Below are 144,179 nucleotides of genomic sequence, written 5' to 3'. Positions count from 1 at the left end.
TTTATGTCTGGAAACCATGTGGCCTACATACAGCACCTGCAGAGGGTTGAATATGTAGCATATGTTCTCTGCAGCTTGACTGGCTTTCACTTCCTATGCTGGGAACAAATGTCACTTGACAAAATGTCACAAAATGCAGTTATGTCCACTCTTTGTAAGTCTAGCAGAAGACAAAGTTAGCTTTGGGATTGCAGTTGAAATCTACTTGAAGGATAATTCCACGTCTAATGACAGCAGAGGATAACTGAAACCAAGGATATTCTAAGGACCAAATGGTATCCTGAGGATATATGTGAATGTCCCCAGGGAAATCAACATAAAGGATATACAAGTAAAATTTTATTCTCATTGGAAAATAAGGAACTGTTACGGTATTTGGTTTCTGTATGTTTTGGAGTTTGGGGTATTTTTTTGGGCTACAGAGGAACTAAGTAGAGAATGGGAAAGTTACTTTAACATTGACCCGTCGTTCTCAATTCTTATATGTTGGATCACATGATATAGCCCAAGTCCTAAAAAAATGAAAGATAAACATTTTCAAAAGCTTCTTATTTACATGTTTTTAAGTATTTAAAGTTCTATTTCCATGAAAACCATGTGTCAGTTATCAATAAGGAACAGTTTAAAACAGTCTGTTTTCGTAATGAACAGATCTTTGGAGATACATGATTTTGCAGGTGAAGATTGCTGCATCACAATACTGATGTAAGTGCTATTGCGTGAATAAGGTATTATGTGAATTACTATTACTACATCTGCTTGTTACTTATACCTTAATTATCTCAAACAGCTACAATTTTTGTTCATTTAGGCCTAGTTTCTGTTGGCTTATTCTGGCTAGAAATCTGACAGTCTTTGCTCTGCAGCTCATTAGAAATGCTCATATGCCTAATTCATGCAGCTCAGTATTTGTGGCAGTGACATCTAGCTGGGAAGAGTCACAGAGAAGGTGGTAACATCTTAAAGCATTCTTTCTAAATCTGTAAGAGTTCATCTGTCAACACTTCAGCTGAACACAGAAATTAGCTATGTCACAGTCCAGGTTCAACCTTTGTGCAACCACAGTTCATGACTTCACTAGAATTACTGCAGGGTTAACTTGGCCCAGTTTCTCTTTGTTAACACTGGAGTGACCACGGAAAGGTTCTGTCATATTCTGTATTATTTGCATAGTAAATTGTTCAGGTATTTTTTCTTAGGAGTAGACATTTTGGCTATCTGTTTTCTTCTCACACATGAGAGATTTGCTTCTCAATAATATGAATAAGGCATCCCCTCATTTTGGTTTCAGTAGCAAAAGCAAACCCATTCCCTGGGTTCTTGCTGGTAGTTGGATGGCCACAAGCTGAAGTTAAGGGAACCCTTTCCCTTCTCTCCACGAGAGAGCAGCACGCCCAGAGACCGCACTGGGCCTGCACTCCAGTCCTTTTTCAGCTGTCACTCAGTAACCGTTTGTTCTGCAACTTTGGTGTGTATGATAGAGAAACGTATTTAAAATAAAATACAGAGGAAAATATTTTCTCCTTATAGGTATTTTACAAGCTATCATGTCCTCTCCATCCCTCAAATCTGGAAAAACATATTTGATAGCATACTAATTAAGCCCTGATATACAAAGAAAGTGACCTTGCTAAGCTTGCTAATATGTGCAGGAATTGAAGAATATCCATGTGAAGATCATAAGCAATTTTCTCCCAAGCTTCTTACCATTTTTCTCATTTCCCCAGCAAGTAAACCCCTATCCTTGCTGGTAGTTCCATGGGACACTCAAATCTTTTATTGTCGATGTCATCAAAGGAAACTGCCGTAGAAAAGAAGGTTCCCAGGTCAAATATCAGTCAAATTCTAAGTTCTGCACTTCTCCCTATGCTAGGAGTTGGAGGGAGTCTCATAGAAACCCACGGTCTTCCTAAAATTTCACCAGCTCTGCCGGGGCTCAATTTATAGATTTTTTTTTTTAATTTAAACTTGCATGGTTTTGATTAAAACATAAGTCAACTGATGACATCAATAAGCTGACATCACATATCAGAATTTAATACAAAATTGACTTCACTAGGCTAGGCTTTCCGCTGTGCATCCCTACGTTTACAAAGGTGAAAGAACTGTCTTTGCTAATGAATGTCTGGTTGCCTCCCGGAACGGAAAGCTGGGAGCTAGGGAATTTGATCTGTGGGCCAAATTCTCCTTTCAGGATCACTGGCAGAAGTGAAGGGAGTTCCCCAGCAAGAACGTTAGGCTTGTAAGAGCAGCGCTCTCTGAGGAAACTCACATGAGGTTCTGTGCTTGTGAAATAGTTCCAATAAAAAAAAAAGAAACATCCTGGCAGTCTGGATTGAAGGGCCACTTAAGAAAATTTGGTCCATCTAATTTACAATGAAGAAGGCCACTGCCACTGAACTCTTGAAAGTGTTGATAGAGCTTGTTTGGGTCAGAAAACAAAAATATCAAATATATTATATTTTATATGTATACACTGAGTGAACAGAAAAGCATTATAAAGTGCTGCTTCTTCTTGTTGCATGTGTGATTTAGACAATATGATAAGTTCAAATGACACCTCCTCCCGCATAATATTTTGTACCTTTGATTTGTTTTTCCGGTTCTAAGAAAGATATCTGAAGACATCAATTAGCTGTACAGATGTAATGATAACAGGAGCCAAGGAAAATGCATGCTAGGCAAAGAATAATCTTTGTGATACATCCATCTCAGCAGATGTGCCCTTGATTACAAATATTCATGACTAATGGTATAGTTTTAATTATAATGGAACACTTATTGCTGAGATGCTGCAAATGCATCAGATTTTCAAAAGCTTTTGTATTTGAATGTCTTGTCAGTGCTTGCTGAAACTCCTTGAGAGGCAATAATTTTCTATTAAACTTGCCAAAGCCAACTTGTAGCCAAGATATTGCATGATAAAAATTCAAAATGAGGTAAAACACATTGATTAAAAAAAAATTAAAATGCACAAGTATTCTTTCCTTTCACATACTTTTCCAGTGTCCAGATTCTTTTTCTGATGAAAACAGAAGTGAGGGGACAAAATCCTTGTGGGAAACTTATGCTCCAGTGGATGATATCCCTTGACATGTGATATTCTTAGGAATAATACAGAAATTACTAAATCAGGTCATAGTCAAAGTCGATTTTGTCTTCTTTATCTACTACTTTATTAGCATATTGAAATAATTCTGAGAGATCAGTGAGGCAGGATCTTCTTTGTTTATTTTGGTAAATCTTGCAATTTTTTTTTGTTATTCCATTTTAATTATTAAGGCAACCAATTTACCTAAATAAAGCTTACTATTGTATAATACCCCAGATCACCCCAAGAGCTCTTTCCTAAGACTGATGCAACTGGTTCACTGTCTTCGGAACAGAGGCTATTTCTAGTGAATGTTTTGCTTAGTGTAGACAAAACTAAATACTGAAGATCCTTTAACTACCTTACATAAATTGGTTCTTTCTCTAGTGTATCATGTTCCTTGTAAATTAATGACATTTGAAGTGCCTAGTTCAGCTTCCTTTGTGCAGGTAAAATGTCAATATTTTCAATCAACCTCTATTTATATATCTTTAAATATGATATATTGTCTTTTTTTTCCCCTTGGTTTTGTTTTGCATGTGAAACTGCTATATAATTATCACAGCCTAGAATTCCTTTTTAAAAAAAAAAAAATAATTGCTGCAGAGACATGATGGAAACCATGATCTAAATAGTCTACATGTCTTTCATATTTTTTCCTTTGCTTCAAAAAGGGTGATCCTGGGAATGACGGGTCAATCAGCCTCACTTGTTCCTGTACAATCGTAGCATGAGTCTTGGAAGCCATTTCTGGACACATAAGGAGAAAAGTGACAGGGAATACCCACAATGGCATTGAACAGCCTGATTGCCTTCTATAATTAAATGACTGTGGGATGAGGAGAGAACAGTGGACATTGTCTACTTTGACTTTAGCAAAGCTTTTGACATAATCTTCCACAGTATTCTTGTACCAAGATGGGACTCAGTCTGGACAGACGGACTACTAGATGGATGAAAAACTGCCTGGATCATCAAGCTCAAACAACAACGGTTAATGGTTTGTACTTCACCTGGGGGCCAATTACAAGTGGAGTTCCTCAGGGATATACTCTTGGACCTACTTTTTCATAACTTTATCAATGACCCAGAGGATTAGACGGAATGTGTCTTCTGCAAACCTGTCAGTGACACCAACCTGGGGGATGCAGTTGATAGCTCAAAGGCAAGCTTTCCATTCAGAAGGACCTAGCATTAGGTCAGAGTAATGGGCTTACCGAAATCTCACAAAAGTCAGCAAGGACAAATGCCAAGTCCTGCACCTGGGATGGACTAACCCTTTGCAAACATAAAGGCTGGGGACTGACTGGCTGGAGAGAACGCTGCTGAAAAGGACCTCAGGGTCCTGGTGGACAGTGAACTAAACATGATTCAGCAGTATGGCCTGGCAGCAATGAAGGCTAACAGAATACTGGGCTCTATCAACAGCAGCACAGCCAGCAGACTGAGAGAAGTTATTATCCTCTGTTACTCAGCGCACACTAGACTGTACCTGGAATACTGTGTCCAGTTTTGGGGCCCCCAGTACAGAAAAGATTATCAAGTTGAGCAAATCCAGCAGAGGACCACCACCATGGTCAGGGGCTTGAAGCAGTTGCCCTGTGAAGAGAAGCTGAGAAAATCGTATGCAGCCTGGAAAAGGCTTAGGAGGGTCTAATAAAAGCCTTTCTGTACCTAAGAGGAGGTTACCAAGAAGACAGAGCCAGGCTTTTTACTAGGGTGCATTGTGAGAGAATGAGAGACAATGGCCACAAATTGAAATATGTGAGATTCTGACTAAGGAAAAAAGGTTTCCCCTTAAAGGTAATTAAACACTGAAACAGGTTGCCCAGAGAGCTTTGTCTTTCCAGATTTTCAAGACCCAACTGGATAAAGCCCTGAGCAATCTGGTCTGAATTCATTGTTGACCCTGCTTTGAGCAGGCAGTTGGACTATAAGACCTCTGAGAAACCTAAATGATTTTGTGAAACAGGAAATAATTGAAAGCTTCTTCTTTTAAAAATGTTACATAGACAGTAGTCTCGTCTGAACATAGAGAAATTTGAAAAGTCTGTACTCAAAAAATAAAAATGCAAGGTATTTCTTTGGAAGTGCAAAATATTGATTTGATATCATCACCTGGTTAGCCTAATGCTATTTACAATGCAGCCACAGAATCTGCGACTTGCTAACACCTGTGTTTCACCATCACAGAAGGACTAGGATGTAAGTAAATGCCTGTAACAAAGTATTTATCATACTTGTGCAGTGAGATAATACAGAGAAGTGTTTTATTACATGGAGGTGGGATTGGCACAAGCAATAACAGCTGTCGGTGTGAGGCTCCCCAGAAATCCAAAAAATTACAATCATTCCATTCAGTGTTCAAATTTTTGCAAAGAGCTTTTACTTCATGCTTCAAAAGAACAGAGCTATAAATTAAGCAGAACAATATGTATTCATATTTCTTCAGAAATATGGTAGGTAGCATGCCATATGACTGATTACAAATTAGGAATAAAAACCCAGGAGAGAGCCACAACAGAGATGGATAAAATAGTGAAGGCAGATGGAAATAAAGTAAGTATGCCTGGAGAGCACAAAACACAAGACACACATAGAGTGAAAATCTAGTAACTTCTAAGAAACTTAAAAAAAAACAGTCTGCAGATTTTGTTTAATTCCTCTGTGAAGATCAATACAGGGAAGAAAAGATGAGATTGCAACCCCAGTAGAGTGGGAAATATGTGCCTCTCGCAGGTGTTAAATCACTTGTGGCTTGTCAACATTACATAATAGAGCAGTAATGGACTCGCAGCCCTGTGGTCTGCACTGCTGCCTGGAATGCAGGACTCCACATACCAAACAAGTTCAGCTTTTGGTCTTTGCAACCATAACATTACACAGTGTGGACCACTTCTATGGGAAAGCATCTCCTCTTATATGCAGTGATGCAGGGGAGTTTTGTGGATATTTCCTATCATTCTAGGTCGATTTCAGCTCTGAGATTTGTTGACATAGTTTTTCCCATGTTTGTCTGTACAACGGGTGAAGTAACTCTTCCCTCAAAGATGCTATGAGAACGACCACGAGCATTACCTGTTCAGGCATTAGTGATAATACAGGTGTAGAGCACTCTTTCCTGGAAGGATACCATTCCAGTGAGCATATCCTTAATGTGATGAGCTCGTATTTGAGCATGTGTGTCTTCATATCTGCCCATTCCAATGCAGTGTCCTCTCTTTACATTATTAGGCTGCTAGGCCACTCTAGCAGGGATGTATGTGATTGCTCAGCTTGAGAAGGCAGTAACTGGACATAAAATTGCATGCATTAAGGACTCCTGTGGTATTCTGTTTGCAAATACTTCCAATACACAACTTTGTTGTAAAAGGCCCTTAGAGTTTTGAAGAGTTAGCATTTGATTCAAGAATGGTATTTCCACTTATAATACACTGGGTCCAGATTTGTGTACAGTTGCTCCTTTAAGGACAGATTTTAGGACTCTAGAATAAGATCCCTCCTGTAGTATAAGGTGCTTCTTAAATGCTACTGTTTTCCGGAGGAAATATTCAGTTTGAATATTTGCTCCCCCTCATATAACTCAGCCATGTGCATCTAGCCTGGGGCATCAAAAATAGGCCTTTTTGACTCTATCAAATTTAACATTAGAATCAGTGTTATAGTCTGATATTTCAGATCTGCTCTTCTTTTTAAATGCACTTTAACAAACATCTGCAGCTGAAGTCCAGATCCTTAGATGCTGAAAACTGGCATGGCTCCTTTGATTTAGTACAACTATGTAAACTGAACAACTGCTCCAGTGAGTATTGAATGTAAGCTAGATGGATACACTAATTTTACAGTGGTGTGCAAAGAACTCAGTTTGCAAAGTGAACGGGTACGTGTAGAGAACAGTTATGTAATTAATCTATTTTTGGAGATTAGCCATCCCTGAAGTTCTGAAAAAGGTAACTGAGTTGGTCTATTAATAGAGTCCGTTCCTATAGCTACAGCACAGATGCTAACATGGAACAAAAACAGTTAGCTCAAGCCAATCTCCTCTGTGCACCTTGGTAAATTTATACTCTCACAAACAATTTTATAGATCTCTCAGATACAAAGAGATTTGGGGTTCTAGGATGCTACTATTTTCTCAGCATCTGCTTGCACATTAGTATGTCCTATTTCCCGTTAGCTTCTGGCCATGCCTTTGTTTTCCAGGTCATTTGTATTACACAGATATGCAGAGACTCCTTTTAAAGAAGTTTCCCAGTATATGAGAGAGGAGAAGGGACACTAATCTTGGGAAAACTAATGTAATATTTGCCTAAATTATTCTATCTTTAATTTTACAAGGCTGCTAGGGATGATAGCTCAGAATCCTTCCTTTACATGATTCTCTGTTTTCTAACATTCATTTGTAGGATCATTGTAAAACCGCTACAGGATAATAACTCTGCATAAGAATTAATCAAAAAATACAACCCATACTCAAAGAGTTCACAATCTTGAGGTCAAGCAGAATTGTACAACTTACAGAAAGGGAAGGAACAGTTTGTAGTAGGATAGTGCCGGCTTGGGCTGCTTCAGATAGATTCTGCTTTTTTAATATATATACTTGTCTCTATATAGTCATTGTTATATCCCCTTAAATATTGAAAAATAGCCAGTTGTTTGATAGTGGGCAACAAAAAGGGCAAAGGACACAAGAGGAGGAAATTTATCTGGCTAATGGAGGAAAGCCTGTTCCTAACATAGGGGTTACCATAGAAAAAATCAAGCTAGGGACAGGATTCTATAGGGATCACCATGTTAATACGAACTATGAAGCATGGAAAATGAAGTGACTTGCTTAGACAGAATTGGTTAATTCTTACCTTCACTAGTCTATCCTATGAGATAGGGAGATCACAATGTAAAACAAAGGGTATCAGAAAATGAGGGCAGAAATACAGGGTTGGGTCCTTCACTACTCAGCATTCTATATTGTCATTTACGTACAGTGCAAACTAAGCACATTTTTATTGTTTGTAACCTAGCCCAAAGTGCATAGATTAAAATGACAATGTGCACTGCACGAAAGTGGGGATCTAGGCCTTTTACAAAATGCCCAGCAAATTAAGATGAAGAGTCTAAATTTCATATGGAAGAAGAGACATAGCCTAGGAATACATTTCAGCGGAGGGGTCCTGATTTTGGCTGGGATAGAGCTAATTTTCTTCCTCATAGCTGGTATAGTGCTGTGTTTTGGAATTTAGGATGAGAATAATGTTGATAATACACTGATGTTTTAGTTGTTGCTGAGCAGTGCTTGCACTAACTCAAGGACTTGTCAGCTTCTCCTACTGCCTTGCACAAAAAGCTGGGAGGTGACACGGCCAGGACAGCTGACCCAAACCGGCCAAAGGGATATTCCATACAATATGACGTCATGCTGAACAATAAAACCAGAGGGAGTTGTTTGGGGGACAGTGGCCACTGCTCGGGGACTGGCCAGGGAACGGTCAGAGAGTGGTGAGCAATTGCATTGTTCATCACTTGTTTTGTGTATTCTTGTATCATTATTATTATTTTCCCTTCCTCCTCTGACCTATTAAACTGTCTTTATCCAACTCACAAGTTTTACCTTTTTTTCTGATTCTCTCCCCCTTCCCACTGCAGGGGAGGAGTGACTGAACAGCTGCGTAGTGTTTAGCTGCCTGCAGAGTTAAACCACAACAAGAGGCTAAGCAGAGAACTGAACAGTTTAACAAGAAAAATTTAAATTGAGATAGTCTGTATAGCTTTGTGAAGGAAGAGAAATATGCGTGTCAACAAGGAAATTCTAGGAGAGACATACTGACTGGTATAATCTATCTAATTCACTGAAACTACTACTGCAATTAATAATAATGCTCTCCTCTATTGAAGATCGTAGTAGAAAAGGCCAGGGTGATGATCTGTAGAGCCAAACTCCAATTTGTTCTTCTTTGTAATTTCACTGGCTCAACATAGATACTGAAACACAGAGAAACAAAGAAACAAAGGCAAATAACTGTTAAGCACTGAGACCCATAAATCTTACCATAAAGTGCATTTTCTCGTAGACTACATTGTCAAATCCAACCAGGGAAAAGAATGAAGTAAAAAGCAGAACAGAATGTGACTGATGCTCAAAATGCATATAAGGTGTTAGACTCCTAGATGAACTAGATTATGAGAATTACTATAAAAATTTCATGTTAGTGATGATATTTCAGGAATGTCTAAGAAGAAAAAATGAGTTTTGAGAAGATTACTGGCCAACATAGAGTGATTTAAAATATACATATAATGCAAATAAAATGCATGTATTTCTAAAGTCTTTTGAGTCCTGCAAAATAAAATTTTAAATTCCATACTTTGATTTAGACAACTATTAATAATCTGGTTAATAATTTAGTGAAAAGGGTAGATTAAATAAAGCAGGGAAAATACATAAAAAGTATTATCCCTTTAGAAAACAGTATAAATATACAAAGAAAATTATGAAGAGTGTATGTTGAAGAAACTTCAAGTCAAAATAATTAACTACTGAGTTAATCTTCAGTAAGTCTTGTACCTAGAAGTTTTCATTTAAAGGATTTTATTTCTGGGACAAGGTCTTTAATATATAACATAAAACATTTTATTTGCTGTGATTAATATAGCAAATATCTAGAATATTTAGAATACAACATATTTTTTGTCCTTAGTAACATCATTATTAGAAGGTCCACATCTTCTTGTATGTTTGCATAGCACCTAGCAAAATATTTTCTTTCAAAACCCAAACAAAACAGTGATTTTTGCCAGTTCTCTTTGTTTTCAAGGTTTTCAGCTGACTACAGACTAAGATTTTTTCAGGACATTCACTGGATTGAAGCAAAGGTCTGAAATGTCATCATTCATTTGTAAATTGTACTCATCATTCCCATGAGATTTAATCAAGCTCCAGATTGCTTACTTGGATGCTATCTGCTCATCTGCAGTGACTGCAAAAAATATGGGAATATGAACTTGAAATGTCTTTTCAGTAGAACGGATAGAGAAATATGTGGCTACCTGCATAAAACATGCAGACCTTCATTGTTCCATCCTGTATCATCCTGAGTCTTCATGGTTATTTTATGCAGAGCTAGCACATTCATTCTTACAATGGTTTTGTTAGGTCAAACCTGATACTTGTAGGTATCTGCTGCTCACTACCTCCCACTTTTAGAATCAAGTGGATACTAATATTCAATTACTCAGACCTTTTTTAGTAGAAGTCTTAATTGCTTTTACAATGATGATTTTATAGAATGTGCATGTATGTGTCTGTGTGTGCACATGTATGCTGAAGAGAGGGTTCCTGAATCTTGAAGTCTTAAGTGAGGTGCTTCAGATTGGAAAAGAACGGGGGGTGGATTTTAGACTCACTGCTGTTTCAATGTTAGACGCATTACCCCTTGGGATTACTTGTGTTCTCAAAACTGGTCTCCTGGTGTGGCTTTTCAGGGATGCCATGTCAGTTTCAAGGATGACAAAAGAAAACACGAGCACTCATTAGCGCTCCAGCTACACTGCATGTCATTAAAAGGGAACTCAAGCCTGCACAAAGTATTTAGAGCCAGTAATAGGACAATAAACACCCTGGCCTGTACATGACTATATATGTGTATGCACATGCATAATTCAATTTGGTATTGATCCCAAAATGCAATGATCCAACAGCAGTTTTGAGTACAGTACCACTTCCTATCTACTGAAAAAGGTCATAAAGTACCGTACTGCTCATTATAGCAATGAATTCAGCAAAGCATATTGTGTCATGAGGGCTAATATTCCACTGAGTAATTATTGACTGTAAAATAATCTACCAGAACTTTTAAATCCAAAGTAACATCTGTACTTTCAAACAAAATTCCAAAAATATTTATATATTTAGTTTACAAGTCACTAACAGTACTTTTAAAATGTGTCAATACATATATGTTGAAAGTAACTATGGCTTTTCTTCTTGTTCATGATGCACAACAGCATGGCTGTTACTGACCACTGAAATATGTCTCTGTAGAGACTAAGATGTACCTCATCTTCGTGACTTTCCTTAAAAGTCATTTTAGCATTCCTCCAGGCTGTTCTGGGCTGTTTCATCAAGCTTCAGATTCTTCTCATGAGAGAGAGATGAGGTAAGCAGGGCTCTCCATTTAAGCTTCAAACTAGCCATGTAATGCTATGTGAAATTCTATGCAGCCAATGTATAGGGCAGCATGCAGAGAGCAGACACTCATACATTCATGATCATATCATCACAGCCTGGCATGTCCATGATAGGTCAACAGAGAAATTCCACTATAAACTGGATAGCTCTGTTATATAACATTGCTAAGTTTCATTGAGAGCAAAAAGGGTTGTCCATTCAGACATTGTATATATTTCACTTGAATGGTGAAAACTCTGGAAATAATCTGGATCACAATTGTAATTATAGTGCCCAGTTCATCTCTCTAGGTAAGCAAGTGTACTTAAAGTCAGGTGACTCTAACAGCTTCTGTTTTCTCTCTGATCTTTTTCTCAGTGATATTTGCATTTAATCTGTCCCTGCCTAAATGTCCATAACCTAGAAACAAATGTCATCAGTATTTATTTCCCTCAGAAAGAAATCAGGTAGATTCAGGAATGTTGTGATTCTCAGATGAAAGATTTTACGTAACTGGAGAAAGATACACTGGCAAGCAATTGTTTCCTAAATTCACATTTTCCAGTACCTGCTGAAAACACATTGTACAAAGCAGATTGGACACAAACTAAAACTGTAACAGGCCATCTTTTGATTTTCACGTAAGTCTCTGTGCTGTTCTTTATCTAGTCAGAAAATGACGTGCTGTCAAAGCTTTATCTAGCTGCAAGAACCCCAAAACCACCTGAAGATACCCAACATTGCTTACATAAATTACCAAACACGCTGCTGTGGTATTTGAAAAGCCACAAAACTTGTCAATCAAAAGACCTTCTAAAGAGTTTACTGTCACTATGGCTTTTCATTGTGTCAAGGCAGAAACATTCCTTGGACACATTTAGAAAGGTTGCATCACCAACCATCCAGTGTGTCACCAATTACTTTGTTCCCTTGCTCAAGGATCTACTAATACTCTCTTAGCCATAGTTGCAGTTAGAAAGCATTTTATCTGGAACTCTGCACTAGAACAAGCAAAGTGGAAAAAGCCTGCTTTTATAAATAGCACAGAAATAATCTGACTGCAGTATTTAAGCCTTAAATCTACAGGATGAGGAATTCTGTAGGAATATTAATAGATTAGATAATTGATTTGTGAAAATATGCTTTAGCCACTTAAGAGTAAAGTTCTAGAAAGCTTTGTGTCCTCTAACCATATTCCAGTAATGTACCTCAGGATGTGTTTAATTTCAAGATGCACTATTTTTCCCTGACAAAATGAACAGAATATATGAAGTAGATTATAAATAATTCAGAATTTTTAGAATATGGCCATTGTTCACATACCTGGCTGTAAAATCTGTCTAATTGCTTTCTGCTTATTTTCAGCCCTGGAGTCTGATAACATTCAATGGCACAAATTCAACGTAAGTGGCACGCCACCTGCAAACAAAGCAACACAGAGATTTTTTTCATGCACAGTTGATTCAAGTAACTGTACAATCTATAAGGGAAGGTCAGGGAAGGGTAGTTCTCTGAGTGATCAAGAAAAAGTCTTGTCAGAGGAAAAGGCTGTGGTCAGCTCTTCCCTCCCAGACTGTGATTCCAGCATCTTCAGTTCTTCGGCCCTTTCCCTCATTTTTACTTTTTATTTGATGTCTATAATGCCTTATGGCATAGAGAAGACATTACTGTAATAAACTCTGGACATATGAGAGACATATAGACATTGCTATATTGTCTCATTTCCAGCATAACATTTTATGGGTTTAGATAATGAACACTCAGTTCAAGTGTAGATATAGCCTGAGACAGTTTGCTGGGATACATGAAGAAATAATCACAAATTTGAATTAAAATCTTCTAAACATTATTGTATTTCAGCCTGTCTCATAACAAGTTACTTGCTCTAACTTCTTCCTCTTCCAAAGAAAAAAAATTCCAGTATTAATAATGTAATATACACACCAATAGTTTGCAATCAATTTCTGAATCGGTTGCCTTTGGCTGGTAGATACCTGGAACATTTAATGGTTTATAGTTTCTTGACTGCTGTGCTCAGTTGTACCCACTGTTTGATGCATTGACTCATTCATTCCCTGCTGTTTTCAGAATATGGAAACTCAGAAACCATTCTGTTTTCCCTCCTCTTATTCCAAGAGAAGCAAAAACTGTCTCCTGTAGGTTAGTCCTGATTTGTAGGCACTAGAAATGTACCCTCACTAGTAGAAGATCATTTCCTAAGAAACTTGGGGTTTTTTTAACCCATATTTTGCCATTCTGTTTATATACAAAGTCTTATACCTACAAAGGATCATGAAGTGCCTTTCCATTAAGGAGGCAGTATTTTATATTTTCTTTCCGTCATACGAGTTTATATTTCTCTTTTTCACTGTAGTGTCTATAATTTCGTGTAGTCTTTAAGCCTCCTATGGAACAGCATTTCAGCAGGTGTTTGCCTTGGTTTCCTGGGTTCAGCTCTTCCATTAAGTAGTGCCCAAAAGAGATCTGAATTTTTAAAGGGATGCTTAAGAAAGAGAAAAATATGAATCTGAACATGAATTTTCATCTTTCTGAGATATTAAAAGAGCTCAATACCATTTTCAGCTCATCATTACGCAGTGGATACACTGTGTCCAAACAAAAATGTACACAGTTACAGTATTTTGTAAAAGAACTACATTCATTTAGTCCATTATCTGTCATTCCCACATGATATGCCTAGTTTAGCAAATATAGATGACATGGGATAAGTTATTAGCAGCTATATTTTCAAATAACTTCTGGATATCAGGGATAATAATTCAAATAAAATATGTTATTTTTTCTGCATATACAGATAAAGCTATGCCAATGTTGAGCTGTAATTTAAAGATTCTTTAATTACCATCACAAGCTCTATTTGCTTACAAATAGTGGTGTACATATTTAATATTTTTACTATTTTTATTATTTTTGTATCTTCACTCATCTGAGGCAAACAGCGCAATTGTAATTTGTCTTGTGCATTTTTTCACAGGTGAATATTTTTAAAGTATCAATTTTAGTCATCTTTGTTTGAGCTTTTAGGTACAACCTCTTCAGTGCCTTTGAACAAAAATAACAGTGAATAAGAAATCCTATTTCAGAGTTGTTTCAAAGACTAGGTATTCAGCAAATAAGCCAGATAAAATTACATCTTGTTTAAAGGCATCTGCACTAACATACTATGAGTCGTCTGAATGTATTAAGTATTTTCAATTACAACATCATACTCTGGTGTTGGTCTCGGTTTTATCCAAAGCTCCAGCCTGGAGTCTCTTCCAGATTTACATGTTTGTTGTAAGGGATGCAACTGCAACTAAAAGAATGTCAGCAACTCAAGTCTGCTAACGCTTATTTTGCAATTGTTACTAATTTTTTCCTACCAGTTGCTGCCAGTTTATATGAAAGCATGGGTTTTTTATATACAGACACTAGATTTTCCAATGCTTATCCTTTAGTTAAGGCTTTGCTGTCATACACAAGAGGTTCCATGTAAATGCCAGGCCTCTGTAAAAATAATGCCTTGAGGCTTTGTATTAAAGGTTTTGCATATGTTTGTCATGATACAATCTAAAAAATGGAGCCTTTCCTTATCAACTGTGTAGAGATTTTTCAAATCCTTTCCTGGCATGCCATGCCCATTGTACATTTTTAGCCAGGTTAGTATCCCTCGTGTCCACTCCAGATACAAATCTCCTAACGGAACATATCATCCCCATAAGCCTCTGCATGCTTTCTTTTTGTGTAGGTGGAAGGATATTGACAACTGACAGTATAATATTGGAAGTCATCTCTACCTTGTTTTCTTGAAGTTGTTTAAGTGGATTATTTTTTATTTCTCAGTTTACTATTTACTGAAGGAACCATAAGATCTCTTTAGAGCTTTCTGGATTTTCTAGTTTTTTCCTTCCCTTCCCCATGAGAATACCATCTATATGTAAATCAATATTATAAAATATCTCTTACAGCTTTTTGTGAAATACAACAATTATATAGCATAACCAAAAAGGTGTTCATGGTAAAAGCAATAATAGCTTCCAAATAGTGTGTTAAAATGTGCAAATGTAGACCTTTTTTTTTTCCCCTGGAGAAATACGCTGGAATTCAGAAGAAGCACCTAATGTTGGGAAAATATCTTGCAGCCAAAAATAATCTTTCCCCATATACATGGGAAAGTATTGCTGATTTACATACTTCACTTCTTAGAATGTAGGCAAAAGAGTTCTAGATTTCTTTTCCAAACTTTATAAAGTACTAATTTATATTGCAGCCTCTTCAAATCCTTCCATTTTATCTAGTGCATTTGAGAGATTCAAGAATATTCACAGGTATAGGTATAACAGAATAGTGAGGGTCTAACACTTTATTTTCACAACTTTTCAGTACCGTGAGCTTCTCTTTAAAAACAGGACCCTCTACTACCTTGGGGCTTCTGCTCCTCTCCCGTATATTCTTTCACAAAGAGACCTAGGATCTGACCTGAACCGACTATTCTTATTGCCCACAAGTATCGCAGATGTTAGCTTTTCAATAGTTTGTTTTAATCTTGCATTTGTAGATCACTAACTTCACTGCCTAATTTAAGTTTTAGCTGCCTGCATTTAAGAACTCAAAGTTTTCTTTGCAAATCCTTCCAACATCATGTTATCTTGGGCACAAATCTATGAGTAACAGGGAATCTGAATTTAAAAGTCAAACTTCTTCACAGCTACCCAGAATACTTTCTTTTTGCTGAGACCTTTCTTTTCCCTGTAAATGCCAAATTAACAAAAGCATCCGAGGGTGGGTACATGAGGGTCAGGAGGGTGTGTGTTGAGAGTGACATCAACTGACACAATAAAAGGGCTTCTAAGTCACTTACAAGCTCTATTTTAAAGTTACATTTAAGGGGTCCACTAAACCAATTCAGTAGTCTTTAAATATACTTGACATCAAGAGACAGTCATCTGCCGACATACCCAAACCAGAAATCTCTTTAAGATACTATCTGGTAAGTATACTCTATTTTATTTCCAAGTTCTCTAGAAGAATTATTTAGAAAATTTTATCATTGATTCTTTATTATTTTTACATTAGCTTCTTTTCAGACTATCTTAAAGTGAATATTAGTAAGATCAAATTGCTTTATTATTTGAACCAAATTTGTGAAATGAAAAAAATCTGAGACAGTGAGTTACAAATATCTTGAAGTGAATTCAACTCCTGAATTATAATATTGGTTTAGATGGACTGCTAGGACCACATTCATACTATCGTGAAAGATAACATGTAATAAATGCTTTTCTGACCTAGAGTAAAGCTGCAGAAAATATTGCAAAAATGGCATTGTGGTGTTTTAGATTTCTTAAGTTTCAGTTACTCCGTATCAAATTTATTAAGCTATAACAAAAATATGCCTTTTCTGGCCGCCAATCCTGAAAATCCAAACTGGAAGCGATATTTGGACTGTGTCATTTCTGCCTGTTGTAGCATCATCAGTAATAAATATTTTTCAAATATATTCCAAGTGGCAGTTTTGGTGATGATGTACAAAGCAGAGTGGAATTCATATTGGCAATGCAGGATTATCACCGAAAAAAATGAGAGGCTCAATTCTGATTTCTGTTATGTAATTAAATGGGGAATGACATAACTCAGGAGAGTTATGCCTCTACGTAAAATTTACAAGAAAAGCGTCAGCCTCTTCATTTTAAAGACCATGCAAAAGAAATATATAAAAGAACAAAACTGTTCACTTGCATAGCAATATACAAGTATTTCAACATATTTGGAGTTTATAAAATATAAATTATTTTTAAATAATAATAATAATAATAGTAGTATTGTTGGAAGAACACGGTGCTTTTCAACCAATTATCCAAGATATGGGTACCAATATGATGATGATGATGATGCAGGGCAACTAAGACTGACCAAAGTTCTTAGACTTGCCTATGAAGTAACAGTAAGTTGTTAGCAAAATTAGTATTAGAACTGAATTCTTCATTTGCATCCCTTGCTCTAACTCATTTCACAAAAAAAAAGTATTTCTCAGAATCACTTCTCTGATGTCTTTCTTCAAGTTTTTTTTTCTAAACTTCACTTCTTTGGAATTAACAGAAATTACTTTAAATACAGATTTATAAATGTATTCATTTACATCTTTGCAGACAAAATGACTTCTATAAAAAATCTGACCAGGACTGCAATCATTTTATACGTCATATGCTTTTTTACAAACTCTGATGGAAGACCAATGATGTAAGTACATTATTATACACTTCCAAAGTTTGGAGGATGTCTTTATCTGCTGTTGAGAACACGGTCAGCTTGTCCGTGTATAAGTTTATGTGCATGTGAGCTTTTTTGTCCCTGCTTTTGAACTTTTCGGACAAGTTGACCAAATTCTGTCCTCTCAATACAGCTGTAGAGATCTCAGATTCTCTGAGTCCTTACACATTTTTTGAAAATAGGCAGCTGAGTAGAGGAAGAAAAACCATGTAAGTGTTTTCTTAGGAATATTGTTGGGTAAGCTGCCTCTCTTATTAGAAGCTTGGCGGGGCATGTACAGAGGACAGCATCTTTTTCACTGTGCAAGAGTCTAGCTGGAACTCGCACTTAGACACTAACATCAATCAGCATTGAGACACAAATCCACAGGAAATCACGCTTCCTTAGCTCTAGTGTTCACAGAAAACTACCACTAAATAATGCCATAGTTTTATTAATGTTACCTATTGTCATATAAGCTCCAAGCTCATCTACAACAGCTAAAATAAATTACAAATATATAGTCAAACAATATTGTCACGGAACTGGACTACTTCCCATTTTTTATGCTTTCTCACTAATATATCCATTATCAATAACAAATCACCATCCACCCGCCTTCTCTTCTGCAGATGTCATTCTATCCCTTACAAATTAGAAAGGTAGGTTCTGCGGTTCTGTATTGTGATACCTCACAAAAGTTCCCAAACCTGAGTTTTTGAGTGAAGATCTAGAATTCAAAAAGGGCCACTATGAGTCTCTTTCTTTGCTTTTCTTTCATGCAGGAAAAGATCAGTGAGTGAGATGCAATTAATGCATAATCTTGGAGAGCATCGACACACGGTGGAGAGACAGGACTGGCTTCAGATGAAACTGCAGGATGTGCACAGTGCCCTTGAGGATGCTAGGGCCCAGAGGCCTCGAAACAAGGATGATATTGTCCTGGGTGAGATAAGAAGTCGGAGGCTGCTCCCTGAGCATTTGCGGGCAGCAATGCAGAAGAAATCCATCGATCTAGACAAAGCTTACATGGATGTACTCTTTAAAACAAAGCAATCATGAAAAAAGCCAGAGCATTAAGTCTGTCCAAGTAAGCACGTGTCTGTAGATCATTGATCAAGTAGGTAATTTTATTATTATTGATTCAAACTGCAACAAGGATTAAAGGCTCCATTCAAGATTGTAGCTCCACAGAGTTAGTCATTTCATAACCAAGTAATAAAATATATTTACAGTCCACCTATAACCATTGCTGCTAATTTCTGGGTATCTTTTAAATGGCTAATGTATCTCATCAACTTCCAGCATAAAAAGAAAAAAAAAACCAAACAGATATAAAGTTGAAAAATCACTGGTTAAGACCAGTTCTACTACTCTAACATGGACAACATTTGTATGTAATCACTAGGCCTACTTGCACTGTTAACCAACAATGAGTAAATGCAGTAGAACCTGTCTCCAGAACAGGGCACCATTTCACCTTGCGTTAAGTCTTGATTAACTTTATAATAATGAAAATACGTAAGCTTAAATCCACGTTGATTTTCAGAAGAAGGCCTAAAATCAGAACATTAATTACATAGCAAAAGCTGCGTGATAACAATGTAAGATTAAAGAGTGGAAACATAAAAAATTAAAGTAGGAAGGCAAAGCTTAAGATTAAAGTACAGTGGGATAAAATTAAAACAAATTGTGCAAGAAATAGAAGAATGAAATTTTCCAGAATACTGAAATGAAGGGAAGGTTTTATTACCTTCCCCTCCTCCAAAGATGACAACCTATAATTAATTGCAGAAACAGTGGGAGCAGAGATGGTAGCACATATGTAAGCATGGCTCTAACTATAGAACTGGGAAATTATTCTATACCAGACAATTACAACTGAAACAAAAATCTTGCAATATATATATATTTTTTCCCTCATTTTCTCTGTAAACTATCTCTGAATTTCTGTATGTTCTGTTAGGCCTCAAGTGTAAGTATTTTTTGTTTGTGAGACGAGTGACTCTTATAAATAAAATTACTCATTTTCATATGCAATTTTTTTTTTTTGTAGAATTGGGATCTCAGCTTGCCAAATCCCCAAAATGAGAACCATTAAGATGCAGAAATCAACACCTGGGGGAGAAACCATTAGCTGTAATGCATTCAGATTCTAAGTAGGATTCAAAAAGAATCAGATATAAATACAGCTGGGAAAAAAAAAATTATTATAAGAATTAAAAGCAGCAAATAAAAAATTATTTTGCATGCTGTCTGCAGATATATCCTTAGGACTGTCGATCATTTCTGACAAATAAGAAAGTTTTCTTGATAGGAGTAATGGTGGTTTTCTCCAAATTTGCCATTGCCAGAGTTCAAACCTAGATGAATTGCTGTTCTAAGCCAAACTGTCTGTATGTATGCTCCCATATCGCTTCTTATTTGTTTTATGTCTAGCATGCCTTGGGGAACCTAGTAAAAAAACCTCATGAATCATTACAAATATAAATGCAGATGCTGGAGGCTAGAAAGGTACTTGTAACTAGTGAACTGTAGTTCATAATCTTGGCTATACTGTTACTGATGTAAAGGCCCTGATACTGCAAGCAGAAGGTAAGGCCCGTGCACATCGGTGCGCCCCACACACAGCAAAGATTCCATGCTACTCATCTGTTTGCAGAATCGAGGCCTTAAAGTGCACTTTCTATTTATTCTTTTATCAGACGTCTGTGCTAACTTAAAGAAAGAAAATTGCATTTTTGTATCTATGTCTCACTTATGTATTACCAAATAAAGTGGACCAAACGCTCTTGGACATTATTTTAAAGCATAATAACTGACTGACTTGTCACTGTTCTGATATAATCTAGCATTTGGGGCAATATTATTAAGCTAATTTTTATTTTTCCTTTTGACTTTCCTGCACACAAAATCATATTGATGGTTAAACAAAAGGTGTTTACTTAGCACAAACCTATCTATGTTCCCTTACAATAATGACACATGTGCAGAAAAATATAATCTTCAAGTACCAAATTCATATACTGTTTCCTTTTGATTGAAACAAAGAATTCTATTATCTAAACAACTTGTTCTTCCTAATCTTCAGCTATCTAGTAGATGAAAGATGCTTACATAACTATTTAAACTTTCTGTACACTTCAAAAAATACTTGTTGCTTATAAAGGGCTTCAGGGTCAGAGACAGACGATGCACCAGTGAACACTGTTTAGCTAGAAATACATCCACAGAGAAACTATGCTCAGCACTGTTTCATTTATGGTTAAAATCATGTTTGCTTTGCCCAGCTACAGTATGACTCCTCAGAAGGAACTAAAGACAGCACAGTGGCAGATGAATTAGTGCTAGGTAATGCCCATGAGAAAAAAAAAAAAAAAAAGATACAATTTGAATGAAATTACTAATGGTAATTATCTAGAAAACGGATTTGTTATGGATTTTCAGCTTAAACTTCTGATCACTGTAGCAGCAGTCAAAACAGAAAAATGTTGAGTGGGGCAGAGGATGTTATAAAAAAATATTTTAATACCATGATATATTGCAAAGATTCATCTTCATCTGGAATAACATATGCAGTCTTGGTCATGTCTCTTCCACAGATTAAGGGACTGGAAAGAGAATGGTAAGAAATAATAGGACCACTGAAACACTTACAAATGATAATAATTGGTAACAATAGCAGTCAGAAAAGACATAAATAAAAAGAGGTATGATAAAGATATGACAAATGAACAGTATGGAGAGATAAATGGTATTGCCTACTTATCTTTCTAACTAAACAAGGAAACAGAGGCAAAGAATTGAGCTTGCACATGGCTGAATATGGAGCTTTTAGCTAGTATGAGCCAAAATCTCATCTCCAGGCAATGTCACTTGAGGAGATGGTGGCATGACTCTTGGGTACACTTGAGTTCTTTTCCCACGCATGCACTGCAATGTGTCTTGAGTCTACGCCAGGTTGTATACTTGCATGTAAACAACATAAATACTAAGTGAACCTGCACTTCATGACAGACTCCAACATGCATGTGGCTGCCAGAGGAGACTTCTTATGTTCCCTGTTATCGTAAGATACGCTTAGAAAAGTTTTAGGTCTGCATCCCTTCACATCCACGGGATCAGTCTTCCAAAGATTAAGTGTTTTAAGAAGGCCTCTTCTTTCCTCCATGAAGAACGCGGTTTTTATGCACATACTTCCTTTCAAGGCAGAAAACCTTCCTTTCTGGTCTGACGAGGGCTTTTTGCTAAGACTTATGTCCTCAAAGACCTATCCTGTGCAGATGGACATCTATTATACACATGTGTCTTTTATAAAATTCTTAGTGAAAAGAAATGCAATCGTGTTTCTCACTCATGACTCATAATTGAAACAACAAGCACAAATACGAATATTCATCCTTAGTGGAAGTAAAACAGTAGCATGTGAAAAAAAACCAAACCCATGAAAAAGTAACAAAGCCAAAATGACAAGAACTGTAACAAAAACTAGACAAATTGTAAAATCTGTAGGTAAAACCTACTGCTGGTGATTTAATGGCTAGTGACTTGGGTTTCTTAGCTGCTTCTGACTTTGGCTGTGGTAAATACTACTGTTTAATATTGCTCAGCTCACTGTTGAATAGGATGTAACATCTGACTCCTCGCCTAGTTAGCGCATTCTGGCAGCTTTTGTACGGGCTGCTTGGCTGTCATTGTTCTCCTGGTGGATTTCTAGAACTGTGTGGTTTATCTCTGTGCTTATTGTTAAAGGATGGAAAACAGAATTCATTTGGCAGATTCATGTTTTGCTGTATATTGTAGCAAATCTTGTGTCTTTTATGGGGCATTTCAATACAGCAAAGACACAAAGGGTTTTTTTCCCTCCTCTCCCCAGTGAGCATAAGGTCTACAACTGGTCTGTCTAATATTCCTGGCCTGAAGTAGTTAGTATCAGGCAAGTCCAGAGGTGTACACTCACTGAATCTTTAGATTAATACTTAGGTCTTCCTGAAAGTGGAGGATGCTCTGTCAGATATATAAGCAGCACACAAGAGGCATTGGCTGTAGAGTTCCAGCCTCTGGAATCTGATAACAAATTTGTCAACTTCCTCCACCAGAGGTTAAATCAGAACCACTGCTCAAGGTGAATACACCCATCAGTAGGATACAGATTCGTGTTCCCTCTTACCTGCATTTTTTCCCTGGGAGATCTGGTCCAACAGTGGCTTAGAACAGCATTTTATGAGATTCTGAGACGACTTCATACATGGTGGTTGATCTTCACAGTGGGGCTGCCCCAAAATATCCACTGTGCAACCAAACTGGCTTCCCACAGTGCACAAAGGATAACAGATAAACATTCAAAAGTTTGGGCAGAGATTTGCTCCTTCTCTTCCTCCTCCCGAACTCTGCACTAGTTCCCATCTGCTTCAATATACTTATTGTCTAGAGTTCTGCAGTCCTTTCACCTGACATGGCAGTCAAGCTCTGCCTGTATTTAATAATGGTGCTGTAGGAAATACCTTGGAAAAGGGACAAATGTTGTCTTTAGATCTGAATACAGTTGGGGCCCAGTTTTGGTTTATTTTCCGCCATGAGGCGAGACCAGAGGCCCGGGTGCTGGGTACGTGCTGCTGCCATGTAAACCCGGTAACGGTCGTTCCTCAGTGCAGCGCTGCAGGGGAACGTTCGGCTCAGCCGCCTCCCCTCTTCCCGTTACCTTCCCGCGGCGGCAACCGAGGAGCAGCTTTTCCCGCCGGCGGGCGGCGCTCGCTCTCCAGCCCCGCCGCTCAGGGCCTCCGCCCGGCAGCCTCCACCCTCGCGGCACGCTCCGCCTGTTTTGGCGGCGCGGCCCCGCGGAGCGGCCCCGGGCTCGGCCCGCCGCCGCCGCCCCGCCACGCCGTAGCAACCGCCACCTCACCGCGCCGGCCCGCCCCTGGCAACGGCGTCGCCTCGCGCCCCGCCCCCTGCCCCGCCAGTCTCGTGAGATCTCGGCGCCGCCGCCTCCTCCTCCTCTGCGCGCTGGGAGGATCTCGCGAGATCTGGCGGCGGCGGTTGCCGGGCCTGGGTGCAGCGGCCGGTGGCGGCGGCGAGAGGTGGTGACGCGGCGGCGGCGGCGGCGGCGGCGGCGCCGCGCGGGTGAGTGGCGGGCGGAGGCGGCGCAGCTGAGGGCCCGGGCCGGTCGGCTGCGTGGAGGCTGTCTGCCAGCTCTGGCGGGCCGCTCCCCCGCGACCAGGGCCGTTGCCGCTGCGGCCGAGCCGGCGAAGGGTGCGAGCGGCGGCGTGCCCCTCCGGCCCGACTCTCGGCCGCGGCTCCTGGGTTGTTCCCCCGCAGGATTTGCGGGAGGCCGGCCCGTCCGTGGCTCTGCCGTGGTGCTGGCACGAGCGAGCAGTGGCCCTGGCCCCTGTGAGGGAGCGGGGCGGTGGTACCTGGCGTTGCCGGGTACCTCAGCCGAGGCGAGGCACCTGTCCGCGGGCCGTGGTTCGGGCTGCCCTGCCGCCTGCGACAGGTCGTGTGCTGAAGCTTTTACACGGTAAAAGCGTCGTGGAAGGAGTACCTTCGTCAGGCCGCTGTGCCTTGGTGGCTCTGTTACGTGTGGTGCCGTGAGTAGGCTGAACACCACTTAAATTACTGGTTTTAATCGTGTAAGGTTTATTGGTAAAACGTGCGCTTGCTGTGAGGGCTGAACAGAGACAGTATTGTTGTTTAGGTCTGCCTGACAGCTATCGTGTAATTCCTGAGAACAGTTAATTTTGCATAATCCCTAAGCATGGATTTTCCTACTCAAATTATTTCATAATGAGTTCAATATCTTTATAAAACTTTTTGTCACATAACCATATTTTATTTGCAGAAAATATAAATTCCTTGTATGAGAAATCTGCCGTATTACAATTATGTGTTGCAGTTGCCTATAACTGCTTTTTTTTCCCTTTAAATTTACTTTAGTTTCTAGCTATTGCTTCTGCATCTTTTTCCTTTTTATCTCTGATCCCATCAAACATGTCACTCTAGAACTCTTTTCTTTCAGAATTTGGTTCCAGCTCCATCACAGACCTTTTCCAGGTTTGTTTCTATCACTTGTCTGGCTTCTTCGTCCAAAGTAGTGGTTGAGCGTTGTATCTTTTTGTTCTTTACTGTTGGCTGCTTCTTACAAATTCGAGTACATGGTTAAAACCTGAATTCTGGGTAGCCTTTTGAGTGTCTTATTTGTGTTTGCCTTTTTTCTTCATGAGTCATCTTCAGTGATTCATTTAGAGTACTTATCTCTGTTGTTACTTCAGCTTTGGTGATCCTTTCCCTGGAAGACCCTCTCTTTCTTTCTTGAATTTGCTATTGAATTAGATGATCCAGAAATATAATTGAAACTCTCAGCCTCACAGTATTCACAGTTTGTAACCTAATAGTTGACAATTGTTTTCTTTTACCTGAACTAAAAACCTGTAAATTGTCTCTGCATCATCTTGTGTAGGTTACCTTGAATTCATGTAGTTTGAACACAAGTATAGTCAAAAGGAACTACCTGATTTTCTTTTTTTTAAGCTATTTCTCTGTAGTTAAGGAAAACTGCCCCACTGGTTTTGCTTTGCAGGTCTGTCAGCATGGATTTGTCTTTGACTTTGTCTCTTGTCTTTGTCTCTTTCTTGCAAAACATCGCAGATTTTTTTTTATTTCTTTTAAGACACACAAATCTTCTGCCAAAAGGCTTTGCGTATTACCTCTCAATTTGTCCCATTTCTGTATCAAAAACTCAGCATAGTCTGTTACATCCTGCCCGTGGTCGTCATTGCAGTCTACTGATGATGCTGTTTGACACTGTTCTTACGAGCTTTTTCAGCTTTGTGCTTTTGCCCAGCGTGTTAATGACGAGGAAACTGAGGGTTAAGAAAGACAAGAAGTTAAAGCAGCTCTCATTGACATTAAATTTCTTCTTGAAGCCCGATTTTCCTTTTAGGCACCATTGCATTTGAAAATGGTAAACGGCTGATATGTGGATGACACCACTTATTAAATTAGGCACAAATGTAATCGCCAATCAACTGTTATAAACTGTATGCTTTTGTAGAGCGTATACTTGAGGCTGGGGCTGTTTTGTCCTGTATGCATACACAAAAACCAAAATTTCACCATGTGCTAATTTCTTTCAGCACAGCTTTCATTTAGCACTGTTGCATAAATCTTGGCCCTGTGCTGTTGCTTATCAGTAAAAGTGTGTATCTCTATGTATAAAATCAAAAGCTAATCTAGAATTCATTTAAAATGTGAAAAATTATTAGGGATTTTCTTGCTTACTGCTTGGGTACAACCATGAGTATAGGCCTTGCTTGTTTCTTCAGGAGATCCACATGATACTCTTTCATGCTGTTCATCTTGTTACCGATGCAGAGTTTTATAAAGCTCTGTGTCTGTCTGCTTTCTGTCTTGTATTGGTGGGCCACAGAGGATGGGGCTGGTAGCAGCAAGAAGTAAGGTTCTGCTCCGTTTTCCTGCATTGGTAACCGTAATTCTACTTTTGTGTGGGAGAAGTTGCTCAATCCGCTGAGCTTTTTACACAATGAATCCTAATACAGAGGGGGAGTTGGGAATCATCTGCCTTTTACTTTTTAAGCTTCTGATATCAGATGTTTTATTGTCATGTTCCTTTTAGGAATTATAAAGTTAAAGCCTGCAGGATAGTTACTAGATCTCTGTTGCTCATAGTGTTATAGAAAAAGGAATTTCATCAGCTTCATGTGATGTGACTGCTCTTTTTTTTTTTTTTTCCACTTCTTATTCATTAAGAGAAGCTTCAATCTTGACCTGCTATGTTAATATTGAGACTGTATTGCAAAGGGTGTTTCTTAGCTATGCTTTAATCGGCATCAGTTTGATAACATTTCAATGATGATAATTTATAAAGCCACTTTATTTGATTGAATTGTGGCTGATGTCTGCACTAGTTTGCAAGAAACTCACTTGGCATGTATGGATTTCCATGATATATGGTGCTTGCATTATGAGCATGTGTATGTTGAACTGCATTTCTTAATTAGGATGTAATGTCACTGTGCTCACATTCCCAGTAAATCTTACTTACAAGTTTTTGTTGTTGCTGCTTTTGTGCTTTGGTGACTATAGGCGGCGAACAGCAGACTGTCACCCCTTACAGAAAGCCTAAATCTGAATCATGGAGTTTCTCTGTCACAGCTAATGCTAGGTTTTATCCTAGCTGGTTACTTGTCTATTGGATCTTTCCGATTATCCTGGTTCACCTTTACAGTGTATTTCACTAATGGAGCAGGTTAGAGCAGATGAGCTTCTGAAACCTGTCCTACTTTAGGAAATGCTTCTGACTAAGGCTTAAAGCTGAGTAGCTGCCTGAAGTGTTATGTGTTAGTTATTTGCATGTTGTCTTCTATACTGACAGCTGGAGCAATCGGTTCTTTGTTCCACCTCATGAGCTAGTGTCCAGAAGATGACATTTTAGGCATCTGCCTCAAAAATTCAGGCTATTTTAATAGTCTTTTTTAGTAAGATGCTAGAGCTTTGCAGCCTATAGAAGTATTCTTAATAAATATAGTGTGGCTGACTGGCTTGAAACAGTGATATTGTAAGCCTTTCCTGAAAGATTTCCAGAGACCTTTTTTCTTTTTTCTTCTTTTTTTTTTTTCCCTCCCCTCACCTGCAGTACCTTGAAGAGTGCAAGTCCCGTCTCTCACAAAAGTATATATCCACTTCTGTCCGCCATCTGATGTTGTCTAAATCTTGCTTAATCTGCTGTGCATATTATGTGCGTTGTATTTTGTCATGGCACAGAGCTGAATATGCTTTAACTATTATTTAACATAATCTGTTCTACAGCTATCACAAGTTAGTGTATGATACATCCTTTCATGAGCTTTTCAAGTAGTGGTGTAAACACATTAATTATTGTATTTTGCAACGCCTAGGGTGGCTCTACCACATTGACTGTTAGCTTCCCAAACCCTCTGGGTGTCTGCCTTTACAATTCCTTTGTATTACAGTAGCTTACAACTTTCATAAATTAGTGATGATCCTGGCTTCAAGTAGATGTTAGCAAATCTCAAGTATTCTAGCTGTCTGTGTTGAAAGCTTTGAAAATTGAAGTCTTACTTCGTGATTTCCTATTTTACACTATTACTCCCAGTGCTAATTCTCTGGAGCATTAGCTTTCTGCAGAGAGGTAAGAAATCATTCTGTAGACCTGGAGAATTGCTTATTAGCTAATTAGAATGGCAATCAGTTTGGCCAGTATGACAGTGTTTTGTGATCTACAAATGATATTTGGATTTTATTTTTTTCCTTATTTCCTGTACTTCCAGTACCTTTTGGCCTTTATCAACGTTTCAGAGGCAGTTTCTTGATTTCATGGGAGGCAATGAATAGTATCTGGGGCCATCTCTCTTGCACGTTTTTTGTTTTACGCATAAGGCCAGAATATTCTGCAAAAAATGCTTTCTTTGTTGCTCACAGTGTTAATCCATGCAAAAAAAAAAAATAGCTTCAACCACAATTATTTTCTATTGCAGAAAAAAAATGGATTTGCAGAAGTATTTAAAAATTAACTGGGCGGACTAGTTACTTTACAGCATTTGCTAATGGAAAACGTCTATTTTCCATAGAGGAATGTCCTTATTTATGGTCTTACAAGTTTGTTAAAACCTAAAATAAAATTGGTAAATATATTTGTTTGTCATCAGCACAAAAGCATTAGTAACAATGGTCAAGAAGGAAAAAAAACCCCAATATTGGCTGTGTTACAGCAAATTGTTTCTTAGGGAAGTGTTACTGGTTAATATCCTGCTGAGTGGAGGATGGAGGGAAGACTGTTTCTTGTTCACAAGTTCATAGTGTGACATGCTTTGAACTGTATTAGGAGTTTCACAAGATGCGGCCTTGGACACTTCCAGATCGTTATCTTCTTTTCCTAACTGTGATCTAGTTCTGAGTTGTGTGCTCATCTGGTATTTCATCAGTAATACTGCTGGGGTTCCTCATATGCTTTAAGCTGGGAAAAGGGAAAACTGTTGTGCATGAGGAGCAGTCCCACTTGTTTGTTTCTGTCCTTCTGTGTCATCTATTGTTCATAATGGCTTAAGCATGTAGCTGCATAGCAAAGGAGATTGAGGAACTGACCTAGCAGATAGAGGAACTGATCCTACTTAAAACGTTCTTTTTCTTTTAAGTGTATATGAACCTGTACCCTCCTGTGGAATCTGGTACTTTAATTCAGTGAAAGATGGGGAGAAGGCAGAGAGTGTGAGACAATTTAAGAAAGTGATTTTAAATTGTCCTTTCACCTGTAGTTCTCATAAAACCAGCTTATTTTACATGTCTTTCCAGTGTGAAAGCTAAACTCAAATACTCATGTCTTCAGTGAAACAAATAAGAACTAGCTGCTGGATGACAACCTGTTTCTCATAAGGCACCTGCTTTGGTCCACTTTGAGAGGGTGAGGTGTTTTTAAGTCTTTTAGATGGTTTTAAAGGGAAGAGAGAATTTGTGGAAACAAACAAAAGCTTGAAAAGAAACGTGGTGCTAAGTGAGCCTGTCACTGTGGTGCTTCAACAAATAGGGGAGTCAAAGCAGGACCTTGCAGTAGTCAGTAGCTGGGAGTGATTGCAGAATGAGAGCTATGGTGTTGTGCTAGGAGACTACCCATCTTCATTTTTTATTCTAAACCCTGTTGTTGGCACGAGTAGCAAGTCTTGCTGTGTATCTTGTGTGACTCAATCTAATGAACACAATTTGTTTCAATTCAGGATAAAAGGGGTCTTTATTTTTGTGTTGCTCATGTATGAAAATGGTATGTCATATTGCACCTAAGTTCTGAATGACTGCTGCTGAAGTAACTCTCATCTGGATTTATAAACCAGCCTTCCTTCCCGTTGTCTCCTTAATAATACTTGTTCTGTTCTGAAATAGGCTGTAGGTTTTTCCTTGTTAAGCATCTAAATACACCTGAGAAATGTGTAAATCTTGTAACTGTCTATGTTTGTGTAGTATCATCACACAATGACCATGTTTTGATAATCAGAATTTCCAGGTAATACACAATGAAATACTTACCAGAGCCGCTTTTTTTTTTTTTTTTTTCTTGTGAGAAAGTTGAGTATTTCCTGTGATTTTAGATAAAATGTTTTTTTCTTTCCTGACTCTATATGGACACCTGACCATACGAGTCTTCCAATCAAAATGTGTTTAATTATGGAAAACATAACAGGAAAAAACCCCAACCCTGTGGTGGAGATTGTATACTTGGTAGAAAATCTGTGTTCTTTGTTAGAACTGAACATGGAGGAAAAACTCATATGGAACTAACATTTTTAAGAAGCTTGTTCTCTACCATTTCCCTGTAATAAAAAAAATTGGGTCTAAATTTAGCTAAGAGAACCTAAATTTATCAGAAGAGCTTTTCTATTTTCCATTGCTAGAGGGACTTTTTATTTGAGAAGCTACTTTGTTTTAAAGAAGTCTCAGTTCCTTTGGGACTCAGTTGCAAAGAGGATAAGTTTCATTGAATGTAACAGAAGTATAATAAAGGGGGGAAGAGGTGATGTTTCTTAAATACTTAGCTTAAAATTTTAGAGAAACATAGTAGGCTTATATTTCCATTACTTGGCAGGCTTATCTATCTGTAATTCGATTTTTTTTTTTCCAGATGCTGTACTATCATCAACTGTTCACTGGCTACTTTTTCATTTTTGTAACCAGGTCATTCTGAACTCTACAACTCTCTTGCTACACGTGTCACTTATAGGTATGACTTGAACAGTAGTCATTTAAGATTGGCTATCTTCATTGACAGTCACAAGGTTGTTTAATCTATGAGTGAATTTTAGTGGGACTTGAACGTAATATTGGATCCTAGTCAAGGAAGGGTGGGCTTGTAATGTCTAATTTTCTATTCAATTTTTGTCTTTTCTGCAAAAGTCAGTGAAACTTTACTACATTGAATGTTTCTATGGATTGCTGTTGATTCCATTCTGGAGTAAGGACTCAGACATAACTGTTTATTAACCTTAATCCTCTTTTCCTCTTGGTCAGCCATTCAAATTGTAAAACTGTTGATTTCTCTTCTACAGTTGGGATCTTTCTTTGAATTAACTTTGTACAGTTGAAAGAAAATTATTATGTGTTTGCCTTGTGTTTTATAACCAGTGACTTTTCTGTGTGGACATACTGAAGTTAATTGTGCCAAAACTGAAATTGTCTGCCAACATTTATAGAATTGTATTTCTTGTAACAAAATAATCTTTTAGTGCAGGTATCAGCAAAATATATAGAATATTATTGTGATGCAATTTAGAAGTTGTGCTTCAGTATATCCTATTTTCTGTAATTTTTATTTACAAACCCAAAACCTAACAACACTAAATACTGCATGTCTTTTTTTTTTTTTTTTTTTTTTCTGTGTGGCATTATTTAAAGGTAAACACTGCTTTCTTAATGTAGGTTGTGAGTGCTGCATGTGTGCTTTTCAGAGCAGTAGTGTGAGGAAGCTGGCAGTGGAATGGCAGGACGGCCTCATCCTTATGACAGTAACTCCAGTGATCCAGAGAATTGGGATCGGAAATTGCATAATAGACCTCGTAAACTTTGTAAACATTCAAGGTAGGTGCTGTGTACCATCTATTGCATCTAAAAAAACTACAATAAAAGTCCGTTCTAAATGCTACTGTATTTGGTTGTGGCAAGTCCTGTCATAAATTTTGTAGTTCTTCTTAAAAGGAACGCTTCTTCATTCTTTTAAAATATATTTTCTAACCTAACTGATTTGTCAGCTTCCCTAATCTGTGCTTAGATTTGTTTTGCTGTGGGTGGGATTTTAGCCGCCTTTAAAAAACTAAATGCCTTGTGTGCATATCGAGACACCAGTTGAGTGGTTATATATATTAATTTTTGGGGGGTGCTTACTAGGAGTTATTTCCTGTTCATCACTTTTTAGTTGTTGGTACTCTGTTAAGTAGCATACTTAAAATTCGTGCAGCTTGTTCACAGTGATGTCTAATAGTTGCTTGCATGCAAGCATCATGCTCTGTAGCACTTTCTTTGTAAAGCTGTGTGTCAGATCGTGCTTTCACCTGTATCCCTCACTGTGAGAATGTTTTTGAATGCTTCCTGATTTGAAGACATTGTGAAGTTAATTAGTGTTTTTCCAGCAGATAGTGTTCAAAAATGAACTGAGCGAAGCAGTTAGTCACCTAGCAAATGTATGTGACAAAGCACGTTGCTGGAAACATATATAAGCATCCAAAGAAGCATGTGTCTTCCAAGTACTTTGCCCTTTTAGGAGTGCTACATATAACTAAAACATCTCTGTTAGCTAGCTAAAATTGTTAGTGATTTAAGCTTTCCCACTTGCAAGATGGTAGGAAAAGAGCTAAGGAGCTGTCGTAGTTCAGCCCCAACGGGGACCAGACTGCGCAGTCTCTCTCTCACTCCCCCCACTCTCCGAGAGAATAGGAGGAGATTTGACAAAAAAAAGAAAACCAGGAAAAAAAAAACCAAACACGCGGGTTGAGATTGAACAAAAAGTAAATTTAACAGTAATGACAGAAGAAAACAAGACAGTGATGGAACACAAATACAGTAAAATAGCTCACAACAGATCTCCACATCCAGTCTCTTCCAACTAGGAGGGCCTCCCTTCAGCACCCTCCTCGCTTATATACTGAGCATGATGTCAGCTGTTAGCTAATTAGTTAACTATCCCAGCCATAGGGGGATTCAGTTCTCCACCCAGCTCAGGTAAATATTAACTCTATCCTGGCCAGAACCAGGACAGGAGCACATTCAATCTCAGCAGTTTAATTCACATTTTTATTGCATAGATTTAGATAAACTGGATTCAAGTGTTGCCCAAAGTATTCTATGGACAATTAATGTTGTGGGTTATTGGCTTGTCATTAAATCTTGTATAATTGTGAGACATCCAAGAGGGCAGGAAAAAGAATGCCCCAATAATTAAAGGGCTCACAGGGAGACCCACGTAATTATAGGCCTGTCTGTGATGTGAATAATGGGATGGTTAACACATAATTGAAGAGGGTGGCTGGTGCTACTGGTCAGTATAGACTTAGGGAATATAGCTTTGTACAGCTGATAGTTTTTGTTAAGATGATGGTATCTGGTAAGTGGTTGATCTGTGCTTCTTATTTAGGATCAGAATGTTGTGCAGTATCAGCACATGAACAATATAACGCATTGTATGCGAGTTGAGGGCTGTTCACTGTCACGTCTTGGAGTGTAATTGTAAATGGGTGATTCATTGCTGAGTCCAGTAGTTCTCTGATCCCGTGCTACCTCCCATGACTGGTGATCTGGAATGAAACATAAAACTGATACTGATGCAGATGACCCACGATGGGGAGTGTTAAATAATTAAAAGGATTCATTAATAGCATATGGTCTGAGTGGTTTGGTAAACTGGGTGCAAATAACCATGCATTCTTCGTATGACTAAATACACATTTAGGAACAAAGAATGTAGGCCATTTTTGTAGACTACATCATTGAGTTGAACACTCTCTCAATGGGTAGTCGATTGAACATAAGTCTCCAGTAACATCCTGTGGTCAAAAGGGCTAATACAGCTGTTGGATGTATAGTGGAGTTACTGGAAGTCTGGTATCAGCAGTTCAGGGAAGATTTTGATTAGAGGTGATTCTGAAGACGTAGAAGTTACTAAATACCTGTTGAGACAGGGAAAAGTCTAAGGTTAGATAATGATGTATTATTGATCGGTCTTTAAAGATCCTTGCAGAAATAGTATTATGATAATGAGCTTTAGTCAGTAGGCAAATTTGTAATAAAGTGTAGTGGCTGGAAGCTGACACTAAGTAAATCCAGTCCAGAGAAACAGTGCATGTGTCTTACCATGTGTATTCTGTTGTGGATTTTCTATTTTGGGGAAATGTTTAAATAAAAAGCTGTGCAGCTTTCTGAAAAGATTATTTGATGCAGATAGGAGTTAGCTGAAGGAAGTCTATGGCCTATGCCTTTCAGAAAGGCTACTGTTGATCACTTTGTACGATCTGAATTCAAGGTTCGCACATCAGAAGATATGAAATCTGTGCCTCTAAAATAATTGCAGCTAGGTTGGACATATTTCTGGCGAAACACAATTTGTTTCCAATATAATGCTGAACCGCCAGTGTTCTGTGGAAGCTTTTAATGTGTGTGGTAGGGATATAGTATTCAAGCTAACATCTGTGTTTGTTTGTTTTTCTGATTTGGTCTGTGCCCCCCCCCCAATAATGTAGACCCGTTTTGGAAAGCTTTGAGAATGAGAATCCACCTAACAGTTTGAGGTCTTAATAGAATAAGGGATAAATACAGGAGAAATATTTTGTTACTTTGTTCCTTGGAAATAGTTGATTACTTCACAGAATCCAATTATTGGAAAATAGTGTACTTCATTCAAAAGCCTAAACAAAATAATTGGATTTTGGGTGGCTGAATACAGACATATTACTATAATTTCTGTCTTAATTGACACTTTTTCTCCCAGCAAGTGAAAGTCTGTGTGAAAAATGCAGTGTGAGGAGAAAAATGCTTTTGGAGACATAAGTTTTAATGGTATAACTTGAACAGAACTGCTTTGTTAAAAGGTTTGAGTACTGCAGTCTTATTTGTCTTGCACTTTCCAAATATGCCTTGTTATCATAAGGAAAACAAGTACTTCAAGTTTGAAAAGTGTAATGGTGAAATAAGAACTTTACAGTAAATCTCAACAAGGGAGTTATATTTAAGATAGAGGCTCAGCTTGTCTCTTCTTGATGCTTTGGAGTGTTTAATCCTCCAGCCTTAACATTCTTAAAATAGCTTGGATAGTTTTCTAGACTTACAGAAAGACAGCTCACAGTCCTAGATTATGTTTTCTATATGTAAGGCTTATGTGGCAGCAAGGATAACCACGGGACTCTGCTCCCTTCACTGTGCTGAGGCAAAGGATATGTAGCAAAACTGTCTAAGGGGTGTATGTATTAACTACACTGATATCATGTATAATGTATATCATTACACTGATCAGCGTTATATCTTTTTCTTTCTAGTTTGGTGAGTGTCCAATTTTTGAAACCTCTGGCAGGTTATACCATTGTTTTCTCTCCTTTTTCTTTCTTGTTCTGAAATGGGCAATGTAACAGAAAACTCGGAAGGGAGAGATTGAGAAAATAAAGAATGAAAATATAATGCAGATGATCCTGGGTATTAATCTAAGGAGACTGACAGGATGAAATCATATGGTATTAAAGCTGACTGTAACTAATGATACAAACAGTATTGTTTGTCCAAGCTATTACAAGAATCCTTGAGGTGCTTTTTATTTAAGTACCCGAATAAGATGGAAGAAAACTTTCAGGAACCATATGTTGACTAAACACTGGCTAAGTAAGGTTCAAGCAAATGGTCTCTGAATTCATATTTTCATTATTAGGTATTGCTGTTCTGTATTTTCTATTTAATTTTTCATTTGTTATTAGTTTTCCACATGTAATTTCTCTATAGTGCTGTAGGTTTTGTTGTTGTTGGAAGACTTTAATCCTCATTCTGTTGTACTAAGTGCTTTCTCTGGAGTTGTGGTAAAAAATCTGTGGCTTAAATTTGCCTTCCATAAGATTTGTCCTGGATTTAATTTCCTAAATCTGCTTATGTTTTAGTCCCATTTAATAGTTCCTTGTTTGTTCATTCTATATAGATAGTATTAGATTCTAAGTTCTGCCTGCTCTGCTGCGTTGATGAACAGAATGTGACTGTGCTGTGTTTCTGTTGTCACGACTATTGAATCTCTTGAATCTTTGAAAATCTTCAGCTTCTTTGAAAAATTTTCCATAGATGACAAGTTAATGTGCAGATGCTGAATGCTGAGAATCTTTTTCCCTAATATTATTTTTGCGTGCTGGGAAGATGCATTCATGGGTTGTGAATGGAAGTGCCACTTGCCTCAACGTTTTGTAAGTACAGGAAGCATCCCCAAAAGGGATTCTCATTTCTGGAATGATATCAGAATGTATAATCTGTTTTCCACTACAGGACAGGTTTTATTTCTCTTCTTGTAAATTGAGTTTCTGCAGTTGAACATTTTATAGCGTGGGGCAGGCCTACACAATGTATGACATGAAAATAATTAGACTTGATTTTGCCATGAGTTCAGGTCATAGTCTATGAATTACTGTGCGTCATCTCCTTTAAGTTAACTGCAAACATGCCTGCTTTTAATTGCGACATGGTATTGACAGATCAAGATATCTTCATCTAGATTTTGTTGGCACCAGGATGTAAAGCCCTCAGATGAAATTGAGGTGGGCTGGTAAGAGATGTTCTTGGAATCTAAAAACATGGACTGCACTCGGTGATTGCTTTCAAAATCATCAGTCTACCAGCCTTTTGTAAGGTATCTAAGGTATAATGAGTGGTCTTAAACAGTTTTGGTTGTGGTGGCGTTTTTGTGGGTGTTGGGGGGGGGGGGGGCAGTGTTTTGTTGTTTGTTTGTTTGTTTTTTCCTTCCTTTTTGACATCATTTCTGAAACAGCAGGTTGTGAACACTGCTGAGAAGGAAAACTTAGTGACTTTATGTGCGAAAACACACTAAATCCTCTTGAACTTCTCCAGCACACAAATGGCCTTTGCCAAATATCAAGAGACATTATTTGTGGTGGACTTTGGCATCATGCAAAACTTGATCAGACCCTGACTTTTATTTAAGCTGCAAAGCACTGTAGAGATGAAGCTATGATGCTCAGAACTATTATGTGCTAGAACTTTTTTATGGACAACTTTTTTCTACATTGCTATCTGCTCCTTTCTACTCTGAAAGTAGAAACTATAATGGCTACATAAAGGTTCAGTAAGTGTTTGGACCCAGTTCTTTTGAATTTGAACTTCTGAAGCTGTTTTTTAATAGATGGAAGTACTTTCCAGTTCCAAGAAGGAGAATATGCTTCTGAGTTTCTTAAACTTTGATTTTTACCTAACATCCCATTTTGGAAATGGAGTAGGAATTGGTATATAAATAAAGACAAGTATTCTTTTGTGGAGGTCAAATGTTTGGGTAGCTTGACCAAAGTCCTAAGGTGTGAATGTATACCTGCATAAAGGCTAATTCCTTGCTGCTTGAAAAATCCCTTTGGCAACTGAACACTCATGGAATTTTTTTGTTGTTTCCTTCCTGAAATGGAACTGAATTACTAAGAAATACATTACTCATGGTTGACAGAGCCTACTGAAGACCAAAATTATGTGAATATTTAAGGATTTTGGAGTGGGAAAGTGTTCATAAAATAGCTATGTTGAGCTGAGGAAAAATTCTGTAGCACTTCCCAAATTAAGCTGAGAGGGCTTTGAGGGCTTCCTTACTGGAGGTTGAGCCCCAACCATGCTTCTACAGAATTTTGATGGATGCATATCCTGACCTGAGGGATAGTTTTGTGGGAGCTAGAAGCTAATCAATCCCTCCATAGCATGTTCTTTCTACCTGAAATAGGAGTAAAGGGGAATAAAACTTGCTAATTTTGCTATGGAGAAAAGAGGGAACCAGTGCTGAAAGAACTTGGGGGTGCACTTGCACTTTTTCTTGCTGCTGGGGACTGTTCTATTGGAGGCAAAAACATGCTGGAAAAACCTTCTCTCAAGCATGCTTTCTATACATCTTATTACAACCATGTCTTCCATGTCTTCCATGGCTTACTTTGAAGGGAAGAAAAGGCTTACAAGACTGTGATGGTTATTCTGTCTCTGTGGTAAGGGGAGGGTGGTTGTGTGAACCCTCACAAGACCCTAAAAACAGAAGATTCACTAGTTCAGGTAGTTGAAATTTTGTGAGCAGAAATTTTCCTTCCACGGCTAAAGAGGGCACTCTTCAGTCTGGAGTGCCAATGCTCTCCTGCCTTTCTAATCACAAGTCTTTTGTCTTACTGACTTCCTCTTTATAACAGCAATCTTGCACTGAACAGTCCCCCTTATTCCTTCAGTTTTCATCATATTTCCATTTCCACTACCACTTATGACATCTTGACTTTTATTTATTGTAAGATTTGCTTTTAAACTATTCTTCCAGTGTATTGTGTCTCCTTAAAACAGCCTACAGACATTCTAAAAAGTCATTTTAAAAAAAACTGTAGCATAATGCTTACTTATCCTTCTCCAGAGAAAAAAAAACTTTCAGAAAATTTTATCCTGACACATGTATTAATTTGCTTTGTTGCATTTTGTGCGCAGTGGACTTGACTTGTCAAGCATTTGATGACCTATTGATATGAAGATGCACTGCATCAGGACTTCACGAACTGATTTCTGCTCAGTAAACATACTGATTAGTGGAATTATATGCTAATATTTAGGTTGTCACAAAGCATAGTATATTTTTCCTGGCTTAGATTTGCTGGAAAAGGGATGTTTGTAGTTAAAAAATAGAGGCTGTGCTACCTTGTTCTCAAAAGGCTATTGCTAGACCTGCTCATGAACTCAGTGAAAGGTGAATTCATTTTACATATTAATCCAGGCAGACTTTACAGGAACAAATTAATCGTCCCTTGAAATTTGCATGGATTCATCTATCTTGAATGATCATGATCACAAATGAGAGATGTGACAAGAGAAAGTTAGCAATAACCTTTTCAGATGTGATGTTTGTGTGCTGAAACCCGACAAGCTGGCAGGACTAGAAATAGCTTCGCAGATGGTACTTGGCACAGTACCGAGCTGCTCTCCTCTCGCACGCTCCCCACCCTGCCTGTCAGTCGCGGTACCCAATGGCTGCTTAGAGATGGGGAAACAGCAAGTATGAATTCAGCTCACAGGAGGCTGTGAGGTCAGACGTCAGTATTGCACTACGCATGGCTGAGTCAGTGACTGTGAGAAATTGAATTGAATTAGTATCTAGAGGGGTTTGCGTCTTTGAGCACTTAATGGACTGTATAGCTACAATCTCTTATCCTTGAGAGGAAGATGATGGAGGAAAAAGTGAGGCTTGCTGATGGTGCAGTGAACTACTGAAGAAATGATGGAAATATCAAATATGCTGAACTTAACAAGTAATGCCAAAGGATGCTGATCTGGCTTTCAAAGCTGCCTTCTTGGAAGGAACAGAATTCCTTTGTGCTCTGATTTCAAAATTATTTCCATGCTTTTGTGTTTCCTCCCTGATAGATACAAGAGGAAGGTGCGTATTCATTAACAGGAATAATCTGTGGGCATTATTCAAGAGAAGAATGAGGAAAAGTACTGTCCTTTGTGTGCACTGGTCAATTGAAATGTCTGCTGACAAAGAACAGACTTCGGGGGAGGGGGAGGGAAGAGGGAAGAGGGGCATAAGCATTGTCATTGTGTAAGTCCTAGCAATATGAGCAGAGCAGATTTATTTTCTTCTAAAGCCTTATAGCATTATATCTGTAACTTAGTGTATAAGTAAAGCTCTATAGCCTTAGTCTACAAGTGTTGATTATGTGAAATACCCTAGGAAGGGATTGGATCTAAGTTTCTATTTTTAAGAAGAGTTGGTTAATATAAGTTTTACAAGATAAAGGGAGAATAAAAGGGTGAAAGTCTCGGTTAAGATTCCACTGCTGCATCCTTTTCATTTAGATAAGGTTTTAAGGTGGTTTTGGGGGTAATAAGTGTATTGATTTAGCACTATAATTCTGTGTAGACAAGAGCCTGTTTTATAAAACAAGTGTGTTTATTGGCAGTATTCAGTAGGATGCACATGAAGCTTTGTATTGGAATACATGCTAATTGTTTTGGCAGTAGAATTAATTCAGTTTAATGACTTCTTTTAATCATTAGTAATAAGTTCAGACCAATATGTTGTTATGTATAAAGACAAACTGAAGCTCTTCTTCCACAGATGACTCCAAAGCATCATTAAATTGAAGAGCATTTACATTTTTTAAAAACAACTCTTCACTTACTGCAAAAATAGGAAGCATACCAGTATGACAAGTGTGCCATTTTGATGGTACCCTTTTTCTTCCTTTACATCATATTAAATAAGTTTGCTTAAATAAAGCCTTAAGCTTGCTTTTCTTTGTGAGGCAGCTGCTTTTAAAGAAAATGCCTCTTACCTTTACAAATGCAGAGCTTCCTTGATCCTTGACTGAGAGAGGAAATAAATTCTATCACTTACCTAAAGTTCATGAATGGGTCCAGTGCTAGTGTCCCAGTGTTCCTTTGTAGCCAGAAAAAAACTCTATTGAATTTCAGAAGATTGTCTAAATATACCAATATTCATAGGGTTGGATGTTTGTTTGTTGAGTCTTTTCCTGCTGTATGAAAGTAGTTGATAAAGCAAGACTCTCTTACCTTTCCTTTATGAACTTTTGGATACTAGATGGTCTAAATATATGGAGTTTTTTTCCAGTTTTAGTGAATGAGGAAATGAAGCTGTGGGTTTAAAATGCTGGAGTTTTTTTCTCTCTTACTGTTTTAAATTAAATGCAATATGTTATTAAGGACACAAGAGAAAATTTTGTTTATGGGCTGGTGTTGTGCCTCAGTCATTGCCTGTGGTTTCCACAGCACAGCGTGCAGCTGGTGGTCGTTGGCTGGGAAATTAATTGAAAGCTGACTTTGCAAATACTTCTTTACAGAGCAAAATAGACATCTGAAACAATAATTACTTTCTTGGAGGCTTGAAATAATGCATTGTGCAGAGCTGCATTGACTGTTGTAGGCTGATATTACAGATTAATATAGTATGGCAGCCAGGTGCCGCATAACACCAACAGCTTCCTGGCACTTTTAATTATCAGTGATTCACTGCTGTTTGAGAAGTACTGGTGTTTTATCTAGCCTGCATAATGCTTCTGTGAACCGCAGTACTTCCTAACAGTTTGCCTGTTCTTGCAAATAGGGCAGCTCTGCTTTTGTCAGTCCCTTTTCCATCTGTGTAAGTAGGTAGCTGGGTTGACACTGCTGTGGAACTCCCTAGTGAAAACCAGTTTGGCTTGCCTGTGTCACTGGAGACAGGTTTGTAGTTAACGTTCCATTTTCTACAAACATTAGGACTTCTCGAACAAAATGCACTGCCAAGTCTTAGTTATCAGCTTAAGAAATCAGTATTTTAAAACTATGAGGAGAGAGAGTGAATGTTTTGGTCTTAATAATGTGTGAAGTAGTAACTCCGAACAAGTTTTGAATTGCTAGTATGGAGCAAAGGGTTTTTGCATTCCATTGCAGAAACAGCCTCCTGTCCCCAGTGGCTTTATTGGGAGTGGGTGGGAGAATGATATTATTAACAAGCCCTTCTATAAATAAATAAATAAATAAAATTGATAGTTCTGATGTCTTTACCTCTTTGAACACATGCAACTTTTTCTAAGCCTCTTTACAGGAAAATATAAGCCACAGGTCATCTTTCATATGTAGTGGCCACAGATGTAACTCCTTTTTCAGACTAACTGGTAGAATATCACAGTGACAGTTTTCCCAGTGAAATATTGCAGGGTAAAGCCAGTGACTGTCTCTTCCAACTTGCTAAATTCCACCTCTTTATTTTCTTTTTTTTTTTTTTTTCAGATTTAAACTCATTTTCATTGTCTTTTTTTATTGTAGAGCAAAGTTGTGTTTCAGTGGTAGTATTTATCTTGAGTACACATGCTGTTGAACAAATGGAACTTCAGATTTTGTAGAGTATGTATCCAACAGACCAAAGAAATTCATTTGTTTTTTTTCGTGTAGTGTGACTCAACACCTATGAGATTTAAGATTGACATTTTAGATGGCTGTTATTGAGTGAAAATTCGTGATTCAGGTGGTACTGTCTCAAGCCAAACTGCTTGAATTCTCTGAAGTCTTGCAATTATGGCTTACATCTTGCGTCTTCTGACTAACAGATGAAGTGCCAGTCTCACAGCATCAATCTGTACACTAAAGGGAGGAAGGTACAATACAGAAGCAGAGCAACTGAATGGTGTGACCAGCTGCAATTTGAACAGCTTTTAGAAATTATTTACTAATCTATCCGTTTCAGAAGGAATTGATTTAATATTTAACGGTCCTGTCCTCCTCCAGCTGGCAACCTCTGCCTCTTTTGTAGTGTAGTGCAGTGTGCTGAATTGATGGTTCGTGTGTCCGTGCTCAGAAGGGATGGATGTGTCTGGCAGCAGGAGGTGTGTTACTCTGCGTGCGCTGCCCCTTTCCTCACAGGCTTGGTGGCTGTATGTTCCAAGGCAGAAGTAGCCCCAGTTCCGATACTGGGAAAGCTCAGCTGAAACAGTCATGCCCAGCGTGTTTAGTCCTTTATTCAGACGTGACTAAGGAGGAAGTATGATGCTAGCTGAGTCAGTGTTACTTCCTGTAGCACCTGTTTTTCTCACCCTGGTAAAGAGATTATTAACCAGAGTTTGCCCTACTTCAGTGTGAACTCTGAATCACTGCTTAGAGGGTAATGTGGCTTTAGATGGTTTTCTGGATTAAGAATCGTATTTTAATTGCCTTCCCTGTTAAAGGGTAATTCATGTCTGCTCTGCCCAAATGCGTGATAAGCCTGCATTATCCTTCCAGTGGTTCGGTTTCATTTTCTTTTGTGTTTCCCTTATTCAAAGCAACTAGAGTACTTTAGCTACTGAGAAATAGTGAGTCATACCTTTTGATACTATAAATGTGGCACCTGCAAAATTCTGGTTTCTCACAGCATGATTAGAAGTATTATCAGGGCTAGGATCAAAGCGCTGCTTTAACAAAGGCCTAATCACATGGGGCTTTATTAGGATTTACTGAGATATTTTGTCACAGGGCTGTTATGTATGTGATGTGTTTTGGTACTCCACACACACACCCCCTCCACCCACACCCTTTTGTGGGATAGTTGGTTATACCATGATGAGCAAATACAAAGGCGCAGATGAGATACCGAGGTAATTGGTTGGTGTGTTTTGTTTTGTTTTTTAGTTTGACTATTTCTTGGGAAGTTTAGCTGTAGTAGTAATGAATATCATATATAAACAGGGGTCAGACTTTGGTGTCAAGTTAGATTTTAATCATAGGCTGTAATACACATTTTTCATAATTTGTGGATATATTTTGTACCTATTAAAATGGTTATGTTTTGTATGCGTATCTATGTGGAAGAAAAGGTGCAAAGATTTTTCCTAAATTGTTGGTGTTCTTGAAAGGGAGGTTTGCAGATCTCACTCTTGCAAACTTTTGCACATTTTACTTTCGTAATACAGAATTTACCTTTCCCTAATAGAAAGGTAAAGCAAGTAAGGAGACACGTTAGCTATGCTGAAATGCTACGTATCTTAATATGTTCAGAATTGCATTGGAAGTCTTGAGGAAAATTGTATTTCCTTTTGTTGAAAGTGGTTGGATCATCTTTATTCTTGAACTGTAAATCTGAGCGCTTCCAGCCATAAGCAAGGCTTGCAGTTCTTTTACTTTATTCAATAGACCTTTGGCTGACTTCATATCCTAAAGATGCATGTCTTATTGCAGGATATTTTAAGCTTGGCAGGAAACAGTATTGCAGCAGATTCTCTCTGCACCAAACTTCTCCTTTAACAGATACAAGATCCTTCCCTTATTCAAATAGGGTAGCTTCCCTCATTCAAATAGGCTTCTGTTCCTTAGCTGAGAGGTATATTTCTTATTCTTTGCATTGTGCTAATACTAATTTTGTGCCAATGCAAACTGTGTGAGATCTATCATAACCTTTTTGTTCTGATCGGTTACTGAAACCTGAAGCTGAAGGTTGTTATGGTAGATACTCACTTTTTAAAATAGTCTTGATCTTTTTTTTTTTTTGTCATTACTTCTAAGCAACTTGAAAAGAGAACATTCTGCTCAACTTGCTTGTACAGTTTGTGCTTTTAAAATCTGCGGTGTTTTTCTCAGCTAGGTCATTATTCTTATCTCTTTGCGTTCTTGAATCCTACAGCATTCCTAGTAGTTGTATTTAAGGTCTCTTGGTAAAAGCTGAAGAATTTGCAGGTTGCGAGCAAGTGGGGCATTGATGCTCCTGTGGCAAAATGTTACCCTTCTTTGTCAGACCTGGTAGCTGTGCAGACATCTGTCTTGGTTATCCAGTACCTGAGGCTTTTGAAAAGTTCTTCAGTTAAACCCGCAAATAAGGAGTGTTGTCACACCCACACTTGAAAAGCAAATAGGAAGGGTACTGAGTTAGGAGTTCCAGTGGGGTGCAAGGACACAGATATGTCTCTGCTGTCCTAATATAAACATTTCTATTTTAAAGAGTTCAAATTAAGTATTTTTTTTTTTTGTAAAATTCAACAATAACTGTTGTAAGTTGATATTGAATTTTTAGATGGTTTCTGAGAGTACTGATCTTGAAACTGACTGGGTTTCTTGGTAGGTTTAATAATTAATTGCAAAAGGTAGTCAATATCTTAGTTTAAGGAGTTCAAGGCTTCATCAGTCTAAAAAAGATCTTGCACTGTTACATTAAAACTTGCTAGTTTAGAACAAATGTCCTACTTGTTACTGACAGTGCTGTAAGTCTTAGCTTTAATAATATAGTTCATATGTTTGCTGTCTGGGTTTTAGTGGCTTACTATTGTTCCTTCTAAGAGTAACTGAAAATTTTAAAAAGAATGCACAGAAGAAATAAACCCTTGACTGCTATGTCTTGATGGATCAAGTAGTTTACAGCTGTCTATCTTTGTAAAGGGCAAGTTGCAAAAAAAGCAAAGACAATACTGAAAGCTTGTGCTCTGCAAAGGGTTTTCCAAAATAGATTTAACTGGAAAAAAACGACCCCTAACTTTTAATTTCATGACTTGATTAGAACATGTAATTTAACAGTAAGAATCAAAACAAAATGCTCAGTTGTATTTGACTTACCTGTTCTGGAAGGGATTTCTGTGAATACAAGTGCACAGGCAGGCTCAACTGATCAGACAGTGTCTCTAGATCACACAGCAATAAACGGGTAATTCTTGCTGTCTACTTAATGATCCAAATAATTGTTCATATAAACATGAGTACAGCAAAGAAAATGGAAGTGGATAATAGTAATCTTCAAAACATATACATGGCATGTGAATACCTTTAAAATGTAAATGTGCAATGTTTCTGATATTCCAAAATGCTGAACGTTTCTCATTTCTTTTTTCAGTACCTCATCTCGTATTGCTAAAGGAATAGACTACACAAAAATGAGCCTCCATGGTGCAAGTGGTGGACATGAGAGATCCAGGGACAGACGCAGATCAAGTGACAGATCTCGTGACTCATCCCACGAAAGGACAGAATCTCAGCTCACTCCATGCATCAGGAATGTTACTTCACCAACAAGACAGTATCATTCTGGTGTGTTCAGATCATAGCATTTCAGGATTAAAATTCTTAAACTTAATGATTATTTTGTTAAAATAATACAATAAAAAGCATTATTTGTGGATGCCACAACGTACAGATTTCTTACATGTGCCCTGGGCTGAGAGTACCCTTTTTTGATAGGTTATAACTTTTTCTTCAGTCTGCAGCGTATATTCCTACATGATCCTCTTATTTAATTCAAATCACAAGAACAGTCTAGTTTTTCTAAGATGATGATGACTAAACACTTTCCCTTTACTTGGTAGAGTGTAAGTATTTAGAAATATAGGAAATACTTTTTTGAGTGACAAGACTTGATTTGTTTGTTTGAACTGCAGCACTAAACGCCAACTGTGATGCATAGCTTCTATATTATGCTGAGTTGCTTTTTCAGTACTAGAATGCTATATTTTTCTTGTAAAGGCTTTGGGGAGGTGAGATAGCTTTGATGTCTAAGTGGCAGAAGCTTCAGGATCTCATATAAAGACAGTTATTTTGAAGGTTTCTTTAACTAGGATAGAGTTAATTGAAAGGATTTCTGCTTAACTTGTCAAGTTGCCATGTTTTGTGCTTGGAAAGACATGAACTGCATAGAGCTCCTGTAAATCTATAATTTCATTTTCTGGTTTTTTTTTTTTCTCCTTCCACCTTGTCCCCACTTAAGATCGAGAAAAGGATCACAGTTCATCTCGACCAAGTAGCCCTCGTCCTCAGAAGACTTCCCCTAATGGTTCCATTGTTAGTATGGGGAACAGCAGCAGAAACAGTAGCCAGTCAAGTTCAGATGGGAGCTGCAAGGCTGGTGGGGAAATGGTATTTGTATATGAAAATGGCAAAGAGGGAGCTCGGAATGTAAGAACTTCTGAACGAGTAACACTCATCGTGGATAATACCAGATTTGTAGTAGATCCTTCTATCTTTACTGCACAGCCTAATACGATGTTGGGCAGGTTTGTATCTTTTTGTTTTCCTTAATCTCTAACTGTAGAAGAGAGCCATAAATGCTTTGTAGATGCTAAAACTGTTTAAATAGCTGTTAAACTCATATTGCTACAGCTGATCTGCTAACATTTAATATTATCAGTTTGCAAAGGTCTTTAAGTAAAAAGCAGATGTAAGTTCTCCTTTGTATTTGGCAGAGATGCCAATAGATGTCTATTACCTAGAGACAAAAGAGTTTGTAAATAAATTAATATTTCACTGTTTCCTTCTGTCTTGCTGGGCATTGCTTCTGTATTCAGTCTGCCTCATTCCATCTCTTGTTTTTAAAGCTAGTTGCTTCATAAAACAAAGTAGTCAGTATAGGTAGTCTCTTTCAAAATAGCAAGGAGGAAAACCTTGAAGGAATTTATTTTGCTTAATGAGCCTACCCTGACAGACTACCCTACTCAGACTCAGCACATTTATCTTCTGAAATCCTTTTTGGACAGGGCAGTGTCAAGTAGATACTCAGTATAACAGATCAGAGCCTCTCAGCAAAGAGACCTAACACTCAAAATGGTTCGTAGTTGAATGAAAGTGCGCAATATGTGTGTAATATTTTCTGTAGAAACTGTAATGAACAACATACGTGTTTACTTGGTAGGAAAAGATTCTATATTTTACTTGCTCAGATACAGTCTTTCTGTTATCTAAATGTAGACAGCACCACTTGCAAACTTGTGGCAAGAAAGAAATGAAGGTTTATGTCTGTGTCACTTTGGATTTGGCTTTTTCATTAAAATGTGTCTGTTTCTCAGCCCTTAAGAATATAATCATATTTAAAATAGATATAGCTATATAAAGCTATTTGTCAAGGCACAGGTAATAAATATACTTAAACAATTTCTTATTTGTTTAAATCACCACTATGTGGGATAAATAGTACCTTGGTTCCCTATTTTGTGAAAAGTGAGGGAAGAGTTACAGAGAAAGCAAAAAATGCTTCTCTGTGAACTGTAAAGGGAAATAAGTAGAAGTAATAATTAATAGAATTAAATCCTTGATGTAAGGCATTTGTATAATACATGTATACATGTAAATATCCAGACTAACAAACTGGGACTGTATCAGTGTGAAGTTACATGGTGAAATAATTTCCTTTTCCATGCCTAGCCTCAGAGTAAGTGGTGCTGGCTAATATACTAAATTTTTTTTGTGTTGCTAAGTTACTCTCCCTTTGAGATTGGTTCAAGGAACAAGCTTATTTTATCTTCTGCTAATTCAAAACTAGGTTAATAAAGATATGGAAATACTGCTCTAAAATGCAAGTTATTTATAAACCCACTGTCTCCCAATGTCAGTTCACAGGACACTAAACAGGAACAGCTCAGCTAGTGTGTTAAGTTATTTGTTCTCCATTATAACTGCACACAGTACACCAACTCTGTTTCTTTGGCTTGTGTGTATGAAAGCAAAGGTTTGCCATCAGATTATATTTGTAAATAAAACAAAGAGTAAATGGCAATACTTTTTGTTAGCATAGAATGTAATTCAGTATCAGAGGTGTGTTTTAGAAAGTCAGATACTGTTTGGGACTTGTCATTTTCTCCTTACTCTAACTTTCCTTGTATCCTAGTGAGGAGAAATATGCTGTACATGCTACACTTAAGTACAGATATCTTCTACCAGAATGTTATTTTAAATTTTGAATTAACTAAATATTTTAAATGAAATTGAATTGAAATTTAAATCGAGGTGAGTTGCATGTACTTGAACACTAAGTTCTCTTTCTTAAAGCTACCTCAAATGTCTTTTAAATGATGAGAATTCCACAACAAAACCTCTTGTTTGGCTACATTACCCCACACGTGCCAAAGGCTACTTGTTCCGGGTTCCTCTCACATTTGGCACAGTCAGGAAATGGTCTGGTCTAACTTTTGTTTTGATCAAAGTATACTGGCAAGTTAAGATTGAAGGATAAAACTAGAGTTTCCTGAATTACACTATCGTGCTTTCTATTTTCTAGGAGTCTTGCTAAACATAAACCAAACTGAATAGTGTACATACATACAAGATACAATAGATTGTTTTTTCCCCTGCCGTTTCGGTACAATTTTTGACACTTCAGATTTACAAAAAAAAAATCATAGTAAGGAATTCTAACCGAATTACTTCTGTTCTTGAGCAGGATGTTTGGATCAGGCAGAGAACATAACTTTACACGTCCTAATGAAAAAGGAGAGTATGAAGTTGCTGAAGGAATTGGTTCCACTGTGTTTCGTGCTATTCTGGTGAGTTTTCAGGGGCAAGTACTATGAGTATTAAGAGCCATAACTTCTTTATTTAGCCTTACTTGCATATCTGGATTTGTGGAGGGTATAAATACTATTCCTCCTTCTCCAGAAGGGAAAATGTGCTTGATATGAAAAGACTCCTAGGTTTTCTAGACATATGCATGTGACAGACAGGGAGAGAGAAAGCATGCGTGAAATGAACCAAAAAAACCGACTGCCTGCGAGAAGTTTGTTCATCTTCTCCTATGTATCTAGTTCCCCTAGTTCAAATATATTCAGCCCTTCTTGTGCTGACATTAGATGAAATAGAATACTGTAAGTTAACTTACTGCAGGTAGCAGGAGAAAAGCAAGCTTCAGTCTGAGAAGAAAATGTTCCCTTATGTATTTCATATCTACACAAAGAAGTAGAGCTGCCATACTGCTTTGTGAGCAGAATTGGAATAGCAAAAGCTGGGCAAAGAATAGAGTAAAAGACAGTATACATGCACCAAAATGATCAGTATTAATACTTGTCACTTAAATAACAGTTTTAACCAGAGCTTACTGCTCTGAAAGCAGCTCAGAAAATTGACGAATTTGAGGATAATAACATTCATAAAGTTTAACATATGTTCATCTTTTACATTTTAGGGGGCTTGCTTGTGGAGAAAGCATCATAAATAAAATAAAATGTTTCTGTGAGTGAATGTTGAAGTGTATTGTGGTTTTTTTTTTTGTTTGCTTCATTACTGTAGGATTACTACAAGACTGGAGTGATACGCTGTCCTGATGGGATATCTATTCCTGAATTGAGAGAAGCGTGTGACTATCTCTGTATCTCTTTTGAGTATAGTACAATTAAATGCAGAGATCTTAGTAAGTACAGAATTTATTAAAATTATTTGAATTATACAGACTAACTTAAGCAAGTTGGGTTTAATTCCAAGTTGTATCCTTTTATTGAAGTAAGGAACATGGCTGACACTACATGAGCAAAATCTGTCCTTTTTTTTTTTTTCTTGTATAATAAAGCCCTAAAGACAATGGAAGTACACTTTTTGAAAAATAATGTTTCTGATATTTCAGTATCTAATATTTAGATATTTTTCTGCTGTGGTCAGCTCTGTGGAATACTTAAACAATGGGAGTTGGACTAGATGACCTTTAAAGGTCCCTTCCAAACCAGTCTGTGATTCTACTGATGCATTTGCAGTACAGATCCAGTAACATGAAATTGTATCTTTTTTGCAGAGGAGAGGGAGAATAGTTCATTCAACTCCTTGCTTAAGAGAATTAAGCTGTGTTGCTAGCAAAAGTAGCACAGCTTTGCTCATGGTCTAAGGTGCATCATGTGTGTAGTGTCTCTTCAGCTTGTTCCTTCCCTGAGCACAGCCAGAGTTTCGGCCAATGTTTAAATGATCTGGCCTGTGTCTTTGGTTCCTATGATCTCATGGTGTTTGTGCAGGGCCAAGCTGTGGCATTCCTGCTGTGAGATCTGCGTGGGGCAACTGTGCCTTCACTGGCAGTGCGTGACCTCACGGCGTGTCACCTGCTGAGTCACACTCTCGGTGCACTTTGTCCTTAGCAGCAGCTCATGCTGTGAAGGTTTTGAGAGGCTTTGTTTTTAAGCTACTGCTTATGAAAAGTGGGTTGTGTGCTCTACTCTTTCAGCAACTGGCTTAAATAATGTTTTTTCTAGGAAGCCTGAGAGGAGTCTTACATACAATTACCAAATGTTTAGCAGTAGTAAAACATGAAGGACGTCTCCTCAAAGTCACTCCTCTGCCTGCCCAACACTATGTTAATATTTGCAGGACAGTCCTATTAGTTTGAACTTCTAGCGTGGCTTCTGGTAAACATTTGAAAAAGTTCTAATCTTATACAAACTACTAGACTAAGTGTCTTTACAGCTGTCTGCAGTAAATACTACAGAATAAACAGAACTGCTGTGTTTCTTATTCCTACCTTCATGTTTTTTACCAAGCTTTCAAAAGTGCCTATGCTTAAAATTTTGTTCTAGGTGCTCTCATGCATGAATTGTCAAATGATGGTGCTCGCAAACAATTTGAGTTCTATCTAGAAGAAATGATTCTCCCATTAATGGTAGCCAGTGCCCAGAGCGGTGAGAGGGAGTGCCATATTGTTGTGCTGACAGATGATGATGTTGTTGACTGGGATGAAGAGTATCCTCCACAAATGGGAGAGGAGTATTCACAAAGTAAGTTTATTTTCATTGTTTCCACCAAGCCACGCGATGGTAGAGGTAGTAGTAAATGTGCTGATTTAACTTTTATGTACATAAGCACTGTTACAAAGTCTTTACAACATCCCTAATGCCTCACCAAAAAAAACCCCTTAGTTTTGGTAGTTATGCTTAATATTTTGTTCCACAGAAGCATGTTACATTCAAATCTAATTAAAAAGAGAAGCTAATTTTTATTATTAAGGTATTGTTGGTCAATGAAGGTGAAGGAAATACTTTTTCAGAAAGAGCTTGTTGAGAAAAATGGATGAGTCATGTTTACTGTGGTAGAACAACTAGAGGCGTTTTTTGAGGTGGGGAAGGGGGGAAGTGCCTGTTAGTATTTTGGAAGTGTAACAGTTTGGTGTACAGATGAGTTAGAGCACCTGTGAACAGAGTACCCTTCCCTGCATCAGCTGAAAATGTTCCTTCAGTGTGAAAACTTGAAATTCGGGGTTTTGTGGGGGCATGTAGGAGCTTGAGGTACTCTTTGTACTCCAGAAGTATAAAATCATCTTAGAGGTTTCTTCAAAGTATTGTAGTTTTGGGTTTTATTTTTTGTGTGTGTGGTTTTTGTTTTTTTAAATAAAAACCCAAAACACCACAAGAACCCCTTACACTTCTGGAGGATGCAAAGCTGCAGCTGTTCCTAAAGAAGGGAGGTTTGCTGTGAATATAGATCAAATGGAGCTGTTCTAATGTGGTAACACAATTGGCTCAGGTTTCTAGGACCTTTATGTCTCAAAGATGTCAATTAAAAATACCCCTTACCCTAAGTAATTAGTTAGGCACCCACTTGCCTTTTACATTTATACTTTTTGTGAACAGATTTGCATCTCTGCAGCTGTACAGGATTGATTGCCCCAGTCCCTCCTTTTAAGAATGGAAAGTTGTTGGGGTTTTTTTTTGTTTTTTTTTTGTTTTTTTTTTAATGTCTGCAAGAATTCCATCAAAAAGGGAAAAAATGGAGATGTCTTTTGTGGAGGTGTGGTTGGGAGTATGTAATGTGGTTTGCTTTGTGAATTGTCCTGTTGCATTCCTAAGTTCAACAAAAAAAAACCCCTAAGTGTATAAACCAGACTAAATTGATAGGGAGAAAAGGCACATGTGAGCAACCCATTTCACAGTGCCTTCAGCCACTTTTCTCGAGAGTTCTTGAGTCTGTCTCCCTGTTCTGAAACAGAAACACTAGAGTAAAGTGAAACAGTGAAAAAGATAAATCTTTGTGTTTTAAGACTAGAAGTTCAATCTTTTAATACAGTTTTTACTGATTAAAATGTATTTTTAGTTATTTACAGCACAAAGCTCTATAGATTCTTCAAATATATTGAAAATCGAGATGTGGCCAAATCAGTTCTGAAGGAAAGGGGGCTCAAGAAGATCCGACTGGGCATTGAAGGTAAGAGAAGCATTGCTTGCATGCTGACTCTTTTGGGAATGTCTGCTGCACTTTTCTGCTTTATGATCATCTCTGCAGTTACAAAATAAGGGTTGGTATTGTCTTTCATATTGAGGTTAGTTGATAAAATGGCCAGAGGGGGAGTAGTACCCCATAAACAACTGGTCCAGCTAGAAAACCTGATCACAGGCTCGTGACTGGTCTACAAGATGTATCTATCTGCTAGACAGTTTGCAGAGCAACTGAAGTGGTTTCTACTGATTTATGGTTTGTATCTCATGCCATTTGCCCTTTAGTTTTCATGCAAAATCTTTTCTGTACTTTATTTGAGATAATGATGCATTTTTACAGCTTTGTATTCTGTTCTTGGTCTGGTGTCCCTTTCAGGGCTTGAAAGGAAAAGTTTTGTGTTAAGTAGCAGGTAAATATTTTCTTTCAGGAAATAGGAAACTATCAAATGGATCATTGAAGTGCAAAGAAATATTAATCTGAAATTAACATCTTGTAAGTTAGGAGGCTGATCTGTAAAATCTCAGTTCTGGCTTTGCAAAAGACAACTACATGAAGTAGCCTTAGATTTTTATTGTGAATCTAACAACTGGGTTTTCTTGCATTTCATTTTCCTTCTGATTGTTGACCCAAATATTTAAAGATCTAGCCTTTATAATTTGCAGGATTTCACTCCCCAGATTGTCATAGTTACGTTTGTAATTTGCCAACCAGAAGCAAATGCTTTTAACTGCTTGCGATCTCTAAAATAAGCAAGTATGTTCAACTAAACAAGGTCTGAGCCTGTAGGCTGAAATGCCATTCAACTAAACGAGAACTGGTTTTGTGTGCAATACTGGACAATACTAGATTCTTTCTGCTGGCATTTTTTGTTTTAGACAAAAAGAAAAACTCCTTGACTAAACTGTAATACTAGTGACCCATAGTAATATGTCGCTTTCTAGTAATGAAAATTATTGTGTAGGCAGAGGGGAGAAATTACTCAAACACAGCACAACCAGAATTGATAATTGATCTAAACCAATGTATTTTTGTCATTTTGGGGAACTGGGAGGAATGTGCTAGGATTCCACTTAATCCTTAACTTAAGCCATAGATCAGAGCAACGCTGTTCTCTGCTTTTGAGATCCCGTTTCCTGCTTTCCAGTTCATAGTGGTTTAGAAAAAGCCGGCTGCTTTTGGCTTGAGGAAGGAGCAATAGGTTTGCCTATGAAGACTGGAACAGTTGTCTGGTGGCAATGTATTAATTATCTCCACAGCACTGCAGCCTCTTTCCTTACAATGTGGTTGGTAGTTAAACTGCTGACTGTGTGTTCTCCTTGCATAGATAATGTAAGAACAACATGATGGTGTCTCTTTCCATTCAGGATGTTGACGGTGACAACTGCTAATCTTCACTATGCTTCCACACGCTGTCTTATAAAAGAAAACTCTGAACCAAACAGTACAGGAAATGCTAACTTCTGCTGTACTCTGATTCTTAGGGTACCCTACGTACAAAGAGAAAGTGAAAAAGCGACCGGGCGGAAGGCCGGAGGTGATTTACAACTATGTCCAAAGACCATTTATTCGGATGTCATGGGAGAAGGAGGAAGGAAAGAGTCGGCATGTTGACTTTCAGTGTGTGAAAAGCAAATCTATTACAAATTTAGCGGCAGCGGCAGCAGATATACCCCAGGACCAGCTTGTGGTAATGCATCCCACCCCCCAAGTAGATGAGCTGGATATTCTGCCTATTCATCCGCCACCTAATAACAGTGAGATGGATACTGAGGGACAAAACCCATCGCTCTGATCTAGACTCTTACTAAAACAAAACAAAAGCATGCTACTTTAAAGTGACTCTGTACTCCACTCATACTACACTGCAATTCCAATTTTTTCCATTGTGCAACAGTGTTTAGGATATTGCAGTACGGACCTCTGGAAAGACCACAGGGAGTACCTGATTGTTTTTGAAAAGAGTACAGATCAAACGTCCTGCGGTTACAGTTACATACATGTATGTGTTTACCAGTAGGTTTGTGACATTGGTGATTTGTATGCTGGACTGTCCTCACTCTTAAGCCCATCAAAACCAATGGGATGCTGGTGGCTAGTGTGCATCGTATTGTTACACAGGGGTTAGAATGCAGAATTGGAATTGATAGTAGCACTTTATAAATGGTTGATAAATGGAATTTGAAGCCATTTTTTATAAATGTATTGCACAATACTAACAAAGTGCTTCTATCAAAAGTATTAACTGTAAATAGTTTTGCTCTGAATAGATTGACCCTTTTGAAGTTACTGTATGTGGCTGAGCACAAAACTACTTATTGGGTTTTTGGATTGAGGACATGATTCAATTACCCATGTAACATCTTGTTAAACTGAAAGTTCTTTAGTGAATTTTTTCACTTATTTGCAGCGTGAGCCATGTTTGAAAAGTGTGAACAATGGATAGGGGCTTTATCTTAAATTCTGCCTTACCTTAATCTGTTCACAAATATTTATTTAATACATTTTTCATAAGTGTCATGAAATAGGAAAATGCAAATGGTTCATTCTTCATTTATTAATGATTGTAAACAAGTTTTTCACGCAAATAAAGTTTCCATTATTTTAATGGGTTTGAATTATCTGTGAATGAGTCTAACTATGTGGATGCTTTTCCTTCCTCAGGCAAGGATGGTTAATATTATGTTAAGTGGAAAATATTTCTTAAAGAGAAATCTTATGTCAGACCACTTACTGTTGTTTTTCTTCTTAGTATAAACTTTAATCTAAAAGTAAGTAATAATAGCTTCTCTAGAAATGCAGTGTAGTGACAAAAATCTTCTAAATGTAGGTGAGGCATTGTTTTTCCTCCCTTCTCCCCCAAGGCTAAAGAAATGATAATTAGGCAACTGCTTCTAGCATGCACCTTCATCAGGGTTTTATCAAATTTATTTATCAAAGTAAATGCTCCATCTTAGAACAAGGGAAACATTTATTTTAAAAATATTTAACTGTCTAATACATTACACTTTAACAATATGTATAGTAAAGGATTCTTACAAGAAAGAATAAACAGCTTTATGGTACAATTAGTATAAGAAATATCCACATGGGGACTGTTTTGCAGTGTAAAAACACACCATACATCTGAAATGGTCATTTGCATATAAAAGCTACCACTGATGCCAGTGAGTTGCACAGTGATTTAAAAAAAAAAATTCAAACAACAGAATCCAAAATATACAAGTATTGCAAGCTATACACAGCTAACCAAATCAACACAGAACACTGTAGCAGGTTATTCCACTTTGTCTGAAGTTACACATGGTAGGATGAGTTGCATTCTGATTGATACAGCTTTTATGAAACTCATACATAAAAGCTTCTCAGTCCAACAAGTTTCACAGACTGGAGAACTCCACCAATAAATGCACTTCAATATTTGCATGTTGAAGCCAGGTGCGTCATTTACAAGGGCCATGGCAAATCACTGAAGTCTACAGGGCCACCAAGACCTGCATCTGCTTCAAGAAGGCTCATTATCACTGCCATTGCTGCTTCATCGTTGCTAGGGCTGCTTGATCCTTGATCGTTGTCAATCATATCAATACCTATATGAGAGTTCTCCCCTAAAAGCGTAAATGCAGTCAGTTGTCAGAAGTTCACTTTTACTATGTTGACTTTACTTGCTCTGGGCACTTGCCATGTGACTTGACGTAAAATATCTGAACAGGCTGAGCTATGTTGGACTACTAATCTGTTTGCTATCAAGGGTGCAACAGTTTCAGGGATACAACTGATACCTGGGTGTCACAGTACAAAGGTTAGGTCACTTCTCTCAACAATGACCAGCATGCCTAATAAGGACAACCTTATGTGCTGTACTTCAAAAATAAGTCTGGATCAACATCTAGGAGTCAGCCTAGCCTTCGTTTTTGTCTTCAGCTGTTTAAAAGCATTCACAAAAATCAGGTGAGGAGTTCAGCTAATTCACACTGATCAACAAAAGAAGAGAGGCTTCCAAGTACTATCTAAAAAAAAATAATCATCACAATAAAAGTAAGCTAGCAAAACAGACTGCCAGGCTATATTGTAGCCACACTTTTAGGCAAAGCGAGTGGTAGGTTATGGGCTTTATGTCTCAGCTCTAGTCTGCAGGTGGTGAAAGCAAGTTATTGCTAAAAACCAGTTATGTTGTTGCAGTTATCTATATGTGCTTAGTTGGTGTGGAGGCATGTTAGTGTGTGACTTCACTTACCAAGAATAGAGGAGTTGTCAGAATAGGGGTAGCCAGAGTTATCTTGGATTTGCCCAGATAGTAACCCAGCTGAAGAAATGTCTGGAGTGCCACCATTCAAGATCTTGAAAGAAAAAACAGAAGCCAGGAAACAGCATTAAATGTTGTATGAAGTCTTAAATTGTCCTATATGGGGATTTTTAATCCAGGGAAGGTAGTCTTTCTTTCTGAAAAAAACCCACCCCCTGAAGGCTAGCTCATCAGACTGGTTATAAACTAGGAGCTACTTTCTCCATCTTATGCCCATCAAGGGGATGTCAGACTACTAGAAAATGTCCTCAGGGCATTTCTGTGGATCATCTGTGTAAGTATTCCATCTGGAAGCTATAGTAATAACAGCTAACTACAGAAGGCTTTTGAATTTACAAGTGCAGCGTATGTAAAGTATTGTCAAATAAGATCCTTAATTTTAGGAGTATAATCCTCCCAGGTAGAGACAGACTGCATGAGCTGAGCATTGCTCCTGGATCGCAAGCCTAACCGTTTGTTGGGTCAGAGCAGCACAGTGGTACTGTGTACACCAGAGCTCACCAGAAATGGAAGGACCTTCTCAGGAATTCTTAAGTCACAAGAGAATAGCTGAACTTGAACCATAGTTTTGGGCTGCTCAGATGTGCGTACGCTGGAAGGTAAGAACTTGTGAGCTTCCTTCTGAAGGCAGCATCAGCTGGAAGTTGTGTTGTTTCTAGCAACCATAGCCTTCTAAGTTGGGAGAAATACTGAGGGGGTACCCTAGTAGAAATACCCAAATCTCCATGTGCATTTTCCTTTTTTTCTGTTACAGTAGCCCCTACTGTATGTAGGTGCTGAAATATTGGTAGGGCAGAAGGAACAAGAATAACTATTCTCAGAATTACAACTCAGTTTGCTCCAACTTCAAGCTTTATTTCAAAAACAAAGCAATCCAGTAACAGACAGAAATATTTCTGTCAGCTATATGCTCCAGTACAAGCAATTCTTATGTATAATCATCATAATTTCTGGGGAAAAAAAGATAAGTAATTCTGAGGCAGCGTTCAAATGTAAGTGCTCTTCTTGCCCTGAATACAACTACTGCAAGCAGCAATTTTCTAGATGACTTAAATGCAGCTAGTGGAAGTGTTCAGGTGGTTAAGTGTTGGTAATGGTATGTGAGTGCTACTCAGGCAATCTTAGAACAAGGCATGGTACAGGGTATTGATTTAAAAATAAACTGTCAGTGCACAGTAAAGCATCTAATTGACATATTTTGTGCTACAGCAGTACAGTAAAACTGTTGTGATTCATTTGAGCAGTCAGTGCCCAAACGATAGCAATTCCAGTGTTCACCAGTATGTGGTGTCAAAGAGTTTTTGGAGGACTAGAGATACCATGAGAGCTGTTGCTTGCAGCTCTGTTAAAAAAAAAAAAAAAACAAACAAACCAAAAACCACAAACCCAAACCAGCCACCAAAACACGTGAAAATTTAAAGAGCAAGTGGATTTCAAAAGCTGCCAGTGTTTCAGAACTACTGGTCTCTGCACTTTAGAATCATAGAATGGTTAGGGTTGGAAGGGACCTGTAAAGGTATTTCTGCCACCAGAACACTCTGACTTGCTGTCAGACCTTTTCAGCCAAGCAGCCAGGAGGTGTTCAACACCACGTGTAATTTTAGAAGCATGATGTCATGTTGCTTGCCACTACTGCTACAAGACTGTTTGTAAAGCTTGTTCGTACCTTCTTGCCTCCTGGAGAGGATGTGTCGGGTGGTGGTGTGCTGGTAATGTTCAGGGGACTTGAACCGCAGCTAGAAGGTGATGATCCTCTTATCCTAAAATATGGATAAAATAGCGAATGAATTTACCAGCAACTCGGGTGCCAGAGACTTGGAGATTCAAACGCTGACTTTAGTATAAGGCAGCATAAGGTGTTAAAAGCTCGAACTTCATTCTTGTAGCCTACTTGCTTTTTCAGTGTTACTCAGATCAGCAGTAGCAACGTTTTTATTTGCAGCTAGATAAACAGTTGCATGTAAATTGTCCAGCTTGCTCAGTCAGCAAGCTTTACCTGTTCCTGCCTTTATTTGCTCCTGTACAGGCTTCACAGAGAGTCAGAAGGAAAAAGTCCTGAAGGGTACAGAGGGAAAGCCTCATTTTCTGTATTTTACTGCAATTTAGACCAGCTAAAAATTTGAGCTGCCTCAGTCACAGTAACCTAGACTCCTTAAGTGAGCTACTGCTGCAGAAGTACACTGGACATTTGATATAGTTAATATTATTTTTTAACTGTCAGAAGCAGCATTTTTTCCATAGCTTGATCAAATATATTTTTTTATTAATGAATAATGTATTACCTGTAGAACTAACAAATCTCTAGACCAAAGGGAGGAGGGGTAGTTACATAGAAAAGCAATGGAAATGGGCATCTTATCCTTGGCAGAGTTCCCCTGGGAAAGCTGAACAGAAGGCAGCTTTGGAAAATAGTAACAGCTGCTGAAAAAGGACTGGAACTAGCCCAGGGTCTTGAAATGAAAACATGGGTGGTAAGCTATACTACTACACACTGAGGCTAATTAAGTGTTTTATAGCTGCTAAAAGGATGGTTAAGTTTCAAAGTATTGGTTCAGCCTTGGTGTGGCATGTTTTGTTGGGGTTTTTTTGTTGGGTTTTTTTTTTTTTTCTTCCCCTTCTTCCCTCTCATTCTTCCTATTCTTAATAGACAGGAAAGAAGCCTTATGTGATAGGTTTGCTGTTACCTTAAACAGTGATGCAAGTAGTCTCTGGCCTGCAGCAGAAACAAAACTACGGGAAATAAACTGAAATTACTGCCACTAAACATCTGCTGGATGAGACCACTTTTATGGAAAGGGGAACAATTCCCAGGAGGAAATTCAATAAGAATGTGGATTCTTCGCAAGCATAAATTAAGCAATCACCACTGAAAGCAGCTGCTCACACAGGTGAGAGAGAGGAGATGGCTGTTGTGAGAAACAGCTATGTATTACTACAGTCCCTTACTGAAGGGTGGTACAAGACTTCTTGTTTAAACCAGAGACCTTGACTTTTAGACAGACTGTCCCTGTGAAGGTAGAGCTAGCTTAATCATTGTGTCCTTGCTCAAAAAGCTGTGGGAGAACTTCACAAGCTGAATGTACGTATCTAACAACTCTAAAAGCATCTGAGCAAAGTGGATCACACGAAAACAAACATTGCTTTTTTGGCACGTAGTCAATGGCTTTGGCATTTGGAGGTTGCACTACTTACACACTTAAGTCACTGGAAAAATAATAGTCTGGAAAGGAATTTGTTTCTAGTTAGCTGTACCAGAAAAGGTAGTTAAAAAGAAAACAGATAATTATCACCATTACGTAAAATGTTCCAATATTAGCCTTTTACAATAGAAAGCTAGAACATTGTAACCTTTTCATTCTTTCACTATGGGCTTTGACTCCCTCAGGTATTCTGAACAGGTAGCTGTAGCTGTCTACCTATAAAATACAATTGTATCATTCCTATTCAGCTTAAAGAAAGACTTCCTTAATTTCCTCTTAAAAAACAATAGTGATTTTCCATACCATTTTCTCTCACCTGTGAATCTCCATGATTTCTTCAGCAATCATCCTCCCTATTTTACCTGCCCCAGCTCTTGTTCCACCTGGAATTCCAGGCACAGTAGGATGGGTCCTTTTTGGGCCACCTGAAATGAGTAGATATCTTAAGGTCAGATAAAAGCTTACAAACCTTTTCCAAAAAGGACTTGTATTTAGGAATGTTTTGACAAGCTGCAGGACCTTCTCAATGGTATTTATTTACAATTCCACCAACTAGTAAACACCTTCAAATGTATGAAAAGCTCTGACTTGCACTGAGCTATGCTATGTCCCTTAGACATCCCTCTGTGCCAGCAGGTACACAACATATCCTGACTCTTACCAGAACCTGGCTGTTTCAAGCATCTGGTACTACCTCTCGTCCAGATTTGGTAAAGAAAGCCTTGTCAGACCTGCTTTATTCTGTGCCTGAATAGGCTCATCTCCAAACGTGTTTGTTCTTTGCTCTGCGTGAAGAACTTGCCAGCACATATTCCATTCAGTACGGGATAAGCCCAAGCTACCTGATGAACATAAATAAACCCCCTGTAGGTAACAGCAAGTATCTAAAAGTGGAGGGAAAAGTGAGGTCTAACAGTTAGAAGCTCACTGTTACTTTAATGTGATTTGACACTTGCACAACACTGGAGAGGTAGTCAGGAAGGAGCTTGATATACTCCAAGGCATTGTGAAGAAAATACCGTGTACTGAAAGGGCAAGAAAGCCCTTAGCACTGCTTATGCATAATGGATAATTGCCTTCTTTTAGAAATTCTTATTTAACAACAGCAACCCTCAGTATCCATGGCTCAGACCCATCGGGGTGAGAAGGTTCACCTAAAAGGTCACCAAATCCTTAGCAGAGCCAGAACCACTCCTAACCATTCTATGATTCTATGATAAATTAAACTTCACTCGATTAACGTTCTTTTCTGGGGACACGAACTGTCAGTACGACAATATTATACATTGGTTTCTTTTCAAAGGCTGTGTTGTGGCAAGAACAAGCTTATCCTATTATAGAACAGTTTGTTCTATATTCCCCCCCCCATTCTCAGAAGGCCCAGACATGATGTTACCACCATTACTCCACTTTCAATCACTAACCATCATGTCTACATGGCAGCTTCTCTTCCTACCACTGCCCACTGTCCCATGCTTTGCCACCCTTCCTCCTCCATAGTTTCACTTACTGAACCTAATTTTTCAGAACAGAAATAACTGAGAAGTCCAGCTTTGCTGAAGTCTTGCACTGTACTGCCAAGTGTATTGTGTACAAATTACGAAGTCACTTCCAGATGTGCGATATCGTCGCTCTACAGCTATAAAGGCATAGCTGATAAGAGTAGCATCTAGTAAATGGGGTATCTGAAAGCAACAGTTCCCAGTTCTTTGGAAAGAATCGCAGTACTACCACCATCTCTCCTCCCCCATCTTTCATCCATGGGATGTCACTGCATCCTTCTATTCTACCTCACTTCCACTCTGCTCCAGTAACACTTCGTTGTGAAATAAAGTTCTGCTCCCCAGTATGCTGCATGCCACCCGTTATAAAAGATGGTTCAGTGATCTGCAGCATTCATAAGCCCGTGATTACCTGAGGTCGGTCCTCATGTCTTGAGAAAAAGTCAATAAAATCAAGGGCAGGTGAGGGGCAATAAGCGAAATGGCCAAACTATATTTATGATCCATTCATCCCTTGAGTAGTCATCTGCACTGACCACAGAAGATGAATTCACTCTATGTGGCGGTATTGACACACGGACTCAACTTGCAGAGAAGTGAGTAGTAGGGCGAAGGTACTTTTAGTTTTGTCTTTGTTTCTTGCTATCTTACTGTTATTAATTGGAAACAAATGAAATCAATATTCCCCAAGCTGAGTCTGTTTTGCTCATGACAATAACTGATGAGTGATCTCCCTGTCTTCACCCTCTCCCAAGGTCAGTTTGTTTTCAGCAATGCTGTACTGGCTCGAGAAATACCCACAACTCTGGGACGATGTACAAATAGCACCATGCATGAAGGCAAACATTTCTCCTCTGTGTCACTCCTCCAACTCTGTTTCTATTTGTTTCTTTGAACTGGCTCATTCACTTCTCTGACCAGCTTACATCCAAAGTTGAGTTCAACAGAGCAAGAACTACATTAGCAGTTTTTTTGACCTAAACCTTATTTTTCTTTAGAATATTAACAAATTCTCAATGCAAGAGCGCAGCAAATTTGTGCATGCAGGATTAGCTGCTAACAAGGCACAACTGCCAATAATTTCCTCACAGTATAGTAGTTACCTTCTCCAGCCTGAAGCACACTGTCCATGCTGTGTGGGGAAGCCGCAAGCTGTGGAAAGGCCGCGTCTCCACTATCAAGTACACTGGTGCTGTGGATTTCAAGAATTAGAAGAACCAATGATAGAAAAACTTGCGAAACAATCACTCTGTCAGTGGGTCAGAATGGGATGCTTCAGGGTTTAAGTGATGTGTGAGTCACTATCACCCCTGTGAAGGAAGCACTGTGACTAACACCAAGGCTAGATAAACAACAGAAATAAACCACTATGTTACAAATCAAAACGTGCAATGCAGAACCTAAACAGCTTCTCTCATAAGATAATTCCTCTACAACAGTTATTCTACTGTGAAGTCACTGCACCTGTACAGAACCCTCAAGGAAAAAGAAAACAGGAGGGGAAGTTCCTAATAAAGCAAATGCATCTCCTGTGATTTCCTACAAAGGCTGGAACCTCAGGTTTTCCCAAAGAAAGAAAATATTTGTATTTCTGCAGGCTTTAATAAACACTTACTAAACTATTACAATTACTAAACTAATTCCCCTCTCCCCAGGGATGCAGTTCTGGATGTTATCTGGAGAAAACACCTACTGTCATATAGAAGACATGCACATATTTAAGGCAAAACAAACAGCATTTGTATCTGTCTGCTAAGGGAAAAAATACTTACGAAACAACTGTATTTGTTGAGACAATGTATTCTACTTCTTTGGTCCAAGGGTTCATGAAACTGAACCAGCGACTTCGCAATGTAATAAAAGAGCCATCTTTTATTTTAAACTTGTAGCAGTTAGTTGTAATTTTTTCTCTTGTCTGCAAAACTAAACACAGATAGAAAGCAAGTAACCTTGTGTCAAACAGGCACTATGACTACATAAGCAGAGCCCTTACCAGGGAAAATTCAAGTTAATTCCTCCCTTCACCTCTGAAGAAAAATGCTATTTCTGCAGTCATCTCCCCTCACCCAACCTGAACCTCAAATATTCACTAAAAAAATATCGAAGTCTAAAGTAATCCTATTGTTTGACACATGCAGCACAACGTTCTTAACTAAAGCATTTGCAAATAGAGATATATCCAAATCTTTTCAAGTTTGTTTGGTTTTCTTCATACATAATTGTTCCCAATATTTTTACAAAATTTCATTACTGAATTATTAATAATCGTACCTTGTCGATGACATTCTGCAAGATGTCCTATATCATCTTGATGAAAATATTCATAACACGAAGTACCTAGAAGTTCCTGGGGTAAGTATGCCAGAATGGCTGTTGCCCTTGGGGAAGGAAGGTAGAGGAAAAAAGTAAGAGAAAATAATTTGTTTCCATTTAAGTATTAGTGACAGATTGCTAAAACTCACACTGAAGCTGGGTAAGGCTCAAGTAATGTGGAAAAGTATTTTCAGCTTAGAAGGTAAAAAAAAAAAAAATTAAGAATACTCTTTTTAATTCTCAAGTAATTAAAAAAGTATGTAACACTAACAGCCCTCAGGTATTATATTAGACCTATCACCACTGGAGGAGATGTAAGACTTTCTAAATAGGTTTGGAGGTATATTATAGTTTTGAGAATTTAAACCCCAATAAAGCTGACTTGTGGCTGCTATAAGACAACACAAAGATTTCTGCATAAGATGCCACTGAAAAACAGACAAAGGTTCGAAGAACCGCTGTGTTCCTTTGCATACCCACAGTGCTGCTGCTACACAGAGGCCAAATTGTAGTGTAACAAATGTTTCAGGAGAATTTTCTCCCCTTATGTCAAAAGCCTTAAGAGTGTGTCAAAAAAAAAAAAAAACAAACCAAAAAAACAGCCCCACCAAACCCTGCACCCACACCCTGCAGAAAGGTTAACAAATGGAAGTTTCATGAATAAGCACTGAGACCTACTGTCTGTGTCTAGTTTAAATCAGACAGGAGCATGAAGCAAATAAAACGACTTTTTGTTTCATCGGAACTGGTCACGAAGTCAACTTATTTTCTTCCTCATCAGAAAACTTTAGAATGAAATACACCTGTGATCTGCAACATGGGCAAGACAAAGATTCTTGATCTGACTCTCACGTAGTGATCAAGGAGCTGTTGGCAAAGATGGAGGATTTCTCAAGAAACTAGGAAAAGACAACTTTGTGCATCAACTTGGTAATGCAAGCTTTAAACTAAGTTCAAGAGGAGAAGGGAAAGCAGTGCTGCAAGTAAGGTAAGTGACAATAAACTATACAACAGCTTAACACAAGGTGTTAGTGGGCCAGTATGCTAAACACCCTAGATATCTGTATGCTAAAACAGGATCACAAGAATTATTTCTTGAGTTGTTAAAGATTTAGAAGCTGTAACAACTTTACTATTCTAACCCAGAATACCAACATGAAAAATAACAGATGGGGGGGGGATGGGGGGCTGTTGAATTGCTGGCACCTTGTACATTAGCGATGTCTATGCTTGCCTCCAGCCCCCAGAAGATAGCATAAGACAGATTTTTGAGGGTATCTGGGGAGGAAGAGTACATTACGGATACCATTATGCACAGAACACAGCCACCACCCAGGAAATCATTCTAGGACTTCCTGGTGAAGGAAGAAACAGTTGAGAAAGGAAAAGAGCAGGACAAGCTACCCAGGAAGACCCTGAAATGCACACCATTTAATTCAGAAGACAGTCAGAATGAAATCTGCAGGAGCCCTAGGGAAACTGCTCAAGAACATCAGAATAGAAAGTAACATGGCTGAATGACTCCAGGGTAAGAGTTTGAGATCCTCACTAAAAGAATGGAGAGCAAACAAAACTAGTGAAATACAGTGAATTTTGATTTTGCACATTTCTTAGAACTAGAAAACTTAGGGAAGGAAAAATGATAGTTCCTTGAAGAAATCAGTTTAAGAGTCACAATTCCAAACTATTCCAATGCAAATTAAATAGAAAGGGTAATAAGGAACAAACCTAGGTAGATCATCACCTGTTCCGCAATCTCAAAAAAGCCCAAATTAAGTATTATCAAATGGAGAAGTTAATATATATTAAAAATTATGAATAAGAACAGCAGGAAAAGCATTGAAGCACAAAACTCATGCTACTTAAATGCAGGACATTTTTGTATTTTCCCCCCACACACTAAAAGCAGTCAGTACCAATCAGGTAGCTTACACCTGAAGTCCTCATTGACAGGGAGCTCCAAGACCCCAGCCTTGGAGAAGGAAATATTAGAAATAGTCACATGAGAGAAATTTTCAAACTGGCCCTTGTTTGATGAACCTTATCCCAGGACACAAACTGCTGACAGCTCCGGGACTGCTTTGCTGAGTTATCTCCGAGAGCCTGTGGAGAACCTGAAGCAGCAAAACGTAGAGTCTATATTTAAAAAGGAAGAGCCAGGAACCAAGTCAATCTTATTCCAGTATTTTTAGAAGAACTGAAGTAACCAAGCCTTTTAACAGCACTGCAGTGGTGGGAAATGTGACATAGATGGGTTACAACTAGTATGGGCATCAGCAAGCAAGCTGTCAAATCTTTTACTTTCACAGCAGGATAAACTGGCTTTTCAGAAAGGAGAAGATCCACTAAATTACAGCACATGTCAAAAGACTTAGTGAATTCAGTATCTGACCACATTCTATTAAGCAAGGAAGGGAATTGTTCTTGTCCTTGAATGTAATCCTTAATTTGCTTTTTTTCATTACCTTGCTCTTCCAACTTAACAAGGCAGCTTTGAATTCTGAAGCTGTATCTAATGTCATCTGCATACAAAATAAACTTAATTCTACTCTCAAATTCACCATCCAGCATCATTAGAACTGTTAAGTAGTTCTCAGACTGTGGTAGTCCAGCTAGTTAGTATCTCATCTATAACAGTTCTTCTCCAGGGACCAAGCAACTCGTAAAGACAAAAAGTTAGGGTCACAGAGAGTTTAAGAAGCATTTCTTTCCTGAATTCCCTTGGGCAAATGGCAAAGGAACAGTGCAAGTCTATATGAACAAAAAACTCCAAGAAAGAAATAAATTAATAGTTTTCAACTTCTACAGGTGCCTAAATATTCTCCAGTAGAAGCAGGGATCATAGGATGGCAAGTTTAAGCCTACTGATGAGGCTTACTTTTAAAACATTCCCTTTCAAAGAGCCCTTTGAAGTAGCATACACATTCCAAGGCCTGTCAAAAACAGCTGGAAAACAATTAAATAAGAGCATATGTGTTTAAATCCAACGGGTCACATTTTATCAGTCTTATTATTTTAGAAATACTTCAAAATAATCCATTGGGGAATACATCTGATCTTCTGAAAATAAGACTTGCTCATAAACTACCACACTTGGCATGACAGAACGGCACACTTTTGGAGCAACAGAAAGGCTACAAATGCTCTCATACCTCCCAGAGTGATCACCAGCTCTAAGCACTGCTGCTGAAGTGCTGGTATTTCAAAAAGCCTTCTACCAAATTAAAAACAAAAACAACCCAACAAAAAAAAAAGAAAAAAGAAAAAAAAAACCAGAAAAAAACCCCCCACCCAACCCCCAAAACCAAAGAACCCAACCACCCCAACCAGATAGATAACTCATACACACAAAAACAGATTTGCCTCCCTGCACTTCCTCTCAAGGCTTATCAGCTCTATTTCGTCTCAAAGTCCACTAAGAATCAGCTGACACACCAGACACACCTCTGAAACAAATTCCAGCAGGCAGATTCTAGCCGAGTTTGGAGCCTGGGCTTTTTTACATTGTAAGCAACTGAGCCTAAGCCAAGGGCCACCTGGAAGAGCTTCATCCACCTTGATAAGGAAGCCAAACAAGCCCTCTCCACCAACCCAGCGTAACCCCTCCATTAACATCCTTCAGCCACATTTTTTCCCTTGATGATGCCAGTTATTTTGAAGACCCAGGTCATGTCTCTGCTACTTAAGAAAATTCAATCAATTTCTTTTGAAAAAGACAAGAATCAGCCTTTTAAATAATAAATAAAATTGATGTTTGAAAGAAGATACCACATTGGTACAAGTTCTCAGAGCTTTTCCAAGAAGCAAAGCTTATGAAAAGCTTTCTGTCTTATAAATACAGATCACATACAGAAGTATTAATTCAGCAGAATGTGTCCAAGTAAATGTATGTGCTATCAAAGCCTAATGCAGCCTGTGCAATAACTTAAGTATGTAGTGTTTGAAAACTTTGAAAAAGTTTTCAAACAACAATGAAGTAGCAATTACAAAGTCCAGTTTAAAAATATCCTCCTCTTCAGAGGATTACATATATACATTCCCTTAACAAATGGGCAGAAATGATCCCTGGATTATTCTGTCTAGTAAGCCATATTTTGTGAAGTTTGTTTGTTTTAAATTTAATCAGCAATACTGAATAAATACACAGTAATGGCTTTGATCTGGGTCTCAAAAACCAAAATAACTTGCAATTCGGATTTAGTAAAAAGCCGAAAAGAACAGTAACTTCTCTTTTCTATAGTATTTACACTGCTTTAAGCAAAGCTGTCAGTAAAGCAGTGTTGGACAGTGACTTATGGTGGAAGTTATTACAAGTATTCTTACCTCTGATCTACAAAAACAAATTTCCCATCTATTGCATGTCGAGAAACATATTCTGTAGGTTTCACCCTGATCTCACCGTTGACTGGCTGTGGAACTACGTGAGGATGCAGCCGTCCAATTGCAACAAGACAGCTTAAATTACAACCCTCGTTATCTGGTTCATTATCTTCATCTAGTCCCATTTTTGTTGGCGGCCAGCTTTTTAAATATCCTGTACTATGAATAGTGCAAAAGCTTTTGCGGTCTGCTGTAAAAAGAAAAAAAAAAAACAACAAAATAAAACAAACCAAAGAAGCAGTTAGGTCATTGATATTGCTTTAGAGATCTTCTCAATTCTGCTAACAATGCATCTTCTCTCTTATTCAGGAAATGTGGGATACCGTTCACAAAGGGATTTTTCAGCACTCCTGCTTCAATGCAGCTGATCTGAGATAGTTAAATAAACAATTTATATCTGCAAAATCATTGTTTATACTGAAACACCACATAGTGCAGACCAAGGTAGCTTTTGATAATCTTGAAGTAGAAATTGCATCACATTTTATTATTTAAGCCAAAGGATGCGAATAATCTAAAGGATTGTTTGAAAAAAATCAGTATATTAATAAATAAATAAGATGCCATTTTCAGCTTAATATGAGGCTCCTACAAAAAACAGGAACAATTTGTTTGGCAGAATATACACTGTTTGGGGGGTACAGGGTATAGCTGTACACAGGGGGGAGGATGAAGATTCACAATGACAAGTAATATAGTCAGTATCTGAAAGGAGACTAAATGACCTTTATAGGTCCCTTCCAACCCAAACTGTTCCACGATTCTATGATATTCCTCAGGACTGAGCAGGCCTTAAAACTGCAAGGAAGACAACCTTCATAGAGAGGCAAAGTAAAAGGCTTATGCCTCACTGCAAACTGGTTTCCTCAGGGATAAGCACTAAAAGCATGATCCAAGGCTGAAGCTGTGTCTGAAACTAGCAGGAAGTACTTGGGGCAGCTGTCACATCCAGAGCCAAAACACTGAAGTTGCCTTCCATTCTCTAGGTGACACTTTCTACTAACTAATATCAAATGTATTATCCAAATTATTCAAAGAAGCAACTTTCAAATTTGGACTAAATATGTATTCCAATATGTCTAGCATAATACCCTGCAGAAGAAAAAAAACAGCGCCAACTTTGACAATGTTATGACCAAACACTTCTACTGTACAAATGCTATGTTCCCAGTACTCAGAATGTACCAAAACCACAGATCAATTCAGAATAAGTTAAGTTGGATATCCATTACTGGATTACTTGTCAAATATGGAGCAGAGAAATAGAATGGGTCCCCTTTGTTGGAGATATTTTCTAGAAGGTCAAGACTGAATGTGACATGATCAGTGTCTGAGGAAGAGGCAGTAACCACACCAGAACTGTCAGCACAAACTGCCTGCAAAAATTTCAAGAAAGCAGAGAGGAGATTTTGGCTTTGTATGCTAATACAATGTGTAAGAGCTACTAATGGGGGACAGAAGAGGACGTATGAAGAAGTAACAGACCTAGATGTAGGTCAATATCTTAATAAAAAACACTGACAGTGTTCAATATATGTAAAAAACTTAACCACTGCAAATGAGCAATTATATTAAAAAAAAAAGCCTGACAGCCATTACATTTGGTAATAAAAAGCATAATTCTTACCTTTCTTCTTTGAACACGTAGAAGGAAAATCCTTGTCTTCTACTTTCACTGAAGGTCTATTGCACTTCATCCTACAAAAGAAGGACCGTCTTGCTCCAGAACACAGTCGCGATGGCCCAGGCGTTATGTCAGTTTTAACTGGGAGTCCAGCTATAGCAAACAGAGGAAGTGAGGAAGCCTTCTTTGTCAGGTAAGAAGTTAAGCGTACAAATGATTACATCATACAACCCAAGCATACAATGTTTTAACTTCGCTGGGACTTGCACAGAAGTCTTTTTATACTGTTCTTCAGAAGCAGAAGTCCTATTTTGTAGTTTTTCATGTAACTGAGTATGTGCAGTACTCAACTGACCATATCGCCATTAGAATTCCTGATTACACTTTCTAGCACAAAAACATTGACGCACACTTGAGAACAAAGGGTTCTAAATACAAAGATTAGCAAGAGATTGTAAGAATCCACACAAGTTTTGCAATAAATGTTCTGATTTCTTTGAACACTAATCAACTGATTAAAAATAGAGAGAGATTATTTACCACAGCCAGAGCAGTATTTCACACATACAGTCACTCAATAGGCCCATGACCCTTCAGACTGGAAGACTTTTCTATCACAACACCCACCCAGAGAGCACATACGCGTGCATAGAGCAGAGGAGGCCCAGTGACGTTTCACGTCCACTTCAACTGGTGTGTTCCTAAAAATTAGGTTTTTTTCATTGTTCTGACTGAAGGGGAAAAAAATAGGTAGCAGTGACATACACAGGGACTGCAAATCCCCAAGATCTCCAGTTACGTGTAAGAAGTCTCTAGCCTCAAAGAAATAAGTGCATATGAACATGCCCTAACAGTAAGTCCTGACCATTACTGTATCTTTAACCTTTTTTCTGTGGAAAGTAACTGGAGAAGCACAGTACCAAAACACACACCAACTCTGGGAGCCAACAGCAGCATGCCGGTACAAAGAGAGCTCCAGGAAGATACCTGGCATGCATTAGGAGCACAGGTATCAGCAACGCCAGCGATTCGGCTGGAGCTCCATGGGACAGTGCTCCAAGAGCTGATCAAGGATTTAAGTCACCTAGCAACTGTCCCACAGCTTGCTACCCTCTTCAACCATTTCTAGAAGGGAATATGTATAAAGAAACAGCTAAAAACACATACAAAAACCCTGTAGGCTTTTATCAAGGAGAAAAACAATGATGCCACTGTTCTAGTGTCAAGCGTACCTCCCTTAACATTAGAGTGAGGTCCCCTCAAGGAGGTTGGATTGTCCTGCACCACATGGACTCTAAACTGCTGTTCAGTGGCGAGAGTACAAGTTGTGCCTGAGTCACTCATGCCAACGTAAAAATAAACACACTAGTACTCTTAAAAATATGAGTTCTTGAAATTCTACCAATCAGTCTATCATGGCATATGGGAAGACTGTAATCCATAGTATTTATTTTTGCCCTAACTTTGTCAGAGGCATACAAAAAAGGAGCTAGCACTAGATATACATGCTTGACAACCAGACAAAACCAGGAGCCAGAAAAACTTCAGCTGATCCAGCTGGAGCCTCTAGGCTCACTGCCCTGGAATGAGCTCTCTCAGCTTCAGTATCTGAAGCTGAGCTGGTGGCTTCTTTGAGATGAGATCCTAGAGATTTTGGCTCCTGATGAGCATGAGACATAATGACCTATAAATCCACAGTTGTAAGAGACTATCTTCTACTTAAGCAATGCAGACTCCTAACAGGAGAATGAACTAAACATCCACTCACCTTAAAAGCAACACAGATACAAAACTACTTTAAAACACCAGAGTGGAATAGAGCTAAGAGACATAGCAGGAAATTTTTCCAAGGACCAGGTTAAAAACCTTATCAAAGAAACTTTAGGTCATTGATGGAAGTGGCAATAACAACTCTAGAATACAGTTGAAATAGAATCCTCTATCTTGACTGACAGCTAAGGATAACCAAAATAATACTGAGTATATTCTGACCACAGAAGAACAGAACAAGTGCTTCAATGGGAAAAATTAAACCTTTGATGCCTGGTAAAGAGAGATACCTCACAAGTGAAGCCAGTTAAACTAACGCATCTATACTGCAGTGCATGCCAAACCTACTAGCTTCTACATTCAGGTATCTGTTTTTTTGGGGTTCTCTCTTTTTTTTTGTCTGTAAGCTAAAACTTCCTTGGCATGACACACACTCCAAAGAGCACCCCACACACACACTTTCAATATTAGGCAAATATTCAGACTACATGACACTTTTTCAAAAGGTGGCAATACTTACTTTTTGCATCTATAAGTCTTTCTCGTGGCGCAGTGTCAGAAGAAGAGAGCTGCTCCTTCACTTTGGCAATGTCTTTAGGATGTAGGTAATCAAATAAACTTTGACCAATCAAGTCATTCTGTAGAGATTGAATATTCAGTCAAAAATTAAAATAATTGTCCAGTATGTTTTCCCAATTTTAGCATCCTGTATTGGGTTTGCATGGCAAGGTTTTGGTAGCAGGAGGGCTACAGGGGTGGCTTCTGTGAGAAGATGCCAGAAGCTTCCCCCATGTCTGACAGAGCCAATGTCAGCTGGCTCCAAGACAGACCCATTGCTGGTCAAGGCTGAGCCCATCAGCAACGGTGGCAGTGCCTTCATGATAGTGTATTTAAGAAAGGGAAAAATCTGCTGTCAAAACAGCAGTGGAGAGAGGAGTGAGAATTATGTACAAGAAAAAACTCTGCAGACACCAAGGTCAGTGAAGGAGGGGGAGGAGGTGCTTCAGGCACTGGAGCAGAGATTCCCCTACAGCCCATGGTGAGGCTGGCTGTCACTCTGCAGCCCATGGAGACTCACAGAGGAGCAGAGATGTACCTGCAGCCCGTGGAGACCCCACGCTGGAGCAGCTGGATGCCCAAAGGAGGCTGTGGCCCCATCAGAAGCCACAGGCTCCTGGCAGGGCCTGTGGCCCCATGGAGAGAGGAGCCCACACTGGGCCAGGTTTGCTGGCAGGACCTCTGACCCTGCAGGGGACCCACGCTTGGAGCAGTCTGGTCCTGAAGGGCTGCACCCTGTGGAAGGGACCCACACCGGAGCAGTTTGTAAAGAACTCCAGCCCGTGGAAAGGACTCATGCTGGAGAAGTTCGTGGAGGATAGTCTCCTGTGGGAGGGACCCCACGCTGGAGCAGGGGAAGAGTGGGAGGAGTTCCCACCCCCCCCGCCTCCCCAAGAGGAAGGAGTGGCAGAGACAACATGTGATGAACTGACTGCAACCCCCATTCCCTGTCCCCCTGTATGGCTGGTGAGGAGGAGGTAGAAAATTTGGAAGTAAAGTTAAGCCTAGGAAGAAGGGAGCAGTGGAGGGAAAGTGTTTTCGAGATTTGGTCTTATTTGTCATTATCCTACTCTGATTTGGTTTGTAATAAATTAAAACTAATTTCCCCAAGTCGAGTCTGTTTTGTCCATGACAATAACTGGTGAATGATCTCTCCCTGCCCTTATCTCAAACCATGAGTCTTTCATTCTGTTGTCTTTCCCCTGTCCAGCTGAGGAAGGGAGTGACAGAGCAGCTTTGGTGAGCACCTGGCATTCAGCAAGGGTCAATCCACCACACATCCATTCTAAACAATCCTTTTACATATAGGTCTAACCAAGGAACATAAAACATCTGAGATCCAGGATTTAATCAAAGGTACGTCTTCTCTATATATTTTGAAGTTATGACCACATTACAAAGCAATTTATTTAATTTTCAGTAAGTGTTTTGCAGAAATAGCATGCTCAATCCACCACCACCAAGTATTCTGGCTTCTCTTCAGTCTCACTTCATATGCTACATATTTGAAGGAAAAAAAAAAAACAATTGCAAATGTTCTCTTGCAATATTTACACGATGAGTAGGCTGGCTGATTAAAACTTTTGAAGATAATACAGTTTTAGAATTTGGTAAGGAAGATAGATGACAGGAAGAATGAAGAATCTAAGTTAAGCCTCACGTTAAGCATATATTAAAAACCTAGCTTTGGTATAATTGTTTCCCAGTTCCCATTATAAAGTACGCTAGCAAACCCAGAACAGATAGAAAGAAAAACTAAGGTGAAAAATTCACATGAAGCTATTGCAAGAACCTTAAACGGATTCTTCAATATTTACTTACATTCCAAATTAGATAACGCTTTTACAAGCCTGAGGGTAAATCCCTGATCAGAATGCATCACTGAAGTAGAATTAGTTACTTTTCACCTCCTCAGTTTGAATGGAAACCAGAAACACTGTTTTCTGATGACATGGCAGAGAAAAATTCGCTCTTTGCAACAAATCTCAGCTTTCAAGACAGACTATTCACATAAATACCTCTCCATATAAATGCATAATCATAAAAAGCTTTCAAACCTTTTACAGCCTAACATTACTTAAAATGGAAAAGAATACCTGACTGTAGTTGAGGATCTTGAAGACAGATTCTGAAACAAACAGTATCTTCCCTCTGTCACAGCCCACAACAAAAAGAAATCCATCTGCTGCCTAATTATGGGGAAAAAAAAAAGTAAATTACTAAGTTATACATCCTCATTGCATCATTACATCATTATAACCTTTGAAAACAATTTGTATACAGTATAATTTCTACACTAGGAGAACTGTCTTAACCTTTAGAGATAACTGAGTCAACAGACAAGACATGAAATTACAATAAATTTTTTTTTGCATCTGCAAACAATCTTGGCATCATTCCAGGCATCATGCCCAGAATTTAAAATCATCTTTAAGGGAGGAAAGAATCCATGTCTTCCCCAATAATATTATGATTCTGTTTAATAATGTCTTCAAATTAAAATATATTTTAACTGTATTTATTCTTTAGTTCCTCTTTTAGAAACCAAACATAACGTGGATATTTATGTATGTGCCTGTAGGCAAGTAATTCCCATTTCATCAGTACTCTCTTTCAGTCACATACAAGCATAGAATCATAGAATCATAGAATAGTTAGAGTTGGAAGGGACCTTCAACGGTCATCTAGTCCAACCCCCCTGCAAGAAGCAGGGACATCCCTGACTAGATCAGGTTGCTCAGAGCCTCATCCAGCCTGGCCTTGAACGATTCCAGGGATGGGGCATCCACCACCTCTCTGGGCAACCTGTTCCAGTGTTCTACAACTCTCATTGTAAAAAATTTTTTTCTAATATCTAATCTAAACCTACCTCCTTCTAATTTAAACCCATTACCCCTTGTTCTATCACAACAGGCCCTACTGAACAGCTTCTCCCCATCTTTCTTGTAGGCCCCCTTGAGGTATTGGAAGACTGCTATCAGGTCTCCCCGAAGCCTCCTCTTCTCCAGGCTGAACAGCCCCAACTCTCTCAGTCTGTCCTCATAAGAGAGGTGCTTCAGCCCTCTGATCATCTTTGTGGCCCTCCTCTGGACCCTTTCCAACTGGTCCATGTCCTTCTTGTGCTGGGGCCTCCAGAACTGGACACAGTACTCCAGGTGGGGTCTCACCAGGGCAGAGTAGAGGGGCAGAATCACCTCCCTCAACCTGCTGGCCATGCTTCTCTTGATGTAGCCCAGGATGCGGTTGGCCTTCTGGGCCGCAAGGGCGCATTGCCTGCTCATGTTGAACCTCTCGTCTACCAACACTCCCAGGTCTTTCTCCTCAGGGCTGCTCTCGATCCAATCTCCGCCCAGCCTGTATTTGTGCTTGGGATTGCCACGACCCAGATGCAGGACCTTGCACTTGGCCTGGTTGAACTTCATGAGGTTGGCACGGGCCCACCTCTCCAGCCTGTCCAGGTCCCTCTGGATGGCATCCCTCCCTTCCAGCGAGTCGATGGCACCACACAGCTTGGTGTCATCGGCGAACTTGCTGAGGGTGCACTCTATCCCACTGTCCATGTCGCCGACAAAGATGTTGAACAGGGCCGGGCCCAACACGGACCCCTGAGGGACGCCACTGGTGACCGGTCTCCACTTGGACATTGAGCCGTTGACCACCACTCTCTGAGTGCGGCCATCCAGCCAACTCCTTATCCACCGAGTGGTCCATCCATCGAACCCATGCCTCTCTAGTTTAGAGAGAATGATGTCGTGCGGGACAGTGTCAAATGCCTTGCACAAGTCCAGGTAGATGATATCCGTTGCCCGTCCCTTGTCCACCGATGCTGTTACCCCGTCATAAAAGGCCACCAAATTGGTCAGGCACAATCTGCCCTTGGTGAAGCCATGTTGGCTGTCACCAACCACCTCCTTGCTCTCCATGTGCCTTAGCATGGTTTCCAGGAGAATCTGCTCCATGACCTTGCCAGGCACGGAGGTGAGGCTGACCGGCCTGTAGTTGCCCAGGTCTTCCTTACTCCCCTTTTTAAAAATGGGGGTTATGTTTCCTCTCTTCCAGTCATCGAGGACCTCACCAGACCGCCACGATTTCTCAAATATGATGGCCAGTGGCTTGGCAACTTCATCCGCCAGTTCCCTCAGGACGCGCGGATGGATCTCATCAGGCCCCATGGACTTGTGCACCTTCAAGTTCCTTAAATGATCTCGAACCTGCTCTTCGAGCACTGTGGGCGGTTCTTCATCCTTGCAGTCCCTGCCTGTGCCTTCCACAGCTTGGGTGGGGAGACAAGAGTTCTTATCAGTGAAGACTGAGGCAAAAAAGTCATTGAGAACCTCAGCCTTCTCCACATCCCGGGTAACCATGACACCCGTTACCTTCCGGAGGGGGCCTACATTCTCCTTGGATTTTCTTTTGTCCCCTACATACCTGTAAAAGCTTTTCTTGTTACTTTTTATATCCCTGGCCAGATTCGATTCCATCAGGGCTTTAGCCTTCCTCACCCTATCCCTGGCCGCTCGCACAGTCACTCGGTAGTCCTCCCAGGCTACCTGTCCCAGCTTCCACCCTCTACAGGCTTTCCTCTTCACTTTCAGTGAAGCATGCAGAATTGGGTCCTAATTTTATAGCTTTAAAGTCACAATGCTGCATATGCTACATCTGGACACCGCAGCAGCGCTTCACAAATTACTCAAGCTACTAGAAGAGTTCAATGGTTGACAAGTGATATATACTCTGCATGCTATAAAAGAAGTCTACAGCAAGCAGCCAAACGTACTAAGTAATGCTACATCAGCAACCTCAAAAAAAGGTGTTTGTTACATCATTGTATGCTGAAAATCATGTCAAGGTAGCCCATGACAGAAACTCTGCAAGAAAACATTTTATGTAACTTTGGTTCATTCCATGAAACAATTGAAGATTCTGACAATTACTATCAAAATCCTAAGATCTCCCTCTTAAATCTTTCTGCTTAAATTAAGAGACACTAGGCGTCATTAAAACCCACTGACTTTATGCAGTCGTCTTGCAGATTTCTACATTATCCTCCATAATCAGAACATTGTTAAACTGAGATACAAGGCAGAAAAATACTTGGGTTTTGCTTTGAGAGAGTTATATTCACAGCCATTAATATCTCTTAATTAAAAGCTGAAACATACCCTGAGAATAAGATGTTTTAATTCATCATCTGATAGAAAAGCAGGCTTGTAGTTTGCTTCTGTATATGGGTTGGTAGCACCTAAAGAAAACAAGCAAACAATCCCTGTATCACAAACATAACAATACACACTTAAATGAGCAGTCTTCCTTTGGCAGCTTCTTATACTGCTATTCATTGCAGATGTTCTTTAAAATGAAAGTTGTTTTTTTGGCTTTTTGGGTTTTTCGAAATTTTTTTTTTTTTTAACTGTCAGCTCTGTTGGTATTAAGTCAAAAAATGATGAAGCTTTTTGCTAAAACACAAATACTGCATTACGTAGAAATGTAAATTAAACGCCTTTTGAGATATTAAAAAAAAAAGTGTTCCTTGACATATTTTTTAACTCAAATGTTGTGCTTGATTTATGGTCTACTCTCAGAATTAGAAATGAAAAGCAAGAGATTAAAGAAAAAAACATTCAAACTATTTCTTCTCTTTATAACTTAGTAAAACATGACAAGGTCATATAAACAGAATGTGAGTTAGTAGCTTAGAAATTATTTCTCTCATTCCTTGCCAAAGACAAAAACCAACATTCCAGTGACATCATCTCACAATACCAAAAGCCCCAAATTAGCAACAAATGAAACAGCTCTTTATATTAAAGAGTAATTCTTACCATTCTATTCCATTTATAAAGACCAAAAAAAAGTTGAATTAGTAACCACCGAAGTGCTATGAAGTACTAATCTAACCAAGCAGCAGTGACAGAAAAAGTTAAATCTTTCAAAAACGCTAGCATAAATATGATTGGAAGACATCAGGTCTCCTAGAAACAAGAACAGTGACTCTTTCTTTAGATCAGCTGCATCACTATCTTTTCTCAGGGGCATATTTCCTGAATGCTTAAGCTTTCACCATCACAACCAATTGTACGCGAGCAGTGATTCACTCTTACATGAAGCTTTAGGACCCACAGAAATTTGCAACAACCCATGTGTTTCACTTCAGGTGAAACTGGTTAAAAAGACTAAAATTTAATTTTCAGTACTCTTCATTCTTTCACACAGAGCTAACAGTACGAATACAAAGCCTCAGAAGTCCTGCAGGAATATCACCTACACCTAAAATCTAACCACTCTATCCAAGTTTTGCACCCTGCCTTCCTAAGAGCACTGCACAGCGCTACACAGGAGTCAACTATGCACTGCCACTTTGTTTCCTCCTGCACCTGCCTCAGCTGCCTTGCTTCTGTTGAATCTAATGATCATGATCAATCAGGTCAGATGATGGAAAATTATTCTTTTCTCACTCACAAACTTCCCAGTCAGATCGGGATATTGAACCATGAATGAGTCATCTATAAATGAACACACAGCATCAAGTGCTAGGAAAAGAGGAGAAGTCCTCCCAAAATGTATTAACTTACTCCTTTTTGGCAAAAGAACAAGAAAGGGAAAGAAAAAGCATGTCTTTGGGGAAAGCCCATTTTGCTATCCTCCTTCAGTCCTGTTCTGCGTGCCCGCTCCACCTCCAATGAACTTACCACGTAATGTTTTCATATGCTGGACAGCCATTCTCAGTACAGTGAGTTTATCTAGCTTTCGAGACATAGCGTTGCACGTTGGTACCAAAGATGCCAGTTCATCTATAAAACTGTTCATTTTATCTCTACGCCTTTTTTCAATTTGACTGTGAGCCTCCCTAAAAAGTAAGGTGGTGAGGAAAAATAGAAAAAGCATGAGAAAATAATTACATATTTTAAAAATCCCCAAATCCAATATAACAAAAACACCAAAATAACCTCCTCCTGGTAATTTGTTACCCTCTTATTCTCATGAAAAAGACCCTCACATACGGAATTCTTCAGACACTTTATGTTCATTGTTTGAGTGAGGAACACTTGTAAGCAATAGGCAAGGCTGCAGCACACGTTTCTAATTTACCAGAAAACACATACAATGTTGGCCACACAGTACACTGAATCCTCAGTTCTGAAACGATCCACTAAACAATACAAAATTATCTATAGGATTTCTACTGCATAGTAGAACACTTAGTTCTTAACACGTCCAGTGAAACATAACTGGAATCATAAATGTCATAAATAAGCAAATTCCAGTGTATATAAATATTGAATAAAGCATTCAATTAAGAATTTGTAACCAGTATACTATATGAATGTACTAAGTATTTAAAACTACCTTTTGCTGTGGCAATATAAGTCTTCTACTCATTCTACAGCTTTCCATTTGAAGTATTTGAACTAAACTCTTCCTAACCAGGAAAAATGATGATAAACACTACGTTATTTTAATTTTTATTTACATTTTCCCCATATTGAAGAGTCACTGTTAACAATTTACAACTTGCTATTGAATTTGAAAGAAACAAGATTAAGAATGTAACATTACCAGAAACATATAGAGACTTAAATTTCAAAGTTAATATTAACAGAAGTGACTAAAATCAAGTTATCATTTTCACAAAACTATATGCAGTTTATACAGGAAAAATGTTAACAGTGCAAAGACATGGAAAAATAAGAGAACACCAAAGCTAGAAAAAAAGATGTTTAGGATAAGAAACACGCAAATATTTCATATATGGCAAAAAGCAAGAGATCAATTGTTTTCAATATATTTGTTTAGAGTATTACCTTGCATTTTTTATTCTGCCTTGTTGGTCTGTATACTCCAATCTGTTGAGAAATAGTACCACAAAGTTACAGTGTTGAAAACAATTGAAAACAATTCATTTAATGCATCTTACATACCTACTGATCCTCATTAAAATAATTTTTAAAGAATTCGAGTATTTATTTAACCTTTCTTCGGGAAATACAATTATTTATAACACTGTGGCTCAAAGCGTCGGGTTTCTTTTTTTGTCTTTATAAATTTGTTCAATAACCCTAAGCCTTTGTCCCAGTAAAGAAACAATTTGGGACACCAGGCCACAGTGACACTGAAAACATGTATCTACACACGGGATCCTGTGTCAGTACTGTGGAACTAACATTTTAGTGACTGTATCAATAGTACCTTCCATGTTGGTCATCTTTGTCTGTATCCATACCTTCCCTGCAGAAACAGAATAAAGTAATATATCACAAATTAAGCAAGATGAATGAAACTGTTATCAAACTATCATAAAATCAGAATAAAGTATTTCTGTCATCTTTAAATCCTAAATACAAAAATAAGAATGTAAAAGTGAGAATCTGGAAGGACTAAAGAAGTTTGTGGTTTTCGTAATATTAAAGCATTTTCTTAAATTAGCTGTGTCTCCTTCAGAGCTAGCAAAATGGCAAAGTTTGATGTGTTTGACAGTAAAACATGCTGCAGTTCAAAGACATCATCTGTTATAAAAACATTTTTCAGTTAACTAGAGGGGGAAAAAAGGGATCTATCAAAGCAGATATTTTTCGTGCCTTCATTAGAAATAGGGCTACTAACTTGCATACACTAGAGCTAAAAGTTCGACCAGAGGCAGTTAACAAAGTGCCTAGCATAAAATTCACAAATTGCCCTGAATTACTTTGTGCTGATGCCTGTGTTCTACACTTTCGTTTGCCATATGGTAGTTGATTCTGGGGTAGGAGATGGTACTAATCTAGACTAACGAACCACTGGAAGTAGCCAAATGCATGAACAGAATAAGAAGAGACTGTATGAAACTAACCAGGTACATTTTAAATTAATACAACTTTCCATGTAGCTACATTGGTTACTTTTGTCTCAACAGGAAGAAAAAAAAAAAATCTAAGGAAGGAGACGTGAAGAATAAAGAGGATCCCCCTCGTTGCATTTTAATATCGTAACCGTATGTACAGAAACAAGGAGAGGAAAGCTAGGTTTTCATAGCCGCATCTGGTGAAAAAAGTTGAAAGCCTAAGACTACAGCACTGTTAGACAAAAGAATTAGGAAGAGAATGCTTTGATTTATATAAATTTCTACAGCTGTGCTTAAATCGACACTCTTAAACATGGCTTATTCTGGTTTAATTTTTATCTGCAAATTTTAGGTAAAGGGGAGGAAAAGGCAAGGAAAAACACCAAGCATCTTTTTCAAGTGAAACTGATTATTAAAATAGTTATACTTACTCAAAAGGAAAGCCATCAAGTCTGAAAGGAAAGAAAAATAAAGTACACCATATATAGAAAATAAGAATAATGTCTCACATTTTCTGTTGAAATCCTCAAGCTAATTTGTATTCTATTTGAAATGAAAAGCACAATGAAAACAAGACAACAGCAGTGAATGTATTCTAAGGAAAAAAGCTTGTTCAATTTGATCTGCTTTCTGAAAGAATAATTCTGCTTTTTAAGAAAAGACAGCATAGTTCATTGCACTTAATGTGAAAAACCAGTAAAACAACTAACTTAAATTGTGTTATGCAAATCATTGAGCTATTGTTTCATCTTCAGAAATGAAAGATCAGTGCTTTGTGTGTTGCCCTTGTGGTTAGATAAATGAGAATTCTGAGGACTCTAAGGCAGAAATAATAATTAAAAAGAAAAAAAGTATCTCAAGTTTCTCAGTTTTTGATTCTGCCTAGCAAGACAGATGAAGATTTTCTTTCAGCCAGTACTAAAGCCCTAATTCTGAACTTTATACACTTCATCTTATCGTAAGGAATATGGTAATAAACAGAATTTTAGAGTTTGCAACTAACTGCTGGCATCACTTCAAGACTGTAAAGTGATCTGAAATACCACTAAGCTTTAAAATGATAAGAGGCTACATTTTATAAGACCCTTATGAAAAGTCTTCTCATATTAGCCATTAACATAACAGCTATTCCTGTTCAACACTGGACATTAGCCTTCTTGAAAATTAACATGGTAGTCTTTCATATATTATTCATTGCACTTTTAAAATCAATTATATTTGTAATTAGGTTTTAAAAGAAGTTTGAATAATGCTAAAGGTTTTCTTCATCTCTCAATTTGCACATTACAGTTACTGTCTTAAGTCAATGGTTCAAAGCACTTCTGATGCTCACAAAGGGACAGCGTGCAGGCCTAGAACAGGACTTAGAAACAGAAATGAGGCATCAGTTTTCCATTTGTGATGCCACTTTTAGCTACAGGACGCTTGTTGTGACAAAATTCATTTTAGCCTTAAAAAAACCCAGAAAGCAAAATCTAAAGAGAAGTACAAGGTTAAGTTACAAATGCTTCAAGATAGTTTGTCTTCTTATCATATATTATTTTAACTGAAAACATTACTCCCACGAAAAGAAATTAACTGTTTATAAACCTGTGCATGAAGTCTTGGATTCCAGCATTTGATTAAAACAGACCGCAGTGCAGAACAGACAACCTTTGCTGAAGTGACAGCAATAGGTTGGACAGGAAGTTTCCTGGAGGAGTGGCAGGAGAAAGAATTTAAAAGAAGCGGGTATGGAGAGCTGATCAATATGCTTGCTTGTACTTGAGAGGTGAATCACAGAATCATAGAATAGTTAGAGTTGGAAGGGACCTTCAAAGGTCATCTAGTCCAACACCCCTGCAAGGAGCAGGGACATCCCCGACTAGATCAGATACATCCCCGACTAGATCAGGTAATGAACCACCACACGAAAACAGACAGGTTCTTCCCTCCTTATTCCCTGACTTCACTGGTAAATGAAGCATAAAACTGGACACTCAGACAATTTATGTAAACGATAAATTGTTAAAAGGCACCAAAAGCTGAACAGTAGCATTTCTGAACAACATTTACTGATACATACATATAGAAGGAGGGATCAAGGAAGTCTACCTTAAGTTCTATTTTAAAATAAGAATATTTACTAGCCACCATTTCCTTTGCAACACAACATGAACTGCGGTATGATGACAGCTGTTGTGAATTTATTTTACTTAGGATTCAAGGAAACAGTGTTTTCACATATTTAATAAAATGCACACACAACCTAAAGGGCAGAATTATAACTTACAAGAGCAAGCTGTCTTTTGGAAAAGAGGACTTGAGCAATGCTTCCTACTCAGAAGAATAAAGATGGAGAAATCCTTTCTAAAGAAGAGGAAGTTGGTAAGATTGAGGCCATTGACTGAATTTTGTAGTAGTCAATTCAACTAGAGGGAGTCAGGTACTTTTCAGGAAGACTAAATGCACATTAGAGAAGGTACATATGCCATAAGTTAGCGGTCTTTAAACAGTACTTAACGTTTGGCACACAAATTCTCCTAAAACAGAAGTCCTATGCACAGGGAACCTCATGCTTAATTGTCAAGCTCAGCATGGATTAAAAATTTTACTCCTGCCTGTAAAAAGAACTGCCAGCAATCCAAAGGCCCACAATGATTGTATTTGTACTAAGTTACATTAAAATGGACTACAAAGCTGTATTAATAATGGATGAGACCCATTCACAAAGTTACCCGGCAGCTAGACTTTGAAGAAGTCACAATATATGAGGTTTGCACAGTGACGTAGGTTGGTCTTGGTGTACCTAGTGTAGAGGAGATTTAATGTTTGGAAATTTGACAAACGTTACTACGACCTTCACTATTCTAAAGCAGAGTTGGCATGATTTCTTTCTATTTCAAACATCTGCCCCAAGAGAGAAGCTATGGCTTGAACAGTGCTTCTGAGCGCTGTTACTAGCAAGCTTCCCTTGAAGAGAAGCAGCTTTCTTGAAATAAAACTACATACTACCACTGATTCAGAAGAAACAAAGTTTTTATTTTGTCTCCTTATAGTTAAGGATCAACACAAGATTAAATCAGTTGATTAAATCAGATCTACTGCTGCAAACCAGAGACTACTCAGATGATCTTATTCAACTGGGAGACCAAAATAGCTTCATCTGACAAAGGTTGACAATACAGTGATAAAAAGTGATTAAAAAGACAAAAAAAATAGGTGAAGAAAAGGAGAAGTTCCCAGTTCCCAGTCTTGCTTCTGCTTTTCAGTAAATTTATTATCTTCCCTCCCACTAGTTAGACATTCTATTTCCTATGTAAATGATCAAGATAATCAACTTTCACACTACTTTTCTTCAGTATTAATTTTTTTCCCCCTCATCAGCCAATGGTTTCCTTCCTCAGTCTTACCATCCCCCCATTTGATAGCCCTCAATTCTAGCTGCACAAAGATGAAGGCCTTATTTTTATTATTAATGAACTTTCCTCTTAGTGCATAGTAACTTTTTTCTTATTAAAACCTTTACCACGGGTTGTCAAGAAAAGGTTGTTTAAAAATTGCTGTAAATACTTCTATTTTCCCCAACTTGATTGTTGTGTTACAACCTCTTTTTAGCAATGTTAAATCAAGATAAATCCAACTTACTGATAATCTGTAGAGCTTCCCTTTCTTTTCCTATTACAATCCATTCCTGAAGTGCTAAGAGAACTGGAGATCAAGTCAGCAGGGTCTGGTGACATAAAGTCACTAATTGTAGAAGATATGTCCATCCTTTGGTCTGCCATTGGATTGTCTAACATTAAAAACAAACAGAAAACAACCACCAAAAACCCACTGCATTAATAGAAGCAGAAACTTACATAATTTTAGCTAAAAAGAAACCAAATCTCAAACTCAGAATTCTTAAAAACTGCAGAAGTCACAACTCTGTTATGCACCTCTTGCTATAAAACAGATAACAGGCAATTTCTCCTTTTCCAGCCACTGTTGTATTAATATTGTGTACAAACCATGTTCATTCTCCAAAGACATTACTTAACTGTTTTTAAAGAACTGTCAGCATGATCTTTAACTAAACCAGGTTTACTCTTACGTTAACTGGCCATCCAACTGCTTTTGCCTAACATAGATAAAGGATAAGTTCTGTCTGTCTTTCACTGACAGGGAACACTAGTTTCAGTGTGTCTCTCTATCTGCAGATCCTATTATCAAAGTTCATAAGCTTTGAGAGTTCCAATTCCACTGAATTTCATGGAACAGAATTCAGAAGATTTCCATAGGCTAAATAAAGCAGGCTAAATAAATACCTCCACCACAGCAGACCTCACAAATAATAATAATAAAAAACCCCTAATAACTCAATGATGGTCTAAGAAGACTAGTTAAAGGTACAAACAAATCTAATTAGCTTTTTCATCCAAAACATATACATTTTAATCCTTTAGACTACAAATAATTATATTGCTGTAAGAAACCCTGTGAAAAGCTTATTCATTACTACATGGCATCTGCTGTGAAAGAGAAGAGATTTTACCTGAAAGCTTGCCTTGGAAGCCTAGATCCACCCGGGGAAAGATGATGATGCTCAGCTTAAGCAGCTGATCACCTTAAAATTCTTCCATGCCTCATATTAGTCAAGTACTTGCAAAACCTGAACGGAAAGAAAATCAGCAAGCTTAAAAAAATGCTTTCAAAACAAGTTTGTTTAAAATAATTGTTTTAGAGACAGTTTACAACAGTAAATAGATGTTTTCTGCTCAAGTATCAAATTTTCATGTACTTATAAAGCATAGAGGCTTTATCCATCATCACAAGGGTTAGATGTTGGGATGTGCATCTCCAATGGACCAAGCTTTGGAACAGAAGGAATCTCTTCAGCATCGCTTCTTTTCAGACCCTGCTCATCATTCTTTGGTCTTTGAATAGAACTTCTCCGCTCACAATCATCAGATCTGAACACATTTGTTGTCAGACAGTACCAGAATGAGTCAAACTGCTGTTACCCTGCAAAAGACAGACTTATGCCTTCACATCTGGCTGTCTCACTTTTAAGGTGGTCATAGCAGTAAGATAGTTTGGGCTTGGCTTACTGTTTTATTTTCCCTTGCAATAGCAGCTGGCATTTTCAAAGGAAAGGAGGTTAAACATTGTTCTATTCTGCAAGCTTCAAATTTCAAATAAAATTCACACTCCATACTATAAATCAAGTCCTCAACTGTGTCTCCCAGCTACACTGTAAACTCAGTGGCTGGTCTGCAGATGGATGCCCTTCCCGTCCAGACTTCTGCCACGAACTAGTTTTCCAGCAAAACTTACTATGCAAGAGTTAAAAACTCTTCTAAGTCTGCCTCTTGCAAAAAATTTTGAAGTCTTTTGGATATAGTGTTTTCCAGTGTCGTGGTTTTGTTAGTGAGGGGGGGCCTAAGGTGGTAGCTTCTGTAGGAAACTGCTAGAAGTCGCTCCCCTTTGTTCAGTGGACTCAGCCGGGCCTAGGGCGGACCCGCTGCTGGCCAAGGCCGAGCCGATTGGTAGCAGAATGTTCCGTGATAACGCCTCTGCGATAACGTATTTAAGAAGGGGAAAACAGAAAAAAAAAGAGGAGAGAATATGTGAAGAAGCTGAGCGGGGGCAGAGGCGCAGAGGGGGAAGCGCAGGCCTCATGGGCCTTGCAGGCCTCACCCTCTGGCCTCTCGCCAGGCAGCCGACTGGGCCCGACTCAGTCCAGCCCGGCTGCAAGAAGTGGAAAGGAGATGAGAAGTGAATAAGATGTAAAAAAAGATCCTGAGAGACATCTACCAGCCTGTTGTGAGGAACGGCTGCAGACGCCAAGGTCAGTGAAGAAGGAGGGGGAGGAGTAATGCGGCTCCTGGCCAAGATTCCCCTGCAGCCTGTGGTGACGACCATGGTGGAGCAGGTTGTCCCCCTGCAGCTCATGGAGGTCCACGGAGGAGCAGAGATCCACTTGGAGCCCGTGAAGGACCCCGTACCGGGGGAGGTGGATGCCTGAAGGCAGCTGTGGCCCGTGGAGGGCCCGCTGGGACAGCTGTTCTGAAGGGACTGAACTCCGTGGAAGAGATGACCCACGCCGGAGCAGTTCCACGAAGGACTGTGGCCCGTGGGAGGGACCCCACGGATGGAGCAGGGGAGGAATGTGAGGAGTTCTTCCCCCGACCATGAAGCAGTGGCATGAAACAACGTGTGATGAACTGACTGCGACCCCCATTCCCTCCTCCCTCCTGTGCCACTCGGGAGGGGAAGGTAGTAGAGATAATGTTAAGCTTGGGAAGAGGGAGGGGTCGGGGAGGTTATCTTGTTCTCTGTCTCATTATCCTGCTGTTTGTAGTAATAAATGAATAGTTTTCCCCAAGTCGAGTCTGTTTTGTCCGTAACGGTAACTTTAAGGATTTCTCCCTGTCCTTATTTCAAACCTCGAGCCGTTTTTCTTATATTTTCTCTCCCTGTTCTCTCGGAGGGTGGGGGGAGTGAGAGAGAGACTGCGTAGTCTGGTCCTGATCGGGGCTGAACTACAACATCCAGTTAATGCATCTGTGAACATTGTGACTGCCTTTCCAACCTGTGATGACAGCAAAACTTCCCAATTACACAGATCAACAAGCTCCCCTGACACTCAGAAGTTCACAAATCAAACCAGTATTCTGCCAACATGACCACATTATAACTGATTCTACTGAATCACATATGTAGGCATGTTAAGAATTATAAGCCAAAAGAAACCTCACAAAATCCAAAGTCAATGGTATAATTTTCTTCAGCTCTGCCAGAATAGCAAATTCAGAATTTATTTCAGAAGTTCCAGTTATCTCTAGTAAATCTCTGGCCCTGCTACAGTAATAACAGTCAGGATCACAGCTCTTAAAATCTAAGGTCAGGCAAGTTACTGTCTTAACACCATCAACTTGTGAACAGAGGATTGTTGTTGTTCTAGAAGAAGCGCTTCCAAACTGCTGCTGAGGACTCATCAATCCATCTCATCCAACGAAAACGAAAAAGTAATCAAGTATTTGCCAATGTGTGGAAATACTGGTACAGGCAAGTTACAAGGCCAGATGACACCAGAAGGTCACTGACAAAAGCTAAATCAGTACAAATTTAAGTCAAATAATAAATTGCCATTGAATCCATAACCGCAGTTTATTTTACAAGGCTTTCATTCACACCAATACAGTTACTTGTAGATTAGACCTTACCTTCTTCCTGTATCAGCCTTTTCCTAGTTGTCTGCTTTATCCCTCTTCCTCAAAGTAGTCCAACAACCATAAACTTGATTATGTACTGTGGTTTGAGATTACTGCAGCTTAATTTACAAGCCACCAGTTAAACCACACCCACTGACCATTTCTGTGTGCTTGCTTCAGATGCAAGAACATTATCTTCAACTTCAGCTGATGTGCAGAAGTTAGTTATAGCTAAACTTACTGTGGCCAAGCCCTATGAGCCCAGTGATAAAAGTACTGTCACACCAAACTACCTACCATGGCACTTTTTTATGCTGTCCAGTTACTGTGCATCCATGATTCAGTCTTGGAGCCCAATATAAAACCCAAGCACTGTATAACGCATGTACTAGAAATAAGGAGTTTCTAAAATTTCTGGCCCAGCCACCCACAATTAACTTTGAAAAGTTCCTGAACACCTCTGTATGTAAGCATACTTCTTGAACTTACATTTTAATGCTTAATATAATTTAATGGACCACTTACTATGACCACAGACAGAAGGTTGGGATGAGCTGGAATTAAAAAAGAAAAACGGGGTGGGGTGGGGGAGGGAGTTTGTATGTTTAACACAGTTCATTCCTTTTAAGAATGCCGACAATAGTCAGCATTTTAACTTAATAATCAGAACACTGCACAAGTCCCTGGTGTGCTTTAATGCACACACATAAAAAATTGTTTTGTTGTTCATCTCAAAAAAAACCAACCAAACAAACAAAAAAAAACCACAACAAAATTCCAAAGCAGTTTTACAGAAAAAAAAAAATCTTGAAATCAAGTATCCACTCAACTGTGCTGCTATTTTAAATTATAACCAAGTATCTATATTTGATGGTTTCAAAGCAACTAAAGTATCTTGACCATTTAAGCAAAACAAAATTACATAAAAACCAAAATCCTCCATTTCCTTTCAGGTCAGCCCTTTCTCTACCATGTCCCAAATGCTCATCCCAGTTCTACATTTTAGCATTACAGGAGCTAAGAATCACGCATGTCTCTTGAAATGAAGTTTAAAGTTAAGAAAACGTCAACCCAATGATCAGAGCAAAAATCAGCATGCTCCACTATAATAAACAGTGAACAGTTCAGAGAAATGTTTTGTTGCAAGGCTTTCTCAAAATTCTGAAAAAATGAATATTTTACTGTCTTTTCAGCCTCCAGCCACTATTTGTTTAATGGCTCAAAAAAATCCTCTATGAGAAGGAACACAGAAGTTACCCACGTATATAAGCAAAGTTCATATCTTCCATTTACGACGCCCAAGCCTGTTGCCAAAGTACTGCAAAGACCTACTTGAAAAAATGTCATGCAGTCCACTTCCTGATTAAATTCTCCTGTAGATGAGAATGAAATGGTACTTTATCATTGCATCACATGACATTGTCTCTCCACAGCCTGTTTGGGACTACTTCCTTCACGATTCCCTCCCTTGCATTCAATCTGTCTCCAACCTCCTGTAACAAGGCTAATGAGACAGTAAAACCAAATCTTACTGTTCATTCCTTAAAAAAAAAAAAAAAAGTTAGATGACACGTGACTAGCTTAATCACGCAGCAAAGCTGATCACGAGTACATAAACACCTCTGAGCAAATCAAGGTCAGAGCTAAAGTAGGTCAACTACGTCTGCCAAGCACTCATCTGGGAGTCAAGACCTCTTTATACAAGCACCACCAGTTTCAGTTGACTCTTTCCTAGGGGTAACGATCTCCGACATGCACACATATTTATGCTAAAAGAAACGGAATTCATAACCTTGTGAATCAGAAGTGTCTCATATCTTAGAAGCACTTATTTCACAATGACAGAGGAAAACTGTGGTGTGGTTTCCTTAAGAAGTAATTGAGAAGATACTCACTGTCCCTATGTGTAATGACTGAACCAAAAACAGCTACAAAAAGGAAATAATCTATTTCCCTTCACAGCAATATTCCATCTCCGAAGTTAACTGTCACAGTACGAACTAGCAAGAAACAGAACAGGATTATTTATCTTCACTATCTGTATTTCTTTGAGAGGTGCTGTAGATGTATGTCAACTCCAGATGCGCACGCACTTAGTAACGGTGGGAGACGTCTGCTCAGCAGCACAAGGACTGCCAGCGTCCCTGTGACGATTTCAAGATGCACACCAGCACACGTGGGCATGGCTGCTGCAAGTAACAACCAGCTCCTACATCAGAATCTTTATTACTAAATACTCTGTAGGAATCAAAGGAAGATCTTTGAAGTAAAGCAGTGGTATTTTCCTTTTCCTTCAGTATTTAAGGAGCAACTCTCGGATTGCTTCATATTTGCCCAATATATTGATACTGTTCTGTTTTAATGGCACATTTATGTACCTGGAACTCCCTAATATTATTTGCAAGAACATGCCATGCTTCCAGAAGATAAAAAGCCCCGATTCCTCTCACACGCAGATGCATCTTATCGCACCCTCTGAAGAGAAGAAGTGATTTTACCCCGGTTTGCTCATTGTGGTCATCCTTTTACCATTCACTCATCAGCATGTTCGCCAACTCCGGCAGCCTACAATCCACGTCTGAGATTTGGAACTCTTCCTGACCCAAGCTCTTAGCAACACCAGTAGCTCATGTTTTGACCCCATCCTTAACCACACACACAGAGCAGCAGTGATCCAATAGCCTCCCGCACCTCTCATGGTAGCGGCTGCTGCCACCCAGCCCCTCACAACACAGGCAGCACAAGCGTCCCCTGCTCTGCAGAAGGCAGAGGTGCGGCTGCTCAAGCGACTTACTGTTCCAACTGCTGCTCCTCATCCTTCCTAAGGAAAAAGTACCAAGCTGGAGGGAAGCATCCCATGAATTTAAAGCAGCCACAAAGCTACAACATGAATCATTTTGACTTAGAGAAAAAAAGGTCTCCAATAAACAGAAGAAAAACTCTACAGGCACAAGGAACATCTTTCAGCTCTGGGAAGCTAATGTAAAGGCAGTTTCTCAATATCAATGTACTGTCCACATGCACTCCCCTATGGAAACTAGGTCTGTTCATCACTTGTGTCTGTGAGAAAAAGACAGAATGAGTCATATCACAGCATCACCCCACAGGAGTTTTCTAGACTGTCATAGTGGTAATGGAGCCACAAGACAATATTCTGGATTTTATCCTGTTCACAGAACACTTAAACTTCCAGTTCAAGAGGGGCATCAGATCCCATCTCTCCTTGCTTAAAAGGGGAAGTACTTAAAACTTTTACTTCCAACTGTTTTAACAAAAAACTCCTCTGTTGCTCAAAAACCGAGAATAAGTGGTAACTAAAAGAACTTTCTCTTGCACTGGGGAGGACCCCAGAAGTGCTCAATAAAGAGGAAGTATCACTTCCCTCAGCCTGCTCGCAACACAACTCCTAATGCAATCCAGGAGGCTGTTGGCTGCCTTTGCTGCAAAGGCACCATTGCCAGCTCATGGACCCCCAAGACCTTTTCTGCCAAGCTGCTTTCCAGCTGCTCAGGCCCTAGTCTGTACTGGAGCACGGGGTTTTTTCTCTCCAGGGGCAGGACTTGGCACTTCCCTTTGCTAACTTTGTAAGGGTCTTGTCAACCCTGCTCTCTGCCCTGTCGAGATTCCTCTGACTGGTAGCAGATGGATGTGGTGTATCTGTCACCCCTCCCTGTTTTGTATTGTCTGCATCTCTAAGTATGAAGCTTCAGACAGCATTGAAAGAAAGGAAAAGAGGCTAGTTCTCAAAAGAGAACCAGACTTAACAACCCCTCAAAATCCTAGTTCTTGTTTCAGTGAAGCAGATAAATGTTTGCTTCAAGACTGGTGCAGTCCCACAGGAAGGCCCTACAGATGGAGATATGGACCATCTTCACAGCACAAAATGAAGACTAGAACAAAACCAAAGTCAACCCATGCCACTTCCAGGAATCAAAGCTGTTTAGACTGGAAGGGGTCTACCTGTGCTATGGATGAAACATCCCCCTCCCTACTACAGGGCTGGTACATACCTCTAGTTATATAGCTAAAAGCCTAGCATACAATTCTACAGAACAGCCACTGGGTCTGCAGACTGTATCATCACCAGAAGCAGCATCCTGACTAACCAGCTGACCCTCAGACACAGGAGATTTCATCTCCTCTCATGTCTCAAGACCATTTGCTCTTCTACCTATTGAGTGAATCCTAGCTAAAAGAGTGTTTCAACAAAGCTTGCTAGTTTGCAATCATTACTGGAAGCTTCTGGTCAGCCAAGATTAGACTCTTTGAGCTCTTATTCTTTGAAGTAATTTTACATTGGCCTATTCAGGTCTTTCCTTTTGGGCAGCCATCAAAAGGAAACATCATGAGAACTAATCAAGCCCTTTCGAAAAGATGGTGGTGCACATTCAACAGTACTAACATGCTGCAGTTACCAAAGGAACTTGGCTCACTTCAATAGTCAATCCTCCAGTACATGTGCTCCTTAGGTTTCCAGAAACTGATTCCACAGGGAAAACAAAACGGACTTGCCTTTCTTGTAAGACTAGGTTTCAAGGGATTTCTGCAGGACACATACGAAACACAGCCCTTACCTACACATGAAGCAAAACCATAGCCTCTCTAGAGGCTTCTGGAAGCAACGAGTACCAGCTCTCGTATCACTAGATACTGAGTGTTAACTATGTCAGGGCTGAAGTAATTCCTAAACTCAGCCACAGCAGCCAGAATGAGAGTAACCAGTTCAGATGTCTCTACTTAGAGAAAGAGCCAGTGAATTCTGCCTCAAAGCTGTGCAAATGTTTTACTGGGTGCCTTATGACATTTTACAGACACACAGAGATCCCCACAGGTATTCTAGGAACATGGTTTCAGATTTAATCTCAAATGTCAAGAATAGGGATATTTTAAAAATAAGAAGTACAGCTGCCATAGAAAATCTGCAAGATAACAGCTGATATCCTACAAGACTAAGAAAAATTACATTAAGAATTACATCCAGGTATAACTATCAACGCAAGATCCACTCTCCATCAGCACTCTCCATGTCTTTGGATGCCTTATTTCAACAGGTCCTGCTGATCAAAACCATCTAGTTTTATTGCACTAGAGATGGATACAACAAAAAATCAGTTATTCTGAGAACAGTTGCTTGTAGGAAAAGGACTGAGCTCAATATTGTGTTTTAATTATTTAAAAAAAAACCCCAACAAACAAATTAGAAAAAAAAAAAAAAACAAAACCAATCAAGATCAACTTACTTTAAGACAATGCTACAGACATTTTGTTCAGCACAGCACCCCAGAATTTCTGTAAGTGTACATTATAGAACAAAATAATTCTATTTTACATTTTAAAAAAGAGGCCACCAACATTAAATGCTGGTAAAGTAAGTTCATAAAATCTATGTTAAGACATAGTATTTAATATTCATTTATTCCAATCCTTCAGAAGACTTTCTGCATGTGTGGGAAGAAACGAAGTGTTACATTTTCAACACTGGGGAGGGAGGGAAAGAGTTACAATTAACAGACAGCAGACACTTTAAACCCTTTGGGCCAAATATCTAGTTCTACTCACTTAATGCCAAAATTAATTATTCTTTTAGTAATGACAGACCCATACACAGTCAAAGTGAAAAAACAAACAACAACAACAAAAAAATCTACTTCCTCAATTACTGAAATATGAACTCAGTTGAAGTTCTCTGACGGAGTTTCCAAGCCAGGTCCAGCCTCCAACGTGTGAAGGATGTACTGTTTCACAACCACTGAATGCAAACCTTGTTCATCAGCCCCGAGCCATCCAAGGCATTTGGGGGGAGAGGTGAAAGACAAGAGGGAAATCCATCCTGCCATGTGGGTAAATCAATTACCCAGCATTGATATGCTTTAAGTAAAAACATAATCGAAGTTATTGTTAACTTCTTTAGTAGCTTATATACTTCCAGCATGCTTTGATCAGACACCTCAAAAAAAAAAAAACAAACCAAAAAAAACCCCAAAAAACCAACAAACAAACCAAACCAAAACCAAACCATAAAACAACATAAAAACCCTCTCAATTGAGGCTGCAGTGGTTCTGTGAAGTTTCCCAAGTTGTACACATAGCTTCTGATCTGTCAGCCAAATAAGATGTCTTATATTGTGCTGCACCGTAGAGTCAACTTCAAAGCAAACATTTTTTTTTAAATTATAATGTTTTCCTTAACAGGAGTGTACACCATCTGGACTGACATTTCCAGAGCAGAAGCATACAAGATAAGTAGGTAAGCTACTTAATTTACTCCTCATGTTTACACAAATAGTGGGAATTTACAAATCAGTGCAACTCACAACTCGAGATGCCTGCATTTTGCACTTGCAGTCCAAAAGATGTAGCTTTCTGTTCCAAGATTTCATCTGACTCCTAAACATCAGCACTAGTTTATACCAGAGATGCTTTAGACACAAGTTTTATTTCACCCTTCAATCCTCCAAACTGAAGAAACTAAGTTTCATGCAGTTAAATATACACCTTGTAATTTAGAGCTTACGAATAAATGTCCCAAAGCCTAACTGTTCATTGTTCATTGTAAATATTATTATGACCATGATATGCTCTGGGCAAATTTAACTTCCTTACTGTAGCTAAGTGAAGGTCCTGTATCCTCAACAATTTGGCAAACACTCTTCATGCAGTCCATAATCTCCACAGTTGTCTTTCAATGGCAAGAAGGCAAAATCCTCTCACAAGAATTTCTAATAAATGCGTCTTCTAAAAGTTTTCCATATGAAATACCAGCCTAGCAAAACACTTTCTCATTTACTTCACAGGAAGAAGCTGTATGTCGGACCCCACTCTAATGCTTACCCAGTCTGATCAACCATTTGGCACACCATGGAACCCACTCTACGATTTCTTCCTCAAGCTTCTAACCTCTTGCGCTTTAATATAACTTGCAATAGGATGTCTTGATTTAAAGACTTCAAGTGAGACAAACTTTAACTCAATGCACTCTTCTCACTGGCAAAGCACTATTTTAGTACTCCATTAGCTTCCAGTCACCAAATCCTTCTGTGCTTTTGTCAGGTTTTGATTTTCTTGTCCTCTCCTCATACTAGAGTATTGTAGGCATCAAAAATAGACCATACAGTCAAGCTCTGGTATGACTAATACTACTCAAGTATTATTCTCTCACTTTATTTTTAAAGTTTATGCTGTCAGGGATGTTAGCCAGTTTTCAGTTTAATAGGTTGAACCACTACACACTTCTTTTAGTCTCTGAAGCACATTTATTAAGGTGACAAACCTGGTTTCCTGCATTCTCCTTTGGGTTGAATCACTTGATCCGTATATTGTTAGAAATACAGCATAAAGTTGATTCTGTTTTCTAGTCACCATATTACTACAATAAAACCCAAATGCATTTAGCATGTGTGAGACCTTTCATTCAGAGATCTATTGCCAAACAAACTACAACTAAAGAGTTTATATCTTCAGGCAAAGCATAGAAACAAAAGGGCAGAAATAGCACAAAAATGAGTGTAGACACGGGTGGTTATATTTACACCTTATACTTCATCTCCAGGTTTTGCACCGTCTCTCTGGTCTTGCTAAATTCCATCTCTAGCTGGAAGAAGCCATCCCTGCTCTCAGCACTCTGCGAGCCTGACAAAGAAAAGTTGACAGGCTGTCAGTTCCCCTTCAATCCTCGAGTAAGCCTTGGGAAAAGGAATATATTCTCAGCGTGCCTGGAACCAAGCTGGAGTATTCCCCATTTGGCTGCCTCTCTACTGTATCCTCTAGCACTGATATGGCCACTGGAGTGCTGTGATGGAAGGCTACAAGCTCTTCAGAAGGGATAGACAAGGAAGGAAGGGTGGTGGTGTGGCCCTTTATATTAAAGACTGTTTTGCTGTTCCTGAATGCTGTAAGGCGAGCTGTAGGGGAAGAAGACCGGTGTGGATGAACCGGGAACTATTGTTGAGGCTCCGGAAGAAAAAGAGAGTCTATGTCCTCTGGAAGAAGGGACAGGCTACTTGGGGAGATTACAAAGAAGTTTCTAAGGTATGCAGGGAGGAAGTTAGGAAGGCAAAAGCTCAGCATGAACTCAGATTGGCCACTGCAGTAAAAGAGAACAAGAAATCCTTTTACAAATATATCAGTGGTAAGAGAAGAAATAAGGAGCATTTACACCCTTTACTTGATGCAGCGGGGAATGTGATCACTGAGCATAAGGAGAAGGCTGAGGTCCTCAACGCCTTCTTTACTTCTGCCTTTAATAGGCAGATCAGTTATCCTCAGGGCACTTTATGCCCTAATCTGGAAGTCTGGGATGCCAGGCCGAGTACACCCCCTGTGGTACAGGTGGAGACAGTTAGAGAGCTCCTCCTCCATGTGGACTGCCACAAGTCCATGGGACCAGACGGGCTCCATCCTAGGGTGCTAAGGGAGTTGGTGGGGGTGATTGCCGAGCCACTCTCGGCCATCTACCAGCGGTCCTGGTTATCTGGGGAGGTCCCGGAGGATTGGAGGCTTGCCGATGTGACTCCCATCTACAAGAAGGGCCGTAAGGAGGATCCGGGGAACTACAGGCCTGTCAGCCTGACCTCAGTACCTGGGAAAGTTATGGAGCAAATCATCTTGGGTAAGATCACTCAGCATATGAGTGGCATCCAGGGGATCAGGCCCAGCCAGCACGGGTTCACGAAAGGCAGGTCGTGCTTGACCAACCTCATTTCCTTTTACGACTGGGTGACCAGACTGGTGGATGAAGGAAAGGCTGTTGATGTGGTCTACACCTGGACTTCAGCAAGGCCTTTGACACGGTCTCTCACAGTATTCTCCTAGGGAAACTGGCTGCCTGTGGACTGGGTAGGTATACCCTTCTTTGGATAAAGAATTGGCTAGGGGGCCGTGCCCAGCGGGTGGTGGTTAATGGAGTCAAGTCCAGCTGGCAGCCTGTTACAAGTGGTGTCCCCCAGGGGTCGGTACTTGGGCCCATCTTGTTCAATATCTTTATTGATGACCTAGACGAGGAGATTGAGTGTACCCTCAGTAAGTTTGCAGATGACACCAAGTTGGGTGGCGGTGTTGATCTGCCTGAGGGTAGGGAGGCCCTTCAGAGGGATCTGGATAGGCTGGATCACTGGGCTGAGCTGAATGGCATGAGGTTCAACAAGGCCAAGTGTCGGGTCCTGCATTTTGGCCACAATAACCCCATGCAGCGCTATAGGCTCGGAGCTGAGTGGCTGGAGGACTGTGAAGAGGAAACGGACCTGGGGGTGTTGGTTGATGCTCAGCTGAACATGAGCTGACAGTGTGCCCAGGTGGCCAAGAGGGCCAACGGCATCCTGGCCTGCATTAGAAATAGTGTGGCCAGCAGGAGCAGGGAGGTAATCATCCCCCTGTATTCGGCACTGGTGAGGCCGCACCTTGAGTATTGTGTTCAGTTTTGGGCCCCTCACTACAAGAAAGACAATGAAGCCCTGGAACGTGTCCAGAGAAGGGCAACAAAGCTGGTGAGGGGTCTGGAGCACAAGTCTTATGAGGAGCGGCTGAGAGAGTTGGGATTGTTTAGTCTGAAGAAGAGGAGGCTCAGGGGAGACCTCATTGCACTCTATAGCTTCCTGAAGGCAGGTTGTGATGAACAGGGGTTTGGCCTCTTCTTCCAGGCAACAAGCAGGACCCGAGGAAATGGCCACAAGTTGTACCAGAGGAGGTTTAGATTGGACTTGAGGAAAAACTTTTTCTCTCAAAGAGTGGTAAGGCACTGGAACGGCCTGCCCAGGGAGGTGGTGGAGTCTCCGTCCCTGGCAGTGTTCAAGAGGCGGCTTGATGAGAAGCTACAGGATATGGTTTAGTAGCTGTGGCAGCAATGGTAGTGGGAAGACGGTTGGACTAGATGATCTTATAGGTCTCATCCAACCATGTGATTCTATGATTCTATGATTCTATTCTATATCCCTGACAGGTTCATTTGTTCCCAATGGTGTTTTATCAGCTCTTTTTGACTCAACTTTACACAAAATCAGCTGTCAAACACATATGCATCGCATCCATATGAACATCAATATTTCTTCCTTCAGACTATCTCAGTACTATATTAGAGGTTCAACCCCATTTTTGTTCTCCCACTATACCATCATCTTTGGGATAGGAAAACATCACAGCTTTTTTTTAAGTGTATGAGTAGGTAGTCTGTTGAAAAAAAAAGAACATACAATGATGGCATAGCCACTGTATGTGTTAACAAAGTTTATATGTGGAAATTGTAAATAATTCTAAGTAGTAAAAAAAAAAAGCAAACCATCTCCACACACACTCATGCAAGTAGCCTCAGCTACTTGTCTCTGCTCCCGGAGTCCCTTTGATATACCTGGAGCAACAATAAACACTAACATAAATAAGCTCAGCAGTTTGTTTTCCTGAAGTCACACTATTTGCCAGTTAAATCCAAATCAAACTAGTGAAAACTGAGACACTGAGACAATTTAGCACTTGTGTATTTTCCATAAAACACACAAAGACACAAACATCAAAAAAAAAGGATACATATGGCATTTTCAGTCTTGTTCAATGCCTCAGAGATAACAGCCTCCCCAATCCTGAAATCCTGGTTTTCAAATGAGCGATCTGCTGCTGACATTGAGAAAGGCAGCATTTCAGAGTTACGACAGCTCATACTGTGGCATTATCCAATACTCTGCTCTTCAGTGAGATTCCCATAGAGCGGTTAGGAACGGCAGCAATAGTGAACACTGAGAAGTAGGGCAAGTTCCCGACACTCCCCTACGGCCAGCACTAATATTAAGAGTGCATTATGAGCAGAATTGCTATTGCTGAAAACTACCCATTCAGCTGCCCAGCCAACAGTCGTGCTTAGTACTGCCACAGGACAAGGCAAGCAGGATGGCAGATCAGCTTCGTCCGGCCTCACATCTTACTTCCACTAGTTTCAAGTGACTGTGAAACCAAAATGACAATTAAAAGAAGTAATTTAACAGGACATTAAAGTAAAGGTAGATGTGTCATCATGCCATGTACAGAATGCGTAAGTGACATACTCTTGGCTGCTTCTGCCACAGCACTAACTACTTTCTATGTCACCTTCTCTCTTACTTGGATAAAATGGAATTTCTGTGCAATGCGACACATCTCCAAGGTGAGCTCCAAATACCCTATAATGTGCACTTCACTAAAGCCAGTATCTAGGAAATTTTTGCTTCTGAGGCTTTGTAAATCACAGCATTCAAAGTAAGACTTGGCGGAGTAAATCCAATTATAATTTAGAGAGAAACCATGCAGAATATTTCCTGTCTTCTACATTCATGTCCAGAGTGTAAGTACCTCAATAACAGCTATATGGCTCAGAAGATGTCGTATTTGTTTAGCTCAGGATAACTGCAAGACACTGTTGAAAACCTCACAGCAAAGTTCCACAGAATAGCTGATATAACATCTCAGTGCCATCAAAGAGGCGGCTTCACTCCCTTTTTTCTTCTCTTCCTTGTCACTCTTCCTCTAAATCTCTCTTCCAACACTCCAGCACAGACTTTATACAGTCCCCAGAGCCTGTCTGTACAGTGTGTCGAATCAATCTGCTCATCAGGCTGAATAATAATAAGTTGACAGAAAGCACAGTCTTCTGGGGTGTTCGCAAGCTCAACCTTCTTACTGAAAGGTCAGATGATACCCAGAACCAGTACAAAGCAAGGGGGCAAGACGTGCCAGAAGAGGGGAAGGGGCAGGACTGTCCCTTTCAACAGCAGTGAGTGGTTAAAATATCCCTGTTCTATCCCTTAACTGCACTTACAGCTAACTCACAGCACCCCAGCAGAATTTGTTTTCAGCATGAAAATCCCGACATGGTTTGAGCAAGGCAAGGTGTGCTGAAACCATTCTATTGATCCACACCTGCACTGTGACATTTTCTCTGCTCAGGAGTTTGTTCTTTTCTGAATGAGAAGTTATGAATATGTAGGCACAGTGGAGGAGCATTCCTATCCACTCTGTACTCACTGCTTCAGGGGGAGTATAAGCTCTATTTTCTCAAGAAAGGCCTACAGCAATAGGAAAGCCCTTTACAGAAACAGCTGATGAAATGTATTGCTTTTTGTTGTGGTCTATATATCAATGCCAATGTTGAATCACAAAATTTTCAAACGTGTGACATTCACCTGTCAGAGATACGTCTGGATACGTGCCTCAGATCTGCATTTTTCCAGGCAGGTTTTAAATCTACAATTTCTAACTTAAATCAACATTCAAGTTTGAATGCATATTTTTACAACTGAAACCACAAAAGTGTTTCACAATTGCTGTTGTATTTAGAACAAAGATTTACATCACCAAATCAAGACAGCCCTTAATAAATGCAGAGTAATGATCAGGGAACACCAGCAATTCACTTAATAGAGTCCTTATGCTATGCAGGCATCTTGACTGTTGAAAAAAATATATAACAACTGGGGAAGAACAGTGTGTCATCCATAAAAAAAAAAAAAAAAAAAAAAAAAAACAGATTAAAAAATCCTGCCAACATCAAATACAGGCAAAAGAGAAAGAAAGCTTGCTCAGAAAAAATAAAACAGCCATGCACACCACAAGAGGACTCTTGGTAAAACTGAAAGCTGCATTTTTTTTTTTCTAATGATTGCTTTTGCTTGGATCAAAGATCATCCATGCAACAACCTCCTTGCCCTTCAAATGAAGAGGGGATACAATACAGAGCAAAGGGACATCTGACTAACAGTTGCAAGCAGAAGTTTTTCCAACCCATTGTTTTATTCCAAAAGAGAACATTCCACGACCTACGCAGTCCAATCCCGAAGGACCTAGGAAGGATCACTAGACAGTTCACATTCCTCCATAAAAAGTTTAAGTAAGTTTGGATGATCTAATTTCTGCAAGTAGCAAGCTTGTGCCAAATATTAATACTGCAGTCCCTTAGTTACCACTTACAAATGTCCATAATTATTTACAGGTCCTGAACAGTATGGAAGACAACTTGGATATCATCCAACAAATCCACAGCAATTAAATTTATCAGAAAATGGAAAACTTTCCAGTTTCACTCTGGAACAAGACAGGTAATGAGTTCTGTATAAGGAACAATGTAGTAAGCTAGTACTCTTCAGCTTAGAAAGCTGACAGGACCAAGGTCTACAAAATTAAACGTTACAGGGACATCAAACAAAGCCTAGTTGAAAGGTTGAAAGCAACATAGCTCTTCACACACAAGGTGATAGGCTGTGGAAATTCTCTGCCAAATAACAGGAAGGCTAGAAAGAAGTTCATGTGGTTTCCAAAGAAAGGTAGGACCAGTTCATGGAAAGGTATTCTGCTGAGGGTTACCACCACATCTGGCTCATGAAGTCCTTGAGCTGAAAATAACCGTGGGCCAGTATGACAGGACACATGCTTGCCCTAATCTTACTCTTTGCCAGGCCAGCCACTCACAGCCAGTGCTCAAGACGGGAATCTAAAGGAATTGGGTCTTTGTTATGGCATGCAACGGTCACGCTCACCTTCTTTCAGCTGAGACAACTAAACTCAGTATGCAGCACCTAGAAACAATAGCACTGAGCAGGGAATCATGTAAAAGTCAGTAGGCACAAACCACTCAAAACAAACCCTCAGGATGGCGATCCCATACTTCACCTTGCTAAGCACTTCAGTTAACACACACAGTTCTCCATTCCCCCGACGTCTTGCCTACAGTATGAAATTAAATTTCAAACCATCAAGCAGAGTTCACAATTCTCTTTTAAATAGGCCAAAGGAGCCAGCAAAGTAGGGGAACTGTAACTGATAACACATGGGAAAAATCCCAACCAGACAAACATGCTTAGAATAGAAAAGAACCACATATTTCAGAAGATGATATACTAATCACTAGATATAAATATTTCCAGCTTTTTTCAGAGTCCTGTTTTTCTGCAATGTTCACTTCAGAACATAATCCAGACTCTCATGCAACTATTTTACCCTGACTTTACTAGAGAAATATATACCCTTTTTGTATGTGTTTTGCCTTAGTTACTCATCTGGTGCTCAACTGAAATGTTTTTTAAGGATATCTGCTAAAGCTCCTTCAGCTGTCTGCAAGGGTTCTGCCTCCTCTTCTGCATGTGTTGAATTTATTCTTTATTCCTAGAGGTAAAAGCTTAAGTTTATACTCAATAAATTCTGAAGTAACTGACTAAGCAGAAAATATTTACTTTGAGTAATTTAACCAACAAATATAAGTGTCCTTCCATTATCTTCATGTTAAATCACTACATCTTTCTTCCCTGAACATGGACATCAGCCCCTCAGGTTTCTCTACCCCTTTTGCCTCCCTCAAGTATTAGTGCTTGAAATGTTTTTTCTTATACAAATCATTGGATTAAAACTTGATATTTTTATTTCAAAACAGAGAAGTATTTTGCTCCTCTTAATTAGTAAGATTACAGATCAAAAGTGAGGGTTGCTTTGCTTTTTAGTATTGCTGAACAAAACTCTTAGATATTACATTTTATCTCTTCCTTACAGAATAATAATTTGAGAATCCCCAGCAGTATTTTTAACCTTTTAAGTTGTCTTGAAGAAAGTTTGTAAGAGTCTTTATAGATCACCTCCTCTGTGCTACAAGTTTTTATGGCCCTCCCTCTCCTTCACAGTCTGATTAAAGCTGTGTGTCCCTCAGCTTCCTTCTACTCGAGCACACTACAGCACAGAGAAAAGTACTTTACGGTTTATCTTAATACTGATACCAGATTCATTCAGACTTGTTCTCTATGTATTCAGATCTCCTCTGCAATAGGAGGCAACCTCATCTACTATTTTATACAACAAACTGATATGTTGTAATTCAGGCCAAAGTTTATTTTAGAAAGATATCCTGGATGAACTGCTATGTTGCAAGAACCTATTACCTTCCTCCTGTCTTTTCTGTTCCAAAGCTTAGTTCCTCTTGTTCAAATCTTCCAACTTTTCTAGTCTGAATTTGAGTAGGCCACCTATCAGCTACTAAATCTCATTTAATTTTCTCCTGTCAGGTTACCTCATCTGGTCAATAACTGAAGGATTAATTCAATGAATTGGTTTTTCCTCCTTTAACTAAGTTTAGCTGCATTTGTTTCATCTCGCACTGTAAGCCTGTGCTTGCAAAACACGGTTCATCCCTTGAACTCTTTTCAGTTCCCTATAAACACTTTATGAAGGACAGGAAATATTAAAATTACGACGTAATTATTACAATTATTATACATAGGTCAAATTACTTTTGTATCCAGCTTGATATCCTTGTTTATCAAGTAAAAAAAAATAATTTGTCCACTTCTCTGTAGCAGTGCGCTGGGAACTGCCAATCAGTAACCTCCTCCCACCCTCAGCTACTTCAAACCTTCATCTGGTCCGTGTGATATACACATATATGACTACTCGGCAGCCAGCCAGCAATGGCACATACACTTCTTAAGCAAGATCTTATCAAGCTGCATCGGCTGCTGGACTGATAACTAAACAGACCAACCTGCACCACTTGGCTCCCTCACCAGTAAGAGTCTTCTGCTATCATATAATTGATACAGACCCTGACTAGTGTCACATCAAGGACAAAGCCAAGTGGAAATTGCCAGAAACATTGCTATTGACTAATCCTTGCTTAGATCACCAACAGTAACTGTATGAATCAGTTAACTAGTTTATTTAATATGGTGCTACATGGATTTTTACAGTGCAGCACAGGCCTCACTTTGGGAAATTCATGTGACAGAATTCTTACATTTTTTTATTAATTAGAAGTTGCAAATCTAAACATTTAACCCTCTGTAAGTGAAGTATGACTGCAAGACTTGTTAAGCTCCTAGCTTCATCTTTCAGTCAGGTACTCCCATATAGCACTGACACCTAAACCCACAGTGAACTGTTCAGAGATCCAAAACAGATTAAAACTAATCCTGCCAAAATAGAAGTTTTAAAAAAAGCTACAGGTCTGAGTAGATCACAGTAAGTATGTGTACAAACAAGTACCAGCATTGTACAAAAGACAGGGAGAGATGATGAGCTCAACAGTAAGCGTACATATAACTTACCTAGCAAACACACACCTGAACAGAACACACAGGTCAGTTTCTATAGGGATATTACAGCAGGAATAAGCCTCTAAAGCCTCCAGTGTAATAGAAGTATTCAAGAAACAGCTTGAAAAGTGGTGGAGTTCTTTTTTGTGAGCTGCTGCTTTGAATAAATTTACTCCTTAATAGGAAGCTCTTTTGTCAACATGTGAGTTACAACAAATCCACCTCCAACACACACAGGAGCACAGTCAAGAAAGAACCTGTGTGAACGCTATTCAACATCCAGGTAAGTTAGGTTTAAGAAACATTGTTCTTTATTAAAATGGTACACAGAAACATCAAAATATAATTATACTGAGATGACTGATGTTTACAGACTGAGAAGTAGGAATGTGGAAACTATGAAGATAAGCAGAGCACAACAATACAGGACGCCAGCAGGAACTGACTGACCAGCCCTTTAAAGACTGGAAGGCAATGACTAGCTTGCACGTGGAAACCCTTCTGGTGAGTACACTTTTGGAAGGATGCATGGAAAATACAGAACTGCACCATAAAGAATGATTGAAGAGAGACTTAGATGCTGTTGCCAAACAAAAACTCAGCCAAATTACATCATAGGGAGGAGTTAAAAAGGATATGTTACGCTGTATTTGAAGGTGGAAAGCTATGGTACTTCACTACAGCATGCAATTAGGTTTGCTAGAAATTGAAATTAAAGTGAACTGCATTTATCCCTAATCTTTCTTTTCGGTAGAAATATTAGGAATGTTTCTTAAAAGAAGGACAAAAATTACCTTTCTTTTAAGTAGAAACCTGCTAGTCCATAAAGGTTCTTCCAGGTGTTGGAAGGCCAGGAAAGTTCCTTTTTGTGCTTCCTGAAATTCTCTGAAATCCACTGGCCAGCCCCTTCCACAGAGAAACCCAAGAACTTGTACCAATACTATTCTTTCACCTGGTTGCCAAAACAATGTCATTCCAAAACATCGCCACAACACACACACACGGGTAAACAAAGCGCTGGCAGAACTGATACTAAAGAATAAGAAAAAGTCACACAGAGGCAACTTTAAGGGGAGTAATTTTTTTTTTTTTTTTTTTTTGGTAAATAAATTCAGAGATCAGTTACCAGGTTTTCCAAATTCACCCAACAACATTCAGCAGAAAACAGAAAAATAAACTGACAAATAACAGAAATCAGTACTTTCCCAGGCTTGTCAAGGGATACCATCATTCCAGTATGTTTAGGGCTACCAGGGAACCAGCAAGCCATAGAAATATCCTAAAACTAGAAGACAAGTCAGATGACTGACAAAATACTTGTTTTAAAAAGTAAGAAGTGTGCATCTGAAAGCTATGCCAAAGGAAGTAGGTTACACAAGTTTTACAGCACACCATGAGTGAATCCATAGAGGCTTAGCTGCTTGCCTGGGCAAATCCTGTTTTAAGGCACATTAGTTTTGCCTAAAAAGCACTCAGAACTCTGCTAGACTAACTTAAGCATTTAAAGAAACCTCAAAAATCTTGTAAGGCTGGATAATGATCAGTTCACCTAGAGACAGAAGACTGTCAACATGCTACAATGCTAACTAATACCAACAGACACTTTTTCCTCGCTTTTTTGTTGCATGGAGGATTTTTTTTGTCTTCCTTCTGAGATGTTTAACTGTCTGGTCCTTACTAGTGTTCATATGCTCCAGGAAAAAGAAAAGTCATTAATTCATTTTTAAGTAGAAGGCATGGATTCTCCTGTTGTCTGCTGACTTAAACCTTTCTTTACTTTATATTTATATTCCAAATTAAGTTCAAAAGCTTTAGTATTTTTTTTTAAATGTATATCACAGCCATAGAGAAAACAATTTTTCATGTGACTGAACAAAAGGACAATTCTCCTGAATGGTTATTTGACAAGAACATCGAGAACAAATGAAGGTGCCAATATTTCTCTAAAGAGAAGTCAGAGTAGGTTTTAGAGAGTTTTCCTTCCAGAAAGCAGAATATGTAGACAAACTAACAGCAATTAAAGTGGGGGTTTTTTTGTTTGTTTGCTTGGTTTTTTTTACACAGAAAGCTCCCCTCCCCAAAAGGGAGCAGAAGTGTGTGCTATTAATGGACTAAGGTCAAAGCCATTTATCATCCTGGTAGAAAAGAAAATTTTCTTCCTTTTAGTCTCCTTCCTATATTCCACTTCCTCCAGATTGCCTGGCAAGTCTAACTGGAGACATTGCTGGGTCCCTGCCATGTCTAGATAAATTATCAGTTTGACAACAACTGGACATGTGAGTGTTCAATTCCAGTAAAGTCAAGTGATCGTGGTGAATGAGCTCTTGAGAGATTTGCGTATCTGAAACACCTGTATATTTTTTCATCTGGAAACCCAGAAGCACATGGGCCAGTAAGGGGAGGGTGAAAAGAGTCAGAGGTGTAGCTGAGTTACTCTTTCTTGTTACAAAAATTAATTTTTTAAAATGGCACAAAAAAAAATAGTTAAAATCTCCACTTTATAGCTCCAGAGATGAAAGTAAAAAGCTATTTATTTTTCTGGCTTCTGGGTATCAGTATCAAAACCAGATTTGTTTTTTCAAATTTTTATGTAGATTTATGAAAGAAATGACCCAACACAGCTTAATCCAAAAGTATTCTGCCATAAATCCTCTTCTTCTATGTCAAGGGTGCAACGTAACATATTCAAACCAGTACTCTTCACACTTACTGCCTCTCCTGCCTCTCCTTCAGGACTACTCATTTCATGAACTATGCTGTTTCCTAACCTACAAAAGCACAAATATTTATGAAGTCACAAGGTGTATGGTATGAGTGAACTGAGTCATCTCAAATCAACCTCCAGGGGAAAAAAAAAAAAGTTATCTTTGAGCCACGGCAGATACCCTAATCCATTGTCTTTCCCCAAACACACATGCCACCACAGAGCAGAGGGACAGTATACGTGGATGGAAATGGTTAGCCAGGAAGGAGATGAGAGTGTTGATGGGAGCTACTTTGTCTACAGCAATCCCGTTCAAATGATCATCAAAACTACTGTCCAAGTACATCCAACTGCCCATGGATGTTGCAAAGGATTCATATGTTACCGTAAGACAAAACGCTGGGCACCAAAACCAAAGAATTCTTTTTGGCCACAGGTTTTTGCTTTTTGTCCTGTTCGAGTACCTGAGCACAGCCCTGGTGATACTGCCCTGAACAGTGGCATTTCCCACACAGGCCCTTGAAAGTCTCTAAAAATTTGTCAGACTAGAATTCTTACGAGGAACATACTTACATACATATAGAGGACACAGTCAGAAAACTCACACGGTGATATCAGTCACATGCAATTGTTAAAATTTGTTCTGAGCTGCTAAGTTGATAAACTATACCAGGAACAGGAATGTCGAAACATCCGTTTCTACAACAGCTGACTGCTGTAATGTTCTCTTTTTTTCCCCCCTCATCATCTTATTCTTGATGAGGACAACAGTATTGGAGTAAGATGAATAAAGAGCTACTCCAGCTAAGAAAATAAAGCAGGCATTTGCTATGGAAGAGTCTCATAGTCAAGTCAGATAAACTAGGGCAGGAATTACTTCATTCAACAAATAATGCCAAATACAGTAATTGAGAACTCTTTATTGCCAGATGGGATATCTTAAACAGACTGAACTAGATTTTTACATGCTGTAATAGCAAAATATTCATCTTTTTTCAGACTGTTCCCAGGCCAGAGAAGCTGACCAAGTTGCACATGTCACAGATGGGGGTGGGGAGGAAGATTTATATAAAAGCCCTAGAATTTCTAATAGAGGGGGAGTAGACAATTCCAGCATAAATCCAAACTACCATAAACTCAATGCTCTTATTTCTGTCTTCCTATTAAAAACAGGAATATCCAATTGCTGGCCTTACAGTTCTAAAATACAAATAACTTCTGAACTTCTAGAATTTGGACCCGAATTGCATGGCAAGCATTTGAAAACATTTTTAACAGATTATTCTTTAATGACTGGAGAGCTCTTCCAGCAACTCTAATATTTTTATGTGACAAGTCCTTCTAAGAAGTCACTGAACTGACTTGACAGGTTTCTAAAATAAACTTTAATATTCCGTGGCTAGTTTGGTCACTGGGGCAAAAGAACATTTTCAAATAAGAGAAATAGGATAAATTGTAGAAAAATAGGGAGAAACTACACTGATTGTAATAAAAAACTCCCAAGCTAATACATTAACTTCTCTTAACACATGATTTTTCACTTAAAATAGCACTATGAGAATGAAGGCCTGTAACAGACAATTTAAAATTTTCTAATTTCATAAAAGATCATTAGAAATTGAATACTATCTAAAAACTGTTAACTGAAATAAAAGTTCCGTAAATGTAATTTTTTTACAGCATTGAACATCATATAATTTCACTTAGATTTTAAAAATTAAAGTGATTAAGAGTTTTCAAAACTCAAAGCTATAGTAAACTGGGTATAGACTAAAACTATAGTACAAGATTACTCTAAGACAGCAAGTTTGCTTAATGTTCTGAGGCTTTATCAGATCATTAAGGAAAAAAAAAAAATAAATCTAGATACCAGAGCCTTCTAAGGTCAAACTTAAGCAAGTTTCTGGATTCATGAATTTGGGTCATATCCTGAACATAACATAAAAATATTCTTAAGTATGTCAACAGCACAGTGTGAACACTGACTTTTTTTTTCCTCAACTCAGGGAATTAATTTAATCCATAACAAATTAATTTGTAAACACAAAGATTATATTAAGTGGCTTGGCAGCAAAACATATTGGGAACGGGAACAGAGGAATAAACAGGCATCTTGTTTCTCAGTCAACAATTCTAGAACCGCAAACTGGAAGACCCAACACGGTCAAGACAAGGTCAGAAAAAACAGTCTAACATAAACCTCAAAGACTAACATCTGATTTGTTCGCAATGTATTCCGGACTGCAGAATTTATCCCTGAAAAATGCCTAGCTGGTTCAAGTCTACGGGCAAAATAAATAGTATTTTAAAAGGTTATACTAAAACTAATATGCAACTAGTCAAATTGCTGCATAAAGTCCAAACCTCAGGGAGATTTAAAATACAATTATCACAGGCCCTTGAGCGAAGGGTAGAAATAAAAGTAGAACTCGAACCAAAGCCGTTTTGCTGTCACTGTCAACACAACTACAATGCATACATGCAACACAAAGGAGAAAAGTTTTATTACTTTTTACTATATAATTTTATTTCAAATTGAAACAGAAGTGCTAAATTTTGTAACGCTCCAAGAAAAATCCATATATAACAAAGAGAAATCCATTCATAACAATTCCAGAAAAAAAAAAAAAAAAAACCCCAAAAAAAAAAAAATCAAACAAAAAATCCAGTTCAAGGAAACTATAAAAATAACAGCTTTAAAGACAGAAAAAGCATTCTTCAAAAATAGTTAAAATAAACATATATTAGTTTTGTTTTCTCCTATTTTTTCTAGGAAGTTACTTTTCCTTCTCACTTCACTCTATTAATATTCTGCAGCACAGCATCATTTAGCATTTTCTACCAAAGCCTTTCTGATCTTGTCCTTTTGTTAGGCAAACTAGAAAATGCAAAGCCACTTTAAGAAAGTTTCCAAGATAAAAAGAACTTCAGAAAAAGAATAATACTCGTTTCTGAGTACCCTGACAGTCTTGTTTCATTCTCCCTCCAAAACCTACATCAATCCAAAATGGGTAAGACCAAATTTAGGGTCTTCTGAGTAGTCCTGCATCGAGGCTACATCCAACCGTTAAAAGACATGGATTCTATTAACTTATTTTAAGCTGACACAGAAAGGAATCAAGGCAAATGGCTGCAATTGATTAAGCAAATATGACTTACTATAAAATGCCTTCCTATTAAAGTGACTTTAAAGATATGATGCCAATACACACTGCTTAGGAATTGCCAAACATATGCTTTCCAGTGTTACAGCAACTGCACCTTGGAAGATGTACTTTTCCATCACAGCCACACCAAGTAAGGACCGTGAAGGATTTAGCAACATGTTTGCAGCTTCCTTTACACAAGGTGCTACTAAATTGCCTCGCACCTGTGGAAAACAGAGTCTAGTAACATTTGCAAGGAAAATACTGTCAAAACAAACATGACAACTGTAACTGTCTTCCTCAACTGGTTATACTCATATGAATGGCTTTCTTTAAAGTTAGTAGAGAACAACAACATCTTAGATCACAAGAAATGTGGCTTGTTATTTCACCATTCTGATACCCTGCCAATGTTATTTCTTGCTCTATAAGTAGCCTACTGGCACCATTCCTACAGAAGACCAACCTACTAAACTACAGCATGGCTTCAGCTCAGGGTCACAAGTTGTTCTGACACCAGCAGCCGACCTAGAAGTGCGTCTGACATCAGAGACATTGAATAACAGCTTCTCAAATGGCAGGAGACTGAAAAGGTTACAAATTCTGTATGCCTTGGCTAAGAAATATCTTTTTTGCAGCTGTAAAGGAGAAAAGATGTCCTGAACATAGAGAAGAAAGATTAATCCTTACAGGCAAGGAAGGGGCAGGGAACACAAACAGTCCTGCACTGAACACATGAAGACAACATTATCAGCCAGTTCTTGAGTTGAATTAAACTATACAACCACTACAGGAATTTTAGGAACAGCTAGACTAGATTTGAAAGAATATCAAATGCAACAGAAACTATTGATATTCTTTGGGACAAAGATTTAAATGTCACACTATTTTTTTAGTTAATGAACATTCCAGACTAGCAAAGTCTGAAGGTGCTGTTTTGATCTGCATTCTTCTGCAGAATGGATTAAAAAAGAAATTACATTTCTCAACATCTGGTGAAAGATCAGGTTTCCAAGGAGATGAAGTCTGGGCCTTGGAAAAGTAGCCTTACTGCATTTTTCCAACAAATTGAGGTAAAAAAGGCAGGTGCAACATGCATTTCATGCCAGCTAGCTATTCATCTTGATATGCACCTCATTGAATGTGAAGTTCAATTAAATATACACCACAGGTTATCTGTCAATACTCAAAGTGACTAAATGCAGATAAAATCAATTTGATAATTATGACTGGGATCTCTTCCTCTCACAAAAAAAAAAAAAAGAAAGAAAAAAAGATCACAAACAAAATGTTAATAGGCTTTCTAAATAACTCAATAGATTAACTCTTAAAAACACTGTAATCTCGTAAGCGCATCATTTTATGTTCTGTTTCAGTGTCTTCAGTTTCACCTATATGCACGCATGCATACACATAAACAGAGTATACCTCTGCTTTCCTTTAGTCCATTTTCTAAAATGTACAGCAACTATTAAAAAGACCGAAAGACACAGATTGAAAGTTCTTTCATCACTTTTGAAAACTACATAAAACACCTCATTTGCATCTTCAAACACCTCCAAAACAGAGTCTAATTTCTAGGGACTGATCAAGCTGCACTTTCAGCAACTAAGTGCAGAAGTTGATGCTGAGTTCCAGTCAGTATCATCTCAGCTACTACATTTATCAAAACCAGTTATTTTAGTCTGAAGTTTTCCAAGTATGACGACAGCTAAAAATGAAACTTTCAAACCATGTTTAATGTATTAAAGTAATCAGAGAAACTTTAAGTATTCTTTGTGTTCTGTAAACTTACTGACAGCAAGGAAGCTAAGCAAGCTTAAAAATATGTATTTATTTTGGGCTTTTCTTTGCAGTCATTTGCATACTATATGTCTTTACACATCTTTTACTGAAGACAACTAACTTCAGACAGCATTAAATTTTCTTCTAGTGGTATAGATATACGATATAGGTAGCTGCTCTTTACTGCTTTTCTGCCCTCTTCCAAAAGCAGAACTACGGACAAAACTGATGATAGAGGTTAAAAATGAAAAGCATACAAGTTACAGAACTAAAAAACAAAGCCCCTAAGGGATGCACCAAATTCACTATGCTTTCCTTAACAACAATGTACTCCTTCAGGTTTTCCTGTAATGCCTGTCAAAGTGTAACCACATAAACAATTGCCTGTGTGCTGAAAAGCTTGAAATATTGAATTTGAGCATGAAAACAGCACTTCTGTATTCACCTAAACTAATTAACCTACACGTGTCTCTGTATTTCCAGCATGCTTGACATCAATTCACTTTGAAAAATGGCCTTACTCATCTGCAATATGTAGGCTGCAGCTATCACATTAGGTCTCAGCTTTGTCATCATAGTCTTGCATAGTGTTAAGGAACTGTGTGTAATTTTAAGTTCTGCCAAGTAAATTCAATGAATGTTCACTTGTTCCTCTTCCTGGTTTCCCAAAAGAATCTTTGAGAATAGGCATCTGAAGGAAAAAAAAAAATAAAAATCTCCAACAAAATCCCTCCACAAATATCACCTTCCTAATACATCCTTAGCAATGGTCCCCAAATACAGCAGGTTGTGATAGTGACTTGGTAGCAGGCCCTAACTTCAGCTCTGGCTTTGCAGAATCCCAACTACAGCCCCTCAAAGAGCCTTGTAGGGAAGAACAAAACAAAACAACTATCCTTAGGTTTTCTGTGGTACTTCTTCCTTGTCTAGGCAGTCTCATGATGTACCTCTTTTACAGACCTTGAGTCTACACGGCACCATCCACCACAACTGTCATGCGGACAGACAGTGGAAATGCACAGTGTGGAAGAGAATACAGGATAACATAGCATATTATTCTATAACTACTATATTTTATTGAGTTATTTTACAGTCCATTTCTACAAGTAGGCATGAAAAACCACGAATGGTGACGAGAAACACAAATCCACAAAACTGAGCACTAGTAAAGACTTTTCACTTAATAGGCAACTGTGGTTCAAAATATTGAGATGAGAGGTCTATAGTTTCTGACACTTCAAATAGCTATTTACATTTGTATATTCCTAGAGCATACAAAACAAATTATTTTCAGAGCAGAGTTTAACCTCAGCCTTCTGCAAGACCATGTACAGAGACAGTTAGCCAGTATTAATAGTTAATGAAAACAAACAACCTTTCTTTTTTCCTCCGCTACAAACTTAGCTGCAGCCTGTGTATTATCAGTTGCTCCCATTTAAAAAGTCATTTTGACAAAAGATACACTAAACAGGCAGGATAGGTATTTTAATGCTAACCTATTAAAAAACAAATTAAAACGTAGTTTCATTTTGAATGTTTAAGGACCAACATTTTCAAGAAATTTCTACTTAAAGACCAAATGAATTTCTTAAAGAGATGAGGTTCAAAATAGTTTAAAAAGATGTTCACTCTCTGCTATTGACCCTTTCTACCTCAGATACCAAGAAAATACTTAAGAGTTGCTGTAAGCACATCTGCTTCAAAAGCATGAAAACACACCCACTTGTTCCTTCACCGTTATTTTCAAGTATGAAAATCTTTCCAAAGCTGTTATAATTGAGGCACTGGAGTAACAGAAACCTCAGAAATTAAAAATGCAAGCTGATTTCTCTGCCTCCCCAAGCGCAAAATTCTGATCTTGGGAAGGCATCTCAATGTTCCCAGTATTCTATATTCACTGTCAAAGAAAAACGTTCATTCTCCTGTTGACAGCAAAGATGCTGATACTTCTCAGACTGTTTCTGACAGCTGTAAGAGCACCGGGCAGGACTGCCTCAGGACCCCAGGTGCACCAGAACACATTCAGGAGGAAACTGAGCTGCGCTGTTCGGAAGTGAAGAACCCGACAGCTGTGGAGCTGGTAAGCTGGCTCTAGCTGTTTACAGGTAGATCTGGCCTCCATGCAACAGTCGCAACCCATAGAAATTTCCAACTGCTACCATCACGTTGGTGTTTAATACATACACTCCTCGGGTTTAAAGCAGACTTTATCACACCTGATCAACTGAAACAGATCCAAGGGATCAGCTGCGGGACAGAGATCAAAAGGGACCCAATTCCTATTGCAGGGGAAGGGGCACCAACACCCCTGCTCAGTGATTTACCTCAGCCTCCATAGCCCCACGGAGCCCAGTTTAAACCCGGGAGGAGGAACAAGCCTGGCACTGCCTCCACTGAGCCCCTGGACCCCCTGGTTTGCCCCTCTCTCCTGCTCCGCCGAGCCGAGGATGTACCGACCGCAGGACCCGGGGCGCAAGCTCTGTCCTCGGGGGTCCGGACGAGCCGCCGCGCCGGTAGCGGGCCCGGGGCCGGCTGCAAACGGCCCCGTCACCTCCGGGTCCCGTCACACCGCCGAGACACTCCGTGCCGGAGACACTCCGTGCCGGGGCCGCTCCGGCCTGGGCCCCCGCCCCGGTGCCAGCTCCAAGGGACATAACCCGGCACTGCCGCCGGGGGGTCCCGCCGTCCCCTTCTCCCCCTTATGGCCCCCTCCCGCCGCTGAAGCTGCAGCCCCCGAGCCCTCCCGGGCCAGCAGCTCCCCACGGCCTGCCGAAGGAGGCAGCTCCGGGGAGGCGGCGGCCCGGGGCGGCCACTCACCGGCCTTTCCCCACCCTCCGGGGGGGGGCGCCGTCTCCTCAGACGGGGGCGCGGACCGCCCTCCTTCAGCAGAGCCCACTGCCCGTTAGCGCCCTCCCCCCCAACCCTCGTCGCCCACCGCCCGTTAACGGCTCACCGCGAGCTCCGCGCGCCCCCGCGCCCGGGGCGGAAGGTGTGGGGGGGGGGGGGTCACCGTCCCTCAGCAACGCGCTGCACGCCCGGAGCGGCGCCCGGCGCACGCAGCCCCCGTCCCTGACCTACTTTCCGCCTGGCTTGCCACCCAACGGCGCACCACTAACCTACTTTCCAGCCAATCGCACCCTCCTCCGACCCCAGACCGGACGCGCCCGCCCGCCAACGGGTGAGCGGCTCCCCGGCGGCTTTGTCCAATGGTCGACCAGCAAAAGGGCAACGCCCGCCTTCCTAAACGGCAGCTAATCCCCGGGCGCCCCTGGAGTGGGAGCCAATCAGAAAGGCGTCTGAGAGTTTTCATCCCGCCCCCCGGCGGAGGGCGGAGCTGATAGGAGGAGGGAGGGGCGCGTGCGTGGTGGTGTAGGGCGGTTAGTCGCCGTGGGACCCGGATGTGCGGTGGTTGGTGTCGGTTTGTCTGTGGCTTCCCTCGGCGAGCGGAGAGCCCTCCGCGTTTCCCGCTCGCTCCATTCTCTGCCTCAGGGCCGCCGCTGGGGCTGGCCCATGCTTCTGCGTCATTCTTGTGGCATTGGCTTTGTCCGTGGCGTCATCCCTTGAGGCGTTAGGGCCCTGTGCCGTTGCTGCTCTAGGCGGCAAGGTGGCTGCCTGTGCCTAGGCCTCGTCTCGCGTCCCCTCTCTCAGTGGCAATGGGGCGCGACTGGGGGCCTCAGCCCTGCGGGCCGCCCTTCGTCTGAGGGAGCCAGGGGCTGCTCTCAGCTGGCTGGGGGGCCGTCTTGCCTGGCCTTGCCCTGTTGGCATGGGGCTCCCTGCCCTCGCTCTTCTCTGCTATTGGTTCACCATGGTCACCTTGTAATGGCGGGTGTCATTAAGGCCACCACCTCCTCAGCTGCATCCATGCGTTGCAGTGTCACTCCTGATGTTGGCCGCCTGATTTAGCAAATCCCAGCCTTGCATCTGCCTCACGTGTTGGATGTATGCGTGCCCATACACATACCACGTCATTAAGCTGATGTTGCATTGCACACCGTATTTTGTGAGTCCTAACTGCACCTTTTGGAATGTCTTGGAAGCAGATGTGTGATGCTGCCATCAGTTTTGCTACCATAAATGGTCCATCATCTCCCCATGTGATTGTGTAATGCTGATGCTGTAAGCAGCAGTCATTTTATTCATATGTGAAAAAGGGCAGTGACGGGACATAATAAAGCCATCTACTGCACCATGTTATCGTCTAAATTTAGATCATCCACGCAACAGTGCTGGCATGTTAAAGGGGATGTGTTGCAAGAATATAATCACAGCATAGCTGCTTTCAAATGCAAACATTTGCTGAATGCAATTGCATTATTGCTACATCGGATTATCATTGCCATATTATAATTATCTTAACATTTCCTGTCCTATGATGCCCTATCACAAATGTTTGCTTTACGTTTACTAGTATAACATCACTGGGAAAGCTTGGAGTGCAGCATTATCACATCACAGCATGGTTGTGGTTATTCCAATCCACTGTCACAGCACAAGAACTCATCCTGTAACAGCATCAAGGTTTGGTTTCCCCCTAATTGAATTGGGAGTAAACACAGGCAACAAGTGGCCCCTGCTGGATGCAAATTTCTGTTCGCATCAGGATATTCCTACTCAAGGAAAAACCCTCCAGCAGAACAAGTTAAATGAAATACCATACATTAGCAAGATGGAAATGTGTATTATGAAGAAAAAGGAGAAAATGTGTCTTCTTTTTTTCAGCAACTGTTTTAGCAGTGCTGCTTTGATTTGGTTTAATGCACAGAAGTTATGGAGGTGGAGAAGTCTCCTTGACTACTTCTTTCTCACAAGTCTTTGTAGTTTTCATCATTGTTTCTACCCACCTGTAGAAATAGTCTTCCTTATGGACTCAGTTGCATACTGTCTGTTTTAATGAGCCTAGTGACTGTTGTAGGGAATGATGACAAGAAAAATGATCTTTAGCTATTTCTGTAGGAAAGCAGCTTAGCAGGCCATATGTCATATTTCCCAGTAAATGATTGTTTTGAATTGTTTTTGTACTGTAGCTTCTATTCGTGAGATATTAAAGAAAATAACAGCATCTGGTTAATGAAATTCAAATTTTCAGCATATGATGATATATATCAATCCTATTCTGCTACTTTCTTTAAAATTTATTTTCTCTTTAAGTTCAGTGCAAGGAATTTCTCTCTGTAATAAGGGCCATAGGACATCTTACAGGTGACTATTACATTTTAAAATTTTAAGGGTGCAAATTTAGTCATGGAACAGCTAAGAAATTACAGTTTGAAGTTTAAGGAGATCCAAGTTCAGCTTCTGTTGCCAGAAAAGAGTTTGCATCACCCTTCTACCACGCATTTCTAAACACAAGAAGCAAATAGAAGAAGTGGGGCTTGAGCAAAGGCAGAATACTTTCTCCTTGAAGGGTAGTACGTGAAGGAGCACTTGAAACTGAGATCACACCACAAACTGTGGAACCTGCTAGAAAGACTGGCTCAGTTGCGTGCTTTGCTCAAGGCTCTGTGCACAGGCACATCTGGTACAATAGTGACAGCATTTCCTCATCCAATTGACTCTGACCTGATTAATCTTCAAATTTATGCTTTTTTTTTTTAAATAAGGTAGTAAATTAGGTCTTAAGCAGAGGTTTAGCTGCCTCCTTAACATGTTAATGGTTACACCATGTTTAAACACCAGAATTTAGACTCAGTTCTGACTTAAAATTAAGATTGAAAACCAGGAAGGGAGTGTGCTATCTGGTGATTGTACTGAAAATTGTATTTTTTAATAGAATGTTGGAACAATTAGCTTATATTCCAACTGATTGATTTTCTTTATTGTATTTATATTTGAATACTACAGTAATCACTTTCTGGGTCTTACGGTTTTGATTTTGTGTCAAGAAGAGTAGTGGGTATGATCTTCATTAAATGCAGCCTACCTAAGATATAATAAGGCTATGTGTCAGTGGTTTAATTTTAGAATCTGCAATTTTTCATTAATTTTAAAAAATCTGTGTATCTACTTACATGCAGAAAGAGGAGTCCAGTTTCTCAAATGATAACCCGAAAACTGATAAGGTTTTTTGTTTGTTTTTTTGGGGAAGAATTTCCTTCAATCAGTCCCTGATTTATCTCTGGAACAACAGCAGATGTTTAGAAGTAACCTGCCAAATTAGTCCTTTGATGTTTTAGTTGTGTTTTCTCTGAAACATGATTCATGACCCCAATTAGGGATACAGAGGGACACAAATCTCTAGGTCTTTGGAGCATGAGTTTTTGTAAAATAGTGTGGAGATGGTATTTTAAATGTTTATTTTTTAATGTCTTCCAAAATACATCCAAAATGTGCTATGTGTTTTGGCACCTAACTGTGGATCCAGCTGTTTTACAATGTTTTAAACAGCTGGTTTTTGTTTATGGATTTTCAAACATGCAATATTAAATTGCCTGTCTTACCCTTTTATCCAGTCTGTTCCTCTGTTTGACTCTTGACATATGAGCTACGATCTTACCTGCTGCAGGAGGATTTATAGCTCATAGAAAATTAGCAAGACTTAGTAACTTGGATACCTGGATTTCTTGTTCCATCTATACTTTGAAAAACCCAGAGACATACTAAGCCATATTTCTCACCCTGTTACACTCAGCTGGTGCCATGCTTCAACCGAGTTATGAGGGCCTAAGAAACTGGAAACTACGGCTTGGTGCTGTTTGCAGACTGATGCAAAAAACCTCACAGTGGTGGTCTATTTACTTTAGTCTGTCACAGCTTATATGTGGCTTACTTAAACCTCTTTGAAACAGAAGTTTTGTCTTAACGAGCTACTGCTTACTCATTCTTTTAATGGTTCTTCAAATTCATGAATTACAATACCTAAGCCAGGGGAATATTAGGTTTTTCTGCTTTTGTTTGTATTACACACTTGTTACTTTAAAGAGTGTATATTTACTCCTACCACAATATTTCCAATTAAAAACTGAAGCATTAAAAATCATAAATATAAATGAATAAATGTTGACTTTTTCATCTGCCTGCTTTGTTCTGAGCTTTTCAAAATTCATTCTTCATCCTCACAGCCTTTGTCATAATTTCAAGGGTAGAAGCTTGTTTCAGAAAAAAAGAGAAGATTCCTATACAATCCATTGATTTCAGCCCTGTGGACTCTAAGAACACCAATTAATATTCTGAAACTTGATAGGAACTCAAAAGAGTTGGCAATCCAGTATCTGGCAGCATAACAAAAACAGGGAGAAGAATCTAAGGAGGAAAATTATGCTAAAGCCAGGAAGTTAAGAAAGTCTAAATACTTCTCAACAATATTTTTTCAATCTTTATGGAAGGCTCAGGAGGAAGAATTTCTGTCTTTATCTGGATTCAAACTTAACAGAGGTCAAAGCTCTTTAAGAGTTTTTACTTCATTAAAAATATATGGAATTTAATTAGTTTTTCAGAGACTGGAAGTCTGAAATTGAAGGAGAGATGCCATTTTTTTAAAATGTTAATAAAATTTTAGTGAATAAAATATTTTAAATTAAAAATCTTGGAGGCTACAGCCTTTTCAGATAACAAAATTTTTCCATTAGGAGGTTGTCTTCCTACCTTTTTTATTTTTTAATTTTTCTAAAATCTTAACAAAATATTTACTAAAATTTTATTTACCATTATTTTTAAATTTAAAAAATCTATATGCATTCACATTCTTCGAGTAATTTTGATTCAACACCATATTACTTTCCTTTTATTTATGCATCGTGTGTAAATGTAGAGTTAGCTGGTGTGAGATCCTTGCCTCCTCACAGGAAAAATAAAAAAAATTCTGAAGCCATTTTGTTAAAAGAAAATTAGGCCAAAACCACTTTTGAAATTGCTGACTCATTTCTTCAAGATTTGTTGAGGGCACTAAGATTCAGGATAGAGTTTTACTGCCTTTTCTTGGAAGGGAGTGTTACAGTTTTGTATGGTCTGTTGGCAGCTGCATCTTTGACTAAGACTAATGCGTTTCTTACTAGCAAGGAAAACTCTAGCTTTTATAGCTCTTTTTTTTTTTTTTTTTTCCTTATCTCTCTGGCATCCTTCTACGAGTTGTGGCAGCTTCACTTGAACAGTGGTATGAAAAATATAATCGTTCTCTTAGAACACTGAATCCGTTAGGCCTTAGTTGCTGCATTTCAGGAGAGTAACACCACTACGGTAGGGAAAAAGTTTATTATTGGAATAAAGCTTCATTTAAGAATAGCAAAATCTATCAAACCTGTAAGCTAAATTTCACAGAATAGCCAGAGCAAGGCAGTAGATATGCAGCTTTGACTTGAAATGAAGGTAAGAATCAGTGAGGAAAAAAAGCAACAAGAAGACTTTTCCTTTTGGTAGTGAAATGAACAGAGAAGGCTTTTCAGCCAGCCTCGTTTGGCTTGTTTTAAGGAGTAAATAAGAAGCAGAATCCGTTGAACAGAAGAGATAGCTGGAATTGTAACTAGCATTTAAATATTTGAAGAGTAATTTTTTTTAAACTAATAAACAGCCACAGACTGTATTAATTAAATAAGTATAATATCCTCCCTTTTACAGATTGGAAAAACAGGCCTAGAGATTAAATGAGTTGGCTAGCGTTACACCCACGTCCATGTCAGACGCAAAGCCGCGATTAGAACTGGAGTATCTTGCTGGCAGCCTTCTAGAGAGTTTGGTGAGCCACTCAGCACCTCTGGTTATTTTTTCATATCAGTTACACAAAACATTTTTGCTGTTTTCCAGATACAAGGAAAACATGATGCTTAGGACACATATTCTGAAAGAAGCTATGAAATATTTAAAAACTAGGGGCTTGATTCTATTTTCAGTTAGTACCGATAACTGATAAAAGCTTAACAATCCATGGTTTTATTAAAGGATGTTGGAATTTGAATCCATTCCTTCAGGGTTTCCAGATTGACAGGCTGCAATATGACAGCGGGACACTGATTTTTTTTTTTTTTCAATTTCATCTTGTAAAGATAGTAGACCTTATTCTGAAATTGTTACTCAATTCTCACACAGTCAAAATTTGGCATTGATGTCTTACTGATTTCATTAGGCATTTGGAGCACATGACATAGACTGTACTTCCCCTCAACATTACATGTTTCTATACTCCTGACATAGTTTTCAGGTAAGGTGCTTTCAAAGTTGTGATTAGCTTTAGACAGGAACCATCTTTTAAAGAGAAAGAGCAATGCGTCTTTTATGTTCACAGTGAGCTATGATTTATCCATTGTCTACAGACAATTAAGTAGCCTATTAATGTTGCTTTTATACATATTAATGTTAGAGAAACAACATTTCTGTTGCCAGAGAAAATGCATGCAGTTTTAAAAACAGAGCAAATGCAGACTATTTCTGAGGCTTACGGGTACATCAACCAGTAGGTGTGCCTGGCGTGTTATAAATGGGAAAGGTGGGAGGACTCCATCTTCTTATTAGTAGATGTAGAAAGACAGGAAGTACTTAGGGAAGGTTTCCCTCTTGTTCTGAGTTCCAGGAAAGTTATTCAGCCAAACACATGAATCACAAAGCAGACTAGAAGGGAGTTTCTGAGGGTGGCATGAAAATAACAACTGCATTTTAAAGCCTGAGAAGTCAAACAATTTGGTGCTTTTGTTCTGCTGCAGATTTTTTTTTGTGGAAAATAGCAACCCCAGGAATATTTGACATTGCAGTCTTAATGCATGAAATGTGAAGTTTATATAATAGATACCATCTTACTCATCAGCTGCTCTATTTTAAGCCCTGCTCAGCATGGAGACTTTCATTTTGTGATCTATTTGGACAGCAGCTGGTACATTAGAGTTTTACGTTAGCTGACATCTTTACAATCTAAAGGATACTTAAAATAATCCTATAAAATCTATTCTTATAGTTCTGCTCAGTCACTCATATTCCATCTCATGCATTGTCTTTTCCATTTACTTTTTCTGTCCATTTCATGTTAAAAAAAAAGGTCAGTGTATCAACAGCATTGAAGTTAGTCCATGGTAATGTTTTGCTGTGATATGAGATATATATATATATATATATATATATATATATACAGCATATGCCGTAAAATGGATGTGCCATTTCAGTGACTGAAAAAGGCAACAAAAAGAAATCCATAGAAACGTATGTTGGGGATAAACTCCAACGACTAACACAAATAACAGAAAAGACAGTATGTGTTAATTAATTATATACAAAGACAAGTTACATACATGATTTAGATTCATTTGGAAATATTTACATTGCATAGATACGAGATGGATGCCAAGTTGCAACCTAATTCCAGAGTGTAGCAATTATCAAGTAGTTTGCCTGTTGTCATAAAGTCCTAGGGTTTCATCTATCCATTCATGCAAAAAGGAAAGTATCTTCTATCTTTGTGGATTTTAAATCCCAGTCAGCTCCAAACAAATGACATAATAGTCATGACAGAAGTTAAAGACACCTGCACCTGAAGATGCTTGGGAAAAATGTTGATGAGAAGAAAGGACAAAATAGAGGCATTGTTGAGGTATGGCAGGCATTGGGCCGTTGTACACAATATGAAGTGGAGCTACCTGTCCAGCCCGCTTGCAGTGCTCTTCCCTGTCTTCTTCCATCTTTGTAGACCATACCTGGGTCCCACCAGCCCTTGAGCACTGATGTAGTCACCTGACTTGCCTCAGGAACTATGCACTAGTGTGTAAGAAGAGTGGGAACCAAAGCTGGAGGTACCAAAATGTCATGATAATGACTGCATGTGTTGTAAGGGTAATTTGACTCTTTTCTCAATGGCAAAACTTGGCCAGGAAAAGTGGAAAGCTGCTTTTCTTTGCACAATTTGTTTCACACATGAGTGAACTGGCATCCATTGTGGTTTGTATATTTAGATGACCCTGGTTGTTGAAATCTTAAGCACCAGTGTCATATTAACTGGAGTCTCACCAGGACTCTTGCTACAATCTCTTGAGTTTTAATGGGAGGGATTTAATGAAGGAAAACAAGGGAACTTTAATCTCCACTTCTTCACCATTAGTGGTAGCCAGGAGGTTCTGCATCATATAACTCATAGTGCGTTCACACAGTCATTCAGCTCCTCTTTCATGCTGAACTTGCATTGACCACTCGTTTCTCCTGCAGTTGCCCAAACAACTGCAGCCCCAGAACGATCTGGACTGATTGATCTTCAAGAGAGAGCCCAGAGTTCCAGCCTGATTTTATTGTGTGTAGTATGAGCTTCTGAGTCTGCAAGTCACATGAAATGAAGTTTGCCATGAGCCTTGACCTTATTGCATTGGAGTAGATTTGTACATGAAGCAAAGCTACCACATCTCATACAGGTCCCACCCTCTCCACACCCACTTCAATGACTTCAGAAATCTGATTATTAATTACGTGCATGTCACTGGGAGTGGCATAAATTTTAACTATTATAGTATATTGCACTTCTTTGATATCCATCTGATGTTTAGATTTCCATTTGTGGCCACATACCTGAGAATTAGGGCCTTTATAAAATGATTTCTACTAATATAAATTATTTTCCTATTCTTTGCAAGCAATTATTTTTTTCTTTTAACTTCTGAAAAAAACACTTGTTCTCAGACAGAGTGAAGAGCAAACATATTTTTCAACACCGTGGGATCAGAAAGAGCTGGAAGTGACCTGTTATACTGTTCATCTTAGACACAGCATAGACCTATCCACTCATCCATGAACATATGTTTGGAGACAAGCAAAGAAGGGAATAGGAGGACTAGTCTAGATAATATTCATACTGTTCTTAAGTTAGTCCTGTTGAAATTTCTTGGAAGTGTGATAGTGTAGCTTGAACACAAAGTCAGTTAGAGTGAATGGAAGGAGCATAACTAAAGTGTTCATTGTTGCCAGATAAATAAGGGGCCAGGAGGTTGCCTCCTGGGCCCAGAGCAGTGCAGGTGGTACAGTCTAAGCAGGTGGTTATGGCTTGCTCTGAGGGCTAGAGAGTCCTCAAGGATGTGTTAATCAGCACATTTTAATAAACAAAATAGAACCTGCCAATTTTTTAATAAAAAATGCCAGTGGTCAGTTACACTTCTGTCGTAGTTCAGCCCCGATCGGGACCAGACTACGCAGTCTCTCTCTCACTCCCCCCACCCTCCAAGAGAATAGGGGGAGATGATATAAGAAAAACGGCTCAAGGTTTGAGATAAGGACGGGGAGAAATCCTTAAAGTTACCGTCACGGGCAAAACAGACTCGACTTGGGGAAAACTATTCATTTATTTCTAAAATTAGCAGGAGAGTGAGACAGGGAACAAGATAACTTCCCCCCACCCCTCCCTCTTCCCGGGCTTAACATTATCTCTACTACCTTCCCCTCCCGAGCGGCACAGGGGGGAAAAGGGAATGGGGGTCGCAGTCAGTTCATCACGCGTTGTTTTACGCCGCTGCATCATCGTCAGGGGAAGAACTCCTCGCATTCCTCCTCTGCTCCATCGTGGGGTCCCTCCCACGGGCCACAGTCCTTCGTGAAACTGCTCCGGCATGGGTCATCTCTTCCACGGGGTGCAGTCCCTCTAGAACAGCTGTCCCAGCGGGCCCTCCACGGGCCACAGCCTCCTTCAGGCCTCCACCTGCTCTGGCTTGGGGTCCTCCACGGGCTGCAGGTGGATCTCTGCCCCTCCGTGGACCTCCATGGGCTGCAGGGGGACAACCCGCTCCACCATGGTCTTCACCACGAGTTGCAGAGGAATCTTGGCCAGGAGCCACATTACTCCTCCCCCTCCTTCTTCACTGACCTTGGCGTCTGCAGCCGTTCCTCACAACAGGCTGGCAGACGTCTCTCAGGATCCTTTTTACATCTTATTCACTTCTCATCTCCTCTCCACTTCTTGCAGCCAGGCCAGGCCGAGTTGGGCCCAGTCGGTTGCCCGGCGGGAGGCCAGAGGGTGAGGCCTGCAAGGCCCACAAGGCTCGCGCCTCCCCCTCTCTGCCCCCTGCTCAGCTGCTTCACATCTTCTCCTCCTCTTTTTTTCCTGTTTTCCCCTACTTAAATACGTTATCGCAGAGGCGTTATCACGGGACATTCTGCTACCAATTGGCTCGGCCTTGGCCAGCAGCGGGTCCGCCCTAGGCCCGGCCGAGTCCACTGAACAAAGGGGAGCGACTTCTAGCAGTTTCCTACAGAAGCTACCACCTTAGGCCCCCCCTCACTAACAAAACCAGAACAACTTCTTTTCTAGTATTACTTTAACGATTTTCACACATATTCGTTTGCTATGTTTATTTCACCTGCCATATCTTTACTTGCTTGGATGTGTGGGAAGTTGTCTGTATTTATTTAAAAGGTTTGTGTCATCTTCAGGTGTCCTATGGATCAACGTATGGACCAGAGATTGAGAAGCAATGAATGAGATTACAGGAGAGTCTTAAAAACTTAATGACAGGCAAACTTGCAACACTCAACAAAATAAAATCCTGTTCAGTGGTTCTTCACATGCTGCAGGCTGTCTGGGTCAGAGAGCTGAGCCAAGCTGAGCCTGCCAACATGTCAAAGTTGGTGTGATACCTAGAACTCTTTTCCTTCTGTGAAAAGAAATTATGTCCTAGAAGTCTTCTCTGGCCTTTTCGGAGAGTAATCATCCTTTTAGGTATGTGATTTTCCACTGTTACTTTAGACTTGATCTTTTAATTAATTCAAACTCCAATTGTTTCAGATTTCCTTAGGTTTGTTTCCATAATCCTTATGTTGTCTCATACTTAATTATGTTGAGCGCATAAAGTAGTGTACAGTTTTTCCTACATAATTCTTTTAATTTTGTCTTGGAAGATGCTAAGCCTGTCATAAATAAGACCTATATAATCCCTAGTATAACTTTACTTAAATATAATATAACCACTAAAAGTACAGTTTCATCAGGCTCCTTTTATTCCAGATTTTAGTGACTGTTCTTTAATGTATTGTTTATGGTTTAATATCAGCTATTGGTTACATGATTTCAAAATCTATGAAAAAATATAGAAGACATACTGTATTTACAAATGCAAGCATGAAAGTATAAAGGTGAATAAATATATTCATTACAGCATACGCTTTGTTGCAATCATGAGTTGAATGTGTACTTCTTAGAAATGTGATCTACACCTCATTAAGTCTATTGAAAGACTCCCCGAAGTGATCTTTGGATCAGGTGTTTGGTGAAAGAAGGAAATGTTCTTGTGTGTTTCTTTCAGGTTTTTATGTGTTGTATTGGGAACTGGGTGCAAAGCTGTTATTCAAGCCAAAGACAGTATCTGTAAGTATGCAGATCAAGTTATTAATGAGTAATGAAATGCAGTCCACAAAAAGACCTGAAAGATTGCCAGTGTTCCTAGCTTGGCAATGCACGGTTACGGTCCTTTTGTATTATGGCAGTACATACCTATTTAGTAAAGAAATATTCACTACCCATGCTAAAAGTTATAGGGCGATGTCATGCCTAGGACACAGAAGAAAAATATAAGAAATTCATGGACTCTTGAAGTTACTTAGGACCAAGTCCTTTATTTGCAAAGTGAATTATTAAACATTTCTGAATCTGAGTCTCTGACCTTTTGTTTATTTGTAGTGAAATGGGATAATATTACTTTACTTTGGGTGTTGCTTCAAAGCATCTTTTCAAATATTTTTAAAGTCTCTGAAGATTCTCCACTGAAATACAAGATAAAAATACAAATCATTGTAGTACTTTTTTTTGCCAGTGTTGTGTTGTGATACACGTAATTAATTTTTCATGTTGTCTTTTTGTTTCTGATATTAGGCACTAGCTTGAGGTTCCGAGGATAAAAGGCTGAAATGTCACAAATAATAATTTAGAATAATCAGTAATTATATTAATTTGCCAATATGAAGTTTTTGTCACTAATGAAAAAAAACAGACTTCTATTACTTGGCCTCTGTTCAAACATTTCTCCCTATTGCATTCAGTATTTCTCATGAATGTTGAATTAGTGAGTTCCCAAATACAGCTCAGAAAAAATTATTCATCACACACAAAATGGAAATATGAAGTGTCGCCAAGAATCTCTTGGAACATAAGAAATGCATTCTGCTATAAATTACATCTCATGTAACCCTATGGAATCTATCTGAATTTTGTAATAAACCATATATTTGTGTAATATTTCTAATATATTACTGATATTGCAGTAATTAGTATAGTGCAGTAGTAATTCTCATTAGCAGTCAGTTCTAGTATGCCAGATACTGTACCAGCAAAATAGATGGAGGGGTAATATTTTTGAAAGTATTTAAGCAGCATTAGAACTCGTTCCAATTTAAAAAAAAAATATTTAGGCACTTGGAAACTGCTGTTTTATTGAAAGTCCATAAAGCATAGTATTTTATGTGTAGAATTAATTTCAAGAATGAAACAATGGGATTTCTTCAAATTTTATCCTGGTTAAAATGTTACAGTTTAAGTATAGGGTTTGAAGATTTCCATAAGCATAATGACATTTAAAATAATTCATATAATTAATGTACCTTTAACTGAACATATCTGCAAAGGTATACAAGGTAGCTCTGAAACCAAAGATTCAAATAAGTTGACAAAGAAATTGCGAGAAAACTATCCAGACAGTATCTTCATTTTTCATGGCATTAACCTGATCCTAAATTTAAAATTTTGTGAAGACTTGAAAAAAAATTGTGGCAAATGGGAAAACAGATGGCAGTATGGTGAAACAGCATATCATACATGTGAGAAACAGTGGAAGTGTATTTCATTAGTTCAGCTAACATAGGCTCAGAAGATCTCTTTATTTTTGGCATACAATTAGTCCTAATCATGTGTTGAGTTATAATGCAGTGTCTGGGATTCCCAGCATCTTGTCTGAGGGTTTTGTTTGGTTTTTTTTTTGAAGTATAACTACCAGTCAAATTGTGTTAGAATGATACCTCAACTATTTACAACCCTGGTCAGCACAGTCATGCTGAGTGAAATCTGCAATATATTTATGACCTAAGGGTCTATGCTTTGCTTCCCTAGAAAACAAACAGACAGTGGAACAAAGAAGATAAGAAAATGATGTTTACCATAAAAGTCTGCAGAATTAAGCTATCATTCTTTTCCTGTCCCTGAGAAAGTAAAGATGACACCTGCTATGTAGAGTCCTATAGACCTAGAGAAAAGAAAGGGCAAACCAGGTTTTCCTTAAGGATGTTAAGCCTTGTGGATCCGTATGCCTTCTTTGCGTGATTTTAAAGCTTATATGGAAGTCTGTGCTGAGCTCATTTTAAGAAGTGTGATATAGTCATTTGGATTGTCTGGGCATATAAATTACTATGCTTCAGAAATACTGCTGGCTTGGAGGTGAGCTTGGCCTTCCTGAAGCCCAGAGAGGAACTGGAAGAGAGTTCTGATTCTGAAGCTATCACTACGGTAAAGAAAAAAAGAAAGGCAAAGAGGGAGGTCTAATCAGTTTGTCTAATGATGCTAATGCTGTAGGAGTGAGCGAGTGTCTGTTTGATCGTGCTGACACATTTTGGTTCTTTTGAGTCACTGCACACCTGTGTAATGTAAGTAATGTGCACATATGTTGTAATTTTTTGCTATGTATATTTGTGATTTTATTTTCCAAGTAGATGTATTACTGAAAAGATGTTTCTACTGCTGTTGGTCATAGCTTGCTTATTACAGCAAGGAATATATGTTTTGTTTTTTTTTTTCAAAGGGCTCTCTTTTTGAGGATGACTGTATTTAAGGATTGTAATTGTGGTTGTTTTGTGGGTCACAGAGAAGGCAGTTAAATATGCACATGCCTTAGTATTATAGGGCAGATGGTTTGGTCAATAAATCATCAGCTGAGTGATTGTTTGTCTTGAGTATTTCTGCGTCTGTTAAATTTGGGGCTTTCCCCAGATGATGAGAAAACATTCTTGGTGATGCTTGGTATAGACTAACTCAGATGTCACTGGCCATCAGTTGCATGATCTCCATAACTACAGTCTTAGTCTAAGAAAACCCTTCTTCAACAGAGCCTTTTTTAGTCTTCTCATGCATATGGTTGGTATTCCTATTCACGTAGTAACTATTTTTACCTCATTTTGGCTCTGCTTTTAAACTAATTCAGATGCACTCAGTGCTTTAAAAACAAACCTTTAAAGGCATTTCCCTTTATTTTCAGTGAGATGCCATAGTAAATGCTATATGCTTTTAAGCATTCAAAAGGCTTTGTGGACTTTGCCTTCTGTGTTGTTAATGCAGTTGCTACAGATTCAGTTAGCTTTCATTTGTAGCAAATTCATCATATATCTATTTTCTGTCTCTCAGCACCTCTGTTAGTTTGATGTTGGACTCTGACTAGCTCTTTATATTTCCATGGTTACAAGTAGTCACAAGGGTTCTGTTAACCCCCAAAGGCGGAGTGATTATGTCTTTTTTTTTTTTCTGTAAGAGGCATAAAATTAGCAAATTAGACTATATATAAATGAAAATATTTTTTAACATTACAATAAAAACTTTTAAAGTTAATTTTCATTCATTCAAAAAGTGTTTGAGTCTTTTGCCACTGTTATGACTATCTCACATTTTTTGTAAAGATGAGTTTCTATTAAAAAACCTGGAGGGTCTTTTTTTCCATTCCCTTTTGTATGAAATTTGCAGTAGATTTTGAGGGCAGTGGATTTAAAGCAAACAATGCAGGTTCAGACCTGTCCTATCATTAAATAATCACAGGCGAGCATTAGTTATTAGTATGTGTACTGTTGTTTGTTTTTAAAGATAGAAAAAATGGAGTTAAGAAGCATGCTTACTTGCCAAAGAACATAGCTGTAGAAACATCAAAATCAGACTAAGAATTTCACATCTCAAAATTTTGTATTTCTTTCTAACGAAAGACTGACAGTAACCCCTTTCTGTGTTTCAGATCTCATCCCTGGTCAAAGCCTGGATTCTTCCCAATAAATTAAGTGCAGAGAGTTGCACCTTCTAGGAGTGGATAAGAGATATTATAGACCCTTAATAGGAGAAAGCAGCTGGAAGGAGCAGTGTTTTTCTGAGAGGCTTTCTTTATATAAGATCAAAGCCGTAGCAGGTTCTTTTTATAAAGAACAGACTAACATCACTGTGATTTGTTATCGTCTCTTGCGATGAAGAGCTCTGAATCAAGGAGAGATTTCTGGGTCTTCCCTGCACAGAACAGGTACTGGGTTGCTGAGGGCAGAGGGGTGAGTGAGAGTGATAAAAGAAAGCAAGAGAGAAGTCTCTAATAGGAAGAGAAAACCTGCTGTCCTGAAAAGATTTTGTACAGTGATAGAAGCATTGACTGGAATTGCAGAAACTGACTGTTCTAAATAGTGGAACAAAGCTCTACCAGGGAAAGAGAATGAGACTCTCTGTCATCATCTATATAGAGTTATTGCATCAATGCATACAGCAAAAGCACTAGAATCTTCCTAATTTTTTTTTTCTGAGGTTTTCATTTTAGCTGGAGATATTAAAATTGTTGAGTTGCCAGATCAGTAGAGGCATAAGCTGCTTCTGTGGTAAAATAACTAGTAACACTGTAAAATAACTAGTTGCTTAAATAGTACAACCATAGGAGAAAGGAGTATATTAATGGGAGAAATGGATCAGAAAGCCCGTATCATATGCTATCTATTAATTTAAAAGGTAAACAATCGTAGTGACACAACATTCTTGATGCTCAAAGTGTATTATCAATGTTAATGAATGTTAATCCCAGTGGGGTCCATGGGCACTCTGGTTATATTCAGATACAATGTATGAGAGATGACAAATGTACTATTATACAATGTATCTAAACACTTCTGAGCAGAAGCATAATCCAAGTACAGGTATGAACAATTACTGAAAAATGGAATTAAACTCTAGCATGATAATTGTGCTTGACCAGACTGGTCAAGAATGTAACTGCTACAGATGTTGGACTGTCAGATGTGTGCATGTCTCTGGTGTTTTAGGCGGCAATGATGATTTCTTACATGTGGTACAATAATAATGTGTAGCAAATGTCAAGACCATGCTTCCAATCTGACAGGCAGTTCTGATGTGAACCCTGGGAGTGGGATTTGTGGATCTGAACCTGACTGACTAGGTTGTGGCAGGGTGCCACAAGTGCCACCAAGCAAAAGAGAGATGATCTCAAAAGGCAGCACAGAAGATCTCAAAAGGCAAAGAAGAGAGTTTGCTGACGTGACTTTTTAACAGCCTGTTTCAGATCCACCTGTGATTTTAACAGCTAGTTCTGCTGAACTGGATGCCAAGAAATGGCATGTCTTGGATTTTCTCAGCATTTTCTCTCTGCCAAGTTCAAAGTTCTTAAAACTATGGATGCATTAGCTTGCTCCCAATAAATGTTTGGGTGTTTTTTTAACTAACGGTTACATTTCTTAAAGTTGGTGGCTACTACTCCCTTCATCACAGAGTTTTCTCCTAATACTGCGCTTTTCTCCTAATACTGCACTTACAGAGAAATGAAAATGTTCCCCCACTTTTCTGTGACCATATTTTTATTCAGATTTGAGTGATCTGGTTCAAACTTCTTGTGAGTATATCTGTCAGAACAGGAGTGCAGGGTACTCAGAATTTTCCAGTCAGTAATTGCCTAGATAAAACAGTTAGAAAAGGAAGGTAACTGGTAGATATTCAATCATTCTGGAATCCTGTAAATCAGCATGATAAATTGTAATAGAGTATGGTCAAACCAATTCTTCTGTCTCCAGAGTGGGAAAATTGCATCTCTTTAGAATTTAAATAGGTCTTGGAAATTAATTAATTCTAAACTTACTATGCAGGAAATCAGAATACGCTAATGTTTGATCAAAATCTTCTAATATTTTCTAATGTTTCATTAGATGAGTGTGAACTGCTTCTAAAACTATTAGTCTTGTTCGGTCCTGCATCTGACTGCAGTAGCACTTGTGAGTAGCTTGTGAATCTATAGATATAAATATAAATTTTCACCGTCAGTAGCTTTGCTATTTGCCTGAAAAAGATCCTTGGCCTCTATATGTGACCCACTCCAGAGCAGTTTCACAAAGGACTGTGGCCTGTGGGTGGGACCCCACGATGAAGCAGGGGAGGAATGTGAGGAGTTCTTCCCCCGACGAGGAAGCAGCGGCGTAAAGCGACGCGTGATGAACTGACTGCAACCCCCATTCCCCCTTCCCCCCTGTGCCACTCAGGGGAGGAAGGTGGTAGAGATAATGTTAAGCCCAGGAAGATGGAGGGGTGGGGAGAGGTTATCTTGTTCTCTTTCTCATTATCCTGCTTTGCTTTTATTAATAAATGAGTAGTTTTCACGAAGTCAAGTCTGTTTTGCCCATAACAGTACCTTTCAGGGTGTCTCCTTGTTCTTATCTTGAACTTTGAGCCTTTTTTTCTTACATTATCTCTCCCTATTCTCTCAGAGGGTGAGGGGAGTGAGAGAGAGACTTGTAGTCAGGTCCCAGTTGGAGCTAAACTACAACAGATACCCATCCTCACTTGTCCATCTATTCTCAGTGTTTGGAAAGCAAACTTTTCAGGTTTTAGCTATTTAATTTATCGTTAAATCTTATCAAGGTTCTAAACTCCGCTGAAACCCTCTAATTGCCATGAGAGGCCAAGACCCAAAGATGATCCCTTTGCAAGGTTGTTTTCAGAGGAGCTGGAACAGAAAATAAGGAATTTTTTTTTGTTATAGAAAAATTTTAAAAGTATAAGCTTTCTTGTTATTCTGCAATATTTTTACAAGTTTCCATTGTCATTGTTCACTCTACAAAAATGTCTTAAAAACACTTAAAGCAGATTACTTTCTTTGTTTCTTGTATACCTTAGCAGTGCTTATCCTAGAGTTTCACTGTGGCTTTCTTGTTTGCTAAAGCAGTTTCTGAGCTTGTTAGGGCACAATTGTGCAAAGCAATCTGCAGTGCTTCCTTGTTTATGCAGGCCAGTTCTGGTGGTAAAGGTGAAAAAGCTGTAATGGAAGCCAGGAGGGAGGATTTAACAAATTTTATTAAGGTTTCTAACTCATGAGGGACATTTTTATATTTATATGTTTGCACTTTTGAGTAACAAGCCTAGAGTTTGTGAAATACTTACAAGAAGCATCTTAAAGGAAGAGACATGAGAAGGCAGTATCATAAGTGCTGGGATAAAAGAAAATATCAGATGAAGTGAAACTTCAGATTTTTAACTTACCTAGGCAGCAGATGCTACTTAGATATCTGAGCATCTGGTTGTCTCTCAAAACTCTCTCTCATTAGATAAATGTTTATTGAGATTATGTAGAGAAACTTAGATCAGCTTTCAAGAAAAAAATATATTTAGCAAGTACAAAATAAAGCATTGTTGAAGATCTTTCTACAAATAAAGCAATAGGAAAAACAGAATTGCAGTTTACTTTCGTTGCTTAAATGTATGACTGCCTTTCTCTTGTGTTTAGGAAGACCCTTTTTTATCCATAAACACTTAATGAGTGACAGATCAGAATCCAGATAAGTGATTGTAATACAGTCCAATGCCCTGTAACCTCCTAGCCTATGGTCAGTCTGGCTGTGTTGTTGCTGTGCTCTAAATCACTTTTATGGATTTGTAATGTCTCTTGCATACGTCGAAGAGACCAGGAGGGGGCAGAACTGCATAAGCGTAGTCGCTGTGGCGGGACTTACAGGCATTTGACTTGTGCGGTTAAATGAAAGTAAGTGGAAAACTGATCCATGAAAAAGATTTGGTAATAATTGTAGTTTAATGTTCACCGAAAATCAATTACTCAGATATTCAGAAACTACTTATATTTATTCTCTACATAGATCTTTCATTGCTGCTATGCTATCAACAAACGTTTCTGAAGGAAATGCTTTCAGGGCTTTAATAGCACTGCTGGGGAGCGCAAGCATTTCACTGGGTTATTCAGTGTACACTTGAAACAGAGTTGTCATTTTCACTATTGAAAGTTACTGTGACTCTAGTTTACTTGTGCTTATTTTTTTTTACTTCTAGCTGTAGTCTGGTTTTCTTGTGGTTTCTAAAGCAATTAATTTGGTAGGGGTTTTTTTTTGCCTCTTCAGGTTTGGCATGAAAGGTTTTAAACCAAAGTGCTTATTTTTAATATATAGTAAAATATTAGCCACATCAGCTATAAAGCAGATAAAAATCAGTATTTCTTTTGAAAACTTTAATGGAAAGGAATGCAACAGTTATTTTTATTTTCTGTAGAGAACCTGATTTAAAGGCCATTCACTCAGAGTGATTTAAATCAACCAGTGTACTTTGGGTAAACTGGGCTGTTGATACAGCGTTTTGTTTGTTGTTTTTTTTTTCAGAACAAAGGCTGAGCTTCTTCCCAAACAGTTTGCTGCTTGAGTAAAGAGAAGGGATGACAATCACAGAGCAGGTCTTGGGGTGGAGGGTGATGAGTGGGTGAAGGACAACTAGGGAGACAGTGAGTTTCACAGTTTGCTTTGATAACAGCTTTTTCTTTATTACTGTAGGCTCTTCTTAGCAATAGGGTCTACTGGTTTTCTTCCTGGGAATTAGATTGAAACATATAATCAAAGAATGCTAATATTTATACTCCAATAAAAAGTATTAATGCTAATGGTAAGTAGGTTCTGCCATAGTAAACTTTATTTTATAAGAAAGCTGCAAGTACTGGTTTTGAGTCTTTGGGTGACTGTTTTTTTTTTAAATGGCAGGAGTGTCCTTAAGCAAGTTCTTGAGATCTACAGAGTAACATAGTTGGCTTAATGTATTATCAAAATGAAATGGCTAAAATTGTGCCATCTTCCTAGTCTGAAGGTAGAGTAGGCAGAAGAATTCTGAAGATATTTAAATCGCTCACACTAAAAGCAAACCAGTCTTTTGGAGGCAAATTTACACTGCTAATACTAACATTATGCTATGTTGCAGAAGTGCTATTTTAGGAATTAATAGTCAATATTGACCTCTGTTTAAACTAAGAGAGAATGATTTGGTTTTTGTTTAAAACTCTGGATCAGGAATGCAATCTTTGATATGAAACACACTTTGAAGATCATATGGGGGCTGTCTAAACCTAACAGCTGTTTCTTCAGCAAGCTGGAAGAAAGTTTGGTCTATCAGAATCTCTATTCCAAAAGTGTTACCAGTTCAGATCCTTGCATCTGGGCTTATCGGACCAGTATTGTGTCATCTGTATGAGCAATTTTGACTGCATTGCTGTTTTACTTACCATCTACTAATTTGAAATGCTGTGACTGCCATAGTTCCTTCAAGTTACTTTTTTTCTTGAGCGATAAAAATATTGCTAGCATTGTTACTTATATCCTCCTAAATGCAAATGACTTGTTATGGGATGTGTGACCTCTGTTCTTGAAAATCGGGATAAAGATGACTGTCTGACTCTAAGAACTAAGAGTGTATTTTTCTAAAATGTTCTAAAAATGGAGGAATTAGTTGAATGAAAATCTAGCTTACAAAGAATGAAAGAAACGAATCTTCACAAATTGTGGCATGGAATTCAGAATTGTTTAGCTCATGTAGTTATATAGTATTTTGGTACCAACTCCATTACAGTACCTCTGTATCTATGAGATAGAAAACCTGCACCTATCTGATATGAAACAATTAGGATCCTTCGTATATTGCGGGCACAAAACACACATTTTCCTGTAGAACCATGGATTAGGATCCAACTGGTCATTTTAACATGTTATTACGTAGAAGGACAAATCTTGAAAATCTGAACTGAGTGTCAACTGATGCAATTTGTGTTCCTGCATTTGCAAGCCCAACATTTTGAAAGGGCATTCTCCTTTGGTTCTCAGCATGTGAATTTGGCAACCCAAACCTCACAATTCCTATGCCCACATTCATTTTCTCTTCAACTCACTTTAGCAAAAGTATCCAGTTAAAGTTTAAAAATGCTTCTAATGTTAACTCTGTTCTTTGGCAAATTCACCTGTCAAAACTTCCAACTTCCTATTTAACATTTTCAGCAGGCAGTTGGATTCTGAAGGCCAAAATAGCACTGTACTAAAATCTGTATATAGGGACCAAATAAATACAGCATCTTGAGCTAAATTTTAGTTGTTTGGAATGCAAATAAACAAAAGCTTTACTCGGCAGTGTAAACTTGCTGGATGATTCAGATGAACAGATGAAGCCGAGTCTGTAATTCTCTGAAAACATCAGTCTGAGAACTGAATCTGATAAAAGCCTTTTCTTCTACAGACCTAAGACAGTATTTGCTGTATTTTGTGTATTCATTGCAAGGATATATAACAGGTTTAGATACAAAATGCATTATTAGACTTTTTAAAGTAAAAATATTGTAAAATTAATATAATCCAACCTCAAAAGTGAATGTTTGTATTTCAGTCACATTCATTGGATGCTTTTAATACTAGAGTAATATGGTTTCTGTTTTGTGATGTGTCTTTGCATGAAAGAAAGTAAAACAAACTGTAACTGGCAATTATGAAGGCTTGCATTTTCCCTCTCAATTAAAATAATGGCTTATTTTGCAAGTCATCTGTATAGAGAAACAGTACATAGATTTACAAAAGTGGTGGTTTCATATAAGATATTATATATGGAAAAAATATTGAGTAATGGTTTCTGCTCAGATTTATTTGCTTTCAGAATCTGTAACTCCTTGCATATGAGGTGCCACAAACTTCTTAAGTGCCCATATAGTTATTACTCAATCTTATCTCATTATAAATGTGGTCAGTATTACCTGAATGATAGTAAGAAGGTAAGCAGAGTTGAGCAAAACTTCAGTAAACCTGAAGGAATTGGTGGCTTCCTAGGAGCTTTGGCTTCTTCAGAGGAACAAGATAATTTCTGCTCTTACTGGACCTCATGTAGCCTCAGAATGATGAAAGTCCTTTTTCCATAACTAGCTTTCTTACCTTCTTTCTAAGTCTTAAAAATTCAGCGGTAGTGACAAGTTCTCATTATTTCAGACTAGATGGTAATGATTTGTACCCTGCTTCAGCATAAGCAAATTTTTTTTCCTTAGTTGAGAAAATCACAAGATATGAGTTTCCCTTTGCTTTTTAGTTTACCTCCTCCAGTCTGACTATAATTTTAGTAGCATAATAAGTAAAGATATCCCTATGTAAATCTTTTTTTTTGTTCATGATTTCTAATTCAAAATGTTATTCTAATATAAATTTTAAATGAATGAATAATTTTTGAAGCCATAAATAATTATGGTTGATTTATTCAACTTACTTTCACCTGTAATTTGGCGTATTTTCTATAACCTGTTTGGAATTTGAAAACCTCATGAACTGCCTCAAGCATTTCCTCTTATGTTCTCCTTCTCTGTCAGATAAGTTGCCATATAAACTAATGAACTTTAGAGATATTAGCTTGCTAAGACTATTTATTTCACCATTCTCAAGATTTGTACTACAATGAATTATTGAATTAATTGGTGTCTCCACCAGGGTAAAAACTTCACTACTAGCCACTAACAATGCCCTGTCCAATTTTTAGTCACTTCTTCAAATTAAATTAATGTGGAGATGTTTCTTGAAGGAGTGGAAATTGCAGAGTCTGTTCTCAAATACAGTGATTTTGTTGTATACCTCATCAAACCTAATACAAGTTATACTTAGATTGGATTTTTCTTCTTGAATTTCCATCAGTGACTTCTCAAGAATTTATTTAAAGATGTGAATGATAGACAGTAGCTGGGTTCGTCCTTTGTCGTATGAAAATGTAAATTATTTTCTTCTTTTGGGAGATGAGCATTTCTGTAATAGGACTCTTTATTTTTGTGTCTTGAAAACAAATAGAAGAGATGTCCTACCAAGATTGATATGATTGCATCTCCTTGTTTTAGAACTTCTAGCACGTTTAAGAAAGATCAGAATTATACCTGCATCTTTCTGCTATTTCTAAAACCAATAGTCTGTTGCTCAGGGTTATAGAACATATTTGTTGTATTCTGTATCTAAATACAGAATGTCTATCTACTGTATCTAGAAAGTTTCATCTGAAACCTTTTTTTTTTTTTGTCTGGATGGCTTTTACTTGAATTTCTGAAGCTGTTGGAATCCATGTAACTTCATAGTTTGCTTCTTCAAGTCTTATGTTTTCAACATGAAGTGGGAAATTATTTTCATCTTAATTTTGCGGACACTGCTTAACCTTGCCTTTTAAAAGGCAAGATGCCCTGCTCAGCTTCTGACTCGTTAAGTGTTGCAAGGACAAAAATTTTCTAAGAGTTTACATGAACTAAAAGACCCTGAGGTGCTTCAGAATATCACCTTCTGTCATGACTATCTGGAATTCTGCCTACCTAAGTATCATCTCACACAATTTCTACTCAGTCATGCCTCTCTCTGTTTAAGATCAGACATTCTACTTCCCAAGTTGGCATTGTTTTCAGCTGGAAATAGTACTCACGGGTCCACTTTTGAGTGGTAAGTTGCTTAGAGGTTTGCTGTTTTAGAGCAGCTCTGATTTCTTCTACGTTCAGGAAAAAAAAATGTAAAGCTTTGATAGGGAAATGATACTGTGATGTTTGTTATGAAAACAGAGAAAGGATCATGGCCAACTGGCAATGCTTTACTGGCTTTAAAAAAAGCAAGTTAATTTGCATTGGGGAGGTGAAGTCCATGATGGAGAATTCTGTTGGTCTGTGGAGATACAGGAAGGCAGTTCACTCTGTTTGCTTCCTCATTTAGCATTTGCTTCAGCTTTCTCCATTCTTGCTGGCTCCCCCTCTTTCACTGTTTCCATGTGCACTCTCCTCTGTTTTGTAGTATTTCTCCATTTCTGGACAAGTCCATCAGTTCTGCTGTGCTGGACTAGAGCACAGAATGAGATGTCAACCTAAAATGGACTAATTATTTTAAGACGCACTTTCTGTTATTTGTTGGAAGACAAGGTGAAACTTATGTTGGTCAATTCTACTTTGACATTCTTTCTTCTGCTGTTGCTTCAGCATGTTGGGGATACTGCATGAAACCAGATAACAAAATGGATGATGACAAAATGAACCTCGCATGAGATAAATGAAACCTTATAGGCAGAATGTTGCCTCATATGAGATATTCCTGCTTTAGGGAAAAGGATTGGCATCTTGACTAACCCTGTTGTTTGTTCCCTGAAGACGTGACTTATGACTTTGCAATCTGGTTAATGTGCTTAATTTAGAACAGTATCTAAATAATTGTAAATGAAACGTTGATTTCCATTTTTAAAAACCATGAACTGTTGTTCTTTTTCTAAGCAACAGACAGATGCTAAGACTTCTTGTTTTTAGTCTAGTTATTTCTGTGATTAATATTTATGCTAGCTGTTTACTAGCAGTATGTCTTATTTTGGCCTCTGTCCACCTGAATACTGGCTAGTTACTTTTGTTTTCAAACACTGCATAGCAATGCTGAAATCTATCTGTAATTGGCATTATAGCATTGTATATTAATTTCTCCAGCACTGAATAATTTTTTTTCCCTCTTCGCTTCCTTTTGGTCTTCTAATTTTTGTACTGTTAAATTACAGGGATTCTGTTTTTCTGTTTCCATTCTTTTTGATGCCTACTGTTGTGCTGAAGGGTTTATGTTTCCGTGTACATTTTTTTTAATATTTGATTTTATCTCAAGAAATGTGAATAGCAGCTTCTTCATTGGGTTTGTGAAATCCAGAGTTTTATAGTTGGCCGTTTCTTCTGACTTTACTGTCAGATGCAGTCCTTCTAAAGGCAGCACATTTGCTAATTCTAAAACTCAGTAGTATCATTACTATGAAATATAGTGCTTTACTGTTAGGAAAAGAGCATTAGTCAGATATGATTAGAAATATTTACTGAAAAATTCTTATTTGAAATTATTTTTAAACGTTTCACTAGGAAGATATTTTTCCAGATTGTTTCTACAGAAAGTTTAAATATGAATCCAGTTGAAGATGTCCCTGCTTCTTCCCGGTGGGTTGGACTAAATTACCTTTAAAGGTCCCTTCCAACCCAAACCATTCTATGATTCTGTGATTCTGTGAATCATAATAAAATAATCTAGGTTTTGCCATAATAATTATTTATATATCTTAAGCTTGAAATCTGTTCATATCTTATTTTCCTCCTCAGTTTACTATCTTCAGTATTTCCAATTATTTTTCCCCCTTTTTGTTTGAACATATTTATCAGCTACTAAAATGGTTACTCAGTTTTACTGTATCACATAGGTATAGCTGGCATCACAATTAGATGTCCTATGTAGCACGCGGAACACCTGTGCAATATCTTCATTTTCACAGTAGTTTACACATGTTACTATTAAGTACATGATTCTAAAAACAAGTGCAGGCTCTGCAGCCAATCTGGACTTTCTAGTGTGGTCATTTCACAAGAACTGGTAGTTTTTCAGGTGACTTCAGCAGGCTAACAGTCATAAAGATGAGAGCACCACAGATCTGTCATTCTGCCTCTGTGAATGGCATAGGACCCACGGCAGCATCAGCTGTGGCAAAACTCCCCTCTGCCCTGCCTGTGTGCTGCCCAAAACTTCAATCTCTAATGTCCTTGGAATTTTTGCGATATCTTTTGCCACACTTGCAGGTTATATGTGTGCACAAGCCTGAAATTAAAAAGCAGTGCTTGACTTGTGCTTCAGTTCCAAACGTACTTTTGCAGTCAAGGGGCCCCTTTTCCTTTTCCTGCTTCTGTACGCTAAGAAAAGTCACTAGGGCTTTCCAGGTACCAGGCATGGCGCACTGCCACCACATCATTATGCAAATGTAGGGCTGGGAGCAATCTTGATAAATGGTGTTATGTACCTGCGAATAGTTAACAGTTCTATTTCCTCTTTTTGATTTTTTTTTTTTAGCAGTAACTCCCTTGTGAGCATCCCAGAAATGGCAGGTGTCCAGTGGGTTCCTGATACCTTCAAGCCATACTTTCTTCTCAATCAATTATATCCTTAATTTAATGGTTTCTGACAGTAAACTATTTTGGAGCCCCTTTCCCAATGGGTAAAAATATGCTGTTTTTAAAAGTGTTAGGCTGTCAGCTATGCCAAGAAATTCTCTGGCAAGCAACTAATTATGTCCACAGATAAAGTCTAACAAAAAAATTTGCTTCAAGCCACAAGTCAGAGGCTTAACCATTGTTTGTGTCAAGTTACTTTACAGCTTGTGATTTCGGTTAGTTGGGTGGGAATGTGGCTGTGAAGCAGTCTTCTTTGTTTGAGACACAGGCCCCCGCTTTAGCCAGCTTATAGAGCCATATGTAAAAAATGGTCTCTTTGCTTTCACTTAACAGGATGCCGTTCACCTTTCTGCTCTGCTGAGCACCATTTCATGACTTCACAGCCCAGGAATTAAACCCAACACACAAAGCAGCTTTACCAGTAATTGTCTGCAGATTAAATTAAATGCTTGTTCTCATACAGTGTATCTGAATTGTATCAGACCCACTTCTCAGTTTACACACTTGTTTCTGTCAATAAGAGGCAACCACCGAAAAATGTTGCAGTCCTTGGGACGCTGTCTCTCAGTGTTTCGGTGAAAGTACTGGTGATTTTGTGTGTTCAACATGATGTTAATTCTGTTGTGTTTCATAATGAAAAAAAAAGTTTCATCTGCTGGGATAGCACCAATGTATTTTATTGATGTAGCTACTGCCAGTAGCTCTGTTTTGTGCTGTAGCTTCTAAATTCCTACTGTCACAGTGTTTGGCAGTTTGAAATTTTCGTTATATTTTTGTTCAAAATTTTGAGGAATGAGTAAAATTCAGATTTTAAAAAAATTAGATAAATTGGTGTTAAATAATCTTGACTAGTTCAATTAAGTTGTGCCTTTTTCCCTTCACTTTTGGGCATTACATTTTCACATGTGGACAGTATAAAGCTATTAATTTTTAGAAGAAGAAATTTAAGCATAACAACATTAAAGACCAAGTCAGTTTCTGCTGAAGTGGATTTATGTATGTGTTTCTTCTATTTTTATTTTCTCATGATTGTTTACTGTATAACTGAATTGTGAAACTGTTCCAGAAATCCTTGACTCAGAATGTGCTGCAGCCTGCTTTTTGCTTAAAAAATTTATCTCGCTGCTGACTGTCCAGCTAGTGTAGCTGATGAATAAGAGTTTGGGGCTCATAATCTTTTTTAAAATTTCACAACCTCCGATTTCTCATTTACAGTATGCTTCATGGTTGACAAACTTATCCCACCAATCTTTCAATGACTTTGAAGACCAGTGCATTATCACATTACTCAATAGGATCATTGCATAGTTTCTGTAATGATCTTATATGTGAAAGTCATCTCAAAACTTGCATTTGTGGCTGTGTATCTGTAAAGATGCAAAGAGAATATGGACTTACCTTCACATTTCTTAATGCAAGGGAGGCTGGTGAAAAGTTGACCCTAATCCATTCAACCTCAGTCAGATTTTACAAATGCCCCTGAGCTGTGGTGATTTTATTTATGAAAAATTACAAAGATCACTCCTTTCAGGAGAATAATGTAGTATTTAATGACCAAACAGCCTTTAGAGCGAGTTGGTTTTTAGCATTAAGTTTTTAATTCCTCCAAGTTTTAACATGTTCTTGTGCAACAGTTAATTGATTGGACAACACTGAGTCAGTTTAAGAGTGGGTCAAGAATTAAGGTAGTTTTTTAAATTGCACACTGCTTTCTAGTCAGAAAAGGAGATAGAATAGACTTTTGAAAATTAAATGCAGGTTAATTGTTTTCTACTAATATTTTAATGTTTTTAATAAAAGAATTAAGCTTTTTTAGTTGTATAGAATATGAAACTCTACTAGTCGAAGGAAAAAACATACAACTCTTTTCTCTTAAAATTAATTGAAAAGACTTCATGCATATTGTGCCAGGAGTCTTGTATACTAGCATTAGAAAGAAAACATAGCGTAAATGGAGTGTTTTATTTACTGCTGTACAGTCGTCTTCAGACTACCTTTCTTGCCTTGTTTTAACTGATACATCTGGAAATGACTGGTGAGTAGCTCGGAACAGAAAATCCTCTCTGAGGGCTACTGCAGTTAAATATTTTGGCAGAAGGACTTTCTTTCATTCTAAAATAATGAAAAGTTTTTACAAAATACTGATGTATCCTTTCCTGAACAAAGTGCCAAGATCTATCACATGAGTATCAACACTCTTTAAAGTCATGGCTTTTTCAGAATTTGGAAGGGAAGATTGCATTACAGCACTGGAAATCTCAATCAGCATAATGATGAATGTCCAAAGGAAGGACTTCAAGAAAGAAAAGGAAACTATGAAGACTATATTTCTACCAGGACGTGACATCAAAGTACTTTCTTAGGAAACAGTTGAGTATGTACGTCTTGTGTCTGCAGAAGCAGCTGCATAGGCTCCTTCCAGCATGTCATTTGTATTCTCAGCCTAGCTTTTGTATCTAGTTAGGAAGCTGAAAGTACCAGCAAAATGAGAACTCAGTCTAAAATGTTGTTACCTTAAATGCCATGCTAACAGGGCAGTAGGTACATGATCATACATGTTATTCCACGCTAGACTTCACTTCATTGCCTTTTACTTTTTTTTTGTTGCTATTGCTAACATGCTAGATTTACTTCTTCCTACTCAATCTCAGTCTGATTCAGCTTTTGTTCTCCATTCACATGGCCAGCACTCTCACCTAGGCCCTTATCATTTCATGTCTTGACAACTCCAGTCATCTTCATTCTAGTCTCAACAAATACTGGCTTGCAACATTTATATCTTTTAAAATATTTTTCTTCTTGTTATTTTGATGTTCCATTGTTCCCTCTCTTATACTGTGGGATTATTTGCTTTAACTTTTTAGAACGCAGCTTTCCATCTTTTATATGCTTGAACTGCTGACTGTATGGCATCTGCAATGCCAGCCTTTATTGCCCTTTCAAGTGTTTCCAACAGTATCTTCAAATTTCCCCTCATGATATTTACCGCATGGTATTAACTGAAAATCCTCAGTGCTATTTCATTGTCCTTTCATTCCTTCCTAATTGGGACCTCTAAATTCTGCTGCACTTTGACAATGTAATAATAGTACTAAGCTATCATAATACATTACAAAGCATGTAGGAATTCTTGGCTGCTACCAAGTGAAGCTCTGGGACTAAATTCAACTAATACTGAAGTCAATATAATTCTTATTAAATATACTGTAGTCATATGCCTTAAGTATAACTTATCCATTACAATATTACTTGTATTAAAGCTTACCAGGAAAATATTGTAAGTGAATGTCTCATCAATGTAAGTCCATCTAATGTACTTTTCTTGACAGTAAGTTGATAGTAAGAATGTATTTGGTATTTTTTTGTGTGTGTGCATTAAGAATAACAAGTAAGTTTTTTCAGATACGGCTGTGGTCTTTTCCTTATGCATGCCACTATGGCATAAGCATCTAATTGCTATTTAACTAACTCAGGCTAACATTAGATTCCTCTGAGATCCTCAAAAATGCTGCTTAGCAACAGCTTAAAAGCAACAGACACCTAAATTCTCTGAATATTATCTATTCTTTTGGATACTAAGTTATCTAAAAAGTTTGCCATGCATGATCAGCTCCTATGCACCATGTTGACATGCAGCTAAAAACCTTACGCGTTTTAACACAGTACTCACCTGTCTCCTTCCCTCTTGGTAGAGTTCTCTCCATCAGCAGAATTGATCCTGACTTTTGAGGCTCACGTGCTGCGTGCTCTCCTTGCTCTGATTGAATTTTGCTTTGAGTTTTGTTACTGTGTGGAAAAGGTTGACTTGGCTCAGGTTCCTGGTGCCAAGAGAGGATTTTCATTTCAGACACAATTAACCTAGGCATGGAGCTGGATATGAACTGTCAAGCTATCTTAGACTCATAGAATCATAGTATAGTTTGAGTTGGAAGGGACTTCTAAAGGTCATCTAGTCCAACCCCCCTGCAAGGAGCAGGGACATCTTCAACTAGCTCACATTGCTTAGAGCTCTGTCCAACTTGGTCTTGACTCTTCTCCTATGTTTTCTCTAATGACTGGCATAGGTAGCTTCTTCACTTTTTTTTCTGTCCTTGATGATCTCTTTGTAAGGTGCTTTGCTTTGCCCAGGCATTTTGTACAGGTCCTGAGTGCCCGTCTCAGCATGCTGGTTTCCATTATATTGCAGGACACTTGCAATTAGGCATTGAAGTGTTGAATGGAACAATACTGAAGCCCTTTTGTGCATTCTGGCATAAATCTCTTCTGAAAATGAGAATTAGGGTTATATCTACAAGGATCTAGTGGTGTCTAATGATGAAGATAGTCAACTAATGCTATTTCCAAAGAAGTATAAGCAGCTTACATTGTTTTTACATAATGTACTAATTTCA

The 144,179-nt window shown here is 38.8% G+C and overlaps 3 protein-coding genes across 20 annotated transcripts; 2 read left to right on the top strand and 1 right to left on the bottom strand.

Moving 5' to 3' along the window:
• The first annotated feature begins 17,400 nt into the window (after nucleotides 1–17,400).
• On the top strand, nucleotides 17,401–18,566 carry PTH (parathyroid hormone). The gene is made up of 2 exons (XM_010121058.2): nucleotides 17,401–17,495; nucleotides 18,290–18,566. The coding sequence occupies exons 1-2, from the start codon at nucleotides 17,410–17,412 to the stop codon at nucleotides 18,564–18,566; spliced, it is 363 nt and encodes a 120-aa protein (XP_010119360.1). The 5' UTR covers nucleotides 17,401–17,409.
• A 4,975-nt stretch (nucleotides 18,567–23,541) lies between these two features.
• Nucleotides 23,542–54,229, top strand: BTBD10 (BTB domain containing 10). 8 transcript variants are annotated; one of them, XM_086750074.1, is made up of 10 exons: nucleotides 23,563–23,584; nucleotides 30,148–30,246; nucleotides 30,942–31,100; nucleotides 44,563–44,756; nucleotides 45,430–45,715; nucleotides 47,875–47,977; nucleotides 48,717–48,837; nucleotides 49,982–50,179; nucleotides 51,492–51,602; nucleotides 53,096–54,229. In XM_086750074.1, the coding sequence occupies exons 3-10, from the start codon at nucleotides 31,000–31,002 to the stop codon at nucleotides 53,404–53,406; spliced, it is 1,425 nt and encodes a 474-aa protein (XP_086606200.1). In that variant the 5' UTR covers nucleotides 23,563–23,584; nucleotides 30,148–30,246; nucleotides 30,942–30,999; the 3' UTR covers nucleotides 53,407–54,229. The 8 variants fall into 8 exon arrangements, with proteins under 8 accessions (XP_086606206.1, XP_086606200.1, XP_086606202.1 ...); XM_086750076.1 differs by having other exon boundaries at nucleotides 23,566–23,581; XM_086750079.1 differs by lacking the exon at nucleotides 23,563–23,584 and adding an exon at nucleotides 28,812–28,938 and having other exon boundaries at nucleotides 30,976–31,100.
• Nucleotides 54,230–54,503: 274 nt separating this feature from the next.
• Nucleotides 54,504–114,109, bottom strand: BMAL1 (basic helix-loop-helix ARNT like 1). 11 transcript variants are annotated; one of them, XM_086750064.1, is made up of 19 exons: nucleotides 114,040–114,109; nucleotides 84,599–84,715; nucleotides 83,710–83,857; nucleotides 80,514–80,534; nucleotides 79,452–79,490; nucleotides 79,067–79,108; nucleotides 77,954–78,111; nucleotides 76,427–76,506; nucleotides 73,361–73,453; nucleotides 71,227–71,344; nucleotides 68,940–69,089; nucleotides 67,256–67,502; nucleotides 62,891–62,997; nucleotides 62,392–62,542; nucleotides 61,723–61,811; nucleotides 59,434–59,542; nucleotides 57,584–57,677; nucleotides 55,849–55,951; nucleotides 54,504–55,219 (listed from the first exon to the last, which is right to left on the bottom strand). In XM_086750064.1, the coding sequence occupies exons 3-19, from the start codon at nucleotides 83,847–83,849 to the stop codon at nucleotides 55,059–55,061; spliced, it is 1,902 nt and encodes a 633-aa protein (XP_086606190.1). In that variant the 5' UTR covers nucleotides 83,850–83,857; nucleotides 84,599–84,715; nucleotides 114,040–114,109; the 3' UTR covers nucleotides 54,504–55,058. The 11 variants fall into 11 exon arrangements, with proteins under 11 accessions (XP_086606190.1, XP_086606189.1, XP_086606195.1 ...); XM_086750063.1 differs by lacking the exon at nucleotides 114,040–114,109 and adding an exon at nucleotides 113,877–114,008; XM_086750069.1 differs by lacking the exon at nucleotides 114,040–114,109 and adding an exon at nucleotides 113,877–114,008 and having other exon boundaries at nucleotides 67,256–67,499.
• Between the last annotated feature and the right edge of the window lie 30,070 nt (nucleotides 114,110–144,179).

The sequence above is a fragment of the Chlamydotis macqueenii genome, chromosome 5 (genome assembly GCF_036417535.1).
Source record: "Chlamydotis macqueenii isolate bChlMac1 chromosome 5, bChlMac1.mat, whole genome shotgun sequence".
Lineage (NCBI taxonomy): Eukaryota > Metazoa > Chordata > Aves > Otidiformes > Otididae > Chlamydotis > Chlamydotis macqueenii.
The sequence above is the reverse complement of the archived record's forward strand: the minus strand, read 5'-3'. Positions and strand labels throughout refer to the sequence as shown.

Bases quoted from the DNA above. Each gene is read 5' to 3' on its own strand.
- BTBD10 (XM_010125892.2), top strand. From the start codon at position 38,525: ATGCCAAAGGATGCTGATCTGGCTTTCAAAGCTGCCTTCTTGGAAGGA. The intron at 44,757-45,429 runs GTGTGTTCAGAT...TCCCCACTTAAG, and splicing joins AACAAGACAGTATCATTCTG to ATCGAGAAAAGGATCACAGT. The intron at 45,716-47,874 runs GTTTGTATCTTT...GTTCTTGAGCAG, and splicing joins CCTAATACGATGTTGGGCAG to GATGTTTGGATCAGGCAGAG.
- BMAL1 (XM_086750064.1), bottom strand. From the start codon at position 83,849: ATGGCAGACCAAAGGATGGACATATCTTCTACAATTAGTGACTTTATG. The intron at 79,109-79,451 runs GTACTATTGATA...ATTTCTCAACAG, and splicing joins AAAGATGACCAACATGGAAG to ATTGGAGTATACAGACCAAC. The intron at 76,507-77,953 runs GTAAGTTCATTG...TGTTTTCTTTAG, and splicing joins GCATATGAAAACATTACGTG to GTGCTACCAACCCATATACA.
- PTH (XM_010121058.2), top strand. From the start codon at position 17,410: ATGACTTCTATAAAAAATCTGACCAGGACTGCAATCATTTTATACGTC. The intron at 17,496-18,289 runs GTAAGTACATTA...TCTTTCATGCAG, and splicing joins TCTGATGGAAGACCAATGAT to GAAAAGATCAGTGAGTGAGA.